Raw genomic sequence first — 144179 nt, 5'->3', positions numbered from 1 at the left:
ACGCTCAATTTCCCTTTCTTCAAATTCTAAAATTCATTACTGATTTCTAGCAGGTCCTGCTCGGAGCAGTATTGCATTTTTAGTTGTTCCACAAAGTCTTCCCAAGACATTTTGCTTGCTTCTCCCTTGGGCATAGAGTCAGCTAACAGCTTCCACCAGCTCAACACGCCGGATTTTAGCAGAGGGATCGCAAGAGCGGTCTTCCGCCTGTTGCTGCATTCGCAACTTTCAAACATAGTCTCCATTTCGGAGACCCAGTCCATAACTTGCACCGGCGTCGGGCTTCCGGATAGACATGGTGGTTTGGATGCCATGAAATCCTTATACTTGCACCCACGACCATGATTTCCTCCATACTGGTTATTGCGTCTAACCACTGGTTGTTCGTCTTGACCAATGATTCCACTAAAGTTTTCTCCTTCAGACTGCCCTCCATTCTCCTCGGGCTCTTCCGCTTGAATTGACGGTTCTTCACGATTCTGCCTAAGCAGGCGTCTTGTTTCTTCCATCTGACGATCCAACATCATTTGAATCATCATTTGTACACCAGCCATTGTTATCGGCTCAGGTGCATCAGCTACGACAGGTACTTGTTGAATTACAGGCGGTTGATTCCTGTTTTCATCAGCATTTCCAACTCCGCTTCTTGTTCTCACCATTTTTGATCTACACACCGAATAATTTCACCTTATTACTCCAAACGATTACATGCTAGTTCTAATATCGTATACATACGCTTAGAATCCTAAACACATAAACCTTCAGATCCGGTTGGCAACAAACCGTAGATCCGAACAAACAATATCATATATGGCAACATATAACATTTAGCACATAAAAGCATTTTAGGTAACCTTCCTAAAATAAACTAGTGCTCGTGTCTAAAATTTATCAGACACGCATCTCACAATCTCCACTTAGCATACTAAGTTTAAGTCTAGAAATCCTACAATTTCCTAGTTCGCTTAAACTAATGCTCTGATACCAACTGTGACATCCCCAAAAAATCTCGGCCAGAAAAAGACCGATTTCATTTATGCTTTTTAAAACATTTTCAGAGTAAATCCATTTGATTTTAAAAGAGATGCGGAATTTGTTCCCAAAAACAAAACATGATAAGATAGATATTTATCAAAACATTTCACATAGAAATATGATTTCATTTCATAATCAAAAGTCGGGATGTCATGTTCCGATACAGATCATAAAGCATAAACGATTACATTACAAGTCGTTCAACAAATATATACATATGCAGACTTGTAAACAAAAATGACTTGATGATTCGCCCATCTTAAACTCTTGCGCCACTTCCTGTAATACAATTAAACTGAGTGGGTCAGGCTTGGGAGCCTGGTGAGCATATAGGGTTTTCAAACCCACAATAATTATATTTAATTTCATCAATCAACAATAAACCCGATTACCCATTCCCGTTATCCTCACCTTACGTTCCTAAAAATAACGTCTATTATAAGGAACTTATTTTAGGATTTTCATCGGGACGGACATTACTGCAGAGGGGCTTCCTCAACAATAAGTGTCCTAAAGGCAACCATGTGGGGGATAGAGTACACCGGTGAACATGTCGTTCACAACACCTACAGGTAATGAGCCTGCTAGTGTTCCACAGGACAGTCTAGAATAGTCTGTGGTCGTCATCCATACTCTGCTGAATGACTAGAATAACACCAATAACACCGAGGCCTCTCATCTGTTTATTACACACCAATTATCTACCCATGTTCTACCCAACATATTAGTAGATAAAAATATACATTTTTATACACTGTTTAAAAAAAACCTGTATAACATGCTTTAATCAATACATATTCCACATAACAGATGAGGCATACACACATAACACGTATTTCATAGAGAATATACATTCACACATATAACCACACAATATATACACGTAGCACGTATTTTATATTAAATACTTCATAATATTGCGTTGGAGAGAAAATAACTACACACTCACTTGATCAGAAGATGATCCGACAGTACTACGGCTTATAGAAGTAGCGTCTCTCCGTAGATCTGGAAGACCTTCACAAAAACCGGCTCCTCGCGGGCAGGGCTTCGGCTCGGGAATAACGCTCTTCGGGATTCTCGGGGCTTCGAATCTCGCTTCGGGGCTCGGGAATAATACCGGGGCTTCGGGGTATAAATGGCACGCAAATCGAGGCAAAAGATGAGAGAAGATGATGAATTTGTAAAAGAAAACTCGGCTGCTTCGGACCTCCTTTTATAGGTGCTGAACCCTCACACGTACGCGAGGCGTACGAGGCTACGCGGGGCGTACGCCTCGGTGGTCGTCAGCGCTTACGTCGTCGGGCCCTCTACGTCATTGCTTACGACTTTGGACTACTTGAGTGCCCCTCGCTGTACGCGGGGCGTACAGCAGTACGCGCTGCGTACTTCGGATAGACCGCCTCATCCTTCTTCGGATAATATCGGAGTTAAAATAAAAATAAATATTAAATATTTATTAAACTTCAAAAATTCGTATCTCCTTCATACGAACTCCGTCTTCGACGTTCTTTATATCCACGCGAAGGTGAGACTACGCTCTACAACTTTCGTTTAGACTCCGTCGGCTAATTTTGACTTTTATTTTTATTAATTATTTTTAGAAGGCTCGGACAGGAAAACTTCGTTATTAAATCATAACTTCTTCGTCCGACGTCCGTTCTCGCCTATCTTTTCATCGTTTCGCTACTAACAACGAGATCTTCGATTCTCATTTAGATTGTTTCGGCTAGAAATCGCTCGATCTCAAATCGAGTATTCGGGCAGCATACTGCCACGTCGAAACTTCAGAAAATCATAACTTCATCATACGAAGTCGGATTTGGGCGTTCCTTTTACGCACGCTCTCGGTTTAACGAAATCTACGACTTTCGTTTAGATCGCTAAGGCTAAATATCGCTCTGTCTTAAATTCATATTTTACGTCACTCGGCGTCGTGCCGGTTCTGACGCGAAACTTCGACAGGTCATAACTTCTTTGTTATAACTCGGATTTTGGCATTCCTTATATCTCCGGAATCCTTGTTTCAACCACTACATCTTTATGCAAAGATATCGGGCTTATCTCACACCTTAATTTTGACGCTTATTTTATTCTTAATTTAATTACATCACATAATTAAGCAAATAAACACATAACTCACATAATTCACAAATTCACAAATAACACATCTTATTATTTCAAATTGGGGTTACAATGGCTAACCTAGACTATTACATTGCTAAAAATGGCAAGCCTAGAAACACGGGCGTTACACAATATGACGCTTGGGTAGATTGAGAAGGGAGATATACATGAGAACCCACAGGTCACACTAAAGCAATATGTATCTAGAACAGTGGTTTAACTCTTCCTCGATGTACGGACTATGTTCTTAATTCTGGTATTGATGGGGCGACTGGGGAATTCCGATAAACTAGGTCTGTAGGAAATTATTTTCTTGCTTTCTTTCTATTAATATGTTGCCTCCTCTTTGTGATCGAAAGATCCGACCTAGACTGCAACATATGCAATTCTGTTTCTCTGCATCTTCTATCTATTTTATTCTTTTTGTCTGTTAGTCATATGTTGTCTTGTTTGTGTGATTGAAATACATCCGACGTGGTACACATCATATGCACCATTCTACTTCTCAATCCCTCTAAATCTGGTTAGTCATATGTTTCACCCTCTGCGTGATCGGAAGATCCGACCTGGGTGTATAGCATATGCATTCTAAATCTGACTTCTCCCACAATAATTTCCTGCTGACCTAAAGTAAGGAGTACTTTGGAAGTTCCTGATTACTGGGGTATGTCAGGAAGTGGGAAACATGTTCTAGTACATTTAAAATTAAACAATCACTAGGTTATCTGTAGATCTCGCTGCTCAATTTAGGTGGACAACAATATCCTTGGTCGTCGTCTGATGAATGGTCCTTAGGAATTTTATCTAGAAACATAAGGTCATAATGCCTTGTCATTCATAGTATGTCAAAAATATCTGTCACAATCCTTCGTGTTTAAGTGGACCACAATGTCGACGATCGACCAGATCTAGACATAAAAGTGAAAGTAATATAAAAAGATTGAGGATGTCTAATAACTTTGATCCCAATATCACAAAAATATTATTAACATTAGTTGATGTGAAATTAGTGATAATTCATTTTAACTTCAAGTTTTATTTTATTTTATTTTTTATTTTATTTTTATTTTTATTTTTATTTTTTATTTTTTATTTTTTATCTTTATCTTTATAAAAATCAAAAAATTAAAAGTTAAAAATTTGTTTAGTTTAATTTTTTTTAAGAATTTGTTTTATTTTATTTTTATTTAATTTTTTAGTCCTCAAAACGTTTTATTTTTAATTATTTTTTGGGTATTGGGCTTAATTTTTGAAGCCTCTTGGGTTGCAGCCCATGGAATATGGACCGGGTCTTGGGTCCAGGTATAAAAGGCACTGTGTCCGGCTGTAAATACTTCTTGCTCACTATTCATATTTGCGGCCGTAAACTCACCCGAAATCTTCTCAACTACTGTTCATTGATCATCCTAAATTTGTGTTGTTTTTTACTCGAAATTGACTGTTTACACTTGAAGGTATGCCCATTGCGATCATCGGAATGCCAACATAACTATAAAGCGATCTTGATTCGAAGGATTAATCAAAGAAATCAAATTGTTCGGCGTTTACGGCCAGTTGAAGGGTTTACAGCCACTAAAGGGTTTACGGCCGTACACCCGTTTACAGTCGTACACTCCGTTTACGGCTGCACATCCCGGTTACGGCCGTACACCTCTTTTACGGCTGTAAACTCATTTACGACCATACACACCCTCTCTAACCATAAACCCAATATTTTTGGACTTAAAATTTTTTTTTCTCACTTAATCTCCATCAAAGCCTAATTAAATTGATACATGAGTTAAACCTGGGTCTTAAATGATTAAATAAGTTGTTTTCTCACTTGGCTTGGTTTAATGCAGATCAAAATGGATGGACTTAAGTTTGCTGACAGTCATAATATAGCGATCTTCTTGGTTGACCCTCCTGCAGCTCATGGTGTGTTCAAGTCCATGATCCATGGTTTGAAGGAATGGTGCTTAGCTACTGCTCTGACTCTAAATCCAGCAATTTACCAAAGTCTGATTAAAGAGTTCTGGAAGTCTGCAGTAGTGAAGAAAGGGAATGATGGCTCTATGTCTGTTGAAGCTCGTGTTAAAGGATGCAAGGTCATTGCAACAGAGCAGATTATCCGAGATGTTCTGAAGATTAAAGACCAACCAAGTTTCCCAACCGAGATCGAAATGGATCTAGCTCAAGAACTCCTCAGTAAAATGGGATATGAAGGAGAATTTCCTCCAAGCATAAAGAAGTTATTACCACCATATTGGAGGTTTCTAACTCATGTCTTTGTCAGCCGCATCTCGGGAAGGAGATCTGGAGCGGATGAAATCTCTTTACAGAACACTGGTGCAATCGCTGCTCTCGCTGCGGCACTTGACTTCAATTTCTTTAAGTTCATCGTGGACAAGCTCATTGTAAACATTAAAGGAAAGACAAGAGATAAATTTCTCATGTACCCAAGGTTCATTCAGCTGCTCATCAACAACCAATTCCCGGAGATCGAAAAAGTAAGAGAAACTTTAGACATGAAGTCTCTTGGGTCAAACACTATTGGGTTAATTAAACAGAACCGCAAGGGTAAATTTACATTTCAAGGAAGATATCCTTTGGTGAAGTTTGGAGCATTTTCAGAATTAAGTGAATCATCTGAGAATGAAGAGTCCTCTGAACCCCTAGATTCTGCAAATGATGTGATAACTGTCTCTGAACATGAAGATGACAAAGTTCCACCAATTGCCATTGTAGCAGAAGAATAGGATACCATGACGAATGTGGAGGTACAAAGTGACTTCAACAAGAGTCAAGACACGGGTGGTGATGGTGATGATGATGGTGAAGAAGAAGGATTTGGAGCTGATGATTCAATTTTTGGTGGTAACCTGCCCAGGCATGAAGATATGGATTTTTATCTAAATCTTGTGGACAATTATGAGAAATTTGACTCTTTCTTTAATGATGTCAATGAAGTTCATCAACCATTAACAGCGACACAGGAAGCAAATTATGTTCAAGAAGCTACGCCTCCTTCCTCTGCACAGATGGCCAATACTCAAACTGCTATGGATACAACATCAAGGCTTCCTCCCTAAATGTTGACATTCCAACTTCTACTCCATTTGTGAGTGATCCGCCTGTGATACATACCTCCCTGCCTCCATTGAAGAGAATAAGACATGATCTGAGGCTGGAGGTACTAATTCAGGAACTTACCTCACTCATTCAGCCTGCAATCACTACATCAGCTACTTCTCCAACCATTTCAACTGCTCCTGACCTTGAAGGACCTAGAACCACTTTTAAAGCCAGAGGTTCTTCAGCCCCTGTAGGTTCCTCCCCACCAAGGCCTTCGCATGATATCTCCTCTATGATACTTGCAAGGGCATTGGCAGCACAAGAAGCATCATGTTTTCCTCCTCATAGTAAAGGCATATCAATCGAGGAAGGCAACTCAGAGGGAAAGGAACCTTCCAATTCAGAGCTCGTGGTCAATATTGGAATTCAAAAGCAAATAATCATTAAGAAGGACGTATTGATAGGTACACTTAATGTTCGTCTTTCAGATGTGGAAGCCAACAACGAAGCCAAGACAAAGAAAATGTCTGACCTTCAAAATCACCTTGGAGCGCTGACTGCATGCTACTATGACTTAAAGAACAAACTTTATGAAGAATTTGGTGATAAGTTCAAGTCATCTGTTGATCTGTCTACAGCATCTCAAGGTCTTCCCAGTGCTCCAGTCCAGCCTTCCTCAAATGACAATACTGTGGATCATATGCCTCCCAGAACCACTTGAGTTGTCGATCGATTCGAAACTGATCCTGTGAATGCCAACACTCGAATCACTATCAAGCATGCCAAGAGAAAGGTCACTGTTGACTAGAAACAAGGATTACTCTTCATGAGGAACTCTGATGAGAACCATAGTGGAGACCAGCCTCAACTCACAGTGACTGATTTTAAAAAACAAAAGTTTGATGATGAGTTTGGGAATCGATCGGGAATTTGGATGTGGGGATTTCATGCTGATTTAAACATGTGGTTGGTGAAAAGAAAATTTGGCGCTCCCGCATATTATAAAGATGCACAAGATTTTTGTTCCTGGACAAAAATTGATCTTACAGAGCTTTCAAATGCTCCATTCCACAATCCCTCCAAGGATCCTCAGGCTACAAACTTCAAACTTTTTCGGGAGAAATAGGTGAAAGAGAATTTTTCTGGGATGAAGACTGCAGAATCTCTAATCAGAAAAGACAAGGATTTGCTAGATCCTCATACCAACGAACCTATGAGGATAGTGTTGTGGCCTGCTACTAAACAAATAAAAGAAATCCCAATTCCTCAACATTTTCACGATGAGTATCTGGATCAGATGGAATTCTGGGCCTTTGATGAGGCCACAGCCACTGCAGTTATCAAGTTCCGCGACATCGAATCTGTCCTTCGGCTTGTTGAAGCTAAAGATCTTCTAAGTTTCAGGGAAAGGGATATTCACACCTTGGCAAAATATCAAATAATCTGCAAAAACGAAGTCATGGAGGCAGCTGCTAAGGAATACACTGGAATGATTGCAAAGATAATTGATAACAGGCTTTGGATGGGAGCGATGGGAAGATCGGATGTGAGGTTTCTAGAGACGCCAAAATAATTGATGACAGAACTTATGCTAGCCTCAAACCAAGGGGGAGATTGATAGGCCCATATTTTGTGGTTTGGGCTAGGCAATCTTTTGTATAGGTCTTGATAGGGTCTTAGTCAGGTTGCAGGTGTTTCGTAGCTTGTGGAAGGTATTTACGACTGAGTTGGTGTTTACGGACGTAAACAGGTTTACGGTCGTGAACATGTTTACGGCCAGTCAGTTGCCTATACAAGGGTGTGTCAGTTTTGTGTCATGAGTGAGTGACATATCATTTGTGTTTACAGTCAACTGTGTGTAACTCAAGGTGTACTTGATGTTTTTGTGAATAAATGTGTGCATTGCTTGATCATCTTGTTCTTCTACTCATTCTTATTACTGTTTGTTTTGATCATTGGTTTGATTCACTTTACAGGTTTTCTTAGATTTGAGCTCGATTATACGTTTTGAAGCTTAGAATATGAACGGAAGTTCATTTAGTTGAAAGATGAAACTGATTTTGATTGAATTTTGGCTCGGAGTCATGAAATCGTAGTTCCAAAACAATATCATAGGCAAGTTGGACGTTATAGTCGACAATGGAGTTTGTTTTGATCGAAATTAGAAAATTTCACTATACAACACCCTACCACTGCAAGTAAAAATCATTACCTTCGTCTTCTTCTATGTCAATTGGTACCTTGGTGCAATGTCGATGTTCATGAAGACGATTGGGACATCTGATGCTTTGGGAGCTGGCATGTCAAACGTTTGCTCTTGAAAGGATGACTTTGAGATCGTTGTAATGATACGAAACATAAGCAGAGGATTTAAGGGGAGAGAGAGAGAGAGAGAGAGAGAGAGAGAAGAGAGAGAGACCCTTTTAAAAATTATTATATATATAAAGCTAGGTTCAAATATGGATTGACATCTATTGTGTGGACGTGTGGACGATGCTACTCTGTGAGAATGATAAAGAAAATATGTTGTTTGATAATATAAATAGATTCAATTTTACATAACTATTGTCATTAACAAACATTCACACTAATTAAATCGTCTACAAGGTTCTTTTTATAAATAAATAAGAATTAGTGAGAATGTATTAAAATGACGATATTTTTATAAGGTTGGACATATTCGCATTGCTAAACAACTTATTCTCTTAGTAATTCTCATAGAATAACATTGTCCACACGTCCGCACAAAAATTGTTCATCCACATTATAACATAGCCCTATATAAAGCTAGGTGTGTGTGTGTATGTATGTATATATATATATATATATATATATATATATATATATATATATATATAAAGACAAAACATCATAAAGGGTCCATATGATAGTGAAATGACGAAAATACTCTCTGAATATAATAATCAAATAATAGTTAACTACCAAAAGCTAACAACTTAGAAAAGATGACAAAACATCAAAAGTTTTGAAAATAATGGATCATCTGTAAAAAAATTTAATATTTAAAGACTAAACTTAAGATCTTGAGAAAACATAAAGACCCAAAATGATGTTTTTTTCATTTTATATTTTATAAACGTTTCCACACTATGAATGGATATTTAGAGATTTATAATTGAGTTTCGTATAATTATATATTTATTTAGAATATAATTTTTATGTGAGATTATAATATAAAGATAAAAGATATTTTTATTATGTATCTTGACAAAACATATTCCACATTGTTTACGTTCGACCATGTCAACTAGGAGAAGCCCATGCTTCGCATGGGGTGAATAAGGTTTTGACGTTAATTGAGTTTTGAATTGGAAAAATGGATAAAATACAAAGAAATGTGACCAAAGTTAACAGAATTGAAAAATTGGTGGCCAAGTATAAAAGAAAAAAACAAAAGGGGCAGTTTTGGAAAAAGCTACAAAAGTGTGGCAAAACCCAAAAACTAATGACACCTTAGGCAAAATTAGAAATATTATAAAAGTTTGTGGCCAAAGTCAGAAAATTAGAAGTTTACTGTTCCCTCAATCCCACGGGATTTAATATATATCTTGGTGGCCAAATATAAAAGAAAAAAACAAAAGGGGCAGCTTTGGAAAAAGCTACAAAAGAGTAGCATAACCCAAAAACTAATAACATCTTAGGCAAAAATATAAATATTATAAAGACAAAATTACAAAAATGGTCCCTGTGGTTTACCGAAAGTCACAAAGTCAACCCCTATTATTTTTTCTGATGCAAATGGTCATTATGGTTTGTAAAACATGGCCCTTTTCACTAACTCCGTTACTATTCTGTCGTTATTGACTGAATTTGTAAGGACATTTTTGTCTTTTCAAATACAGAAGGACTGAATTCATTATATTTGATAAACCACAGGGACCATTTTTGTAATTCGTGTAAAAGTAATAAAAATGCTATAAAACAAAATGTACTTTTAGTATTGTAGAAAAAAAAATTACAATTTGTTTTACATAAAACCTTTTTTTAATAAAACAAAATGTACTTTTATCGTATTGTAGAAAAAATAAATTTTTACAATTAGTTTATATGTTTTTTTATGTATTTATTTTATGTAAAATAATTTTTTATGTATTTAAAAATACGTTTTTGTATAATACGTTATTAACAAAACAAAATGTATTTTTACGTATCATAGAAAACATAAATTTTTAACATTAGTTTAGATGATTTTTTTTACGTATTTATTTTACGTAAAATAATTTTTTTATGCATTTGAAAAATATGTTTTCGTATAATAAGTTTTTATGTTGTTATAATCTTAAAAGATATTTTTATGTTATGTTAACGTCTTTATGTGGTTTAAAGCAAAACTACAAGTCTTTTTTTATGTAAAAACATTAAGAACGCGATAACATAATGTAAAAATATGTTTTAGGATAAAAACAAAACGGCATATATTTTTTTTACGTAAAACAAAGAAAAGACGTTAACGTAACGTAAAAATACGATTTCGTATAATATGTTATCACGTTAATGTTTATATGTAAAAAATTATAAAACATATTTTTACGTTATATTGTCACGTTCTTAATGTTTTTATGTAAAAAAAATACTTGCAGTTTTGCTTTAAACCAATTAAAGATGTTAACATAAGGTAAAAGTATATTTTAATATTATAACAACATAATAACGTCTTATACAAAAACGTATTTTTTAAATACATTAAAAAAAATATTTTACGTAAAATAAATACGTAAAAAAACATACAAACTAATTGTAAAAATTTATTTTTCTACAATACGTAGAAGTACATTTTGTTTTATTAATAACGGATTATACGAAAATATGTTTTCTAAATACATAAAAAATTATTTTACGTAAAATAAATACGTAAAAAAAACATACATACTAATTGTAAAAAATTATTTTCTAGGATACATAGAAGTACATTTTGTTTTATTAATAACAGATTATACGAAAATGTATTTTTTAAATACGTAAAAGTACATTTTGTTTTCTAAATAATGTATTATACGAAAATGTATTTTTTAAATACATAAAAAAATTATTTTACGTAAAATAAATACATAAAAAAACATATGCTAATTGTGATAATTCATTTTTTCTACAATATGTAAGAGTACATTTTGTTTTTAAAAAAAATTTATGTAAAAAAAGTTGTAATTTATTTTTTTTATTTATCTTTTTTACAATTTTAAGTAATATAATTTACTTTTCGGAATAATAAATCAAGTTTGGTTGCAGCTTAATGGCATAAGGTTTAGGGTGATTAGTGGGAGGGGGAGGAGGTCTCAAGTGACTCATTTTATAAGAATGAAAATGTATAAAGTGCTCATTTTATAAGAATGAAAATGGGCTAACATCAACCTATAAATGTTATTTCCGTAAATTGGTGGTGGACCCCACCTGACTCCATTTTTTTTTTTCTTTTTTTCTTTTGAAAAAATAAAGATGTCAAACATGCCAAAGTCTGGACGCTAGTATACTACAGTCAATGCTCTGATTAGTGAGTTCCAGCACTAATTTACACCATACTCACTCTACCTTTTTGCTTCTTATCTTAAAATCGAAGGCCTCAACAAAATGAATCTTTCCTTTCTTCAAATTCCAATGGCTGAAATTGTTGTTGGCGCCGTCATCACGTGATGTGTGAGAAACTGATATCCGGTGACTTGATGAAGCTGGCTCGATCTGAAGGAACGATTCTAAGCTAAACATTGCCCATGATTCAAGTCGTGGTTGCTGATGCAAGCCAAAAGCACATAACAGATAGAGTTTTTAAATTGTGGGTGAACGATCTCCAGGATTTGGCGTACTACATAGATGATGTACTCGATGATGTGGACACCAAAGCTTTGCGACGCAAGTTGAATAACGATGCTCATGCCAGCACCAACATTGGTAATGTATTGAAGTTCTTCCCAAAATATTGTACTAATTTCAGTCTTCTCAATGTTTTGTATGGTCAGCAGATGAGTTCTAAGCTAGAAGATATCACCACCAAATTGCATGATCTTGTTGACCAGAATAATGATTTGGGTTTAACGGTGAATGTTCAAAGGTCAAGTATAAGGCCGCCTAGCCGGTCTTGAAAACTTAAATATTTTCAAAGGCCCAGGACGAAAATGTAAGCATAGTGTCAATAGTTGGTATGGGTGGAATACAAAAACCACTCAACGTAAGTGGGAACTCCTACAAAGCCCTCTTCTTGTTGGGGCACGTGGAAGCAGAGTTACTGTCACAACCTAAAAGTTGCATTCGTTATGGACTCACAAGAAACTTTCCTTCTAGGCATTTTGTCAAATGAAGACACAGTGTCATTATCTGCTCAACAAGCGGTAGGTGAAAAAACTTTGACAAGCATCCAACACTCAAGTTGCTTGGTGAAAGGTATTGTCAAAAAATGTAGAAGAAATCTTATTGGTCGAACGATGCACGGAGGGACGTGGTGGTGTTCGAGGTCATAGTTTGTGTCATGGTGGACAACACAGACAACAACAGAGCCTTCTGTTGATGATACTCTGGATGGTCTAATAAAAGTTATCTTTTTGTTTGGAAAAAACTAATGGCTATTTAATTGCTCCTGATTTATCATTTAGTTATATAAACCCAAATTACTTCAATAAAATTATTATTAATTTGTAAATTACAAAAAATTAAAATTATCATGTTCTATGTTATTGATAAAAGAAAAATTTAGCAATCTTGCATAAAAGAATGAATGGTTTTCATCTTGCCCATAATTGTAGCTATAAAAAACATCAAAATGTATGAACAATTCATTAACAATCAGCCAAATAACTTAAATTTCTGCAAAAGAAAACATATAACATTTTGTGAAATCCTAATTACTTGATTCTTAAATTCCAACAACAAGAAAATGGAGGAACAATTCATATTAATCAATAATTTCAGCTAATTTAGACAAACAACAAGCAATTGGAGGAACAAACAATAAAGAGTCAACATTGAAATCACACAATTAAATGAATTACTTGACTTCCCATGTAAAGTTTTTATTGAATTACTTGACTTCCCCTGTACAGTTTTCATTTTTTTTTTCATATTAAATCCTTTTTTGGGTTGTTGGTATGAGGTCAATACATACCACAAGTCCACAACTAGCAAACTTATGAGTTATGATTCAGTTCAACAAACAAAAAGAAAAGTAACATCCCTTCAATTCCAGAGATGCAAGTTTTGACTTTTTCATCTTTATAATTCTTGTTCATTATGAACTCAATTTTACCATCAGAAATACTTCAAATTACAGAAATTCTTCAACTTTAGGTTTCACAATTTTTTCAATTTTAGGTTTCACAATTTTTTCACAAATTCTTCTTTTACATGTTTTTTTTTCTTGTTTTTTTTATAGGAACAACACAGATACAAAACTTTAGTCACTAAAAACTCGCATCCACGGTTGATATGACATTTTTGAACTTCAAGGAAAAGACTTCAAAGCCTAGAATGACAATCATTGTTTTCATATAAAGGCTACCTCTATTCATTGCAAAAGTAAGTAAAAAAAAGAACAAAATGGTATGGGAAAATAGATGCTAAACTTCTGAAGATTATATGAGGATATTTTATAGGAGTGATTCTTTTCTTTTCTTGTAACGTGGTATCTTGGGTTGCAAAGCAAAGCATTTGGAGAACTTTTGTATTTGGGGTTATGCTTTTCTTTAGCATCACAAAATGTGAGGTATACGATATATTATAGTTTTTACGGAAACTTTATATTTTCCTTGAACAACTTTTGATTCTAAACCCTAAACAAAATTTTGTCTTAAAACATACACTACAAGAATAATGACCATTAGTGGCGACAGGCGTCGCCACTAAAGATCCCGGTTGTCGCCGCTAATACCTTTAGTGGCGACGCTAAAGGGTCGTCGTTGTTGGTTCGTCGTTAGTACCCCATTTGTCGCCGCTAAAGGTGGCCGTCGCCGCTAATACCTTGTCGCCACTAATACTTTCCGTCGTCACTAAAAGTGTCGCCGCTATTTGTAGTTTTCTCATTTTTTAATTTTTTTTAAAACATTCTTCCATATACAAAGCAAACTTTATAAAATTATAAAAATTGTTATAAAAATATAAAATTTTTATAAAAACATATAACCAAAAACATATCCATACACACACAAATACATACATAATACACATAAAAACACACACACACACACACACACATATATATATATATATATATATATATATATATGTATATATACACATATATATATATGTATATATATGCATACTAATACACAAATACATAAATAATATACATATAAATTCACAAACATATACAAAATACACATTCTACATACAAAATTTAAAATAAACATATATAGAACATGTGGTGGTGTGTAATCCGGTAGAGAAGCATGGTGGTGACAAAGAGAAATGAGTTCATAGAAGAGGGAAGAAGGAGCTGAATGAGGTTATATTTGTGAAGGGAGTTAGCGGCGACGGCTTTTAGCGGTGACAGGTAGAGTATTAGCGGCGACACTTTTGGGGGGAAATTTTGATGGTCAAAAATTTTGACTATTATCAGCGACAACTTTGGGGGGAAACTTTGGCGGTCAAAATTTTCGAGTATTAGCGACGACACCGTCGCCGCTATGGGTGTGTACGTTAACGATTTTCAGTCCTTGGATTAGGGACAAAATCAACGGCTAAGGTTTCACCTCATATTTCGACGTGGATCGGGGTCGATAGGCATTAGCGGCGACAACCACCTTTAGCGGCGACAACCACCTTTAGCGGTGACACATAACGCAAAAGTTATGTGTCGCCGCTAAAAGTGACTGTCGCCGGTAAAAACGTCGCCGCTAATGCCCATTATTCTTGTAGTGATATTTACAATAAGACTTGTAGAACATAGAAATAGATTTTAGAAAACATGTAAAAAAATTTGTGAAAAAAATTGTGAAAATGTTTTATTTAAAAAGTACATTATAAATTAATTTATAAAAAGATTTAAAAACTAGAAATTTATTTTTCAGAATAAAAATAAAACAAAACCGAAATATCACAAAAAACAAATTTGGAAAGAGAATTTTAAAATTCAACACAAAATCGATAATAAAAAAATAAAATTAATGGTAAATTTAAAAAAAAAAAAAAAAAAAAAAAAAAAAAAAAAAAAAAAAAAAGAATGAATATAATTCTGAAACATGCTATTGTAGTTATTTTCTGGATATTAAACTAGAAAAAACAAGAATTTTAACTACAGTTAAAATAATTGATTGGTTATTAATATCGCTATCGCATTTGTAAATATACAGGATGATGTGGCAGTGTTTTGGTCAATGAGATCGAGTATGTTTTGAACCGATATACATTTTTTCAAATATTTTTCTCCCTTTTCATCTGAAAAAGCAAAATTATAAATACGTAAGTTTTCACATATTCAGTCCACCCTTTTGCCTTTCATCTGTAAATTAATTTCCATCCCTTTGAAATCAAAACTCTCATTAAAGAGACGATCTTTCCTTTTTTTTCCAATCATCCCTTGAAATCAAAACTCTCATTAAAGCGACGATCTTTCCTTTTTTTCCAAAATTCAATGGCTGAAATCGTTGTTAGCGCCGTCATCACAGTGCTGTGTGAGAAGCTGATCTCTGGTGACTTGATGAAGTTGGCTCGATCCGAAGGTATCGATTCTCAGCTGAAGAAATGGAAGAAAAACCTTCCCCTGATCCAAGCCGTGCTTGCTGATGCAACCCAGAAGGAGATTAAAGAGAAAGCTGTTCAACTGTGGGTGAACGATCTTCAGGATTTGGCTTACGACATTGACGATGTACTCGACGATTTGGCCACAGAGGTTATGCGACGCAAGTTGAATCAAGAAGCTCATGCCACCACCAGCATCGGTAAGGTATTGAAGTTCTTCCCAAATTGCTGTACTAAATTCACTCCTCGTAACATTATGTATGGTCGGAAGATGAGTTCAAAGCTAGATGAGATCACCACCAAATTGCGTGATCTTGTTGACCAGAAAAATGACCTGGGTTTGAATGTGACTAAGGAAAGGTCAACTCTAGAGAGACGGGTTGAAGAAAATTCACTGGTTGATGAGTCCAAAATCATGGGTCGGGAAGGGGATAAAGTGACATTGATGGGTAAGTTGTTGGGGAATGAAGAATGTGATGAAAATGTGAGCGTAGTGTCGATAGTTGGAATGGGTGGGATAGGAAAAACCACTCTTGCCAAAGTTTTATACAACGATGAGAAAGTGAAGGATCACTTTGAGCTCAGAGCTTGGGTTTGTGTTTCTGATGAGTTGGATGTATTTAACATTAGCAAGGCTATTTTTCAAGCAGTAACTGGGAAAAACGAAGATTTTGCTAATCTTAATCTGCTTCATGTGGCCCTCAAAGAAAAGCTTTCAAAGAAGAGGTTCCTACTTGTTCTAGACGATGTCTGGAACGAAGACAACAATAAGTGGGAACTCCTCCAAAGCCCTCTTCTTGCAGGGGCACGTGGAAGTAGAATTATTGTCACAACCAGGAGTACCAGAGTTGCATCAGTGATGGACTCACAAGAAACTTACTCTCTAGGCGTTTTGTCAAATGAAGATGCAGTGTCACTATTTGCTCAGCACTCATTAGGAGAAAAAAACTTTGACAATCATCCGACACTTCAGTTGCTTGGTGAAGGTATGATTCAGAAATGTGGTAGATTGCCTTTGGCTTTGAAAGCACTTGGGAGGGTCTTGAAGGGAAATAGGAATGGTGATGAATGGGAGAAGTTGCTGAAGAGTGAGATATGGGATATAGAGGATGGAAATAAGAAGATTCTTCCGGCTCTTAGAATAAGCTACTATCATCTGCCTCCACATCTGAAGCAGTTATTTGCATACTGCTCCTTAATTCCCAAGGACTATGTGTTTGACAAGAATAAATTAGTCCTATTGTGGGTGGCAGAAGGATTTTTGTCCCAATCAAAAGGAAACAAGTCAATGGAGTGTTTAGGTCATGAGTATTTTGAAGAGCTAGAGTCAAGGTCCTTTTTTCAACATTCAACGGACGACAAATTAGGATACACAATGCATGACCTGATGAATGACTTGGCCACAAGTGTTGCAGGAGAGTTTTCCTTTAGATTGGATGGTGAGGTTGATGTATCTGCCATGAATGAAACTTTTGATAAGTTTCTTCATTTCTCACTTATAGGTTCAGGATCTGGATCATTTAGAAAGCTCAAGGAATTACAAAGAGCTAAACGTTTGCGAACTTTCTTACTAATCTCAGTACCTTGGGAAATTGGTAGCTTATTGGACGAATTACTTCCTGAACTACAGTTCCTGAGGGTGCTAAGTGTCGTGGGCTTGAATCCCAGTGATTACCAGAATCCATTGGTAGCTTATTGGCGAGAAGCTATTTTTTCAATCAGATGGATACCAGAATCCATTGGTAGTCTCAAGCATCTACGGTATCTTAATTTTTCGAATACTAAAATCACAAGTTTACCGGAACAAGTGAGTGACCTTTATAATCTACAGAGTTTGTTGGTTCAGAATTGTTTTAAGTTATCCAGCTTGCCAAAAAGTTTTGCAAAGTTAATAAACCTTCGACATTTTGGAATAGATAATACTCCAAAGGTGATCAAGTTGCCCTTAGGAATTGGTGGCTTGACGAGTCTACAAACTCTATCCAAGGTCATGATTGAAGAAGTCAACGGGTTCAAAATATCAGATCTTAAGGAATTATCGGATCTTCAAGGTCAGCTTTTCATTATTGGTCTGGACAAAGTGATAAATCCAATCCATGCAAAGGATGCCAATTTACATCAAAAGAAGGGTCTTGAAGTTTTGGAGATGGAATGGAGTGATAATGTGTTTGATGATTCTCGGGATGAGACAATTGAATATGAAGTGCTTAAAGAACTAAAACCTCCTCATAAGTTAAAAAACCTCTACATTCTGAATAACAAGGGAATGAGATTTCCTAGTTGGGTCGGGGATCCCTCGTTTGATCAGTTAACAGAGATTACGTTACGTGGTTGTAGAAGTACACAGTTACCGACACTTGGATGTTTAGGGTCTCTTAAGAAATTGGTTGTTGAAAGCATGAGTGAGGTGAAGACTGTGGGTTTTGAGTTTCTTGCACCCACTGCTTCTTTTCTTGGCATTGCATTTCCATCTCTTGAAGTTCTGGAATTTCAAGATATGCAAAGTTGGCAGATATGGTCGATTAATAGTGGCAACGGACATGTAAGTCCTAGATCATTTCCTCGTCTTCATGATATCTCTATAAGCAGTTGTCCTGAACTAGCTCAAGTGTCAATCGGATCGATACCTTCACTTCGGGTTTTATATATACAAGATTGCTCAAAAGCAGTGGTAAGAAGCATGGTTGGTTTGTCCCGGTCACTTGTTGAATTAATAATTTCAAACATTAAAGGACTTACTCAACTACATGGAGAAGATTTAATGCATCTTCGGTCAGTTAAACATCTATATATCTATAGCTGTGATGAACTAAGATACTTGTGGGAACGAGAATCAGAGGCATGCAAGTGTCTTGTGAGTTTACAGAAGCTGGAAGTATATGATTGTAAAAAGTTGGTTTCATCAGCCGAGAAAGAGGTTAATTTTGGGATCAGCATGAAATCTCTTAAAGAAGTGAAGCTTTGTTATTGTGGGACACTGGGGAGTTACAATTGTCCAAATACTGTTGAGAGGTTGGTGATCAATAGTTGTGCTTCAATGACATCATTGACCTTCTCAGCAGTGCAGGAGCACCCATCCACTCTCACTGAATCGATAGTCGGTGATTTCGGTTCTCTCCCTGTGTCTCGCCTAACATCTCTTGAAATAAGATTTTGCAAGAATCTAAAGTCATTTCCTCATGAGCATTTTCAAAGTCTCACATCTTTGGAGGAAATGTTCATATATGAGTGTCCAAGTATGGACTACTCCTTTCCTTGTGGGGTGTGGCCTCCTAATTTAAGCAAATTAAGGATAGGTGTCTTAAATAAGCCCATGTCAGAGTGGGGTCAGCAGAATTTTCCAACCTCACTAGTTGAACTAATCTTATTTGGCAAAGATTCAGGAGTGGTTTCATTTGCAGTGGCAGACGATGTGAGGAATAATAGTACTACTCCATCATCATCATCTTTTCTTCTTCCACCATCTCTGGTTTTTCTAGAAGTCAATGGTTTTAAGGATGTGGAATCATTTTCAGAGGTCTTACCACACCTCCCCTGCCTTAAAACACTTAATATTTGGTCATGCCCGAAGATTACAGATCTTAAGACAACATCCGGCCCATCTAATTTGACAATAACAGTGCGGTAGTAGAAAAGGTATGTATGTCATCTCCTTGCTCATCATTGATCTGTTACATAAGTATTAGGAATATCAATTTTCAGACTTGTTTGTTTCGTTGGTTGAGAAGACTATTTTAAATATTTAACCAAAAACCAAAACTTATACTAAAAGAAGAAGAAAAAAATTGCAAGTGCAGTGGCAATGAATAGCTTTTCATTTGTTTTTCAGAACTTTTACCATTAAGTTGCTATGTTTCCATGCGAGGAAGAACTTAATGAATACTTGTATCTTACTGTTATATAGGTTACAAATGTGTTATTTTTACCTGCATTGTGTTACAAAATCTGTGTTTCCTTTTTTTATTTTCATATTTTTGTTTTCATTGATATCAGCTTCCAATAACCTTGTCCATTGTTGAAAGAAAAACTAGTAAACATAACAAGACTGCACAATTTGCACTCCATCCACAAACTTTGACATTTTAGGTCAAACCCTATTGTCATTAAGATCTTGACTTTGATAAATTTTATACAAATTTGGCACTGTCTTAATTCCTTTGTTGTATTTGGTATACGACTTCACATTTTCTTACAAATTTGTATCAATTGTCAGGTTAGTATTAGTCCATTTTACGTTAGAGTTTTTTCTGTTAATGTAAAATACCGTCAAACTTTGTATAGAATGACTAAATGTGTTATTTATTTTTTTGTGGTTATCATTTTCTTATTTTTAGGTAATAAGTACCATATATAAGGATGATGTAACTACTATATATTCTAAACTTTTCTCTGAAATATATTCCCCAACTTCTTTGCTCTTGTTAGTGATTACTGGAAGAGATTGTTAATGAAATCATTAAAACAATATCCAATTTTATGTCATCTTGGCATGTTTCTACTAATGACTTTTATTCTTGGTCACTCGATTTTTCAACAGGTGAAACATGGAGCAGGGCTATCTACATGCTAGTGAGGCAAATATGCTGAATATGCATGAGGAGATTACGCAGTTGCAGCGTTTGATATCTTAGAATATAGGATGGAGGTTGCAGAAGGTGATTCGATTGTAAATACCAAATACATTTTCTAAATCTGGGATAATGGTGATGGATCTAACCATGTATTGGTTCCTTGACAGTGATTGGATGCATAGGCGCTTCCATCGAAGACTGGGGTGCGGGTTTAAGTCTGGTTAGGCTGGTGGGGTCCCACTACTAGCTAGTAGCATTGGTTCGGATACAAAAACTTGACTACCAAGGGTGTTGGGGTTTTCAAAAATGGTTGTAACTTTGAATGATTTTGTTGCCAAAAAAAAACATAAAAATAAAACTAAATGATCCACAAAACTGAACAAACAATGACACTTTTTTATAATTTATCCTAAAAATTATAAATTTATAATAAGACTTGTTTACAAATTGGTGAAATGATTTAGCTGATGAAAATAAAACGATAATTAACACTAAGTTTATACAATTAACACGAAGTCTATATAGATTAGGATATTGAGGATGGATGTAGACAGGTGGCTGGGTCATGAAGACTTCTTCATGGAGTGTACCTTGAAGAAAGGCGTTGTTGACATCTAGCTGATGTAAGGGCCAATTGTTGGAAAGAGCGATGGAAAGAATGCTGTGAATAGTGATAGGTTTGGTGACAGGGTTGAAGGTATCAAAGTAGTCTCTGCCATATTGTTGGAGAAAACCTTTAGCAACAAGGCAAGCCTTATATTCGTATGGAGATTGATAGTGTAAGATGGGTGTGGGAAGTCGGTTGATCAGGTAGACAACGGTTTGGAAGGCATGGCTCCAAAAAGTGAGAGGTAGATTAGCATGATGAAGGAGGGACAGTCCTGTTTCCACTATATGGCGGTGGCGCCTTTCGGCTATACCATTTTGCTCAGGAGTATGTGGTGGTGTGGTGAAATGGGATATGCCATGTTGGTTAAGATAGGAGGCTAATTTAATGAATTCACCCCCATTGTCTGTGAACAGGGAAACGAGAAGGGTATTATAGTATTTTTTCAGCGAGATTTCGGAATTGTGGAAACAGAATGGAAACATCAGACTTTCGTTTCATTGGGTACAGCCAAGTGTATCTTGAATAAAAGTCGACAAATGTCACATAATAAGCATAATTATCATTGGAAAGTTGAACAGGTCCCCCCACATCTCAGTAGACAAACTGTAATGGTTTAGATGCTGTAAAAGAGTTGGGTCCAAAAGGCAATTTGTGACTTTTATTGACAGAACATGAAGCACAGCGAAATGACAGGTGAGATTTTATTACAAGATGACCCAAAACGACCTAGAAGAAACTTAAAAATTTTGAGAGACGGATGACCAAGCTTGTGGTGCCAGGAACTTGTGGACTGTTGAGAAGTGACGGTTGAATTTGTTCTGGGAAGCTGTTCGAGAGAACAAATGGCCGCATAGTAGATATCATTGATGTTCACTCCCCGCATGAGAATTGTGCCTGTGTGTAGATCCTTGTGTAGATCCTTGACCAGAAAGAAATATGGAAAAAATTCAACAGAAACTTGGTTAGACTTGCATAGTTTAGCCACAGAGATGAGGTTGCTTCGTAATTTAGGAACAAATAAGATATTGTGTAAGTTTAGAGGACGAGATGTAGTGGGAAGAGTGGAGTGACCGATGTGAGAAATAGAAAGATTTGTACCATTTCCTATCACAATTTCATTAGGTCCTCCATATTCTGATAGGGTGTGAAAAGACGCAGGAGTAGAGGCAACATGGTGAGACGCTCCACTGTCAAACATCCATGGTGGATTAGAGGAGATCGAACCTGTTGAGGTAGTGTTCAGCATTGGATTTGTTGAAGTATTCATAGAGATAGTGATGTTGTTTCCTACATGTTTTTAGTTTCGTGTCCAGGAATGTTGCAATGTTGACAATAGCTATAATTATGATTTCCTTTTTGAGAATTGTTACCTCCATTGTACTGCCCAGAAGATCGGAAGGATCTGGTACCTGAACTGTCGTTGTGATTGAACCTTTGAGAGTTGCAGTTGTTATAGTTTGATTTTTGATGGTACCAATTTGTGTCTTTTTGGGTGCTGTTGACAGTGGCAATGACAGATGCTGGTTGAGTCTCTTTTAAGGTGTGTTCATAGTCAAGTAACTTGTCAAAGAGGTATGCGAATGTAGTTGGAGTTTATCGAATCTTGAGTGCATAAGAGATTTGAGAATACTCTTCTCCTAGTTGCCCTAATATATGAACTACGAGGTCTTCTTCATCAATAGGACTTTGGGCTAAAGCAAGATTGTCTGCAATGTTCTTCAAGTCATGGAGAAATTCAGTGATTGATCGTGTACCTTTGGGGTTGTTAGCAAGCCTTGAATTTAGTGAAATTATGCGTGATCTAGAGACACTAGCATAGCTTTCAGAGAGGCGTTTGAAGGCTTGGCTTGATGTGTCGGCAAAAGAGACAATCGGCTGTGTCAGAGAAACTTTCAATTAAAGCACCAAGGATGATTTGAACCTTCCTTACAGCCCTCAGCACTTCCAAGAGTCGAACCTCGCAGGTTCGCTCCTTAATGCCCTGTTTTCGATTACTTTCGCTTCCAAAGCCCGTTTTTTACGGGGATTTTTCACCAAATTCATATTTTTACCATTTTAAACCCCCAAAACTCATATTTTATTCATTTCTCAAGGATTTATTCAATATTTTACATTAAAAGAAAATATCTAAGGATGTTTACACCACAAGTGGGTCAAGTGTGCCCACTTGCCTTCCATGTGTCATCTCCTCATTAGCCAACCTTATCCACATCATACAAACCAAGGTAAACATCACTTTAAACTTACAAGTTTCTCCAGCAACCTTCAATATATATAGAAATCCTTGGAGAACTTCTTGGCTTACTTGATCATTCCAAACACTTATACTTCTTAAAACACCAAGAGAGCCTCATTTTCTCTCTACTTCTCACCACCTTGTGAAAGTGTTCTTGAGCTACTACTACACTTTTTGGTAAGTATTCCATCTAAACTCAAGTTTTATTCCATAATTTCATAACACCCTTGGATCATCGACTCATATCTTAACACCAAAAATCGTTCTTAGGATCATCCAAGCTTCCACGTGTTCGTCAAGTGTTCTTGACTTGATACTCCTCGACTTCAACCTTCCACTCTTTTAGAAATCACTCAAGGTGAGTTCATACCCCTATATTTTCTAGTTTTCTTCAATTTTTAGGGGGGATATAAGTTAAAACACCAAAACATATTCAAAACTTAACTTCACAGCTTACAACAGAAAAGTTGTGACCTGTTCACGAACTATTTTACTCAACTTAAACTTAATATTTTTCAAAACTGTTTAATATGCAAATAGTTCAGGTTTATACCTTTAAAAGGATTACTTGCACATCTCCATTATATCTATGATGGTTGTGTTACTTTCTTCACTATGGCTATGATACTAAGCATGACGTCCTCCACCCCCGAACGTTTCCCCCGTTCTTGTTTGGGGGTGTGACAGATTGGTATCAGAGCTTTGTTTATAGTGAACTATGTATATCGAACCACGTAAGATATACAAATTATAAACACAACGGGACAAAATTCTCTGACGTAGCTTTTCAAAAGTACTTTTAAAAATAAAAATTTGTACTTTTATAAAAAGTACACATACAATCGCACTCACTAATTCAGTATCATAAAGTTAATAACATAAAAGTATCAAGACAAGTTGGACATCATGACTCACCTTCGGGGTATGTAGTCAGATCTTGGATGAATATAGCCTGATCAACTATATTTAGCCAAGGTAGGACCAATGTATGCCGAAGAAGGATCAAGATGAGCAACAAGTCTGCTACTTACCAAAGATTTCAAAAATAAAACATAAAAAATACTATAGGAGTATTTTAACACAAAAGGCCGTAAAAATCAAAACTGCGATAACTAACTTCTTATTCCCAAGGTTTCTCGCGACATTCCTCCTTATCCCTATTCTCGTACAGGCACGATGGCAGGATTTCATTTGCCGGGTGATCCCTACTTCCCCAACAAAGGGAATATCGGCAGGATTGTGGAAGACCCAGAGGGAGATCCCGAAGAGGAGCCCATGGAAGACGAGGAACCCATTGAAGATGAGGAATCCATGGAAGAGGAAGAATCAGTAGACGGTGAAGAAGAAGAAGAAGACTCGGATGGAACCGACTCAGAACCTGAAGTTTACGATCCACACCCTGCCCCTATCCCTCCACAACATTTCCAGGACCCGACGCCCCAATCGGCCGAGACTATACATCGATGGAGCCGAGAACAAGGTCAACGTCCTCCCTATGGCATGGAACGAATTTTCTATGACCTCAACAGAGGAGGGTCGGCCGACCGAGCCCTTCCTTTCATGGTTCGTCGTGTCGCACATCACGAGGAGCAAACAAGGGTAAACACTCGCCACCTCATGGAAATTGGCGCAACCAGCCAAGTCAACTCTATTCGCATTCTCCGCTTAGATGATGATCACGACCGAACTCGAGACCGCATCGAGATTCTTCGGTGGGAAATGGCTGCGACCCAAGCCGAAGTGCAAGAACTCCGAGAACACCGAGCCACTTTGAAGGACGCCTGGCAGAATGGAGCGCCAAGCGATAGAATCTAGAGCCGAAATGAGGAACTTCGTGATCCTCAGAACTTCAACCACCACAAGTAGTGTGTGCACTGCTCGCTTCAGTTTAATCTAGCTTGCGGATAAATATTACTAATATTTTCTAGTATTTTATGTCCGATCCCGTAATCTAAGTGTTTACACTTTCGAGATCTGTTAGGCGGTCAAAATTTTCCATACATTAAGGTAGCATACACCCTAGTAGGGTCAAATTTTCCCAAGTATTGTATACTAAGTTATATCAATGACATTGACACGCTATTTGTTTTATTGAGAACACTACATCAAATTCATAACATGAACTATTTTCAGATAAAAATTTACTAGTGGTCAACCTATGATCGCCGGATGTATAAATCAAAGTTATATGTAATTGAGACCATGTTGACCTAGAAATGGTGGTTCCGCCTTGGATCCTGTTCCTTGTTTGGTTATGGGCCTAGGGCAGACCCATTGGATTCGAAAGTTTATTAAATCTTAATTACATGTAAATATTATAAATCAAGCGATTGTTGGATGGACCCCGTATGGATACTATCACAAACATTTCATGAGAATCAATACTATCAAAATTCATAAAGTCTATATTTCATTATTTATAGACTTCTGGTATGAATGGATTCTTACAACATTCTTACAAGTCGGAATCATGATGCATATAAAGAACTAATAATGTTTAGTTTTAACTCTCGACTTGTATCAAAGACTTATTGCCTTTTCATTCTTGATAATGGCAAAAAATGACACCTCTTAGAAATCCTAGACGCGGCGGCACAGCTGGGACTGCACCACCCCCACCACCACCTCCCCAATTCGACTCAGCCATGTTCCAGGCTGCAGTGGCGGCTACAGTGGTAGCCGTGATAGCTCAAATAAACCCCACTAATTCTTGCGGTGTGGGTAGTGGTGCCTCAAATTCTAACGACGGGGACGGCCAAGGACACTCGAGAGAGTGTACCTACAAAGACTTTACAAACGGCAAGCCCAAAACATTCAACAGAAGCGGGGGTGTTATAGCCTTCCTGCAATGGTTCGAGAAAACCGAGACCATCTTCGAAATATGCGCATGCCCTGAAGCAAGCAAGGTTCAATTTGTTGCAAGCACATTCTCCGAAAGAGCCCTCACCTGGTGGAAGGGCCACGTCAAAGTGCTAACACTCCCGGTGGCTAATGCAATAACATGGGAAGATCTAAAAACCATGTTGATGAAGGAGTACTACCCCAGGCGCGAGATACAGAAACTGGAAGAAGAATTTTGGGGTCTCAAAATGATAGGCTCTGACATCCTGTCTTACACCTCAAGGTTTAGTGATCTGGCCATGCTGTGTCCCGGAATGGTTCCGACGGAAAGCAAGAAGGTGGAAAGGTACATATGGGGACTCTCTCCCCAAGTCCAAGGACATGTATTGGCATCAAAGCCAATTACCTTCGACGGTGCCAAGGAACTGGAACAACAACTCGTTGACTATAACGCCAGTCATGGCACTGCGACGACCACCTCCGAGCAGCAAAAGGAGGAAACCACAAAAGGAAATTATGGGATAAGAAGAAGGGCCAATCTACTCATGACCCTACCAAGAAACAACAAGTGGTTGTTGTGCACGCTGCCACAACCACTGCCAACCCAACTCCAATAAGGCAATACGTCGGGAACCTGCCCAAGTGTAAAAAATGCAGCTACCACCACAACGGTGCATGTCGTGAAATGCATTGCACCAACTGTAACAAAAAGGGGCACACCGCTCGATTCTGTAGAAATCCATCCCAACAAAACGCACAAGCTGCCAACGCCGGAGCAAACTGAACCTGCTATGGATGTGGGGAAGCAAGACACCACAAACGTAATTGCCCGAAAGCAAGAAACCCCAACCCTGGCGAAGTGGGTAGAGTTTTGGCGATATGTCATGAGGAAGTCGTCACAGATCCAACTGTGGTTACCGGTACGTTTCTCCTCAAAAATAAATACGCATGCATTCTTTTCGATAGTGGCACGGAGAAAAGCTTTGTGAGCCACCAATTCAAACGCTTGCTTAATCAAACACCACACACACTAAAAGACACATTCACCGTAGAAATGGCTAACGGAAAAACAGGGAACACTAACGATATTTACACCGGGTATACCCTCACCTTAAACAATCACTCTTTCCAAATCGACCTTACGCCGGTCACCATAAAAAGTTTTGATGCTATCATTGGCATGGATTGGTTATGCCCTCACCATGTTGAAAGCCTATGTCACAAAAAGGCCATTCGCCTTAATCTGCCAAGTGGCGATACTCTCGTCGTTTATGATGACAAACCTAGCTCAAACTTTCAAATCATCTCTTGTGTCAAGGCTCAAAAGTATCTCTACAAGGAGTACCACGCCTTCCTAGCCCATGTCGTAGACAAGAAACAACAAGTGAAAGACATCAAGGACACTCCAGAGGTCTGTGATTTCCCTGATGTATTCCCGGAAGACCTCCTAGGAGTGCCCCCTGCTAGGCAAGTCGAATTCTGAATCGACTTAATTCCTGGAGCTACCCTCGTAGCCAATTCGCCATATCGTCTAGCCCCAGCCAAAATGCAGGAATTGTCCAGTCAATTGAACGAACTACTAAGCATATGTTTCATTAGACCAAGCTTCTTACCTTGGGAGCACCGGTTTTGTTCGTCAAGAAAAAGGACGGATCGTTCCAAATGTGCATCGACTACCGCGAACTAAACAAAGTCGCCATTAAAAACCGATACCCTTTGCCTCGAATTGATGACCTCTTCGAACAGCTACAAGGAGTGAGTTTCTTCTCGAAGATTGACCTTAGATCTGGGTACCATCAGCTACGAGTTCAAGAGGAGGATATTCCCAAGACAGCTTTCAGGACGCGCTATGGTCACTACGAATTTGTAGTGATGCCTTTCGGCTTAACAAATGCACCCGCAACGTTTATAGACCTGATGAATCGGGTGTGTCGTCCTTACTTAGACAAGTTCATAATTGTTTTCATCGATGATATACTAGTCTACTCCCGGAGTAAGGAAGAACACAACCATCATTTACGTCAAGTCCTAGAGATGCTAAGGGCGGAGAAATTGTACGCAAAATTCTCAAAGTGCGAGTTCTGGATTCGAGAATTGAATTTCCTTGGACATGTAGTCAGCAAGGAAGGGATACATGTGGACCCTTCGAAGATCAAGGCAATCGAAAGTTGGGCAGCACCAAGAACACCCACTGAAATACGACAATTTTTAGGATTCGCAAGTTACTATTGAAGATTCATTCAAAACTTCTCCAAAATCGCGAAGCCCCTCACCACCCTAACTCATAAAGGAGTGACGTTCGTCTGGGGAGATAAGAAAGAGGCTGCATTCCAAACACTAAAACAAGCTCTGTGCAGCGCTCCGATCTTGTCACTACTGGATGGAACCGAAGACTTTGTGGTTTATTGTGATGCATCAAACCAAGGTCTAGGGTGTGTGTTAATGCAGCGAGGAAAAGTCATTGCCTACACCTCAAGACAACTGAAGACGCACGAGGTAAACTACATGACGCATGACCTTGAATTGGGAGCAGTAGTTTTCGCCCTGAAAATCTGGAGGCATTACCTTTACGGCACCAAGTGCACCATCTTCACCGATCACAAAAGCCTCCAGCATATCCTCAATTAGAAAGAACTCAACATGAGACAAAGACGGTGGATGGAATTACTAAATGATTACAAATGTGAAATTCGTTATCACCGCGGAAAATCCAACATGGTTGCAGATGCTTTGAGCAGAAAGGAGTACTTGGGCCGCCGAGTAAAGACATTAACAATGACCATCCACTCACACCTGTCCGCACAAATCAAGGAAGCACAAGAAGAATCCTTGAAGCCAGAGAACGTGACAGGTGAAGCATTGAGAGGAATTGACAAAAATCTTGAAGTCAGGGATGACGGAGTTCGTTGTCTCATGAATCGGATCTGGACACCTAAATTTGATGGATTCAGGGACGTTGTCATGAACGAAGCCCATAAAAATCGCTACTCCGTGCATCCCGGCTCAGACAAGATGTACTTAGACCTCAAGAAGTTGTATTGGTGGCCGAATATGAAAGCCGAAATAGCTACCTTCGTGGGCAAGTGCCTGACTTGCGCCAATGTTAAGGTAGAATATCAGCCCTCAGGACTACTTCAATAGCCAGAGATACCCGAGTGGAAGTGGGAGCAGATTACGAAGGATTTCATTACCTAGTGACCTAAGACTACGGGTGGGCTTGACACCATTTGGGTAATTGTTGTCCGATTAAACAAATCCGCACCCTTCTTACCAATAAAAGAGACAGACTAAATGGAGAAGCTGACAAGGATCTACATTAAAGAAATATTGCGCCTTTATGGAGTACCGATATCCATTATCTCCGATAAAGATAGTAGGTTCATGTCACGATTCTGGTAGTCACTGCAGAAAGCTATGGGAACTAGGTTGGACATGAGTATAGCCTACCACCCACAAACAGACAGGCATAGTGAAAGAACCATTCAAACGTTAGAGGGCATGCTAAGAGCTTGTGTGATAGACTTTGGTAAAGCTTGGGATACTAATTTACCTCGTATTGAGTTTTCCTACAATAATAGTTATCACACTAGCGTCAAAGTTGCTCCGTTTGAAGCCCTCTATGGCCGTAAGTGCAGATCTCCCCTGTGTTGGGCTGAGGTGGGCGATACGCAACTAGCAAAACGAAAAGTCCCTAACAGCACACTCACTGGCACGGAGATCATAAGGGAAACAACCGAAAAGATCGTCGAAATTCGAGAGCGAATGAAGGCTTCGCAAGACCGAAAAAATAGCTACGCGGATACGAGACGAAAACCTTTGGAGTTCCAAGTTGGGGATCGAGTACTTCTGAAAGTGTCACCTTGGAAGGGATTAATACGTTTTGGGAAACATGGGAAATTAAATCCAAGGTATATCGGGCCATTCGATATCCTCGCCAGGATTGGCCCGGTGTCATACAAGCTAAGATTACCACAGGAACTCAACCACGTTCATCCTACCTTTCATGTGTCAAACCTGAAGAAATGTTTGTCTGATGAGACCCTCGTTATTCCTTTGGAAGAAATTAAGATCAATGAGAACCTCCACTTTGTAGAGGAACTAGTTGAAATCATGGACCGAGGGTCAAATCGATGAAACAAAGCCGCATTCCCATCGTAAAGGTCTGGTGGAACACCAAACGAGGACCCGAATTTACTTGGGAACATGAGGACCTAATGAAACAAAAGTACCCACATCTATTCCCCAACCATTGATGTCCCACACAAAAATCCAAATTTCGGGACGAAATTCCTTATAACGGGGGGATAATGTGACAATCGTCAAATCTCTCTTAAATCTCTCTCAACGTTTTATAGTCATCCGGGTCATCCCGACCCTTAACTTGGCCAAAAACCGCTCAAAACGGGAAGTTATATTGAAAAAACAGCTAAATAGGACTCAAACCGTCTTAGGAACCGAACCTCTTAGAGTCGAACCCTTCTGTTAGAGCCGAAGCCTCTCGGAACTGAAGCTATCAGAACCGAACTTGTCAGAAGCGAACTGCCCTCCTCGGACCGAACCTCAGTAGGACCGAACCTTGATACAACTAAAATAGACCGAGGGCTTGGTCTATTTCGCTTCCCTCGCCACTTCGGACCGAGACCCCCACCTTCGGTCCCTTCTCCCTTGTCTCAGTTCCTTCCTTACCTTCGGTCATCAGCACTTCCAAGAGCAGAACCTCGTAGGTTCGCTCCTTAATGCCCGGTTTTCGACTACTTTCACTTCAAAAGCCCGTTTTTGACGGTGATTTTTCACCAAATTCATATTTTTACCATTGTAAACCCCCAAAACTCATATTTTATTCATTTCTCAATGATTTATGAATTATAAATCAATATTTTACATTAAAATAAAATATCTAAGGATGTTGACACCACAAGTGGGTCAAGTGTGCCCACTTGCCTTCCATGTGTCATCTCCTCATTAGCCACCCTTATCCATATCACACAAACCAAGGTAAACATCACTTCAAACTTACAAGTTGCTCCAACAACCTTCAATATTGTAACACTCTAAAAATTTCAACCAATTTAAACTTTTCAAAAAGAGCCCATATTCATTAAATCATGACAAAAAGGTTTTCAATGCATTTATTATTAGAGTATTCCCAGAACCATTTCATAAAACATAAACATGAGAAGCGGTACGATCACGCCTTTGCCTTGCCACGGTCTCCTGATGTACCTGAAACATAAAACCACAACTGTAAGCCCAAAAGCTTAGTGAGATACCCCCAAAATACCAACCACAATACCACACATATCATAGCATAACCAGAACTGAACAGCCAAGCACTTCGGGTCTACTGTGTGACTGGTCTGCCGCACCGGGCCTACAGTCCACCTGGTCCACCCTCCGAGCTAGTCATATACATCGAGTCTGCAGTGTGGTTGGTCCGCCCGCACCGGGCCTTCAACCAACCTTGTCAACTCTCTGAGTCTACAGTATGATTGGTTCGGCCGCACCGGGCCTTCAGTCGGCCTAGTCCACTCTCCGAGCCTCGGCACGTCTGGTCCGCCCTCTTGGGGCCTACAGCCTATCCGGACCGCTCGTTGGGCCTTCGTGATATCTGGTCCGCCTTGGCTATGTTGGCCTACAGCACAAAGCAGGAACCACCTAAACCCAACCCCAGTCAACCAGCCTTGTGCACATAAACATATAATCATATAGCAATTCACAATTAATCAATCAATCTAGCAGATCACACATATAGCTCATCCCTACCAGGATACCAACCTAACCGGTCACTAGCATAGTATCATCCTATAACCCAGGATACCGACCCTAACCAGGTCTCTAACATACACCATCCTAACTACCAGGATGCAACATAGCAAAGCAATAACATAACAAACAACTACCCGGATTTCCATCCGAAAAGGGTCGGCCTTGGTGCCGTAGACCCTGTCGATAAAGTAAGGATAACTCACCTCACAAATGTTGACTGAAGACATAAGATCACGCTGCTCCAACCTCTGACACGAACTTCACCACTGGTCAATACTAAATAACCAAAAACAATAATTACCAAAATATCCCTAGAAGTCAAACTGGTCAACCCTTGGTCAAAGTCAAAGTCCTCAGTCAAAGTCAAACTTCCTGACTGACTCTACTCGCCGAGTCCCCATACTTAGAAACTCCCAATTCACGACTCAACCCGCTGAGTCTCCCCAAGACTCGCCGAGTCCAACAAACTCTGAGCCCCCCCCCCCTTCATACTCAACTCACCGAGTCATCCCTCGACTCACCGATTCACAGCTCAACCAGAAAAGGTTAGGACTCCTCGACCAAACTCGCCGAGTCCAAGAATAGACTTGCCGAGTTCAAGGCAACATTCAACTGACTCGTCGAGTTGTTCTTCCAACTCGTCGAGTTCCTGCCTATCTTCATCCAACTCGCCGAGTCCACCTATGCGACTCGCCGAGTATCTCTAGCTCTTAACCCATGCGGTGGCTTTCTAAGCCATGTTGGGGCTAAAATCCATAGATCTCCTCCTTTACAACCCACCCCTCACGTAAAGTGACAAACTTTACGTGAATCCAAGGAGATCTAAGCATAAAACACTCTAGGGCTAGTGTTTGGGACAAAAAGGCTTCACCAACAACTCTTGGGCATACACTTTATGGCTTCCTGGATCCTCTCAAGTCCAGATCTGAGGTAGCAACCTCAAATCCAACCTTCAAACCCGAAATGGATTCTAAACAAGCTAAAACCCCAAATTAACAACCCAACAGTATGTCTAGAAGAGGAATACTCAAGGTGATGACTTGTTACCTCAGAAATGCGCCCAAGAAGGAGTAGATTCCGGATCTACACAAGCCCCTTGATGATGGTCTCCAAATCCCCAAGCTTCTTACACCAAACTTCTCTTCGAAGCTCTAACTTTTCATCAATGGAGTCGCACACACAAGATGAGGGTTTTCTGGATCTCAAATGGCAGTAAAGAGGCTGAGGGTGGCTATAATGAGCTTTATATATGGCACAAACCATGGATTAGGGTTTTTCTTCCTTCAGCACCAACTCGCTGAGTCCAAATGCTTACTCGCCAAGTTGGTCATTTAACACGCGTCCAGAATCACGACTCGAATCGTCGAGTCTATCCATTGACTCGCCGAGTCGACCATCTTATTTACACTTTAGCCCTTCAACTATACTTCTAAATTTCCAGGATGTTACAATTCTCCCCCACTTAAATTTGGCTTCGTCCTCGAAGCCTGTTGCGGCACACCACCTAGATAATCCTCCCACAATGAAACTTCTGCTCTCGAACCGACTCAGGTTCCTCCCACCACTGCTATCCAACTCCTATAAAGCCCAACTCTTTCTCACAGAGTCACGACAACTGCTTCAAGACGGCCACCGGCTTCTTTCTCTAATAATAACCCTTGCTAACCGATGATCACCTGATGATACCTTCATCACTCCCAATCACAACAAACACTTGACTCTTACAAGGCTAGATTTTGCCTTGAACCACCGGGTCCTGACCCGGTACCAACTGATGGGACTTATCCCGCCTTCCTTTCCGAATCCAACTCGTTCCTTCCCGAGCTGACAGGATGACACATCCTTCAGCTCCTAAGCACTCCCATCAGCTCTCCTTTGCAATCACATACACATGTTGTACCTGATCCAACATCCTCGGGCTGGAAAACCCGACACATTGACGATACCTCCAGACATCCCCGGGATGAATTACCACTACATACCTAACCTCCTGATCACAACCATATTGAAATCCAAGGATCCATCCTTGCATCCTTTCCGAACTCCCCTGGTTCTACACTACTGGAAATTCTTTCACAACCTCAACAGACACCCAACCCGAATGTGTTTCCATACCACTGGTACAAACCCAGTACCTCCTACTAATGACTGAGACACGTCGGTCATCCATTTACTCCACTTCCTCCACTAACGGAGGAACCAGGCTCCTTCCGGAGCTACATACCCTTTCCTTTCCAGGAAATCCACTCAACAACTCTTACGCGCATGTGCATGCCACAGAGCTAAACTCCACTCTACACTACCCATGTAGAGCAATTGCTATCCTCGAACTTCCATATACTCTTATTCTGCGCGCAAGGACTCTCAGGTCCATGCACTGCTTTCCACTAATATGATCGATACTTGGGGCCAGACCAAATCAATTATCACCCCGTGGTGACGCTTTTCTTCATTCTCCTCGTACCGAACCACTAACACATACAGAGTCTTCAGCATGACTGGACCGCCTTACCAACCCATCAGCCTATCTGGACCACTCTCGGAACCTTCAGCATATCTGGACTGCCCTCCTGGGCCTTCAGCCTGTCTGGACCGTTCTCCAAGCCTTCAGTCTGACTGGTACGAACACAGACCTTCAATCTCCCCGGACTGCTCAGACTATCATACATCATCCTGAACTATCCTTCCTGGGAATCTCTCCCGTGCATAATGTTCTAGCCCTCTAGGGGTTCCGAACTCTAACTCCACCTCACCTACTCAGATCCCGGCCTAATCCTAGGCCTCACAACAACCAATCACCTTTCCCTCAAACCTTGGTCTGTATCCCACCCCATTTTCCTGTCACTCAATCATACTAGCCCACACTCTTGGCTGACTAAACACTGCTAAAACCCCAAACATCTAATTGACCTCCTATGCTGTCGATCCCCCTGAGAATTTTCCAATTCTCCCCACTTAGAGCACTGACTACCAACCACCGGTGACCCAACCGGCATCACTTAAACAATCCTACTCAACAAATTCTCTTATACTTGAACTGGTTCTGATACGAGCAACCTCCACAAAATCACATTTCGACATCGCACATCACGAACTCTAATGGAGTCCGACTCCCCGCTGAACACTTCTCAAAACACAATTGCTATACCCGACAACAAGACCATGCAACCAAATTCTGACCATCAATCCCTTAGATGCTAACCGCCTACAACTCCTACTTACTAACACTCCCAATACGAAGACCCTCGATCATACGATAACCAACGAAAGGACGAACGAATACAATACCATGAATCATGCGAACAAAACTAGCAGACATATCATACTCCATAACATCCATATGATAACAAGATATCAAGAAGGAAATATACCCGCAGCTGTATCCGGCTCCGCCCTGACCTCCTCTGCTATATGCTGAAAAGCACGTCCCTGAGCCCTCGGGGGCTCTGCTCCACCCTGACCTCCACCCGTAATCCTCAAAGTGGTCGGTGCTAGAGCCTGCCCCGGTCATGTAGTAAGCTGTGGACAGTTGGCCCTCATGTGACCAACCTGATGGCACTGATAACAAATCCTCATATCCTGAATTGGGGCTGACTGACGGAAATCCCTCGCATAATGCCCCTCCCTCCCGCACTTGCAGCACGCACCACCGGACCTACAAACTATGGTGTGACCCTTCCCGCACTTCCCACAAGTGCGGCTGCTCTGATCTCCCAACCTAGAATCAACGGTCTTGGACCATTTCGGCGCCTGCTGCGACTGTGTCGAGGCCTGCCTCTACTCCCTCAACTGCAACTCAATCTCAACTCACGCTGTCTGGCGGCCTCCTGCAACTCTAACAAGGTATCACATATCTGCGTGGACACAAATTGCTTGATGTCCCTCTTGAGCATACTCAGATATCGGGACATCTGAGCCCGCTCTGAAGCCAACTCCGAGCAAAACATCGCCCTTTCCATGAACATCTTGGTGATCTCCATCACCGACTCAGAATCCTGCTTTAGCTCCAAAAACTCCTGAGCCAATCTCTCCCGCTCCACCCACGGAACATAACGAGTACTAAACATGTCTCGGAACTGATCCCAAGTAACTACAGCCCGCTGCGCATCAGAATAAGACCCCGTAGTCAATCTCCACCAATCCTTCACCCCGAGCCTTAACAGGTTCAGAGCACACCTCACCCTCTGATCAGCAAGGCATGAACACGTGAAGAAACATCCTTTCACGTCTGACAACCATCTCATAGCAACAATCGGATCCTAAACTCCATCAAACGTAGGGGGCTTTGTGTTATCAAAGTCCCGATACTGAAAATCTCTACCAGCTCCTCCTCCTGCCGCTGCTACAGCCGTTGTAGCCGCCGCGACAGCCGTCTCTGTAAGAGCTGCATAGCGCTCATCAAAGTACTCAACCATAGCGGTCTTGATCGACCCAAACAGTTCCGATAACTCGGCCTAGAACATTGCAGCAACCTCATCATGTAGGATCTCCCGAATCCTGGTGTCCAACTCATCCGTGCTCATCTGACCGATGACCTCGGGTGGCACCGATCCACCCTGACCGTTCTCTCCTGCTCCCGATCCTAACCCGGATCCACTCTCAGCATGCCTCGTAACCACCATACTGAAAACACCGCAAAACATCAGATAATTCCCACTAACCCAGGAACCAACCCCCAACCCATCCCTTGGGGTTGTGACTTCCTTTATACGCGTATGGGTCCTGTGCTTTCAGTAGTACGGGCCCATACTACCATCCACACCTACCCATATTTATATCAAGTATCACCACAACACCCTAGAGATGAACATACATAACAAGCAATCAACCCTCACCCTTAGAGGAACACCGAAAATCTCATACAAAAGGAATCCTAGGCTAGCAGGCATCATAAATCAGGCAACTCTATCAAGCAATTCTTGAAGATCCCTAGCCTAGTACTAGCATGTTGTTCTATCATATCTCATAAAAAAATAACTTGTATGGTATTTTGGGGCCACTTACTGGCTCCGGCTGATCATACCTCTGCATCCTCCTCTACTCATTTTTTGAAAACCATTTTAAATTCTCTTTTGAAAACTCTCCGTGATTTGAGACTGGATTCACACGAATGTTCCTCCAATTCACTCAAACCAAGACTCTGATACCAACTTGTAACACTCTAAAAATTTCAACCAATTTAAACTTTTCAAAAACAACCCATATTCATTAAATCATGACAAAAAGGTTATCAATACATTTATTATCAGAGTATTCCCAGAACCATTTTATAAAACATAAACATGAGGAGCGGCACGATCACGCCTTTGACTTGCTACGTTCTCCAGATGTACCTGAAACATAAAACCACAACTGTAAGCTCGAAAGCTTAGTGAGATACCCCCAAAATACCAACCACAATACCACACATATCATATCATAACCAGAACAGAACAGCCAAGCACTTCGGGTCTACTGTGTAACTGGTCTGCCGCACCGGGCCTATAACCCACCTGGTCCACCCTCCGAGTCTAGCCATATACATCGAGTCTGCAGTGTGGTTGGTCCGCCCGCACCGGGCCTTTAACCAACCTGGTCCACTCTCTGAGTCTATAGTATGACTGGTCTGCCCACACCGGGACTTCAGTCGGCCTGGTCCACTCTCCGAGCCTCGGCACGCCTGGTCCGCCCTCGTCGGGCCTACAGCCTATCTGAACCGCTCGCTGGGCATTCGGGATATCTGGTCCGCCCTGGGTATGTTGGCCTATAGCACAAAGCAGGAACCACCTCAACCCAACCCCAGTCAACCAGCGTTGTGCGCATAAACATATAATCATATAGCAATTCATAATTAATCAATCAATCTAGCAGATCACACATATAGCTCATCCCTACCAGGATACCGACCTAACTAGTCACTAGCATAGCATCATCCTATAACTCACGATACCGACCCTAACCAGGTCTCTTACATACACCATCCTAACTACCATGATGTAACATTGCAAAGTAATAACATAACAAACAACTACCTAGATTTCCATCCGAAAAGGGCCGGCCTTGGTGCCGTAGACCCTGTCGATATAGTGAGGATAACTCACCTCGCAACTGCTGACTGAAGAGATAAGATCACGCTGCTCCAACCTCCGACACGAACTTCACCACTGGTCAATACTAAATAACCAAAAACAATAATTACCAAAATACCCCTAGAAGTCAAACTGGTCAACCCTTGGTCAAAGTCAAAGTCCTCAGTCAAAGTCAAACTTCCTAACTGACTCTACTCGCCGAGTCAACCCGCTGACTCGCCGAGTCCCCATACTCAGAAACTCCCAATCCACAACTCAACCTGCCGAGTCGCCCCAAGGCTCGCCGAGTCTAACAAACTCTGAGCCCCCCCCCCCCCCCTTCATGCTCAACTCACTGAGTCATCCCTCGACACACCGATTCACAGCACAACCAAAAAAGGTTAGGACTCCTCGACCAGACTCACCGAGTCCAAGAACAGACTCGCCGAGTTCAAGGCAATATTCAACATACTCGCCGAGTTGTTCTTCCAACTCGTCAAGTTCCTGCCTATCTTCATCAAACTCGCCGAGTCCACCCATGTGACTCGCCGAGTAACTCCAGCTCTTAACCCATGCAGTGGCTTTCTAAACCATGTTGGGGCACAAATCCATAGATCTCCTCCTGTACAACCCACCCCTCACGTAAAGTGGCAAACTTTACGTGAATCCAAGGAGATCTAAGCAAAAAACACTCTATGGCTAGTGTTTGGGACAAAAAGGCTTCACCAACAACTCTTGGGCATACAGTTTATGGCTTCCTGGATCCTCTCAAGTCCAGATCTGAGGTAGCAACCTCAAATCCAACCTTCAAACCCAAAATGGATTCTAAACAAGCTAAAACCCCAAATTAACAACCCAACAATATATCTAGAAGAGGAATACTCAAGGTGATGACTTGTTACCTCAGAAATGCACCCAAGAAGGAGTAGATTCCAGATCTACAAAAGCCGCTTGATGATGGTCTCTAAATCCCCAAGCTTCTTACTGTTGGATTAGTGTCTAAGTCCATAACTATTTTGGTATGTACCTGACCCGATGGTGCATGGTCCTTTTGGGTTGCCTTCACCAAAGCAACTTGATAGGATGAATTATGGAGAGAAAGGATTAAATATGATTTATTAATATATTATGTGAATAATATATTAAAGGAGAAATCATATTGTTTAATTAATATTAGTCAAGAATTAATAAGAATTAAGTTTGTGACTAAAAGAGATTAATTGAACTTAAGGGACTGGAATTGTAATTATAAGATAATTGCAATTGGGCTATGGATTGCCTTATATTATAAGGTTAGACGAATTCTATGGAGAAACCCATTAGAAATCGTCCAAGGCCTTTAAGGAAAGGAGTCCATGGGTTGCTTAGGGCTTAAGCATCCAAATTAGGGTTTCCTTGTTTGATAACCCTAATAGCCTCACTATATATAGAGCCCTTATGCCCCCAAAACGTAGACAAGCTTCTTTCTAGGGTTTCCACATGTTTTGGGCAGCCTCCTTCTCTTCTCCTCTTCATCCTCTTGCTCTTGGTGTTTGTGAACCATTAGAGGAGTGACATTTGTGACTCTAAGCTTTCTAAAGTCAATACAAGGAGGAATTGAGATTGTTATTGCTACATAACAACTAAGGTATGATCTAAACCCTAATTATGTGTTATATTGATTATCATATGCTAGATCTAGGGTTTATAATCTTGGATAACTTGCATGTACAATAGAGAAACCTAGATCCAAGCATTAGGGTTTGTATGAGCATATAGGATGTTCTTATAGCCAAAACCCATCAGTGGTATCGGAGCCTTGATTGGTTTCTATTGTATTGATGCCTTGTTGATATGTTCATGCTTGATAAATTCGTTTTTTATGAGCCTGGCTGATGGACTCGGCGAGTCCCATTGTGGACTTGGCGAGTAGACCCCTACTCGGTGAGTCCATTGGGTTACTCGGCGAGTCCAAGCGTCAGAAAGAGCAAATATCGGGATTTCTTGCTGTTTATCTTTGAGATATTTGCCTTTATCATATTAGATCAATATAAATCCGATTTTATGATATATATGAGTATATTCTTGATCTAATTGAAGATATTTATCAATTAATAAAATATTTACTTCCTTATATGATTAAAGTTAATTATTTGTATTAATTGGGTAACTTATTTTGCAAGAAATTGAAATTAGGTCAAATATAGATAATGACAAAATTAATTGTTTAATTTATATTATTTGTTATTTGATCCTTGTGTTATGAAAACTTTCAATTTTTCCCCTTTAGGTTTTATAGTTTAAATTTAAACTCAAAAAATTTAGTTTTGTAATTTAAATAGTTGAAACCCTAATGTTTTCAAAAGGTTTTAAAACTTGTCCTCAAGTTTTGGAATTTAAATTTTAATTAAAAGTTTAATTTTGATGTATATTTAAATTCTAAACCTAATGTTTTGAAATGTTTCAAAACTTGCCCTCAAGTTTTGGAATTTAAAAGTTGATTAAAAAGGTTGAATTTAGGAATGTTAAATTCTAAAACCCTAGTATTGTTTTGAAAAGTTCAAATCACACCCTTATGGTTTTATTAATTAATTAAGGTGTATAACTAAAAGAGATTTAATAAATCCATAAATGTTTAGGTTCACAATTTAATTGAATTAAAAGTATAATTGTTAAATTTGACCACCTAGTATTTTAAAAAGTGTAAAATACACCCTATAATATATATATATATATATATATATATAACATTAAAAGTCTAACATTATATATATGTATGAGTAAAGTCAGTCTTACCGTTAGTTGGCCTCATTCACGAAGCTGGTCTATAAGGGGTGTTTAAGGAAATTGCCTATAAAATGGCGATTGAATGGGTATCCACTCTTACCTACCGCACTCTTGACTAGTGGAGGGTCGTTAGCCGAATGGGTAGGAAAGGACAAAACCTTCCATTATAAGTATAATGAAGTACAAAAAGTAACTAAATGTTTTACAAATTCCCAATCTTAGTTACTTAGGCAAAAGTAAATTGATGCAATTCCATGAAATTACACTTTGTGCCCTTGCGAAGACGTTAGTGGAGCGTGTGTGGTTAACCGTCACACTAAATGGTTCTAAGCAAAGGTAGCAAGGGGTGACTCAATGTTTGTCATAGTTCGGTGGAGCGTGTGTGGTTTACTGACACATCGAATAGGTGACTGTAACATGTGAGGGCACCATGTAACTTTGCATGGTTATTCACACCCACTTTGTGATCCTCGGCATCCAATCACAAACAAGAGGGGCATATCGAGATTTAAACATGCCATTGAAATGTTCGATGAATCTCAAAGGATCTAGGAGTTTTCATAAATTTAAAACTTAAATTTCTTTTTTGTTTTTCGTGGTGGAAATTAGTGAATCGTCGTTCACTTACCTTCAAATATTCTGCAACTAGATTACGGCATCCCTTTTCTAGGTTGTAGCGTATTGTGTTTGGTCCTAGCCTTAGTATCTCATTTGGGTGATTTACTAAGGACTCAATCAATCAACTAACTTGAATTTGTTTTCTCCCGTTTTGTAGATGTCAAAGTACGACAACTATGGTCTTCCCAAATCCCATGGAACAAGCTTTCCACATGAAGATGATATTCCACGATTCGATCGAGGAACAAGAAATCATGCTTCACTTCCTTCACCTCCTCCAATTATTCTCCCTAACCCACAAGTTCGAAGGCTTGAAAAGTTCAAGCTCACTCAAGCCCTTTTGGCAAGTAAACATGAAGAGGGAAAGTCGGTGTGTGCACACGTCCTAGGGATGAAGTCATACATTGATAGGTTAAGAATGTTGGGATCCGTTGTCTGTGAGGAGATGGCTGTTGATTGGGTTCTTCAGTCACTTCCTAACTCGTATAGTGAGTTCGTAAGAGAGTACTATATGATGAACTGCAACGTGACCCTTATAGATCTCACCTATATGCTTATTGCTGCTGAATCAGCAATGGTTTGGCGCAATAGAAAAGCAAAGTTGATTGGTGAATCTGCCTTCAAGACCTCTATGGATATAGACAATGGCAACGAAATACATGCTATGATCGAAAAGTTTGATCATAAGAGAAAGGCAATGTCTGAAGTAGTTCCATGTCCTGTTCCAAAAGAGTCAATTTGCTTTTATTGCCAAGAGAAGGGGCATTGGAGCCGCAGCTGCCCTATTTACCTAAGAAATCTAAGAGATGGGAGAGTCAAAACGTATGGCTATGCTTTAGGTAAAATCCATTGACTAACTCTTTTAAGCACCTATTCTAGATTCTTAATACATAATGTGATAAGATTACAATTGATGTTTTGTAGGATCGAAGAAAAGAGAGGAAGCTTAAGGGAAGAAGTGAGCAGAATCTAACCGTGAAGAAATGGATTTCGATCGCATTACTTGAAGATTAGATTCTTGAGCTACTACTTAGAGTTAGAATTAGATTGCTAATAAATATGCATTAGCATAGTTTTTCAATGAATTGCATTGTAAGGACAAGATTTTTTCCGCAATAAAATAAATTTTGATTTTATATTATTTATTTATCCTTGCAATGGCGTGTATGAAAAATTGATGTTTGAATGTTTCTATTATTAGCAATAATGGATTTGATTCTTAATTATGGAAATGTCGAAAATTTACTAAATAAGGAGAATTTTTCATCACCCAAGTTTCAGTTGGAAAGAAATTTGGAATCACGCAACTTGGTTGCATGATGAATGAGAAATTTCATATTTGGAAATTAGTCTAATTCGTTGACAAAGTGTCAAGTGAAGGACTAGGAGATCGAGTACACAAAGTTGTGTGTTGATCAAAGACCACCATAAGAGTAACAAAGATATTCGTCATGATTTACTAAAGGTTAAGTAAATATGATTATACTTAGATTAAGTGTAATTCTGAATTGATTGAAAAGGTTTAAATCAATAGCAGAACGAATAAGAAGAATCAAGTAGGCAGAAAGATAAAAGTTTCTCCATTCTAAGAAGAAGGGAGACTATCTTTTATGCTTTATGATAGGTCTTAATGATTAAGAACCATATCTCAAATTGATCCTCTAAGTGAGTCTTAGTACAATTGTATGTCTAAGAAGAGGAATCAAGAATTGAAGAAATGGTTAAATCAAGAAGTCAATCATACTTCGTTCCAAAACAAGTCTTAGAGATAAGATTATGACATTGAGTGAAAAGTATTAAGAAGGTTTATAGCATTCATCAAATGTGGAAGTTGTGATGTCTTGTATAAGACAAAGACCAACTAGGACCAATTTATGAAGTGTTTTAAACTACACTAACTCTTGAATATTTGTTTGTCAAGAAATGTTTATTGACAAGAGAATCTTATATGTCAAGGAGTCAGTGGGAGTCTTAATGGTCTTGAAAGGTTTCAAGAACAAATCAAAATAAACCTTATTGATCATCACTAGCACACAAGTTGAGGTTTACAACCTATCATGTTGACACTATATTGTTACTGTGTCGTTCCAATTGAGTTAATTATGCATGTGAGCCCTATGAGTTCTCATTTGAATGCATAAAAGGCAAGGACCTTGATCAATGAAAAGTACATTGATAGGAAAAGGTGAGCTTCTTAACTACTTGGAAGACATGGTGGGCAGCTGTGCTACCATAAGGCAAGAAATCAAGATTAAGAAAGTTCGGTCCATATGAGTTTGAATTTGTCGCAAACTTTGGTTTTGACAAATTCACATGGATAGGAACACATGCACCATTAAAATCTAAGTGTCATAAGATTCCCTCCTTCGTGAAAGTGACTGTGAGGAAATGCTTTCACTAAGAAAGATTTTAAGAAAAATAGTGATTGTGAAATTGAATTCTCGAATTCGATTATGGTTACGGTATCCCTTTCCATGATTCGAATTGTAAGATTTGGCAATTAGTCTGAATTGTTTAGACACACATATGAGCTATCTAAAGGAAAGGTGTATAAGCTTAGATAAAGGATTATCAAAGCATTAGGTATTAGAAACATGAGCTTAATAAATTCAACAAGTATTGTTTTTCTGAAAGTTAAGCTGTTTCTGAATAAATGTCAAAGCCAGTGGGAGCATAAGTGTTATGTTTATAATAATCATCATGATAGTGAGAGCATAAATGTTATGATTACATGATTACTAATGCAAGTATTGCAAGTTACCAATATTAATTATAGAAAACAAGAGTTATACTTTTCAAAGTCGCAATGGTTGTAAAGTTGTTTTGCTATAATTAAAGGAGAGAATATTATGCTTCATTTCAAATTTAAAGGTTTAGGTTGTGAAATGTTAATAAATTTAGTCATGGAAACATAGTGTGTTCTCAAATTTCGATTATGATCACGGCATTCCTCTTCATAGTTCGAATTTTGAGAACGTAGCACATAAAATATTATGGCAGAAGATTGATAAAGTATCGAATCTTCGTGTAAGACATTATGCATCGTGTCCCATACGCTTCGGGTATAGGATTGATTGAAAATGCTATAATATTTGACCATTCTAAAATTTTCCAAATGTCTAGCGCATTTAGAGGGAAAAAGGACAAGAATCGGTTTTGACTAAGATAATTAAACAACTATCAAAGGACGATCCAAAGTTCGCCGAGGATTGGTCGCTTGTGAGTAGTTGGAAGTATAGTATTATTATTATGAATATATAAGATTCTATTGAGAGTGAGTTGTCATATGGAAAATATGGAAACGTGTCCATATTGGGAATTGAATATTAAAAATCTATGTCTGGATTAGAAACTTTTATGCAAAAGGATGTTAAAAGGAATGTACTTTGAGTGAGAGACATCATATCTAAGGAATTGTATTGTAACAATTTCCGATAGAGGACTTTGTAATATCATTGGCAATAGTCATTTTGACATTAGTGCAGTGACATTACAAAAGGATCATTGCATAAAATGTTAGAATCTAACATATTCCATAAGTGACAAGAATTTGATATTCCTTCACTTGTGAAAAGGATTGGAAGTTGTGAAATGAGTATGATTGGAAATGTGTTCATTTGATCTATTTCACAAAGTAAGAACCATAGGTAAACATTGTGTGCATGCTAGGAGCATGGGACAAGTGTTGTAATAATTCAAGTAAAAAGTTGATTACCCGAAACAACAAATAATGAGTAATCGATATGGTGATAAATAAAAGGTGTTTTATTTATACTCAAGGTTGAGGCCATATGGGATTAGTATTATTCTTGTGTTTCACTTTCCATGTTTTGACTTCCTGAATGATTTAATTGGTTAAGAACAGTCAAATTATTCGAACGGGCCACAGTCGTTCATATGTTGGAAGTAGGTATGAATAAAGACTGTCGTGAATTGGTGTGTGGATTGTCTAAAGAGTAGTAGACATAAGCAAATGTTTGCTGCAACGTTCATGAGTGCTTATGAATATGATTTGAGCATTGGATTAAACCCACACTCACTTGGATCACTACATGAATTGTATCACGAGTGATTGGTGAGACGATAACATCTTATATTCTTGAAACCAAGATATGTGAGTTGTATCTTGCAAATCGGTTGCACACTGATAATATGTAAATGCACCAGTAACTTGGTGTCATAAAACATATTGTTGTGTGTGATTCGGTAAGTGAGTGCAAGCGAGCATTGAATCAAAGTTTATTCGTTCCTTTTATCCAAAGTAGGATAAAAGTGATATCTTTGGGCCCCTCGATGATTTAGTGATGACAAACTTAAATGCTCGGCCGGGCTAGGGCTAATTTGATTTGTTCAATTAGTCAGTCGTCATAAATCGGAAGTCGAGAAATAGTACAGAGAGAATGATTAGAAATCATGTCTCATACGATATCAAGAATGGAGGAATATATGATCCCTTATCTAAAGGACACGCGTATCTGATAGGATCAGAGTTGGCAACGGCTTTGGAAAGCTACGATTGCAGATCAGGATCTGAAGTCATACGCATAATATTTATTAGACTTATCCAAGTGCGAGACTGTTGGATTAGTGTCTAAGTCCATAACTATTTCGGTATGTACTTGACCCGGTGGTGCATGGTCCTTTTGGGTTGCCTTCACCAAAGCAACTTGATAGGATGAATTATGGAGAGAAAGGATTAAATATGATTTATTAATATATTATGGGAATAATATATTAAAGGAGAAATCATATTGTTTAATTAAAATTAGTCAAGAATTAATAAGAATTAAGTTTGTGACTAAAAGAGATTAATTAAACTTAAGGGACTGGAATTGTAATTATAAGATAATTGCAATTGGGCTATGGATTGCCTTATATTATAAGGTTGGACGAATTCTATGGGGAAACCCACTAGAAATCGTCCATGGCCTCTAAGGAAAGGAGTCCATGGGTTGCTTAGGGCTTAAGCATCCAAATTAGGGTTTCCTTGTTTGATAACCCTAATAGCCTCACTATATATAGAGCCCTTATGCCCCCAAAACGTGGACAAGCTTCTTTCTAGGGTTTCCACATGTTTTGGGCAGCCTCCTTCTCTTCTCCTCTTCATCCTCTTGCTCTTGGTGTTTGTGAACCATTAGAGGAGTGACATTTGTGACTCTAAGCTTTCTAAAGTCAATACAAGGAGGATTTGAGATTGTTATTGCTACATAACAATTAAGGTATGATCTAAACCCTAATTATGTGTTATATTGATTATCATATGCTAGATCTAGGGTTTATAGTCTTGGATAACTTGCATGTACAATAGAGAAACCTAGATCCAAGCATTAGGGTTTGTATGAGCACGTAGGATGTTCTTATAGCCAAAACCCATCACTTACACCAAACTTCTCTTCCAAGCTCTAACTTTTCATCAATGGAGTCACACACACAAGATGAGGGTTTTACGGATCTCAAATGGCAGTAAATAGGCTGAGGGTGGCTATAATGAGCTTTATATATGGCACAAACCCTGGATTAGGGTTTTTCTTCCTTCATCACCAACTCGTCGAGTCCAGATGCCGACTCGCCGAGTTGGTCATTTAACACGTGTCCAGAATCACGACTCGACTCGCCGAGTCTATCCATTGACACGCTGAGTCGGCCATCTTATTTACACTTTATCCCTTCAACTATACTTCTGAATTTCTGGGATGTTACAAATATATATAGAAATCCTTGGAGAACTTCCTGGCTTGCTTGATCATTCCAAACACTTATACTTCTCAAAACAACAAGAGAGCCTCATTTTCTCTCTACTTCTCACCACTTTGTGAAAGTGTTCTTGAGCTACTACTGCACTTTTTGGTAATTATTCCATCTAAACTCAAGTGGGTCCAAACCCGGACCGGATGGACCCGGACCCGTTTAACGATATTTTTTAGAACCAGAAACCGGACCGGTATATAGGAACTGGGTCGGGTTCGGTTCTGGGTTCAGTTCTGGGTAAAGTGGGTCTTGAACCGAAAAACCCAAAAATAGGAAAGTGGGTAAGGTAGAACCGGGTCAAATGGGTTTAGAACCGGAAAACCCGGATTTTTTTTGTTACCTCAATTGCATAATCTTTCAACCGTTATAAAAAAAATTAACAAACAAAAAAATTTCATTTAGGTTATTAGGTTATTAGGTTATTGACGACATTGATTTATTTTTAAAAAAAATAACTAGGTATAACAAAGTTGGTTTAAAGAAATTACATTTAGGCACTGCAATAGTCCAATATGAACTAATATCACAGTGACTATTGAAAATATAAAAGTAAGTTGTATACATTTTACGAATTTAGTCCCTCAACTTTTGAGTTAATATTGTTCTTTTGTGAGTTTTAGGGTGTGAGATGCAAACGAGTGGCAAGGAGCATTTCTTCTGTTGGACTTTATGTTCCAGGAGGCACTGTAGTTTTACCCTCAACAACTCTCATGCTTTCCATTGTAAGAAATACTATAATAGTTATCTCCATTATTAATTTGTTATGTTTAAAGAAAATCACTGTAATTTGACTTTTAGCTTTTATTATGTCCGCCAGCCAGATCATCTTAACTTGATGATGATTTAGAAATCAATGGTGAGTCTACATTAACTTCTGAAGCATACATTTTAAGAAAAAAAAGCAAATCGACTGAGACTTAGAAAACATCATAACAGTTAACACTTTAACACTACAACTTATTTGTGTAGAAGCATTGTTATTTACCCAATCGTCCATCATTGGTCTTTAATTGATTGTAGAAGATTGATTTGAAGTTCAATTGGGAATGATTGTAGGAGATTGATTTGATGATCGTCGACCTGAGGCTTAGTATTGGCGTAAATCGACTGAGGCTTGGGCTTTAATATCGGCGCAAATCGAGTAAGGAACTGAGGATTGTGTAGGCGACGACAACATATTCCTCTCTGTGATCGATGGGTTTTTTTTTGTTTTTTTTATCTTTTCTCCAATCGACGAACATTGAGGGCATGGGGAAAAGAGACTAATCGAATTTCGGTTCCCATATTTCCTATACCCTATACCGATTCCACATCTAAACCAGTTCTAATACCCACTAAACCCGGTTTCGGTTTTTTAAACAAATCCGGTTAAAAAACCAGGATTAACCGGACCCGTTAGACCCATACCCGAAATACCCGGATAAGAGTAATTTTGAAACCCAATACCCGGACCGTTTAAGCAATTTCCGGGTATACCGGGTTCCAGTTTCGGTCCGGTCCGGTTTTCCGGTTCTAAATCTCATCCCTAGTTGGAATGGGTGGGATAGGCAAAACCACTCTTGCCAAACTCTTATACAACGAGGAGAAAGTGAAGGATCACTTTGAACTCATGGCATGGGTTTGTGTTTTTGAAGAGTTTGATGTATTTAACATTAGCAAGGCAATCTTCCAAGTAGTAACCGGTAAAAACGAAGACTTTGCTAATCTCAATCTGCTTCACGTGGCCTTCAAAGAAAAACTTTCAAAGAAGAGGTTCTTACTTGTTCTAGACGATGTGTGGAACGAAGACCACAGTAAGTGGGAACTTCTTCAAAGCCATCTTCTTGTAGGGGCACATGGAAGTAAAGTTATTGTCACAACAAGGAGCACCAAGGTTGCATTGGTGATGGACTCGGAACTGTCTTATGGTCTGGACGTTTTGTCAAGTGAAGATGCACTGTCATTATTTGCTCAACATGCTTTAGGTGATAACAAAAACTTTCACAAACATCCAACACTTAAGTTTCTTGGTGAAGGTATTGTAAAAAAATGTGGTAGACTACCATTGGCTTTGAAAGCACTTGGGAGGGTTTTGAAGACTGATAGAAATAGTGATGCATGGGAGAAATTGTTGAAGAGTGAGGTATGGAATATAAAGGATGCAAGAGGGATTCTTCCGGCCCTTAAACTAAGCTACTATCATCTTCATCCACATTTGAAACTGTTGTTTGCATACTCCTCCTTGTTTCCCAAGGACTATGTATTTGTCAAGAATAAATTAGTCCTTGTTTCCCAAGGACTATGTATTTTTGTCCCAATCAAAGTCAATGGAGAGTTTAGGTCATCAGTATTTTGAAGAGCTACAGTCAAGGTCCTTTTTTCAACATTCAACGAATGATGAGTTGTTGTATACAATGCATGACCTGATAAACGACTTGGCCACAAGTGTTGCAAGAGATTTTTTCTATAGATTGGATGGTGAGATGAATGTATCCAAAAGGAATGAAAATTTTGAGAAGTTTCGTCACTTTTCACTAATAGGTCCGCAATTTGGATCATATGAAAATTTTAATGAATTACAAAGAGCTAAACGCTTGCGAACGTTCTTACCATTGCCAGGTGGTTGGTTAGACAGTGGCCATGTTGAATTACTTCACAAACTACAGTTCCTAAGGGTGCTAAGACTAATTCGAATCACAGAGGTGCCACAATCGATTGGTAGTCTCAAGCATCTTCGGTATCTTAACTTTTTCTTATAGTGGAATCAGATGTTTGCCAGAACAAGTAGGTAACCTGTATAATCTACAAAGCTTGTTGCTTCAAAATTGTTTTATGTTATCTAGCTTACCAGTAAGTTTTGGAAAGTTAATAAACCTGCAACATCTTGACATCAGTGATACTCCGAAATTGAACAAGATGCCCTTAGGTATTGGTGGGTTGACAAGTCTACAAACTCTACCCAAGGTCACTGTTAAAGAAGCTAACGGGCTCAAAATATCCGATCTTAAGGAATTATCGGATCTTCAAGGTCGGCTTTCCATTATTGGGCTGGAGAAAGTGATAGATCCAATACAAGCAAAGGATGCCAAGTTATATCAAAAGAAGGGTCTTGAAGTTTTGGAGATGGAATGGAGTGATAATGTGTTTGATGATTCTCGGGATGAGACGATTGAATATGAAGTACTTGAAGAACTAAGGCCTCCTCCTAAGTTAAAAATCCTCAAGATTTTGAATAACATAGGAACAAGATTTCCTAGTTGGGTCGGGGATCCCACGTTTGATCACTTAACAGAGCTTACATTATCTGGGTGTAGAAGTACACATATAAGAGTTGGACATCTGAAGTCTCTTAAGAAATTGGTTGTTGAAAGCATGAATGAGGTGAAGACTGTGGGTTTTGAATTACTTGCACCTACCAATTCAAATCTTGGGATTGCATTTCCATCACTTGAAGTTCTGAAGTTTTATGATATGCAAGGTTGGCAGAGATGGTCAATTAATAGTGGCAATAAACATGGAACTCCTAGTTCTTTTCCTCGTCTTCATGAGATCTCTTTAATAAGTTGTCCACAACTATCTCAAGTGTCAATCGGATTGATACCTTCACTTCGGTTTTTACGTATAGAAGAATGTTCCGAAGCGGTGTTAAGAAACATGGTTGGTTTGTCCTCGTCACTTGTGGAACTAAAAATGGTGAATGTTATAGGATTTACTCAACTACATGGAGAAGATTTAATGTATCTTGGGGAAGTTAAACATCTATTTATTTATAGATGTGACGAATTGAGATACTTATGGGAACGAGAATCCGAAGCATGCAGAAGTCTTGTGAGTTTACAGATCTTGGAAGTACGAGATTGTAAAAAGTTGGTTTCTGTTGCAGTAAAGATCAATTGTTTGTTTAATTCTCAAGTAAAGCCACAAGTTTTACAAATAAACGGCTTCAAAATGTTATTCCATCAGCAAGCCTTATTACATAGATTATTTGCATATATATACATATACAGAGATGGCAGTTATAAGAAGTTACAAACTGCCAAACATAATAGTAACTAACTAATAACTATTTACAAAACGGAACCTGTCATTCCATTTAAAACATAGTCTAGATTACAGGATTTAACACTCCCCCTTAAGCTAGACTTCACATACTCCAAGTTTTTCTTTTAACCTTTTGAAATCTCCTGCACCCAATGCCTTAGTGAAGATATCTGCGACTTGATCCCTTGTACTGCAGAAGATAACTTCAACTTCACCGAAGGTAACTAATTCCCTTATGAAATGAAACTTAATCCTTATATGTTTACTTTTCCCATGATATACAGGATTCCTGGTTAAGGCTATTGCGGACTTATTATCACAATAAATAGATGTTGGACCTTCTTGAGGATGCATCAGTTCTTCAAGTATCCCTCGCATCCAAATTGCTTGACACCCCACTAAACTGGTGCACATATATTCAGCCTCTGCTGAAGACAATGCAACAACCTTTTGTTTTTTTGATTGCCATGAAATGGCACCTGAACCAATGTTAAAATCATACCCTGAAGTACTCCTACTGTCGTCTGCACTTCCTCCATAATCATTGTCCCCATAAGCAGTCAATCTTGATTTATCAACTTTCTTGTAGCAAATTCCATGTCCAACTGTTCCTTTGATGTAACGAAGAATCCTCTTGCCAGCTTCCCAGTGTTCTTGTTTTGGGTGTTCCATAAACCTACTAGTTAAACTCACAGCATAGGTGATATCTGGTCTAGTAGCAGATAGGTACATCAAACTACCAACTAGACTCCTAAACAAACTTGAATCAACCTCTTTTCCATTTGCCTCCCTTGAGAGCTTTAAGCCTAGTTCCATTGGGGTCGAACATGGAATGGCATCCTCCATATGAAATCGCTTTAACACATCTTGAGCATACTTCTTTTGCATAATGGAAATCTTGTTAATGCTTTGTTTTACTTCAATTCCCAAAAAGTAATGTAGAGATCCTAAGTCTATCATCTCAAATTCACCTTTCATCGATTTTTTAAACTCTAGTGACATCTTTGTACTATTCCCAGTGAAAATCAGATCATCCACGTATAGGCATACAAATAGGAACTCACCATTTCTTTCTTTGATAAACAACGTGTGTTCATGTGGACATTTCTTGAAACCATGCTTCATAAAATATCTGTCTATGCGACTATACCAAGCTCGTGGTGCTTGTTTTAAACCATATAAAGCTTTTCTTAAACGACATACCTTATGTTTTTCATTTTGATTGACATAACCAGGTGGTTGATCAATGTACACCTCTTCGAGCAAATCACCATTTAGGAATGTTGATTTTACATCCATCTGGTTTATAATCCATCCATTTTGAGCTGCTAATGCTATGATTAACCGAATAGTCTCCAAGCGAATAACTGGTGCAAACACTTCGTTATAATCGATCCCAAACTTCTGCTTGTATCCCTTCACCACCAATCTAGCTTTATGCTTCTCGACTTCACCATTTTCTTTTAATTTTGTCTTATAAACCCATTTGACACCAATGGGTTTATGCCCTGGTGGAAGTTCTACCAAGTCCCAAGTGTGGTTCTTCATGATAGACTCTATCTCCTGGTCCATTGCTTTCCTCCATTTGTCTTCTTTAATTGCTGACTCAAAGTGAGTTGGGTCTGCATCAGCGAATAAGCAAAAATCCACTAGATCATCGATGTTAAGTTGTTCTGATCTTGAATATATGTCATTCAGCCTTCTATATTTCTTTGGTGTAGAACCGGGTGTTGATATCGATGTAGGTGATGATGGCTCTGATGGTGTGGGACTTGAATTGTTTGAGGGCATATGATCATCATCTCCATTATCACCACCATTGGCATTAATGTTCTGGTCTTCATTTACCACATCTTCTTCAATAAGTTTTCTTGATCCTTCATTAGTGTTTTGATGCCAATCCCATCCTTTATCTTCTTCAAATAAAACATCTCTGCTGATGATTACCTTACTGGTTGTTGGGTTGTAAAGTTTGTAGGCTTTTGAGGTTTCACTATAACCTATGAAGATACATTTTTCTGATTTATCATCCAGTTTACCCCTTCTTTCTTTTGGAACATGAGAATAAGCAATGCATCCAAACACTCTTAAATGAGAAACTCCAGGTTTAACCCCTCCCCAAGCTTCTTGGGGTGTTTTCCCCTTAACACTTCTTGTAGCTGCTCGGTTTAGCAGATACACTGCACATGCGACCGCTTCTGCCCAAAATCTGATTGGTACCTTCCTTCCTTTAAGCATGCTCATTGCAATCTCCATTATGGTTCTATTCTTCCTTTCTGAAACGTCATTTTGTTGAGGCGTATATCGTGTGGTTTTTTGATGTGAAATCCCATCTTCCTTTAAGAAATCTTCAAATTGATGTGAAGTGTATTCTCCCCCGTTATCGGTATGTATGGTCTTGATGTTGTGATCACTTTGTTTTTCTACTGATGACTTAAAGATCTTGAAATATTCAAATACCTGAGATCTCTCTTTGAGGAAGTAAACCCACGTTTTTCTGCTGAAATCATCAATGAATGTGAGCATGTAGTAACTCCCTCCTATGGACTCCATCTTCATAGGTCCACACACATCTGTGTGAATTAGTTCCAGAAGTTTTGATGCTCTCCATGCTTGGTCTTGAGGAAATGGACTTCTTGCATGTTTACCCAATGCACAACCCTCACATACTTGGCTAACTCTGTTGATTTCTGGCATACCATGTACTAGTTGATGCTTACACATATATGCTAATGACTCGAAGCTCAGGTGTCCATATCTCAGATGCCAAAGGTCAGATTTGTTAGAAGTTGACACCTTAAAAGAAGCCAACGTATCCTTGTTGAATTTAAGAGGAAACATCTTATTGTTGGTCATAGTCACTTTACCAAGAATGCAACCTTCCTTGTCTTTAATCACACATAGGAGCCCTTTAAAGTTAACTTCATAATCATTTAATAAAAGTTGTCCTACGCTAAGAAGGTTGTGTTTTAAAGCAGGAACGAAATAAACATTCGTTATTCTTCTAGGACCTTTATTTGTTTTTACTCGAACAATGCCATTGCCTTGAACCATGTGCCTTTTTTCATCCCCTGTTCTAACTTCGCTTTTTACTGTTTCATCAAGTTCCACAAACAAACTCCTGTTCCCAGTCATATGATTGCTACATGCAGAGTCGATGTACCACACTTCATCAGGTATTATATCCGGTGTTTCCCATGTCATGAACATGGTATCGTCTTCTTTTTCACCATTTTCATGCATGAAATTTGATTCCTTTCTTTCTTCTGCCAATCTTTTTTTATAGAATCTTATGGTATGACCAAAACCTTTGCAATGATAACATTGAATTTTAGACAAAGGTCTTCCCCTTCCTCGCCCTTTAGAGGTGTTTTCATCTTCGTTTTCTTGTTCTGAGTTTGTATTAGATGGCTTTCCATGACCCCTTCCTTTCCCCTTGTTGTTAGTATCGTCTTTGAATGAAACTTGCGACTGAAAGGCATGTTCTATTGGGTGTGCATCAAATTGTTTTAATCTAAGTTCATGGGATTGTAATGTTCCAAACAGGCTTTTCGGAGACATTTCAGAAAGATCCTTGGATTCTTCGATTGCGACTACGATGTACTCGAATTTCCTGGTTAAACTCCGTAAAATCTTCTCGATAATTCGTTTGTCTTCAATATCTTCTCCGTTAAGCCTCATCTGATTAGTAATTGTGATTATGCGATTATAGAAATCCTCGATTGATTCCGATTCTTTCATCTTCAGATTATCAAATTCACAGCGTAAGGTTTGTAGCCATACGATTTTCACTCTTTCTTCACCATGATAAGTCTTGTGCAGTGCGTCCCATGCTTCCTTAGATGTTTTGGATGTTGAGATTCTCTCAAAAATATTTTCGTCAACTGCCTGATATATGAAGAACAGTGCTTTCTTGTCCTTCTTCTTGTTCTCTCGTAATTCAGCCACTTGTTGGGGTGTTTGTTCAATATCCCTTGTAGGTTCACGTAAGCCTTCTTCAACAATACTCCAAAGTTCCTGAGATTCATATAGAACCCTCATTTGGATACTCCAATGATGGTAATTCTTACCAGTTAATTTCGGTAATTGGGGTTGTATGATGTTGCTGTTATGCAACGCCATACCATACGTATCTTCTTGTCCAGGATCATACACAAAATTACTCCGCTCTGAAACCAATTTGTTGCAGTAAAGATCAATTGTTTGTTTAATTCTCAAGTAAAGCCACAAGTTTTACAAATAAACGACTTCAAAATGTTATTCCATCAGCAAGCCTTATTACATAGATTATTTGCATATATATACATATACAGAGATGGCAGTTATAAGAAGTTACAAATTGCCAAACATAACAGTAACTAACTAATAACTATTTACATAACGGAACCTGTCATTCCATTTAAAACATAGTCTAGATTACAGGATTTAACAGTTTCATCAGCCAAGAACGAGGTTAATTTTGGGGTTAAATTGGGATCTCTTAAACAAGTGTTGTTTTTTAACTGTGGCAAACTAGAGAATTACAATTGTCCAAATAGTGTTGAGAATTTAGTGATCAGGGATTATGATTCACTGACATCTTTGACCTTCTCAGCAGTGCATGAGCACCTGTTTGGCCTTACATCTCTTGAAATAAGATTTTGCAAGAATCTAAAGTTATTTCCTCATGAGTATTTTCAAAGTCTCACATCTTTGGAAGAACTGGAGATACATGATTGTCCAAGTATTGACTACTCCTTTCCTTGTGGTTTGTGGCCTACTAATATACGCAAACTAACGATAGGATGCTTAAAAAAGCCCATGCCAGAGTGGGGCCCGCAAAATTTTCCAGCCAGATTACTTGAACTATACTTGCATGGAAAAAATTCAGGAGTGGTTTCATTTGCAGTGGCAGACGATGTGGGGAATACTACTACTACTCCATCATCATCATCATCTTTTCTTCTTCCACCATCTCTTGTTTCTTTAACACTTTGGAAGTTTACAGATGTGGAATCATTTTCAGAGGTCTTACAACACCTCCCCTGCCTTAAAAGACTTGATATTTTGTCATGCCCTAAGATTAGAGATCTTAACACAACTTTCGACCCATCAAATTTGACAATAAGGGTGGTTTAGCAGAAAAGTATGTCGTCTCCTTTCTGATCACCCTATAATAAACAACACAAATTCTTTTTTACTTGTGCCTAAATGCAATATTCCTTGTTAAGTTGAGACTTGTTGATTTGTTTGTTGATAAGATATTAGAATTATTATTGTAAATTCTTTTGCCTAAGTGCAGCAGCTGAATAGCTTTTCGGTTTTTTGAATTAATTTGCTTTTTCTTTTAATCAACAGAAGCGATTTTATAAACTAAAAGCCAGCAGGAAGCTGGAAAGAAATACAAAGTAGAAAAAATAAAACTATAGTTACAAACAAAAATCAACAGCCCTATATTTTGATCTACCCAACAAAAATCACCACGCCAAAACACACAAATTTCTAATAAAAATAAGCAAAACACAACTCATTACTCAAAAAGAAATTCACACACTAGATTAGCCCCATACCCGATCTTTTATTTGTGGGCCTTGGAAGAAGTACCAGATTTCTAGAGGCTAAGTTTCATTTCTTTATATTGCAACATTTTTTTCTTATTAACGCATTTTATTTTTAAAAAAAATTATCCAATTACAACATGGTAGACGGTTCTTTCAATTTGTTTTTTAGTAACCCATTGTACTATGAAAGTCTACCCACCTATAGCATTGTATTTTCAATCTTTCTCTTTTTAAGACAGTGTACTATCAAAAGTGTACCTACTTATAGTATTGTACATTCAATTATTTCCTTATTACCACATTGTAGTTGAAAAGTTTATCCACATATTGCATCGAACATTTTTGTTTGTGACTGGACCTTTTGGTTATGGGGTTGGGGAGGTATTACCCTTTAGATCTTAAATTCACCCACATGGAATACCTTAAGTCTTTTTATATTGAGAAGAGGGAAACAGGGACAATGTGCTCATGTGTATATTATGTTGTTCTAGAAAGATTTGCATAATTGTATTCGTTTTGTCGTATAAAATTATTGGTTCACGCTTTTAAGAGTTTTGTCATATAGAATAATTACGCGTCTTTTCACACCTTTATGTAACAATCAAATAATTTATGAATGAATAATATATCTTGTAATTTGGTATCATGTCACTATGTAAGAAGGATTGCCACGCTACCCTTTGTCTATATAAAGGGATAGAACCTATTGTAAAATCATCAAGCATTTATAATAAAAATCTTGTTGTTATCAAATTTCTTCATGTCTCTCTAAATAATCTCTTTCCGATTTTCTTAGTCTATCTCTTACATTCCTAGTTTTTTCATGCACTTCATATTATATCCCTTACAGTAAATAATAAAAAATAATAATGATAAAATTTCAGAAGCTGTTTCTACACATACAACTCTGGTTGCTTCTCCTATCTTTGTAAGTTTACTTCTCTTGAATATTTACTTTCTTGTTAATATTTTGTTTATGGTTTACTTCTCTTGAATATTTACTTTCCAAGGTTGGCAAAGTAGCTTATAGGTTGGATTTGTCCGAGGAGCTTAGTCAAATCCACAACACTTTCTATGTTTCACAATTATGAAAGTACGTGTTGGACGATGAGGTTGTGGTCCCTTTGAATGATATTCAGGTCGATGAGCGCTTGAATTATATTGAGAGCGCTTGAATTATATTGAGAGGCCGGTAGTGATAGTGGAGAGAAAGATGAAGGTCCTACGTAACTAGGAGATACATTTAGTAAAGGTTCAGTGGGAACATCGGAAAGACTCCGAGTGTACCTAGGAGCCTGAGTCTAAGATGCAAAGCATTATCCAAAGTTGTTCATGGTAGCTGACTTTGACGGCGAAATCTAGTTCAAGTAGGGGAGAATTGTAAGATCCCGACGATGAGGTAACTTCAATTTTAACCCTATGTGTGAAGAAATATTGCATTTTGACCCTTATACATGGGGAAGATTGCAAAAATGAACCATAGTGGCATTTTGGTAATTTTGGGCCGAGGATTAGTACGATGGGCGTACTCTTCGTACACAAGGCGTACATGATAAAGGTGTAGTATGTCGGGAGTACACCGCATACATAGGGCGTACGTGCGAGGGTTTCAATTCCTAAGATTTAGGATTTGTACGCTATTTAAACAACTTTATGGCCTTAGGACCTTCACCCTATTCAACCTCCAATCCTCATTTCGTCCTTTTCAACACTAATCTAGTATGTGTGATCCTTTAAGCTTAAAAGTGTATATTTGTGGTGCCTTTGAGGCCAAGTGAAGAAAAAAGCATCATCTTGTAAGATCAAGACCTTCTAGATCCAGGAACACCTTGCCTTCAAGATCAATTTTGAGGTATAAAGTTATGAATTTGATGATTCTATGCATAGATCTAAGTTATCCATGGATTTTGTGTCCTTTTGGTCCCATTATTTGGGTATTTTGAGTATAAGTTACTTCAATCCATTCAAGTTGTCGTTTCAGTCATTTTGAGGTGTTTAGAAGCATAAAAATGTAGTCTTGATCATATCTTCCCTTCCATGCATGTGTTATGAGGTCTTAATTGGTTTAGTGGTTGAGGTTTTTGATGTTAAGACCTTTTTATCCATACAAGACCATAAAGTTCGAAACTTTATGGTTAAAAACGTTATTTAAGACTTGGATCTGACTTTGGGTGTGAAACCTTGGTGTATTAAGCTCTTAAGCCATTAGGAGAAGAATCTGTGAGTACGTTGGGCGTACAAATTGGTATGCTACACGTATGTAGTTTGGACACCGACTCCTCGGACGATGAGTACACCTCGTGTACATCCGAAGTACGCCCCGTGTACGAGGGCTGAGCTGACTCGGCTAAGTTGACTTAGCTGAGTTGACTCGGCTGATTTCATTGAATTTGTGAGATTTTGACCAAGGGTATTTTGGGAAATTGATATTAATTCAGATTGGGAAATGTTTTGATTATTAGGAGTCGAATAGAGCCGATCGTCGGGGCAGAGATTCATTCAGATTGTTTTAGATTCAGAGGTGAGTTTTCCTTACTGTACTTACGGGTCGAAGGCACCAAGGCCAGCCCATTGGATTGATATCATGGTTTACCGTATGTTGCTATGTTGTAGTGATTTGTTAGATCTATATCCTGGTATATATGATGTTATTATGTTGTAGTGATATGTTAGATCTCTATGACTACCTGTATTTGCTTTTATTGATTGATAATGTTATGTTAGGGATATGTTATGGTTTATTAGGTTGAGGCGGGCAAGCTAATGTCGAAGGCTCGGAGAGCGGTCCAGATAGGTTGTAGGCCTGTGAGGCGGTCCATTCAAGCTGAAGGCTCATATTTACATGTTGTTGCTTGTTATGTTTATGTGGCGGTACTTTGGGGGGACTCAGTAAGAGTTGGCTTATAGTTTTAGTTTTGTTACAGGTACTTCTGAGGACCGTGGCAAGGTGAAGGCGAGACCGTACACATCCTTGGTTTTATGATGTTGGATCTTGGGAGACTCTGTTTTTTAATAATGTTTTTAGATAAAATTGTTATGTAAACACTCAGTAAGAGTTGGCCACCACGACGTGTCAATAGTTCTGTCCCAAGCTCATGATTCTTTTAGGGTTCCCTTTGTATTTAAACCTCTCTAAGTCATCTCAAGGGTTCATTACCAGCCTCCAAAACCCTTTTACCTCAAAGAAACCCTAACCCTAATTCCCTTAGTGATTTGTGGCCTTTTGGATCATTTATTGGCTTGGAGAAGAGGAGAATAAGGAGAAGAAGGTGCACTAGTGGCGGAACTTGCAAGTAAACAACATCATCAACATCCCACATTGCTTCTGGACCTTTATAAGTGTCAAAGGCTCAAACTTTATGGCTTGAAGTGGTTAGATCTGATATTTTATCCCATGTTCCTCATCTCTAAGCAAGTTTGAATAGAAGGAACACATAAATTTGGCAACTTTATGACTCTCCTGAGTCCCATGAGCAACATATATTATAGATCTAAATGTTGGTTGGGGGTTTTTTACTTTACATGAGTTTTTGGTCATATTAGCTCATTTTGACCTAAAATGGAATCTAGACATGTATTGGGCATGCATGTCTATAAACCTTCCATCTTTATGCTAGATCTGGTAGTGGAAACCCATGTGGAGTGATGGGTTAAGGAATTTTTTGGATGAATGACTTAATGGTTAAAACATTGTTGTACCTAGCTTTATTTGGACCCATGGCTTGAGATTTTGATATCTTTGGGTGTCTTAATGGATAAAGTTGGAAGATTTGTACATTTATATATAGAATGGACAGGATCTGAGCTTTGGAGCTCTTGGAATTGAAGAAAACGACTTGATCCTTTAAGCTATTAGAAACCTAGAGCCCATGATGTGGCCTTAGGTCGCCATGGCGTGGTGACTAGGTAATGCTCATATGTTCGACTGTATGAGGGCCACGACGTGACGATGGATGGCCACAACATGGCGGTTGACTAAATTCAACATTGACCATTGACTTTGACCTTTGACTTTTGGCATGGCATCAATTTTGATGAAATTTATATTTTTAGAAGGTACACTTAGGGTTTACCTCATGTGGACTGTTAGGAGGTGTTTAGCACCCATCTTTTGGTGGTGAGAGCTGTTTGGTGTGGTTGGCACGACATTAAGTTGGGGTTTAGACGGCTTTGTGATTCAGGTGAGTCTCCTCACTATACTTGTGAGTCGAAGGCACCAATGTCTGCCACTAGATTATGTATGTAGGAAGACCAGGTAGTGGCCTATGGCGGTTCTATATGGTGGCCCATGGCAATTATATGCAAGACCAGGATTTGGACCCTGGAAGTTATATGTAGAATGCTAGCTTTCTTTGTGATGCTTGCATAGAAGACCAGGAGGTGGCTCTTGGCCATCGTTTGTAAGACCTAGGTTGTTAGCCTAGGGCTTAGCAGGGAAAGAACATGATACAATATTTACGAGGCAAGATTCAAGCTTTTTAGCCCTAGGTAATAGTTTTTATCTAATTTTTTTTATTCCGAATGTGAAATTGAACCAAAGAGGATGTTCTTTGATTTTTAGAATCGGAGCCCTAAAGACCTTCTAGAAAAAAATCACCATAAAACACTAGCCCTAAGTTCTTTTTTCTTCCACTGTTCTCATCTTTAACGAACACATTTTCTTATTTCAAATGGATTCCACTTGATTCTTCTAGTAAATGGATTCCACACTTCTAGATGGCACTAGTGTTTGGAGTGTAGATTCCAAATTAGAGTTTGCATAGTTCGAACATGAACTGGTTTTCTTAGATTGGATCTCGATTATACGTTTTGAAGCTTAGAATATGAACGAAAGTTCATTTAGTTGAAAGATGGAACTGATTTTGATTGAATTTTGGCTCAGAGTCATGAAATCGTAGTTCCAAAACAATATTATAGGCAAGTTGGACGTTATAGTCGACATTGGAGTTTGTTTTGATCGAAATTAGAAAATTTCACTGTACGACACCCTACCACTGCAAGTAAAAATCATTACCTTAGTCTTCTTCTATGTCAATTGGTACCTTGGTGCAGATTCAATGTCGATGTTCATGAAGACGATTGGGACATCTGATGCTTTCAGAGGTGGCATGCCAAACGTTTGCTCTTGAAAGGATGACTTTGAGATCGTTGTAATGATACGAAACATAAGCATAGGATTTAAGGGGGGAGGGAGAGAGAGATAGAGATAGAGAGAGAGGGGGGAGTGTGTGTGTGTGTGTGACATCCCCATTTTCACGGCCAGAAAAGACCGATTTTGTTTATGCTTTGTTTGAAAATCAGAGTAACATTTTATATAAAAGTGTTGCGGAATTTGTCCTAAAACAAAATATGATAAAGATTTATCAAAAGCATTTCCATAGAAATGTATTTCATTAAAAAGACTCGGGATGTCATGTTCGATACAGATCATAAGCATAAACTATACAACATAGGCCTTACTACATTATTCCGTATTTACAGGCCTAAAATTCCTTAATCTCTCATCCCAAGACATCACATCTATGCTCATGCGCCACTACCTGTAATACAAGAAACTGAGTGGGTCAGGCTTGGGAGCCTGGTCATAGGGTTTTCAACCCACAATAAATAAGTTTATTAACTTTATCAAACCAAACAAACCCGATTACCTGTTCCCGTTATCCTCACTTTACGTCCCTATAACATCTAACACAAGGGACCTAGTTTAAGGACTATCATCGGGATGGACACTACTGCTAAGGGGATTCCTCAGCAATAAATGTCCTTAAGGAAACCATGTGGGGGATGGAGTACACCTGGTGAGCACACAATTCAAATAAACACCTACAGGTTGCGAGCCTGCTAGTGTTCCACTGGACTGTCGAGAATAGTCTGTGGTCGTCATCTATACTCCGTAGATGACTTGATCATCAATAACATCTATAACGAGGCCTCTAATTATTTTATTTTATCACACAGAAACTATTAAATCTACCCATGTTTTACCCAACACATTTTGTAGATATAAAATACATATACAGTTTAAATCATTTAAAGCGTGTATAAAATTGTTCATCCAGCATAGATAGCAAGTATACAGATAATATGCACACACAACACGTAATTTATATAAATACTTCATATCTATGTGTAAGCTGAAAGTAACTATGCACTCACCTGAAAAAGGTGGTGATTCTGCCTTCGAGCAGCGCTTTGTTATCTCAAAACAATTATCCCTCAATAAAACCTAGTATCAATATCACTAGGGTTTAGTCTAACATTAACCGCGACTCATTAATAGTTTAGCTATTACTATTATTATTATATAAGCGTTAAACAACACCCTATATAACTCATAATAATAGCCCAAATAATTATTTTAAGGTCCTAATAACATTACTATATTGAAACATAAGCTATACTAAAGATAGGTTAGGTACAACTCACTTACAGCGGGTTTTCTCAAAAACCGGGCTTCGCTGGAGCAGCGTTCCCGAGCCGAAAGGATCTTTTCTCAGGACTCCAGGAGCCACGGGACTTCCTTCGGATGCTAGGGGGTTTACCTAGACTTTAGGGGGACTTAGGGAGCTTCATGAGAGAGTGTAGAGAGAGAAAGAAGGGTTTGAAGGTGTGAGGAAGTGAGGGAACCCGACACCTCTATTTATAGGGGTGCTGACTGATGGACTCGCCGAGTAGGAGGACCTACTCATCGAGTTGGGGCATGTGGCAGCCTTCTGGTGGTGCCACGTACATGTCCAATTATGGTGGTGCACGTCACCCCTATCATGTATCAGTCTTCAAACTTAGAAAAATCATAACTCTCGCATACGAGCTCCGTTTTCGACGTTCATTTTTTTTCAATGCATAGGTAAAATCAAGACCTACACCTTTCATTTAGACTCCATTGGCTAATTCTCGACCGATCTCAAATTTAACAGTAGGAGGAGTTTAGACTGCTAAATGACCACGAAGAATTCATAACTCCTTCATATGGAATCTATTTTCATCTATATTTTTACCGTTGTGTTCCTATTAATGAGATCTTCAACTCTCATTTAGGTCACATAAGCCAAAAACTGCTCGAACTAAAATTCTAGTTTTAGGTCGTGCACTGCTAAACCGAATCTTAGAAAAATCATAACTTCCTCATACGAAGTCAGATTTGGGCGTTCTTTTTATGGATGTTCTCGGTTTAACATATACTACAACTTTGGTTTAGATCACTAAGGCTAAAAAGTCGTCCATCGTAAATTCACTATTTACGTCTCCCGGTGTCGTGCCCGTCTTGCCGTAAAACTTCGACGGGCCAGAACTTGTTCGTTATAACTTGGATTTCGGCGTTGTTTATATGTACGGAACCCTTGTTTCAACCACTACAGCTTTATGTAAAGATATCAGACTTATTTCACACTTTAATTTTGACGCTTATTTTTATCCTTTGTTAATTTATCTTTATAATTAAGTAATAAGCACACAAATACACATAATTCACATAGAATTCAAATATTTCATCTTTATTACTTCAAAAAGATTTACAATAATTTACCTAGACTATTACATTGTCTAAAAATGCTTAGCCCTGAAACCCAAGCGTTATAGAGAGAGAGAGAGACCCTTTTAAAAATTATATATATATATATATATATATATATATATATATATATATATATAAAGTTAGGTTCAAATGTGGGTTGACATCTATTGTGTGGACGAGCGGACAATGCTATTCTGTGATAATGATAAAGAAAATATGTTGTTTGATAATATAAATACCTTCAATTTTACATAACTATTGTCATTAACAAACATTTTCACTAATTAAATTGTCTATAAGGTTATTATACACTTATTATTATTATTATTTTCATTTTGTCAGAATATTGTCAGAATGTTGTCAGAATATTTATTGAGTCGTATTCTGTCAGAAAGAAATGAGTAAAAAAAACGATGTGTGACAACAAAAATAAATAAGAATTAGTGAAAATGCATTAAAATGACGATATTTTATAAGGTTGGACGTATTCGCATTTCTAAACAACTTATTCTTTTAGTAATTCTCATAGAATATATATATATATATATATATATATATATATATATATAGAGAGAGAGAGAGAGAGAGAGAGAGAGAGACAAAACATCGTAAATGGTCCATATGATAGTGAAATGACGTAAATACTCTCCGAATATAATAATCAAATAATAGTTAACAACCAAAAGCTAACAAACATAGCAAAGATGACCAAACATCAAAAGTTTTGAAAGTAATGGATCATCTGTAAAAAAATTTAATACTTAAAGACTAAACTTAAGATCTGGAGAAAACATAAGGACCAAAAATGATTTTTTTTTCATTTTATATTTTATATTATGTGGCGGTACTTTGGGGGGACTCAGTAAGAGTTGGCTTATAGTTTTAGTTTTGTTACAGGTACTTTTGAGAACCGTGGCAAGGTGAAGGCGAGACCGTACACATCCTTGGTTTTATGATGTTGGATCTTGGGAGACTCTGTTTTTTAATAATGTTTATAGATAAAATGGTTATGTAAACACTCAGTAAGAGTTGGCCACCACGACGTGTCAATAGTTCTGTCCCAAGCTCATGATTCTTTTAGGGTTTCCTTCGTATTTAAACCTCTCTAAGTGTAACACCGTGGATTTTCAAAGCAAAATTTTTCATTTAAATAATTAATTTAATATTAAAACACTTGTTTAAAATCTTATTCATATTCGTATTACAAAACATAGTTCCATTTTCATTTGAATAGACAACCAGGATCCTCCAAAATACAACTCTTTCCTCGGTGTGTACAATCGAACCGTTGCCATCCCGCGTTACCGTAAGAACCTGAAACAACATAACATAAACAACGTAAGCACGAAGCTTAGTGAGTTCCCCAATATACACCTTACGCACGTACGCCTTTCCAGGCCCTGACCTTCCGGTCCACTGCACAATGCCTTCCGGCCCATGAGATAATCGCCTTCCGGCCCATAAGATAATTCGCCTTCCGGCCCATACACATATATAACACATAACACAAATACTCTAACACATAAAGCACATATATCATATATCAACCTGACCTTCCTGTCACATAATACTTTGTCTTCCGGCCCATATATAAACATGTATATCACATGTAGCAGCTAACTTTCCATTTATAGCATATAATCATAACACATAACATACTTGACCTTCCGGTCACACAATCAAACCCTTCCGGGTGAAGTATAGTGAGAAGACTCACCTCGCGGACACTGGAAGATAGCAACTCCTGAAATCTCTTGCACTTGATCCTCCGAGCTACAAGCTCCCTGTCTCATCATATATCTCTTTTTAATACTTCTATCTTCCACGTTAACTGACCCTAAAACGTTACACACAGGTCAACTCGGGTCAATGGCCATCTCGACTGGACTCGGCGAGTACCCTGGCGACTCGGCGAGTCTAGTCGTCCTCACCAATTCCTGCATGATCCCTTTCTACTCGTCGAGTATCCCTCTTGACTCGACGAGGTCCTCGTGGAAGAATCGCGGGGCCACCCCGACTCTACTCGCCGAGTCTGAAGAACAACTCGGCGAGTCCCAGTAAATCTTCAAGCTACTCGCCGAGTCTGATCATCCGACTCGGCGAGTCCACGCCATGCAGTCGATCGAACTGCTTCCTGAGATACATATATTCTCGAATATACAAACATGGGACCTTCTGGACCTCTAAGGGTCCTAATACAAGGTTATAAACGTTGAATAACAACACAACAATCCATCTAGACTCCAAATGGGCTCCATAAACCCTAAATCTATATACACATCAATCCCAGGAGAATGTAATCCGAATTATTACCTGAATGATGTACCTTCCACGTCCCCAAACTTCAGAACTCGAACTCCCTGCAGTTCCTTTAGCTAAAACCCTTCTCCTCCTTGCACAACAATTCCTTCAAGGTCACCAATGGCCTTCAAGCTTGTTCTAGCCGCCCCAGTCGCCTAGGGTTCTTCCCCATCGGTCCAAAGTCGTGAAATGACGGCATAATAACCCTTATATACGACCCAATACTGAACGGCTAGGGTTTCCGCTGAACAGCGTCGACTCGCCGAGTCCATATCTGGACTCGTCGAGTCCAGTCGTGAACCCGCGACCAAACCTGCGACCCTACTCGGCGAGTCTGGCTCCAACTCGTCGAGTCTCCCCTTTAAAACACCCCCAAAATGCAACTTAACAATACTTGAGATTTTGGGCTGTTACACTAAGTCATCTCAAGGGTTCATTACCAGCCTCCAAAACCCTTTTACCTCAAAGAAACCCTAACCCTAATTCCCTTAGTGATTTGTGGCCTTTTGGATCATTTATTGGCTTGGAGAAGAGGAGAATAAGGAGAAGAAGGTGCACTAGTGGCGGAACTTGCAAGTAAACAACATCATCAACATCCCACATTGCTTCTGGACCTTTATAAGTGTCAAAGGCTCAAACTTTATGGCTTGAAGTGGTTAGATCTGATATTTTATCCCATGTTCCTCATCTCTAAGCAAGTTTGAATAGAAGGAACACATAAATTTGGCAACTTTATGACTCTCCTGAGTCCCATGAGCAACATATATTATAGATCTAAATGTTGGTTGGGGGTTTTTTACTTTACATGAGTTTTTGGTCATATTAGCTCATTTTGACCTAAAATGGAATCTAGACATGTATTGGGCATGCATGTCTATAAACCTTCCATCTTTATGCTAGATCTGGTAGTGGAAACCCATGTGGAGTGATGGGTTAAGGAATTTTTTGGATGAATGACTTAATGGTTAAAACATTGTTGTATCTAGCTTTATTTGGACCCATGGCTTGAGATTTTGATATCTTTGGGTGTCTTAATGGATAAAGTTGGAAGATTTGTACATTTATATATAGAATGGACAGGATCTGAGCTTTGGAGCTCTTGGAATTGAAGAAAACGACTTGATCCTTTAAGCTATTAGAAACCTAGAGCCCATGATGTGGCCTTAGGTCGCCATGGCGTGGTGACTAGGAAATGCTCATCTGTTCGACTGTATGAGGGCCACGACGTGACGATGGATGGTCACAACATGGCGGTTGACTAAATTCAACGTTGACCATTGACTTTGACCTTTGACTTTTGGCATGGCGTCAATTTTGATGAAATTTCTATTTTTAGAAGGTAGACTTAGGGTTTACCTCATGTGGACTGTTAGGAGGTGTTTAGCACCCATCTTTTGGTGGTGAGAGCTGTTTGGTGTGGTTGGCACGACATTAAGCTGGGTTTTAGACAGCTTTGTGATTCAGGTGAGTCTCCTCACTATACTTGTGAGTCGAAGGCACCAATGTCTGCCACTAGATTATGTATGTAGGAACACCAGGTAGTGGCCTATGGCGGTTCTATATGGTGGCCCATGGCAATTATATGCAAGACCAGGATTTGGACCCTGGAAGTTATATGTAGAATGCTAGCTTTCTTTGTGATGCTTGCATAGAAGACCAGGAGGTGGCTCTTGGCCATCGTTTGTAAGACCTAGGTTGTTAGCCTAGGGCTTAGCAGGGAAAGAACATGATACAATATTTACGAGGCAAGATTCAAGCTTTTTAGCCCTAGGTAATAGTTTTTATCTAATTTTTTTTATTCCAAATGTGAAATTGAACCAAAGAGGATGTTCTTTGATTTTTAGAATCGGAGCCCTAAAGACCTTCTAGAAAAAAATCACCATAAAACACTAGCCCTAAGTTCTTTTTTCTTCCACTGTTCTCATCTTTAACGAACACATTTTCTTATTTCAAATGGATTCCACTTGATTCTTCTAGTAAATGGATTCCACACTTCTAGATGGCACTAGTGTTTGGAGTGTAGATTCCAAATTAGAGTTTGCATAGTTCGAACATGAACTGGTTTTCTTAGATTGGATCTCGATTATACGTTTTGAAGCTTAGAATATGAACGAAAGTTCATTTAGTTGAAAGATGGAACTGATTTTGATTGAATTTTGGCTCAGAGTCATGAAATCGTAGTTCCAAAACAATATTATAGGCAAGTTGGACGTTATAGTCGACATTGGAGTTTGTTTTGATCGAAATTAGAAAATTTCACTGTACGACACCCTACCACTGCAAGTAAAAATCATTACCTTAGTCTTCTTCTATGTCAATTGGTACCTTGGTGCAGATTCAATGTCGATGTTCATGAAGACGATTGGGACATCTGATGCTTTCAGAGGTGGCATGCCAAACGTTTGCTCTTGAAAGGATGACTTTGAGATCGTTGTAATGATACGAAACATAAGCATAGGATTTAAGGGGGGGGGAGAGAGAGAGAGAGAGAGAGGGGGGGGAGTGTGTGTGTGTGTGTGACATCCCCATTTTCACGGCCAAAAAAGACCGATTTTGTTTATGCTTTGTTTGAAAATCAGAGTAACATTTTATATAAAAGTGTTGCGGAATTTGTCCTAAAACAAAATATGATAAAGATTTATCAAAAGCATTTCCATAGAAATGTATTTCATTAAAAAGACTCGGGATGTCATGTTCGATACAGATCATAAGCATAAACTATACAACATAGGCCTTACTACATTATTCCGTATTTACAGGCCTAAAATTCCTTAATCTCTCATCCCAAGACATCACATCTATGCTCATGCGCCACTACCTGTAATACAAGAAACTGAGTGGGTCAGGCTTGGGAGGCTGGTCATAGGGTTTTCAACCCACAATAAATAAGTTTATTAACTTTATCAAACCAAACAAACCCGATTACCTGTTCCCGTTATCCTCACTTTACGTCCCTATAACATCTAACACAAGGGACCTAGTTTAAGGACTATCATCGAGATGGACACTACTGCTAAGGGGATTCCTCAGCAATAAATGTCCTTAAGGCAACCATGTGGGGGATGGAGTACACCTGGTGAGCACACAGTTCAAATCAACACCTACAGGTTGCGAGCCTGCTAGTGTTCCACTGGACTGTCGAGCATAGTCTGTGGTCGTCATCTATACTCCGTAGATGACTTGATCATCAATAACATCTATAACGAGGCCTCTCATTATTTTATTTTATCACACAGCAACTATTAAATCTACCCATGTTTTACCCAACACATTTTGTAGATATAAAATACATATACAGTTTAAATCATTTAAAGCGTGTATAAAATTGTTCATCCAGCATAGATAGCAAGTATACAGATAATATGCACACACAACACGTAATTTATATAAATACTTCATATCTATGTGTAAGCTGAAAGTAACTATGCACTCACCTGAAAAAGGTGGTGATTCTGCCTTCGAGCAGCGCTTTGTTATCTCAAAACAATTATCCCTCGATAAAACCTAGTATCAATATCACTAGGGTTTAGTCTAACATTAACCGCGACTCATTAATAGTTTAGCTATTACTATTATTATTATATAAGCGTTAAACAACACCCTATATAACTCATAATAATAGCCCAAATAATTATTTTAAGGTCCTAATAACATTACTATATTGAAACATAAGCTATACTAAAGATAGGTTAGGTACAGCTCACTTACAGCGGGTTTTCTCGAAAACCGGGCTTCGCTGGAGCAGCGTTCCCGAGCCGAAAGGATCTTTTCTCAGGACTCCAGGAGCCTCGGGGCTTCCTTCGGATGCTAGGGGGTTTACCTAGGCTTTTAGGGGGACTTAGGGAGCTTCATGAGAGAGTGTAGAGAGAGAAATAAGGGTTTGAAGGTGTGAGGAAGTGAGGGAACCCGACACCTCTATTTATAGGGGTGCTGACAGATGGACTCGCCGAGTAGGAGGACCTACTAATCGAGTTGGGGCATGTGGCAGCCTTCTGGCGGTGCCACGTACATGTCCAATTATGGTGGTGCACGTCACCCCTATCGTGTATCAGTCTTCAAACTTAGAAAAATCATAACTCTCTCATACGAGCTCCGTTTTCGAGGTTCATTTTTTTTCAATGCATAGGTAAAATCAAGACCTACAACTTTCATTTAGACTCCATCGGCTATTCTTGACCGATCTCAAATTTAACAGTAGGAGGAGTTTAGACTGCTAAATGACCACGAAGAATTCGTAACTCCTTCATATGGAATCCATTTTCATCTATATTTTTACTATTGTGTTCCTATTAATGAGATCTTCAACTCTCATTTAGGTCACATAAGCCAAAAACTGCTCGAACTAAAATTCTAGTTTTAGGCCGTGCACTGCTAAACCGAATCTTAGAAAAATCATAACTTCCTCATACGAAGTCAGATTTGGGCGTTCTTTTTATGGATGTTCTCGGTTTAACATATACTACAACTTTGGTTTAGATCACTAAGGCTAAAAAGTCCTCCATCGTAAATTCACTATTTACATCTCCCGGTGTCGTGCCCGTTTTGCCGTAAAACTTCGACGGGCCATAACTTGTTCGTTATAACTCGGATTTCGGCGTTGTTTATATGTACGGAACCCTTGTTTAAACCACTACAGCTTTATGTAAAGATATCGGACTTATTTCACACTTTAATTTTGACGCTTATTTTTATCCTTTGTTAATTTATCTTTATAATTAAGTAATAAGCACACAAATACACATAATTCACATAGAATTCAAATATTTCATCTTTATTACTTCAAAAAGATTTACAATAATTTACCTAGACTATTACATTGTCTAAAAATGCTTAGCCCTGAAACCCAAGCGTTATAGAGAGAGAGAGACCCTTTTAAAAATTATATATATATATATATATATATATATATATATATATATATATATATATATATATATATATATATATAAAGTTAGGTTCAAATGTGGGTTGACATCTATTGTGTGGACGAGCGGACAATGCTATTCTGTGATAATGATAAAAAAAATATTTTGTTTGATAATATAAATACCTTCAATTTTACATAACTATTGTCATTAACAAACATTTTCACTAATTAAATCGTCTATAAGGTTATTATACACTTATTATTATTATTATTTTCATTTTGTCAGAATGTTGTCAGAATATTTATTGAGTCGTATTCTGTCAGAAAGAAATGAGTAAAAAAAATGATGTGTGACAACAAAAATAAATAAGAATTAGTGAAAATGCATTAAAATGACGATATTTTATAAGGTTGGACGTATTCACATTTCTAAACAACTTATTCTTTTAGTAATTCTCATAGAATATATATATATATATATATATATATATATATATATATATATATATATATAGAGAGAGAGAGAGAGAGAGAGAGAGAGAGACAAAACATCGTAAATGGTCCATATGATAGTGAAATGACGTAAATACTCTCCGAATATAATAATCAAATAATAGTTAACAACCAAAAGCTAACAAACTTAGCAAAGATGACCAAACATCAAAAGTTTTGAAAGTAATGGATCATCTGTAAAAAAAATTTAATACTTAAAGACTAAACTTAAGATCTGGAGAAAACATAAGGACCAAAAATGATTTTTTTTTCATTTTATATTTTATATTATGTGGCGGTACTTTAGGGAGACTCAGTAAGAGTTGGGTTATAGTTTTAGTTTTGTTACAGGTACTTCTGAGGACCGTGGCAAGGTGAAGGCGAGATCGTACACATCCTTGGTTTTATAATGTTGGATCTTGGGAGACTCTGTTTTTTAATAATGTTTTTAGATAAAATGGTTATGTAAACACTCAGTAAGAGTTGGCCACCACGACGTGTCAATAGTTCTGTCCCAAGATCATAATTCTTTTAGGGTTCCCTTCGTATTTAAACCTCTCTAAGTCATCTCAAGGGTTCATTACCAGCCTCTAAAACCCTTTTACCTCAAAGAAACCCTAACCCTAATTCCCTTAGTGATTTGTGGCCTTTTGGATCATTTATTGGCTTGGAGAAGAGGAGAATAAGGAGAAGAAGGTGCACTAGTGGCGGAACTTGCAAGTAAACAACATCATCAACATCCCACATTGCTTCTGGACCTTTATAAGTGTCAAAGGCTCAAACTTTATGGCTTGAAGTGGTTAGATCTGAGATTTTATCCCATGTTCCTCATCTCTAAGCAAGTTTGAATGGAAGGAACACATAAATTTGGCAACTTTATGACTCTCCTGAGTCCCATGAGCAACATATATTATAGATCTAGATGTTGGTTGGGGGTTTTTTTACTTTACATGAGTTTTTGGTCATATTAGCTCATTTTGACCTAAAATGGAATCTAGACATGTATTGGGCATGCATGTCTATAAACCTTCCATCTTTATGCTAGATCTGGTAGTGGAAACCCCTGTGGAGTGATGGGTTAAGGAATTTTTTGGATGAATGACTTAATGGTTAAAACATTGTTGTACCTAGCTTAATTTGGACCCATGGCTTGAGATTTTGATATCTTTGGGTGTCTTAATGGATAAAGTTGGAAGATTTGTACATTTATATATAGAATGGACAGGATCTGAGCTTTGGAGCTCTTGGAATTGAAGAAAACGACTTGATCCTTTAAGCTATTAGAAACCTAGAGCCCATGATGTGGCCTTAGGTCGCCATGGTGTGGTGACTAGGAAATGCTCATCTGTTCGACTGTATGAGGGCCACGACGTGACGATGGATGGTCACAACATGGCGGTTGACTAAATTCAACGTTGACCATTGACTTTGACCTTTGACTTTTGGCATGGCGTCAATTTTGATGAAATTTCTATTTTTAGAAGGTAGACTTAGGGTTTACCTCATGTGGACTGTTAGGAGGTGTTTAGCACCCATCTTTTGGTGGTGAGAGCTGTTTGGTGTGGTTGGCACGACATTAAGCTGGGTTTTAGACGGCTTTGTGATTCAGGTGAGTCTCCTCACTATACTTGTGAGTCGAAGGCACCAATGTCTGCCACTAGATTATGTATGTAGGAACACCAGGTAGTGGCCTATGGCGGTTCTATATGGTGGCCCATGGCAATTATATGCAAGACCAGGATTTGGACCCTGGAAGTTATATGTAGAATGCTAGCTTTCTTTGTGATGCTTGCATAGAAGACCAGGAGGTGGCTCTTGGCCATCGTTTGTAAGACCTAGGTTGTTAGCCTAGGGCTTAGCAGGGAAAGAACATGATACAATATTTACGAGGCAAGATTCAAGCTTTTTAGCCCTAGGTAATAGTTTTTATCTAATTTTTTTTATTCCAAATGTGAAATTGAACCAAAGAGGATGTTCTTTGATTTTTAGAATCGGAGCCCTAAAGACCTTCTAGAAAAAAATCACCATAAAACACTAGCCCTAAGTTCTTTTTTCTTCCACTGTTCTCATCTTTAACGAACACATTTTCTTATTTCAAATGGATTCCACTTGATTCTTCTAGTAAATGGATTCCACACTTCTAGATGGCACTAGTGTTTGGAGTGTAGATTCCAAATTAGAGTTTGCATAGTTCGAACATGAACTGGTTTTCTTAGATTGGATCTCGATTATACGTTTTGAAGCTTAGAATATGAACGAAAGTTCATTTAGTTGAAAGATGGAACTGATTTTGATTGAATTTTGGCTCAGAGTCATGAAATCGTAGTTCCAAAACAATATTATAGGCAAGTTGGACGTTATAGTCGACATTGGAGTTTGTTTTGATCGAAATTAGAAAATTTCACTGTACGACACCCTACCACTGCAAGTAAAAATCATTACCTTAGTCTTCTTCTATGTCAATTGGTACCTTGGTGCAGATTCAATGTCGATGTTCATGAAGACGATTGGGACATCTGATGCTTTCAGAGGTGGCATGCCAAACGTTTGCTCTTGAAAGGATGACTTTGAGATCGTTGTAATGATACGAAACATAAGCATAGGATTTAAGGGGGGGGGGGGGAGAGAGAGAGAGAGAGGGGGGGAGTGTGTGTGTGTGTGACATCCCCATTTTCACGGCCAGAAAAGACCGATTTTGTTTATGCTTTGTTTGAAAATCAGAGTAACATTTTATATAAAAGTGTTGCGGAATTTGTCCTAAAACAAAATATGATAAAGATTTATCAAAAGCATTTCCATATAAATGTATTTCATTAAAAAGACTCGGGATGTCATGTTCGATACAGATCATAAGCATAAACTATACAACATAGGCCTTACTACATTATTCCGTATTTACAGGCCTAAAATTCCTTAATCTCTCATCCCAAGACATCACATCTATGCTCATGCGCCACTACCTGTAATACAAGAAACTGAGTGGGTCAGGCTTGGGAGGCTGGTCATAGGGTTTTCAACCCACAATAAATAAGTTTATTAACTTTATCAAACCAAACAAACCCGATTACCTGTTCCCGTTATCCTCACTTTACGTCCCTATAACATCTAACACAAGGGACCTAGTTTAAGGACTATCATCGAGATGGACACTACTGCTAAGGGGATTCCTCAGCAATAAATGTCCTTAAGGCAACCATGTGGGGGATGGAGTACACCTGGTGAGCACACAGTTCAAATCAACACCTACAGGTTGCGAGCCTGCTAGTGTTCCACTGGACTGTCGAGCATAGTCTGTGGTCGTCATCTATACTCCGTAGATGACTTGATCATCAATAACATCTATAACGAGGCCTCTCATTATTTTATTTTATCACACAGCAACTATTAAATCTACCCATGTTTTACCCAACACATTTTGTAGATATAAAATACATATACAGTTTAAATCATTTAAAGCGTGTATAAAATTGTTCATCCAACATAGATAGCAAGTATACAGATAGTATGCACACACAACACGTAATTTATATAAATACTTCATATCTATGTGTAAGCTGAAAGTAACTATGCACTCACCTGAAAAAGGTGGTGATTCTGCCTTCGAGCAGCCTTTGTTATCTCAAAACAATTATCCCTCGATAAAACCTAGTATCAATATCACTAGGGTTTAGTCTAACGTTAACTGCGACTAATTAATAGTTTAGCTATTACTATTATTATTATATAAGAGTTAAACAACACCGTATATAACTCATAATAATAGCCCAAATAGTTATTTTAAGGTCCTAATAACATTACTATATTGAAACATAAGCTATACTAAAGATAGCTTAGGTACAGCTCACTTACAGCGGGTTTTCTCGAAAACCGGGCTTCGCTGGAGCAGCATTCCCGAGCCGAAAGGATCTTTACTCAGGACTCCAGGAGCCTCGGGGCTTTCTTTGGATGCTAGGGGGTTCACCTAGACTTTAGAGGGACTTAGGGAGCTTCATGAGAGAGTGTAGAGAGAGAAAGAAGGGTTTGAAGGTGTGAGGAAGTGAGGGAACCCGGCACCTCTATTTATAGGGGTGCTGACTGATGGACTCGACGAGTAGGTGACTCGCCGAGTAGGAGGACCTACTCGTCGAGTTGGGGCATGTGGCAGCCTTCTGGCAGTGCCACATGTCCAATTCTGGTGGTGCACGTCACCCTTATCGCGTATCAGTCTTCAAACTTAGAAAATCATAACTCTCGCATACGAGATCCGTTTTCGACGTTCTTTTTTTCAATGCATAGGTAAAATCAAGACCTACAACTTTCATTTAGACTTCATCGGCTAATTCTCGATCGATCTCAAATTTAACAGTAGGAGGAGTTTAGACTGCTAAATGACCGCGAAGAATTCGTAACTCCTTCATATGGAATTCGTTTTCATCTATCTTTTTACCATTGTGTTCCTATTAATGAGATCTTCAACTCTCATTTAGGTTACGTAAGCCAAAAAATGCTCGAACTAAAATTCGAGTTTCAGGTCGTGCACTGCTAAACCGAATCTTAGAAAAATCATAACTTCCTCATACAAAGTCAGATTTTGACGTTCTTTTTATGGATGTTCTCGGTTTAACATATACTACAACTTTGGTTTAGATCACTAAGGCTAAAAAGTCCTCCATCGTAAATTCACTATTTACGTCTCCCGGTGCCATGCCTGTTTTGCCGTAAAACTTCGACGGGCCATAACTTGTTCGTTATAACTCGGATTTCGGCGTTCTTTATATGTACGGAACCCTTGTTTCAACCACTACAGCTTTATGTAAAGATATCGGACTTATTTCACACTTTAATTTTGACGCTTATTTTTATCCTTTATTAATTTATCTTTATAATTAAGTAATAAGCACACAAATACACATAATTCACTAATTCAAATTTTTCATCTTTATTACTTCAAAAAGATTTACAATAATTTACCTAGACTATTACATTGTCTAAAAATGCTTAGCCCTGAAACCCAGGCGTTACACACAGAGAGAGAGAGAGATAGACCCTTTTAAAAATTATAATATATATATATATATATATATATATATATATATATATATATATATATATATAAAGTTAGGTTCAAATGTGAGTTGACATCTATTGTGTGGACGTGCGGACAATGCTATTCTGTGATAATGATAAAGAAAATATGTTGTTTGATAATATAAATACCTTCAATTTTACATAACTATTGTCATTAACAAACATTTTCACTAATTAAATCGTCTATAAGGTTATTATACACTTATTATTTTTATTATTTTCATTTTGTCAGAATATTGTCAGAATGTTGTCAGAATATTTATTGAGTCGTATTTTGTCAGAAAGAAATGAGTAAAAAAAAACGATGTGTGACAACAAAAATAAATAAGAATTAGTGAAAATGCATTAAAATGACGATATTTTATAAGGTTTAACGTATTCACATTTCTAAACAACTTATTCTTTTAGTAACTCTCATAGAATATATATATATATATATATATATATATATATATATATATATATATATATATATATATATATATATATATATAGAGAGAGAGAGAGAGAGAGACAAAACATCATAAATGGTCCATATGATAGTGAAATGACGTAAATACTCTCCGAATATAATAATCAAATAATAGTTAACAACCAAAAGCTAACAAACTTAGCAAAGATGACCAAACATCAAAAGTTTTGAAAGTAATGGATCATCTGTAAAAAAAAAATTTAATACTTAAAGACTAAACTTAAGATCTGGAGAAAACATAAGGACCAAAAATGATTTTTTTTTCATTTTATATTTTATAAAGGTTTCGACACTATGAATGGATATTTAGAGATTTATAATTGAGTTTCGTATAATTATATATTTATTTAGATTATAATTCTTATGTGAAATTATAATATAAAGATAAAAGATATTTTAATTATGTACCTTGACAAAACATATTCCACACTGTTTATGTTCGACCATATTCCACACTGTTTACGTTCGACCATATCAACTAGGAGAAGGCCATGCTCCGCATGGGGTGAATAAGGTTTTGATGTTAATTGAGTTTTGAATTGTCAAAATGGATAAAACACAAAAAAATGTGACCAAAGTTAACAGAATTGGAAAATTGGTGGCAAAGTATAAAAGAAAAAACAAAATGGCAGTTTTGGAAAAAGCTACAAAAGTGTGGCAAAACCCAAAAACTAATAACATCTTAGGCAAAAATATAAATATTATAAAAGTTTGTGGCCAAAGTCAGAAACTTAGAAGTTTACTGTTCCCTCAATCCCACGAGATTTTATATATATATATATATATATATATATATATATATATATATATATATATATATATATATATATATATTGGTGACCAAGTATAAAAGAAAAAAACAAAAGGAACAACTTTGGATAAAGCTACAAAAAGTGGCAAAACCCAAAAACTAATAACATCTTAAGCAAAAATATAAATATTATAAAAATTTGTGGCAAAAGTCTGAAACTTAGAAGTTTATTGTTCCTTCAATCCCACGGGATATATATATATATATATATATATATATATATATATATATATATATATATATATATATATAGAGAGAGAGAGAGAGAGAGAGAGAGTTAGGATCATATATATCCTTTGAGTAATGTGTGAATGTATGACTCAATATAAACCAATCATTTTAAAAACCTAATTAATTATGAGAATTATGTAAATTAATTATATATCCAAGATAATATCCCTTAATTTTAGGCAAAGTTTTTAATCAATTTGTTATCTTTACAATCAATGAAAACGCACACACATCTTCACCAAGCCAACAATTAAAAAAACCTCAAACCACCACCATTTTTTTCTGCGTTTTCCTGCCATTAATAACACAACCAGACAACACCACCATCTCCTCTTTTTCATCCTATCTTTGAATTGAAGTTGATCCATTAGGAAAATGTCCCTTATCATTCGATCTTCAATCTGTGAACATTCTTGTAATATGCATTATTGTGTTGTTCATTGCGAATTCCGACAACTTCATGGTCACCGTCATTAATAAATTTTGTTAGTAGGTGATGAAATCAGACCTCCACAACCACCGTAATTCCTCGATCCTTCATTATCAGAATATGTTATACTTGCTAAATGAGGGATCTTTGCGTACGGAACGGGTAGGATCTTCAACGAAACTGGTGGTTTATTTATAAGTTTGAATACAATATTTAAATTGGACCTGCAAATTAAAATTTGATGATTCTCTCAAATTCTTGTTAAAAGCTTTACATATTTAAATTTATGCATTCAACGGAATGAACTTTTACATCATGAGTGTTCTTAATTTTTGTACTTATTGCATGAAAAGAAGTTCGACAGTTGATGGATTTTTGGATTGTGCCTCAAATTCGAAATGTTTGACTTTTCTTATGATATTCACATTAACCCGTCGATTTTGTTTTTGAATTCATAAACGAATCTTAAATCAATATATATTTGTTAAATCAATGGTATGACCCACCAAAAACTTGTTTACTACCTTGGAACAATACCCATACTAGAAGATGGTAGTTTCTTAAAAATGTTTTAATTTATCAACATATATAAATATCTTATTATGAGAATTAGAACTTGTTTATTTGGTCGATTTTGTAATTTATATGGTTATTTTTATACAGGTTCAAATGGTGGTTGTTCTTTAGAAAGGTTTGAAGATAGGGTTTGCTGAAGAGAGACGGGGTTTTGGTGCATAAGACACAATGTATAACTCAAGTTGAAGAAATTGAGAACACTTCTATTGAAGTTAAAATTTCCACTGCCGCATAAAAAAGAACAAAAATAAAGACTTCACGAATGTAGTGCAAAAAAAAACACTAGAATTCAATATTATGGAAGACATTCTCAGAGAATGTCATCCTTATAAAATGTATTATAACTTATTCTTAAAGAATTATTGAAGATTTTTTTTAATATTTTTACATTTTTGATGTATATCAGTTTCAAAATGTATTTCAAGTTTAATCTCATAAAAATGTTAACAAATTCTATAAGAATATATCCATTGGAGAAAGTAAAACACAAAAATGCTTTAAATATTTGCATTTTTCAAGAATACTTGAATTTTTTAAGAATTCTTTAGTTGTATAAAATAAGTTATGATGTTATAAAGCTAGAACACTATATTTTTCAAGAATTGCTAACGTTGTATAAAAAAATTGTGCTATAGAATTATAACAATTCAAATTCTTCAAGAATTCTTTAGGTTTGTAAAGAATTAAATGTGTTAAACCATTCCTTATGCCTAAATCCTGCAAGAAATTTTTATTTGTTCTTAAGTTAAACGGATTCTTAACCTTAAATTCTAACAGAATATTTGATTTGTTGTTAAATTAAATTGATTCTTAAAAGTTACTCCTTAAAAATCAAGATCTAAGATAGAACAATATATTCTTCGAGAATATCATATTATTATTTGTTTTAAAAAATTCAAATTATTCTCCGGGAAACATATGATTCTCATTGACATATTATATTCTAATTTGTGTTAAATTTTTTAATTTGATTTTCATTAATTAAGTTTGACTTAGTTACCTAAAATGTAGGTAAATTTTTATTTATGTCTCTTAATAAATTGCCATATTTACCTTTACAAGTAGTTAAATGCAATTATATAGTGATTGCCAGCCTATGTTAACATTATGTACCTTAAGATCACAACTATTTTATTTTTTTAATCTATTGATCAAAATTTGGTCACACATTCACATAATACTTATGATTCACATTTAATCATAACCCTATATATATATATATATATATATATATATATATATATATATATATATATATATATAATGTAATTTATTAAAAAGTAGTATAACCAATTTTTATTATTTATTTATAAAAAATAGGTATAAAGTGCTCATTTTATAATAATGAAAATGGGCTAACATCAACCTATAAATGTTATCTCCGTAAATTGGTGGTGGACCCCACCTGACTTCATTTTTTTTCTTTTGAAAAAACAGAGATGTCAAACATGCCAAAGTCTAGACGCTAGTATACTACAGTCGATGCTTTGATTAGTGAGTTCCAGCACTAATTACACCATACTCACTCTACCTTTTTGCTTCTTATCTTAAAATCGAAGGCCTCAACAAAATGAATATTTCCTTTCTTCAAATTCCAATGGCTGAAATTGTTTTTAGCGTCGTCATCACGTGATGTGTGAGAAACTGGTATCTGGTGACTTGATGAAGCTGGCTCGATCTGATGGGATCGATTCTAACCTAAACATTTCCCATGGTTCAAGTCGTGGTTGCTGATGCAAGCCAGAAGCACATAACAGATAGAGTTTTTCAATTGTGGGTGAACGATCTCCAGGATTTGGCGTACTACATAGATGATGTACTCGATGATGTGGACACCAAAGCTCTGCGACGCAAGTTGAATAACGATGCTCATGCCAACACCAGCATTGGTAATGTATTGAAGTTCATCCCAAAATGTTGTACTAATTTCAGTCCTCTCAATGTTTTGTATGGTCAGCAGATGAGTTCTAAGCTAGAAGAGATCACCACCAAATTGCATGATCTTGTTGACCAGAAAAATGATTTGGGTTTAATGGTGAATGTTGAAAGGTCAAGTATAAGGGCTGCCTAGCCGGTCTTGAAAACTTAAATAGTTTTCAAGACCAGGACGAAAATGTGAGGAACAAACAGTAAACAGTCAACATTGAAATCACACAGTTAAATGAATTACTTGACTTCCCATGTAAAGTTTTCATTGAATTACTTGACTTCCCATGTATAGTTTTCATTTTTTTTTCATATTAAAGCCTTTTTTGGGTTGTTGGTATCAGGTTAATACATACCACAAGTCCACAACTAGCAAACTTATGAGTTATGATTCAGTTCAACAAACAAAAAGAAAAGTAACATTTCCTCAATTCCAGAGATGCAAGTTTTGACTTTTTCAACTTTATAATTCTTGTTCATTGTGAACTCAATTTTACCATCAGAAATACTTCAAATTACAGAAATTGAGGATAAATTAATTAGGAAATTTATAATGATATTATACATCCAAGTACTACTATACTAGATTTAACATTTGAAGAAAAGTGGGAATTTAGAAAAACCAAATTACAATTTAGAAAAGAAAGAAGATAAAAAAACAAGGCAAGAAAAGTGAGAAGCATACTTAATTTTATGATTTTTCTTTCGTGAACAAGATTACAATTATCTGTTGCCGCTTGCGCCATGCTGTGTTGCGTCTGCTGGTGGAGGCAGGAGGCTGGAGGGTCAAGGGTGACCTACGGTGGCGATTGTGGCATCTAGCGTAAGGCTTTTCCATCCAACGATGCGACGACTACCAGCGAGCAATGAAAAACAGATTGTGGTTCGATTCACCATTCAATTGTTCTCGTAATCTCGTTCACGTCTTTCCGATTGGGTAGGAGGGGCCACATTTCACAATTCTGGGCTGTACCTAGAAATTTTTAACTTATTGGACTACTTTTGACCCAAAATTCAGGGGGGGGGGGGGGGGGGGAGGGGGGGCAAGACCCCTCCTGGCCCTATTAAAGATCCCTCCCTGTCCTCACTCTTCAAAACCTCGAAAATAGTCATATTTCATTTCCTTATTTTTTTTAAATATATTTATACAAATATTACTCTTTTTGTAGAGAGCTAGAAACCATAAAGTTTTAATATACTTTTTATAATTTTTTAAGATATATTATTTAACTAAATGTTATTAGAAGTGAAAAAGAAAAAAAATATCACATTTTCTAACCATTAGCCAATTAGAGAAGGAGAGAGAGTGCGAAGAGGCTATCCTGTCCGGGGAAACCCGTCATCTAAACCGCACCCATGATGTGGTGATCTTTAATATTATTCTAGTCCAATCAGCAAACAACAAACCGCCGTGTGCAATTGCACCCACACCGTCCGACCATAACACATATTTTTTGTTTTATAAAATTGCCTTTCTTTTACTCCAAAATTAATCGTGAGTTTTTTAATTTTTTTTTACAAATGCATTTTTGTAAGATTTCTTGTTGTTTCATTTTTTTTATTCTGGAAACTGTTTTTCTTTATGTAAAATTGCTTACCAATAAAAGTTAGGTTTCACAATTTTTCACAAATTCTTTTTTTTACAGGTTTTTTTTCATATTTTTTTATAGGAACAACACAGATACAAACTTTAGTCACTAAAAACTCCCACCCACGGTTGGTATGACATTTTTGAACTTCAAGGAAAAGACTTTAAAGCCTAGAATGACAATCATTGTTTTCATATGAAGGCTAGCTCTATTCATTGCAAAAGTAAGTAAAAACAGAACAAAATGGCATGGGAAAATAGATGCTAAACTTCTGAAGATTATATGAAGATATTTTATAGGAGTGATTCTTTTCTTTTCTTGTAATGTGGTTTCTTGGGTTGCAAAGCAAGCATTCGGAGAACTTTTGTATTTGGGGGTTATGCTTTTCTTTAGCATCACAAAATGTGAGGTATACAATATATTATAGTTTTTACGGAAACTTTATACTTTCCTTGAACAAATTTTGATTCTAAACCCTAAACAAATTTTCGACTTAAAACATATTTACAATAAGACTTGTAGAACATAGAAAGGAATTTTAGAAAACATGTAAAAAAATTTGTGAAAAAAACTGTGAAAATGTTTTCTTTAAAAAATACATTATAAATTAATTTATAAAAAGCTTAAAAAACTAGAAATTTATTTTTCAGAATAAAAATAAAACAACACAGAAATATCACAAAAAACAAATTTGGAAAAAGAATTTAAAAATTCAACACAAAATCGATAATAAAAAAATAAAATTAATGGTAAATTTATAAAAAAAAAAAGAAAGAATATAAATCTCGAAACATGCTATTGTAGGTATTTTTTTGGATATTAAACTAGAAAAAAGAAGAATTTTAAATACAATTAAAATAGTTGATTGGTTATTAATATTGCTATCGCATTTGTAAATATACAGGATGATGTGGCAGTGTTTTGGTAGATCGAGAATGTTTTGAAGAATACCCACGCCTGCACCGATATACATTTTTTTTCAAATATTTTTCTCCCTTTTCATCTGAAAAAGCAAAATTATAAATACGTAAGTTTTCACATATTCAGTCTACCCTTTTGCCTTTCATCTGTAAATTAATTTCCATCCCTTTGAAATCAAAACTCTCATTAAAGCGACGATCTTTCCTTTTTTTTTCAAAACTCAATGGCTGAAATAGTTGTTAGCGCCGTCATCACAGTGCTGTGTGAGAAGCTGATCTCCGGTGACTTGATGAAGCTGGCTCGATCGGAAGGGATCGATTCTCAGCTGAAGAAATGGAAGAAAAACCTGCCCCTGATCCAAGCCGTGCTTGCTGATGCAACCCAGAAGGAGATTAAAGAGAAAGCTGTTCAACTGTGGGTGAACGATCTTCAGGATTTGGCTTACGACATAGACGATGTACTCGACGATTTGGCCACCGAGGTTATGCGACGCAAGTTGAATCAGGAAGCGCATGCCACCACCAGCATTGGTAAGGTATGGAAGTTCTTCCCAAATTGCTGTACTAAATTCTCTCCTCGTAACATTATGTATGGTCGGAAGATGAGTTCAAAGCTAGATAAGATCACTACCAAATTGCGTGATCTTGTTGTCCAGAAAAATGACCTGGGTTTGAATGTGACTGATGAAAGGTCAACTCTAGAGAGACGGCTTGAGGAAAATTCACTGGTTGATGAGTCCAAAATCATGGGTCGGGAAGGGGATAAAGTGACATTGATGGGTAAGTTGTTAGGTTGTGAAGAATGTGATGAAAATGTGAGCGTAGTGTCGATAGTTGGAATGGGTGGGATAGGAAAAACCACTCTTGCCAAAGTTTTATACAACGATGAGAAAGTGAAGGATCACTTTGAGCTCAGAGCGTGGGTTTGTGTTTCTGAAGAGTTGGATGTATTTAACATTAGCAAGGCTATTTTTCAAGCAGTAACCGGGAAAAACAAAGATTTTGCTAATCTAGATCTGCTTCATGTGGCCCTCAAAAAAGAACTTTCAAAGAAGAGGTTCCTACTTGTTCTGGACGATGTCTGGAACGAAGACCACAAAAAGTGGGAACTCCTCCAAAGCCCTCTTCTTGCAGGGGCACCTGGAAGTAGAATTATTGTCACAACCAGGAGTACCAGGGTTGCATCGGTGATGGACTCACAAGAAACTTACCCTCTGGACGTTTTGTCAAATGAAGATGGTTTATCATTATTTGCTCAACACGCATTAGGTGAAAAAAGCTTTGACAAACATCCAACACTTAAGTTGCTTGGTGAAGGTATGGTTCAGAAATGTGGTAGATTGCCTTTGGCTTTGAAAGCACTTGGGAGGATCTTGAAGGGAAATAGGAATGGTGATAAATGGCAGGAGTTGTTGAAGAGTGAGATATGGGATATAGAGGATGGAAGTGATATTCTTCCGGCTCTAAGATTAAGCTACTATCACCTCCCTCCACATCTGAAGCAGTTGTTTGCATACTGCTCCTTAATTCCCAAAGACTATGTGTTTGACAAGAATAAGTTAGTCCTATTGTGGGTGGCAGAAGGATTTTTGTCCCAATCAAAAGGAAACAAGTCAATGGAGCGTTTAGGTCATGAGTATTTTGAAGAGCTAAAGTCAAGGTCCTTTTTTCAACTTTCAACGGATGACGAATTAGGATACACAATGCATGACCTGATAAATGATTTGGCCACAAGTGTTGCAGGAGAGTTTTCCTTTAGATTGGATGGTGAGGTGGATGTATCTGCCATGAATGAAACTTTTGATAAGTTTCTTCACTTCTCACTTATAGGTTCAGGATCTAGATCATTTAGAAAGCTCAAGGAATTACAAAGAGCTAAACGTTTGCGAACTGTCTTACTAATCTCAGTACCTTGGGAAATTGGTAGCTTATTGGACGAATTACTTCCTGAACTACAGTTCCTGAGGGTGCTAAGTGTCGTGGGCTTGAATCCCAGTGATTACCAGAATCCATTGGTAGCTTATTGGCGAGAAGGTATTTTTTCAATCAGATGGATACCAGAATCCATTGGTAGTCTCAAGCATCTACGGTATCTTAATTTTTCTTTTACTGATATCAGATGTTTGCCAGAACAAGTGAGTGACCTTTATAATCTACAGAGTTTGTTGGTTCAGGATTGTTATGAGTTATCAAGCTTGCCAAAAAGTTTTGCAAAGTTGATAAACCTTCGACATTTTGGAATAGATAATACTCCAAAGGTGATCAAGTTGCCCTTAGGAATTGGTGGCTTGACGAGTCTACAAACTCTATCCAAGGTCATGATTGAAGAAGCCAACGGGTTCAAAATATCAGATCTTAAGGAATTATCGGATCTTCAAGGTCAGCTTTTCATTATTGGTCTGGACAAAGTGATAAATCCAATCCATGCAAAGGATGCCAATTTACATCAAAAGAAGGGTCTTGAAGTTTTGGAGATGGAATGGAGTGATAATGTGTTTGATGATTCTCGGGATGAGACGATTGAATATGAAGTACTTGAAGAACTAAGGCCTCCTCCTAAGTTAAAAATCCTCAAGATTTTGTATAACAAGGGAACGAGATTTCCTAGTTGGGTCGGGGATCCCTCGTTTGATGAGTTAACAGAGCTTACATTATGTGGTTGTAGAAGTACACAGTTACCAACACTTGGATGTTTACGGTCTCTTAAGAAATTGTTTGTTGAAAGCATGAGTGAAGTGAAGAGTGTGGGTTTTGAGTTTCTTGCACCTGTAAGTTCTTTTATTGGCATTGGATTTCCATGGCTTGAAGTTCTGGAATTTTATGATATGGAAGGTTGGAAGAGATGGTCGATTAATAATGGCAATGAACATGGAACTCCTAGTTCTTTTCCTCGTCTTCATGAGATCTCTATTAGATATTGTCCAGAACTAGCTGATGTGTCAATCGGATTGATACCTTCACTTCGGGTTTTATATATTGAAGAATGTTCCGAAGCAGTGTTAAGAAGCATGGTTGGTTTGTCCTCGTCACTTGTTAAATTGGATATTTTGGATGTTAAAGGACTTACCCGACTACATGGAGAAGATTTAATGCATCTTAGGGCACTTGAACATCTGTACATTGAAAAATGTGATGAACTGAGATACTTGTGGGAACGAGAATCAGAGGCATGCAAGAGTCTTGTGAGTTTACAGAAGCTGGAAGTATATGATTGTAAAAAGTTGGTTTCATCAGCCGAGAAAGAGGTTAATTTTGGGAAGAGCATGAAATCTCTTAAAGAAGTGAAGTTTAGTGTTTGTGAGACGCTGGAGAGTTACAGTTGTCCAAATAGTGTTGAGAGGTTGGTGATCAACAGTTGTGATTCAATGATATCCTTGACCTTCTCAGCATTGCAGGAGCAGCCATCCGGTATCACTGAATTGATCGTCAGTGATTGTGATAACATACAGTTACAACCCAATCTCATTCCAGTCACAGATTGTGGTTTTCTCCCCATGTCTCGCCTAATATCTCTTGATATCAGTGATTGCAAGAATCTAAAGTCATTTCCTCATGAGCATTTTCAAAGTCTCACATCTTTGGAAGAAATGTATATAAATGAATGTCCAAGTATGGACTACTCCTTCCCTTGTGGGGTGTGGCCTCCTAATTTAAGGATGCTCTTAAAAACACAAACACACAAACTTCCCAACTTGAACAGTTTATTTAATATAAACCAGTTCGATTATACATCAACTTACACCAGAAATCTCACTACAATCACACTCACTCTCGGATGAAAATAAGAACACGATCTAAAACTACGATCTTCTACTAGAGAAAACCCTAACAGTTACCGAGAGAACAAAGAAGATGTGTATATGCTTTTAACAACTGAACTACTACACCGATACAATGAACAAGATATTTTATCAACTCACATAACACCTGAAGATCCGCAAATCTGGGTTCAACAACACTAATAAAAATAAGACTCAATCTGTTCAGTGTAAAAATTGTGGAATTAAAGGTCATACAATTGATAAATGCTATAAGCTAATTGGTTATCCCAAAGATTTTAAGTCAAGAAATGAGTCCAGTAATCAGAATAACTTTAATAAAAATGTTTCTGCCAATTCCTCTACTACTACTTCTGGTAATTCTATTCCTTCTAGTACTCCTGATTCTAGTAGGGATTCAGAATTTCATCAGCTCACAAAGGAACAATACTTCAAATTTTTACAACTTATTGGTGATAGACAGCTTAATGAGGAAACTTCTGCCAGTGTTAATATGGCAGGTACTTGTTTGTTTCAAGCCTTTAATTCCTCTGTTAGTCCTTTAAAGTGGATTGTTGATTCTGGAGCTAATCAACATATGATTGCTTCTGAGTCTCTTCTTCATGATACTGTGGATGTATCTAAATTAGATCTTCTGGTTAGCCATCCTAATGGTACTTCAGCTAAAATTGAAAAAATTGGAAACTTAAATTTGTCTAATTCTTTGACTCTTTTTGATGTTTTTGCTGTTCCTGATTTTAATGTTAACTTGTTGTCTGTTCATAAGGTTTGTAAAGACAGTAATTGTGAGGTTGTTTTTAATGAACATAGTTGTAAAATTCAGGGTTTACAATCAAAGGAGATGGTGGGGAATGGTAGAGAATCTGAGGGTCTCTATTACATCAATAGTGAACCTTCAGGTAATTTGTGTAGTAATAGTCATTCTGTTTCTGTGTGTTGTGTGTCAAAATTGACTTGGCATAATAGACTTGGTCATCCTTCTGATCAAGCCCTAGGTTCTTTAAGAACTCAATTAAATTTTGGAAATGAACTACTGCCACCATGTGATGTATGTCATAAGGCTAAGCAAACTCGGGAGTCATTTCCTGCTAGTCAACATGTTACTACTAAACTGGGTGAGTTAATACATTTGGATGTTTGGGGACCTTATAGAGTGACAACTTCAGAAGGATTTAGGTATTTTTTAACCATAGTTGATGATTATTCTAGAGCTACATGGGTTTATTTGTTGAAATCAAAAGATGAAGTTTATGGTTGTGTTCTTGTTTTCTTTAATATTCTGTTTAATCAATTTGGAGTTAAAATTAAAACAGTTAGGTCAGACAATGGAACTGAGTTTTTGAATTTTAAAATGAGACAATTGTTTGAATCTAAAGGTGTTTTGCATCAAACTTCATGTGTTCACACTCCACAACAAAATGGAGTGGTTGAAAGAAAACATAGACATATTCTTAATGTTGCAAGGTCTTTGATGTTTCAATCTGGGTTACCTTTAAAATTTTGGGGAGAGGCAATCCTAACTGCTGTTTTCTTAATTAATAGAACTCCTACATCTGTTTTACATGGTTCTTCTCCTTATGAGTTGGTTTATAAAACTGCTCCTGTTTTTGATAAACTTAGGGTTTTTGGCTGTTTATGTTTTGCAACAAAGTTAAATAATTCTGACAAATTTTCTGAAAGAGCTGATAAGTGTATATTTCTTGGTTATGCTTTTGATAAAAAGGGTTATAAAGTATTAAGTCTTGATACAAATCTTATTTTTGTTTCCAGGGATATAAAATTCTATGAGTCTGTTTTTCCTTTCAAGCTAAAGCATTCATCTTTAACAGATAAATCTAATGTTGCTTTGAATGATCCCTTTTCCTATGATGAGTCAATATCTTCTAGTGTTTTACTAGACAATACTAATTTAGATGAACTGAGAGGTGCCCATCAGTTGAGTGGTATTGATGCAGACCATAACTTGGATGAGACTGTTTCTTTTGATGTCAGCAACCAGTCTGGTGAGGCAGATGTGCCCTCATCTGATGAGGTGGTTCCAAATTCTTCTTTATTGACTGAGGAAAATGTTTTGATTAATACTAGTCCTTCTGAAGAACAGTCCTCTAGGGTCACAAGGTCCGGACGTAGTGTTCATATGCCTCTTAGATTTAGTGATTATGTTGTGGAAGGAAAACATAAATATGGTATAGAAAGATCTGTCAATTACTCAGCTTTAAATTCTGAAAATTATTGCTTTATTGCTAATCTTAATAAAACAGTAGAACCTAAAACTTACAGTGAAGCAGTTTTAGATCCTAAATGGATAAAAGCAATGAATGAAGAAATGGAAGCTCTATATAGGAATAATACTTGGGAAATAGTAGATCTTCCTAAGGGAAGAAAAGCTATTGGTTGTCGTTGGATTTATAAAGTTAAGTATAAGTCAAATGGAGAAATTGAAAGATATAAAGCTAGGTTAGTTGCTAAAGGGTACAGTCAAAGAGAAGGTATAGATTATGAGGATACTTTCTCTCCTGTTGCTAAAATTGTTACTATCAGAATTTGTTTAACTTTAGCTATTCATCATGCATGGCCTTTATATCAATTGGATATAAATAATGCTTTTTTATATGGTGATTTGTCTGAAAATGTTTATATGCAACTTCCTGAAGGGTATCATTCAAAAAAGGATAATAGAGTTTGTAGATTAATCAAATCACTTTATGGGCTTAAACAAGCTCCTAGGAAATGGAATGAAAAATTGAGTTCTTCTCTTTCTTCATTTGGTTTTGAACAAAGTATTAATGATTATTCATTATTTGTTAAAAGAATAAAACATGTTATAGTCATTTTGTTGGTTTATGTGGATGATATTATTATCACTGGAAATTGTAAAGATGAATTAGAAAATGTTAAATGTTTTTTAAAATCTCAATTTTTGATAAAAGATTTAGGAGAGTTGAAATATTTTCTTGGAATTGAAGTAATTAGAACAGATCAGGGTATTTGTCTAAATCAAAGGAAATATTGTTTGGAATTGCTACAAGAGTTTGGTATGCTTGCTTGTAAACCTGTTAAAACACCTTTGGAACCTAATCTTGTTATTAAGAAAGAATGTGATCTAGATCCTTCTGATTATGTGGTAAATATTACAGAATTTCAAAAACTAATTGGTAAACTGATCTATTTAACTATGACAAGACCTGATATTTCATATGCTGTGCAAATTTTGAGTCAGTACATGCATAAACCTTATAAATCTCATGTGAATATAGCTTTAAGATTGTTGAGATACTTAAAAGATTGTCCAGGGAAAGGAATTCATATAACAAAAACTGATTCTCTTAGTCTCATTGGTTTTGTTGATGCTGATTGGGCAAAATGTTTGTTTAGTAGAAGATCTGTTACAGGATATCTTGTTTATTTTGCTGGTTCACTTGTGTCCTGGAAAAGCAAGAAACAGAGTACTGTTTCTCGCTCTTCCACTGAATCTGAATACAGGGCATTAGGATCTATAACTTGTGAGGTAATTTGGATTCTAAAATTACTATATGATTTGGGAATAACTGGTTTAACTCCAGTCAATATTTTTTGTGACAATGAATCAGCAATCAAACTTGTATTAAATCCTGTATTTCATGAGAGATCTAAACATTTTGAAGTAGATCTACATTTTGTTAGAGAAAAGGTTGAAAATGATATTATAAAAGTTAATAAGATTAATTCTTTAAATCAAAATGCAGATGTTTTAACTAAAGCTCTTGGATCTTCTCAACATGAATATATTTCTAATAGACTAGGTTTAATAAATGTTTTTAAATATAATAAATCATAAGTTAATTAATGTTCAGTTTGTGGGGGGGTGTTGAAAATACCTTTATTTACAAACTGAACATTAAATGTGAAGGGTGTGTTTTGTACAATATTGCTATTTGTGGGTAGTTTGTATAAGTTCTTTATGCAGGTGAGTTTTCGGGTTAATACTCGGGTTAAGGCGCGGATCTTCAGGTGTTATGTGAGTTGATAAAATATCTTGTTCATTGTATCGGTGTAGTAGTTCAGTTGTTAAAAGCATATACACATCTTCTTTGTTCTCTCGGTAACTGTTAGGGTTTTCTCTAGTAGAAGATCGTAGTTTTAGATCGTGTTCTTATTTTCATCCCTACTAGAATCAGGAGTACTAGAAGGAATAGAATTACCAGAAGTAGTAGTAGAGGAATTGGCAGAAACATTTTTATTAAAGTTATTCTGATTACTGGACTCATTTCTTGACTTAAAATCTTTGGGATAACCAATTAGCTTATAGCATTTATCAATTGTATGACCTTTAATTCCACAATTTTTACACTGAACAGATTGAGTCTTATTTTTATTAGTGTTGTTGAACCCAGATTTGTTATTAAACCTGCTATTAAAAGCAGCAGGTTGAGACTTGGAAAAGGACTGTGAAGACTGAAGAGAAGACAAGGATCCATTTCTTTGAATAGATTCTTCTCTTGAAAGAATAGAGAATGCAGTTTTAACATTAGGTAAGGGTTCCATTAACAAAATATGACTTTTTACTTGACCATAGGACTCATCAAGCCCAGACAAAAATTGCATAAGTTTCATGAGATTAGAATGATCTTTCATTTTGATAGCAGCTTCACAAGTACACTCGGTCAAGCTAGTAAGACCATCAAATTCCTTCCACAAGGAATCAAGTTTATTAAAGTAGTCAGACAAGGAAATTCCATTTTGTTTAAGTGTATTAATTTGTTGATGTATATTAAACACCACAGATCCATCTGACTTATTATAAGTTTCAAACAAATTATTCCAAATATCCTCAGCTACCTCAGAGTAAGCTTGACTCTGATATATAGAATCAGAGATAGAAGATAAAAGCCAGGAACATACAACAGCATTAGCCCTATCCCACTTAGATTTTTTTTGACTCATCAACACTAGTTTTCTTAAGAGTACCATCAATAAATCCAAGTTTATTCCTAGCTTTGAGAGCTCTAGAAATAGAACTCTTCCACAATCGAAAATTTTCATTTCCAGTTAATTTTGTAGTAACTATTGAAGTAATAGCATTATCAGATGGATGAATGTAGAGAGGATCATCAAAGTTAATTGACTCATCCTTTCCACTTCCACTAGGTATAGAACCAGAATCACCACTCGAAGTAGTGTCTCCGGCCATTTAAACGGGGTAAAGAACAACAAATAATACCACAAACCGAAGACAACAGTACTGATCTAATGTCCAGATGGTCACCAGGTATGTTAGGGCCCAAGACAATCAGTACAGTGTCAAAGAACAAAGAAGCAAGAACATATAATGCAAGAAACAGACAAAGTACTGATCTAATGTCCAGATGGTCACCAGGTATGTTAGGGCCCAAGACAATCAGTACAGTGTCAAAGAACAAAGAAGCAAGAACATATAATGCAAGAACCAGACAAAGGTATGCACAATACTGACACAGATTCCAATCAATAGAAAAAAAAAAGGAACAAAACAGTCCTCACAGTGAGTTGGAAGCGACCAAAGGAATCGACTCTCTAAGTCCGTTCTCAACTAGGGTTTATCGGTGATCAAATCCGACCCCTAGGGAGTTATTTCAGAGTAGAGATTAATCGATTATGATATCTTTGAAGATCAACGGAAGCGACGCGCTAATACCACAAGCGTTTATTCCAACTTTACTTGTTACCTGCAAGAATCAAAACATTCTCGCAGTACCAGGATCTTGAACAAGAATCATACAAAAAACTGTAAAGAACAGAAATGATCTTCTCAAAACGAAATCAGAAACATACCGTCCTTAGATTGACGATCCGATGATGAGAATCACGATCGACCGTCTTACAACAACAAATCGGAGCCTAAAAGCTCTGATACCATCTTAAAAACACAAACACACAAACTTCCCAACTTGAACAGTTTATTTAATATAAACCAGTTCGATTATACATCAACTTACACCAGAAATCTCACTACAATCACACTCACTCTCGGATGAAAATAAGAACACGATCTAAAACTACGATCTTCTACTAGAGAAAACCCTAACAGTTACCGAGAGAACAAAGAAGATGTGTATATGCTTTTAACAACTGAACTACTACACCGATACAATGAACAAGATATTTTATCAACTCACATAACACCTGAAGATCCGCGCCTTAACCCGAGTATTAACCCGAAAACTCACCTGCATAAAGAACTTATACAAACTACCCACAAATAGCAATATTGTACAAAACACACCCTTCACATTTAATGTTCAGTTTGTAAATAAAGGTATTTTCAACAGATGCTAAGCATAGGTGGATTAAATAAGCCCATGTCAGAATGGGGCCTGCAGAATTTTCCAACCTCACTAGTTCAACTATACTTAGAGGGTGAAAATTCAGGAGTGGTTTCATTTGCAGTGGCAGACGATCTGAGGAATACTTCAACTACTCCATCATCATCATCATCTTTTCTTCTTCCACCATCTCTGGTTTTTCTAGAAATCAATGGTTTTAAGGATGTGGAATCATTTTCAGAGGTCTTACCACACCTCCCCTGCCTTAAAACACTTAATATTTGGTCATGCCCGAAGATTACAGATCTTAAGACAACATCCGGCCCATCTAATTTGACAATAACAGTGCGGTAGTAGAAAAGGTATGTATGTCATCTCCTTGCTCATCATTGATCAGTTACATAAGTATTAGGAATATCAATTTTAAGACTTGTTTGTTTCGTTGGTTGAGAAGATTATTTTAAATATTTAACCAAAAATCAAAACTTATACTAAAAGAAGAAGAAAAAAATTGCAAGTGCAGTGGCAATGAATAGCTTTTCATTTGTTTTTCAGAACTTTTACCATTAAGTTGCTATGTTTCCATGCGAGGAAGAAATTAATGAATACTTGTATCTTACTGTTATATAGGTTACAAATGTGTTATTTTTTACCTGCATTGTGTTACAAAATCTTTGTGTTTCCTTTTTTATTGTCATATTTTTGTTTTCATTGATATCAGCTTCCAATAACCTTGCCCATTGTTAAAAGAAAAACTAGTAAAGATAACAAGACTGCACAACTTGCATTTCATCCACAAACTTTGACATTTTAGGTCAAAACCTATTGTCACTAAGATCTTGACTTTGATAAATTTTGTACAAATTTGGCACTGTCTTAATTCCTTTGTAGTATTTGGTATACGACTTCACATTTTCTTACAAATTTGTATCAATTGTCAGGTTAGTATTAGTCCATTTTACATTAAAACTTTTTCTGTTGATGTAAAAATACGGTCAAACTTTGTATAGAATGACTAAATGTGTTATTTATTTTTTTTGTGTGTGTGATTATCATTTTCTTATTTCTAGGTAATAAGTACCGTAAGGATGATGTAAATACTATATACTCTAAACTTTTCTAGAAATATATTCCCCAACTTCTTTGCTCTCGTTAGTGATTACTGGAAGAGATTGTTAATGAAATCATTAAAACAATATCCAGTTTTACTTATGACTTTTATTCTTGATCACTCGATTTTTCTACAGGTGAAACATGGAGCAAGGCTATCTACGCCATGCTAGAGAGGCAATTATATGGTGAATATGCATGAGGAGATTATTACACGGTTGCAGAAGGTCATTGGATTGTAAATACTAAATAGTAAATACGAAATACATTTTCTAAATCTGGGATAATTAGTGATGGATCTAACCATGTATTGGTTTGTTGACAGTGCTTGGATGCATAGGCGCTTCCATCAAAGACTGGGGTGTGGGTTTAAGTGTGGTTAGGCTGGTGGGGTCCCACTATGAGCTAGTAGCATTGGTTCTGGGTCTCGGATACAAAAACTTGACTACCAAGGTGTTGGGGTTTTCAAAATTGGTTGTAAATTTGAATGATTTTGTTGCCAAAAAAAAAAAAACTGAATGATCCACAAAACTAAACAAACTTTGAGACTTTTTTATAATTTGTCCTAAAAATTATAAATTTATAGTAAGACTTGTTTACAAATTGGTGAAATGATTTAACTGATAAAAATAAAACTACAATTAACACGAAGTTTATACTTACTCTGTCTATATTATTAAAAACTCTTTAGCTCTGAATCAAAGAAATCTCATCATCCATACGTAACGAATTGATATGGTATATTCATATCATACTATATGAATAGTAAGAATTAGTAGGCATTCATGCTTAAGTTTTGTTTCGTTATGAATATTTTTTTACTATTGTACCAAAAAAACCTCTATCTCCATTTAAAATGTGGATAAATCTTTGGGATAATGTCAGAGGTCCTATAAACTCTGTCATTTTGTTTGGAAAGATCCTTAATGTTTTTTATTTTTATAGTATGAGGTTTTAAAGTCCATTTTCCCTTGGTAAAAAAGGTCATTTGAAAAAAAAAATGGAAAGTTACCTTTGTCATGTCATTAATAAGATAGTCAACATGGATTTAACATTTGTGAAGAATTTCTTTTTCCATATATTTTTTTCTATTTTATTTAGGGGTTGGCTAAAAAGACACATTATTTTTCCATTTAGACACCATATTTGATTTTTAAGGTTGTTTTATTGGTTGAATTTGTATTGTTTTTCGGAAAAGTAATTATAAACAATTTATTATAGGTTGATTTTTAATAAAAATGTTGATAGGGTGTTTAACGGGTGTCTTAATAGCAACACCTTTTTTTTATTTTGAAATTAGAATGGCCCACCCTACCTCCTAACCCCCTCGTATCTCTTCATCTTCATCCCTATATCATATAGCTGTCTTGGCTTCATATTCTTGTTAAACATAGCAAAAATATATCCATAAATTTAACTTTTTGTGAACAAAGATAATGAATGACCCAGAAACATGGCTACCACACTCATTCCTATTTTTGCTCCAAAAACTCCATTCCATGCGCAATTGAAACTGCTATCGCCGTTATTAATATCATCTTCAAAGTATTCTCTATTGATCGTGAGTTGCAGATTATATATGTAATTTGGTATTTTTTCCATAATTGATTTCTTTCATTAAACATAATTATATACACCAACATCATCCACGAATGGGCCAAATACAGTGGGCTGAAAATCGTGTGTGTGTGTGTGTGTGTGAGTGAGAGAGAGAGAGAGAGAGAGAGAGAGAGAGAGAGAGAGAGAGAGAGAGAGAGAGAGAGAGAGAGAGAGAGAGAGAGCCACTTTTATTTATAAATATAAAAATTATTAAATAAGTATTAAATTTAAAAAAATGAAAGAAAATGGAAAATAAATGCACCAAGGGCATAAGAATCATTTCAATTTTTTGAGGGACCAAAAAGACACTGAAATTATCTCAAAATAAACACCAAGCCAAATAAAATAAAATAAAATAAATTAAGGTTTGGACTCAATCTTAGAAAAAATATATAGGAACCATTATTTGCAGTTTTGTCTTCCGAAAATTTAACATGGGATGTCTTCTCAAGAACAAGAGTAGCAGCTACTTCATCTTCATTCTTATAACACAACCCTACCCAACCCTAAAACCTCCTCTTTACTGCCATTGCGATCGAACAAGAGAGAAGGTTAAGAGGGAAAGCCCAAAAATGATGAAATCGGGATAGAGAGAGGACGTCGGGAAGGAAAGAAGTGTTGTCGGAAAATGGTTGTGGCTGGTCGGAAATTGATCGTCAGAATCTTTGGCGAGAGAAGGAAGAAGGGAGGATCGGAGGAGGTGGTAATTTTGCTTGACATCCTTGGTTGGTAATTATTTCTTCATTTACATTTCTTTTTCTTTCCTCGTTAAAGCACACAACACCACCACCACAAACCACCGTCATCGCCAGTGGTGGTGGCTGCCGGAGGACCACCGTGGCACCACCTTGTTATGAAGAAAACAAAGGAAAGTGATTTTTTTATATATATTTTCTGTTTAAGTTGACGGTCAGGGAAGGATCAAAATTACAAATAAAATCCTTTTTGGACAAAAACCGACAAGAATCTAAACATAAGGACCAAATTGTAATTGAGGCACATTATAAAATGTATAAGTCAGCTTTGCAGTACTCGGTCAACCTTGCTAATTTCACCTTTTGAAATCAAAACCTTCAGCAAAGAAACGATATTTCCTTTTTCCTAATTCCAAATTCGAATGGCTGAAATCGCTGTTACTGCCGTCATCACTGTGCTGTGTGAGAAGCTGATCTCTGGTGACCTGATGAAGGTGGCTCGATCTGAAGAAATCGATTCTCAGCTGAACAAATGGAAGAAAACCTTACCCCTGATCCAAGCCGTGCTTGGTGATGCAAGCCAGAAACACATAACAGACAGAGCTGTTCGATTGTGGGTGAACGATCTCCAGGAATTGGCTTACGACATAGACGATGTACTTGATGATCTGGCCACGGAGGCTCTGCGACGCAAGTTGAATCAAGAAGCTCATGCCAGCACCAGCACCAGTACTGGTAAGGTATTGAAATTCTTCCCAAATTGTTGTACAAATTTCACTCCTCGCAACTTCATGTATGGTCGGAAGATGAGTTCAAAGCTAGATGAGATCACTGCCAAATTGCGTCATCTTGTTGACCAGAAAAATGATTTGGGTTTGAATGTGAATGTTGAAAGGTCAAATATAAGAGAGAAACTGTTGGAGCAGACGTCACTGGTTGATGAGTCCAAAATCATGGGTCGGGAAGGGGATAAAGAGGCCTTGATGGGGAAATTATTGGGAAATGAAGGATGTGACCAGAATGTGAGCATAGTGTCGATAGTTGGAATGGGTGGGATAGGCAAAACCACTCTTGCGAAACTCTTATACAACGAGGAGAAAGTGAAGGATCACTTTGAACTGATGGCATGGGTTTGTGTTTCTGAAGAGTTGGATGTATTTAACATTAGCAAGGCAATCTTCCAAGCAGTAACCGGTAAAAACGAAGACTTTGCTAATCTCAATCTGCTTCACGTGGCCTTCAAAGAAAAACTTTCGAAGAAGAGGTTCTTACTTGTTCTAGACGATGTGTGGAACGAAGACCACAGTAAGTGGGAACTTCTTCAAAGCCCTCTTCTTGTAGGGGCACCTGGAAGTAAAGTTATTGTCACAACAAGGAGCACCAAGGTTGCATTGGTGATGGACTCGGAACTATCTTATGGTCTGGACGTTTTGTCAAGTGAAGATGCACTATCATTATTTGCTCAACAGGCTTTAGGTGAAAAAAACTTTGACAAACATCCAACACTTAAGTTGCTTGGTGAAGGTATTGTAAAAAAATGTGGTAGACTACCATTGGCTTTGAAAGCACTTGGGAGGGTTTTGAAGACTGATAGAAATAGTGATGAATGGGAGAAATTGTTGAAGAGTGAGGTATGGAATATAAAGGATGCAAGAGGGATTCTTCCGGCTCTTAAACTAAGCTACTATCATCTTCCTCCACATTTGAAACTGTTGTTTGCATACTCCTCCTTGTTTCCCAAGGACTATGTATTTGTCAAGAATAAATTAGTCCTGCTCTGGATGGGAGAGGGATTTTTGTCCCAATCAAAGTCAATGGAGAGTTTAGGTCATCAGTATTTTGAAGAGCTACAGTCAAGGTCCTTTTTTCAACATTCAACAAATGACAAGTTAACCTATACAATGCATGACCTGATAAACGACTTGGCCACAAGTGTTGCAGGAGAGTTTTTCTGTAGATTGGATGGTGAGATGAATGTATCCGACAGGAATGAAAATTTTGAGAAGTTTCGTCACTTTTCATTAGTAGGTCCGCGATTTGGATCATATGGAAATTTTAATGAATTACAAAGAGCTAAACGCTTGCGAACTTTCTTACCATTGCCAGGTGGTTGGTTAGACAGTGGTCATGTTGAATTACTTCACAAACTACAGTTCCTAAGGGTGCTAAGACTAACTCGAATCACAGAGGTGCCACAATCAATTGGTAGTCTCAAGCATCTTCGGTATCTTAATTTTTCTTATAGTGGAATCAGATGTTTGCCAGAACAAGTGGGTGACCTGTATAATCTACAGAGCTTGTTGCTTCAAAATTGTTTTATGTTATCTAGCTTACCAGTAAGTTTTGCAAAGCTAATAAACCTGCGACATCTTGACACAAGTGATACTCCGAAATTGAACAAGATGCCCTTAGGTATTGGTGGGTTGACAAGTCTACAAACTCTACCCAAGGTCACTGTTAAAGAAGCTAACGGGATCAAAATATCTGATCTTAAGGAATTATCGGATCTTCAAGGTCGGCTTTCCATTATTGGGCTGGAGAAAGTGATAGATCCAATAGAAGCAAAGGATGCCAACTTACATCAAAAGAAGGGTCTTGAAGTTTTGGAGATGGAATGGAGTGATAATGTGTTTGATGATTCTCGGGATGAGACGATTGAATATGAAGTACTTGAAGAACTAAGGCCTCCTCCTAAGTTAAAAATCCTCAAGATTTTCAATAACAAGGGAACAAGATTTCCTAGTTGGGTCGGGGATCCCACGTTTGATCACTTAACAGAGCTTACATTATCTGGGTGTAGAAGTACACATATAAGAGTTGGACATCTGAAGTCTCTTAAGAAATTGGTTGTTGAAAGCATGAATGAGGTGAAGACTGTGGGTTTTGAATTACTTGCACCTACCAATTCAAATCTTGGGATTGCATTTCCATCACTTGAAGTTCTGAAGTTTTATGATATGCAAGGTTGGCAGAGATGGTCAATTAATAGTGGCAATGAACATGGAACTCCTAGTTCTTTTCCTCGTCTTCATGAGATCTCTTTAATAAGTTGTCCACAACTATCTCAAGTGTCAATCGGATTAATACCTTCACTTCGGTTTTTACGTATAGAAGAATGTTCCGAAGCGGTGTTAAGAAACATGGTTGGTTTGTCCTCGTCACTTGTGGAACTAAAAATGGTGAATGTTATAGGATTTACTCAACTACATGGAGAAGAATTAATGCATCTTGGGGAAGTTAAACATCTATTTATTTATAGATGTGATGAATTGAGATACTTATGGGAACGAGAATCCGAAGCATGCAAAAGTCTTGTGAGTTTACAGATCTTGGAAGTACGTGATTGTAAAAAGTTGGTTTCATCAGCCGAGAACAACGTTAATTTTGGGGTTAAATTGGGATCTCTTAAACAAGTGTTGTTTATTAACTGTGGCAAACTAGAGAATTACAATTGTCCAAATAGTGTTGAGAATTTAGTGATCAGGGATTGTGATTCACTGACATCTTTGACCTTCTCAGCAGTGCATGAGCACCTGTTTGGCCTTACATCTCTTGACATCCGTAATTGCAAGAATCTAAAGTCATTTCCTCATGAGTATTTTCAAAGTCTCACATCTTTGGAAGAACTGGAGATACATGATTGTCCAAGTATTGATTACTCCTTTCCTTGTGGTTTGTGGCCTCCTAATTTACGCAAACTAACGATAGGATGCTTAAAAAAGCCAATGTCAGAGTGGGGCCTGCAGAATTTTCCAGCCACATTACTTGAACTATACTTGCATGGAAAAAATTCAGAAGTGGTTTCATTTGCAGTGGCAGAAGATGTGAAGAATACTATTACTACTCCATCATCATCATCATCTTTTCTTCTTCCACCATCTCTTGTTTCTCTAACACTTTGGAAGTTTACGGATGTGGAATCATTTTCAGAGGTCTTACAACACCTCCCATGCCTTAAAAGACTTGATATTTTGTCATGCCCTAAGATTACAGATCTTAACACAACTTTCGACCAATCAAATTTGACAATAAGGGTGGTTTAGCAGAAAAGTAGGCCATCTCCTTTTTGATCACCCTATAATAAACATCACAAATTCTTTTTTTACTTTTGCCTAAATGTAATATTCCTTGTTAAGTAGAGTTTCAGCGTCTGCGTTTTTTGCTTTTTTATTACTTGTCCCAAAAATTATTAACATTAATTTGAGACTTGTTGATTTGTTTGTTGATAATATTAAGATGATTATTGTAAATACTTTTGCCTAAGTGCAGCAGCTGAATAGCTTTTCGGTTTTTTGAATTAATTTGCTTTTTCTTTTAATCAACAGCAGCGATTTTATAAACTAAAAGCCAGCAGGAAGCTGGAAAGAAATACAAAGTAGAAAAAGTAAAACTATAGTTACAAACAAAAAGCAACAGCCCTATATTTTGATCTACCACGCCAAAACACACAAATTTCTAATAAAAATAAGCAAAACACAACTCATTACTCAAAAAGAAAAACACACACTAGATTAGCCCCATACCCGATCTTTTATTTGTGGGCCTTGGAAGAAGTACCAGATTTCTAGAGGCTAATTTTCATTTCTTTATATTGCAACATTTTTTTCTTATTAACGCATTTTACTTTGAAAAAATTATCCAATTACAACACGGTAGACGGTACTTTCAATTTGTTTTTTAGTAACCCATTGTACTTCAAAAGTCTACCCGCCTATAGCATTGTATTTTCAATCTTTCTTGTTTTAAGACAGTGTACTTTCAAAAGTGTACCTACCTACAGTATTGTACATTCAGTTATTTCCTTATTAACACATTGTACTTTGAAAAGTTTACCCACATATGGCATTGAACATTAAGGATTTGTTTGTGACTAGACCTTTTGGTTATGGGGTTGGGGAGGTATTACCCTTTGGATCTTAAATTCACCCGCATGGAATACCTAAAGTCTTTTGATATTGAGAAGAGGGAAACAGGGTCAATGTGCTCATGTGTATATTATGTTGTTCTAGAAAGATTTGCATAATTGTATTCTAAATACTCAAATGTGATGATGATTTTAAAGATTTTGTAGGTTATGGACTTAGAATCAGGGTATAATTTCTATATAACTCGAGTCTCGACCACTTTGATGAAGATCTAACCACGTTCCATGGAGAGGTAGAACTGTTGATTGAACATGATACGCTTAACAGTGAAAATGAATCCGATATTCTCATATATATATATATATATATATATATATATATATATATATATATATATATATATATATATATATATATATATCATTAGAATTACCATTATTACATAATAATAGAGGTTGATGGGTGCAAAGGAGGATCCGTTCTGTAACACCCAAAGTTTCAAAGGCCAAGAAAGGAAAGAAAAGCCCTAATTTAAGGACCGACTCGGCGAGTCCGAGCGGGATCCGGGTCGAGGCGTAAACGACCGACTCGGCGAGTCGGTCAAGATGACTTGGCGAGTCTGGTCTGTGCGTGGAAAACCCTAAATTCGGGACTTGGGGCCTATATAAATGTCTTAATCTTCTTCCTAGGGTTCCTTACTGCCTCTTTAGCCTTGGATATCAAACCCTAGCCGTCATATCTCCTAGTTGAGCCTTGGAAGGTGCATTAAAGCTTGGAAAAGGAAGAAGGAACTTGGAGGAGCAAGAAGGAGCTATAGATCTGGGATTGTGAGTTCATTCTGAGCACTTGGAGGTAATAAACTAGTTCCTGGACCCTTTTTGCACCTAGATCTATGTGTGGTTGTTGGGGCTCTTTTGCCATAATGTTATTATTTTGGGTTAGAAGCCGGATCTGGAGTTGCTACTTCAGATCCAAGTGTTTTAGGGCCTGGTGAAGCATAAAGTATCAGCCATTAAGTCGATTTTGAAGCCCCTTGGCCTTACACCCTAGTTTATGGCATATTTTTCCTAGATCTCCTTCTCTACACGTAAAGTTTGCAACTTTACGTGTGGAATAGGCTTGGGAAGGGTAGATCTACAGTTTGGAGTCCATGCATGACTCAAAAATCCTCTGCTTGTAAGGAGATCTGAAGGGACTCGACGAGTCCTTTGAGTGGACTCGGCGAGTAGCATGAAGTTGTGGAGAAACTCGACGAGTGGGATGAACAACTCGTCGAGTCGTATGAAGATTGTCTTGTACTCGGCGAGTATGTTCTTGGACTCGGCAAGTCAGGTCGCGAAACCCCAAATCCTTCGAGTTGTGACTCGAATCAGTGAGTCGGGTGGAGACTCAGTGAGTTGGATAGGTCTGGACTCAGAAATCGATAGACTCGGCGAGTCATGGACTGACTCGGCGAGTCGAGTCAGGAATGGAAGGAATCTGATCATTTTGAACTCGGCGAGTCAGTAAGGTGACTCGGCGAGTAGGGTTGACCTGGAAGGTTGACTTTGACCAGGACTTTGACCTTGGACCAGGGTGGACTTGGTTGTCTTTCGGGGGTCAGTTAGACTCAGTGTTGCATTGATATTGGTAGTTCGGGGAGCAAGAGGAGCAGGAGTTCCGTGAGTTGTCAGGCAGCAACTAGTGAGAGCATCAGCAAGTTCAGCCAGTGCAGGTGAGTTTCCCTTTGTGTGAATGGGTCTAAGGCCACAATGCCGGTCCATGTAGTTTTGAGTAGAAGACCCGGGGGTTAGCCCTAGGCACAGCATGTTAGTATTGTTTGCAGGACGTGGTCCAGTAATAGCGGGCGGGTGCCCAAGGAATTGTTTATATATGATAGTTGTACTTGTTGTCTGTGTGATACATGTATGTGCCTGGTAGGGAGGTGAGTGTGGGCGAGGTCCCGTATCTCACCAATTGCAGAGTGTGGATGGGGTTCCAAATCTCACTAGTAGCATATTAGGGGCAAGGCCCGAACTAGAACAGGAGTGAGAGTGGGTTAGGCCCGTACCTCACTACCATTAGGAGCTTGGACGGGGTTCCATGACTCCTCAGTAGCAGGACATGGGTGAGGCCCAGGAAAGGCAAGGCCTTAGGACAGAACCAGTTGCATGTGTTAGTTATGTGTTATGAAATGTTTATGTGTTATTATTTGTTGACGGGCGAGGCCCTGTGACAGGCGAGGCCTAAGTAAAACAGATCTGTATCCGAGCGGGGCTCGAAGCCAGGCGGGGCCTGGAGCGGCGGGGCCGTTGTAGCGGGCGAGGCCCGAGGTAGGGGCGAGGCCCAAGATAAGGGGCGTGGCCCAGTATGTGCAGTATGTGGTTATGCATGGTATGTGGTAGGGTGGGGAACTCACTAAGCTTCGTGCTTACGGTTTTCAGTTTTGGTTTCAGGTACTTCCGGTAGCGGAGGAAAGAGCTCGGGGTGATCGCATGGCACACACCATAGATTAGACAGCTTGGGAATGTTTACTCTGATAACAAACATGTGTTTTGAAAACTTATACTCATATTATGTTTTGGAATGATGACTTTACTTTAAGTAATGATTTATTAAAGAAATTTTTGGTCTTAAATTTTGGGTCGTTACAAGTTGGTATCAGAGCCTTGGTTTGAGGGATTCGGACATGCTCTCGGGTGTGTCTGAACTCAAACTGAGGAATTGGTAAGAAAGTTTTCAAAACGGAAAGATATTTTTGTAAAAAGAGTTTTGAGAAAGAAAATGATTTTAGAAAAGTAAAAAGAATTCAGAAAGAAATGAACTTTGAAAAGAGAAAAGAGGTGTGGTGCATGCAATTAACCGAGCTCAAGTAAGTACCCCAAAATACCCATACAAGTTTATGTTTTGATTATCAGTTAATAGAACAGCATGCTAGATTAGGACTAAGGATCTAGGGAGGATGCCTTATGTGCCTGTTATATGTGCTTTTGATCTACATGATAGTGATGAATAGTCAGTAGTAGGATAGCCTGATTAGGTTATGCCTGAGTTTATGAGTTGTGTTGCATGCTAGTTCAGATTCTTGCTATGTGGATATGATTGCTTGAGTATGTTATGGTTAGATTTTCCCTTGTCTGAATGTTGCTTGATTTGTGCATTGTGGGATTCTAAGTGATGGGAGTTAGCCATTAGGTGGATACGTCACGTCACATATAATCAGGGTTGAATAATATCAGAGTGTTGGATTTGGTCCTATTGCGCAGCTCTTGTTTGAGTCCAACCGTGGTAGGAACGAGTCTTTTACTTGAAGGATTATCTGAGCCTCGTCACGTGTGATGGTGTCCAGGTGATGGCTAATTGGCATTGCGAGGAGGCCTTCAGCAGCTGAGGACTGGTTTGAGTTGAGTCAAGGGTTTCCCTAGGGTAAGCCTAGGATGGGGTAGTGCTGGGAGCAGTAGAAGTAGAAAAGGGACCTGGTGGAGTCAAAGTAGTTCCTGAGGAAAGTACGGATAGATGTGGAAGGTAGTATGGGCCCGTACTACTGAAAGCAGAGGATCCGTACTCGATTCGGGAAAGGCCGAGACAAGACTGGGAACCTGGTAGTGAGTATGCTTGGTCTCACAATAGTGAGGAGTATTCTGATAAGTGGTTATGTTGTATGTTTCAGTATGGTGACATTGCAAGAGGGACCAGCGGGCGGATCAGGCGCTGGAGAGGGATTAGGCTCGGGTTTAGGGGCCGAGCAGCTCGAGGAGCGGATGAGAGAGTTGATATCAGCGGAGGTTACGCGCAGTATGCTAGCTCAGACTCCTGTGATCTTTGGCACGGTCAAGGAGGGTATATTGGAGATTTTGGATGAGAGGCTGGGAGCCTTCCGTACTGAGATGATGGCTTTGTTGGGAGCGCGTACCTTGACATTTCGGGAGTTCAGGGCTTGCGGGGCACCAGATTATCATGGGGCTAGGGACCCCATCACTAGCAGCAGATGGTTGGCTGATGTTGCCAACGCATTCCGTACGAGTCGGTGTCCTGAGGAGGACAAGGTCAGACTCGCTTCCTGTCTTCTGAAGGACAGAGCGAGGGATTGGTGGGAGGAGATTGGCCATGCTTTGGGTGATGATGCCGCGTTGGACGCGATGACTTGGAGTGATTTCTCAGCGAGGTTTAGAGCGGAGTTTTCGCCGATTATTGAGGTGCAGCAGTTGGCCCGGGAGTTTCAGGATTTGACGCAGACTACGGAGACTGTGGCGGAGATCACCGCCAAGTTCAGAGAGAGAGCCCTTCTTGTTCCGCAGTATGTCGCGGATGAGGAGATGAAGAAGGCACGATATCACGAGATGCTGAGGGATGACATCAGGGAGTTCGTGAGCAGGTCCGGATGTAAGAGTCTGGAGGATATGATTTCTCGGGCCAGGGAGAGGGAAATTGATTTGGAGCAGATCCGGAAGAGGAAGCCGGATGAGGTTCAGGTGGCCGCGAATTCGGGCAAAAGGCCCAAGGGATCAGAGTCGAGATCAAGGGATTATCAGGACCGCATTCGATGCGGAAGTTGTGGCAGGACGCACGGGGGCGCGTGCAGGAGTGGTAGTGGTGGTGAGTCTGGTTGTTTCAGGTGCGGTCGGACTGGTCATTTTAGCAGAGATTGTACTGCTACCATCACTCAGGGATCAGACTTGATATGTTTTCACTGCAATCAGCGGGGCCACAAGAAGGCCCAGTGCCCTAGTTTGTTTTCAGCAGGACGGGTGATGGCACCCGCCCCTGCAACTTTGAGGATCACAGACGGCCGTCAGGGCCGTGCGGAGGCGCCTGCGGTAGGAGGCAGGGCTTTTCAGATGGCTACTTTGGAGATGCAAGCAACGTCGGACATTGCAGGTATGCGACTTCCGTTTTCAGTTCTTTATTTTGTGCATGATTATATTGTTATGGTTCTGCATCATTAGCGGTTGAGCATTTTATTTTCGAGCGGGTTCATTGTGATCGAGTTATATGCCATTTGCATACCTTGGATATTTGGTTAGTAATTAAGGGATGGGTTGTATCGAAGAAGGTTACCTTGAGTGCCGTATCCGTAGCATGCCTTGGTGAGACTCGGTATGTCTCGCTGGTTTGGAGCCGTGTGAGTTTAGTGTGGACAGGTTAAATCCTTAGCTATGGTAAGCTTGGGACTCCTCAGCGGATTGATTGTGGTAGCAAGGATTGGGATTTCTTCTCATCGATCATCGAGGTGTAAGCAGGATCCAAGTGGGGGAGAATCCTCCGAGTGTATAAGGGTAAGGGCACGCAAATCCAGATTGGGTATATGATTCTGAGAAGGAAAGAAGGTAGCTCAGCATTTGACGGATCGAGTAGTTCAAGGTTGGGAGTTTGAGAACTTCCCATCAGTGCGTGCGTGTAAAGGATAATGGTGGGTATGTGGTTCGGATTCAGGTTAAAGGGCCGCATGTAGAACTCGTGTGAGTCGGAATGGAGATCTTGAGGTCAAAGTGCAGGAGATGTTTCCGTGTCAGCAGTCAGTGGTGGAAAGTGATGTAAGACTACGGGGCAGCCGTAGCATTTTGTAGTAGCTTCGTTGGCGGAGTCGGGGCGAGGCCCTTATCTCCTAACATTCAGATAGGGATCGGGAATGGGGAATGGATGAGAATGGTATGGAGTTGCCTGTATAGCCATTGAGAGATGAGACCTTGGAAGAGGCCCGTATGAGGATAGCAGTATAGGTGAGACCTGAGAGCCGGGTGGCTCAGTAGTATGGTTGGGTGAGACCCGTGGGCGAGGCCCGTGAGTTTTAGCAGCACAGGTGGGACCTGGTAAGGATTTTAGCGTCTAGGCAAGGGGATCGGGGATCCCAGGAAATTGTAGTGCCAGCATGGTAGAATAGATTGAGCAGTATAGGTGGCGGAAGTATCTTCGAATGTCGCTGGGAGCGACTAGTGGTTGTGCTGGGTCAGTAATCGGTGAGAATCGGTAATCCAGATATTGATAGGTTGGTAGGGACCAGGATGGTCTCAGTTCATTCGGAAGCCAGATAAGAATAGCAGGATTTTTAATCAGTAGCAGTGCGGGGATGCAGAGTATGGTGGGATTCAGTTAGTCGACCGTGGGGTGCTCGACACCGAATGATAGTAGGAAGAATGCCCAGTGGGTACTGGCAGCGATGACCCATACTGGGAGTGACGGGAGTAATAGATTTGGTGAGGAAAGGGTCTTCACCGCGGCAGAAGGGATAGATGGTTATGGAGCATTGCCTTGGGGAGGCAAGGAAAGCGCGTAAGGAAAGAAAGGGTGAACCCTACGGGGTCAGTGCAGTATTTGGGAATTACAAAAAGATTGTCGGTTGAGTAAGTTGTGTTATAGGATGTTCAGGCTCAGAATAGACCCGAGATTATTATCTGTAAGGATTGATATTGGTCTGAATGACTGAACGGAAGGCCAGCAAAGTTAGGCAGCTGGCGCTAGAATGGATGGTGGGGCTTTGGAGGTTGATCGCCGACAGTAGAGTATAGTAAACTTCGAGGACGAAGTTTAGTTTAAGTGGGGGAGAGTTGTAACACCCAAAGTTTCAAAGGCCAAGAAAGGAAAGAAAAGCCCTAATTTAAGGACCGACTCGGCGAGTCCGAGCGGGATCCGGGTCGAGGCGTAAACGACCGACTTGGCGAGTCGGTCAAGATGACTCGGCGAGTCTGGTCTGTGCGTGGAAAACCCTAAATTTGGGACTTGGGGCCTATATAAATGTCTTAATCTTCTTCCTAGGGTTCCTTACTACCTCTTTAGCCTTGGATATCAAACCCTAGCCGTCATATCTCCTAGTTGAGCCTTGGAAGGTGCATTAAAGCTTGGAAAAGGAAGAAGGAACTTGGAGGAGCAAGAAGGAGCTATAGATCTGGGATTGTGAGTTCATTCTGAGCACTTGGAGGTAATAAACTAGTTCCTGGACCCTTTTTGCACCTAGATCTATGTGTGGTTGTTGGGGCTCTTTTGCCATAATGTTATTATTTTGGGTTAGAAGCCGGATCTGGAGTTGCTACTTCAGATCCAAGTGTTTTAGGGCCTGGTGAAGCATAAAGTATCAGCCATTAAGTCGATTTTGAAGCCCCTTGGCCTTACACCCTAGTTTATGGCATATTTTTCCTAGATCTCCTTCTCTACACGTAAAGTTTGCAACTTTACGTGTGGAATAGGCTTGGGAAGGGTAGATCTACAGTTTGGAGTCCATGCATGACTCAAAAATCCTCTGCGTGTAAGGAGATCTGAAGGGACTCGACGAGTCCTTTAAGTGGACTCGACGAGTAGCATGAAGTTGTGGAGAAACTCGACGAGTGGGATGAACAACTCGTCGAGTCGTATGAAGATTGCCTTGTACTCGGCGAGTCTGTTCTTGGACTCGGCGAGTCAGGTCGCGAAACCCCAAATCCTTCGAGTTGTGACTCGAATCAGTGAGTCGGGTGGAGACTCAGTGAGTTGGATAGGTCTGGACTCAGAAATCGATAGACTCGGCGAGTCATGGACTGACTCGGCGAGTCGAGTCAGGAATGGAAGGAATCTGATCATTTTGAACTCGGCGAGTCAGTAAGGTGACTCGGCGAGTAGGGTTGACCTGGAAGGTTGACTTTGACCAGGACTTTGACCTTGGACCAGGGTGGACTTGGTTGTCTTTCGGGGGTCAGTTAGACTCAGTGTTGCATTGATATTGGTAGTTCGGGGAGCAAGAGGAGCAGGAGTTCCGTGAGTTGTCAGGCAGCAACTAGTGAGAGCATCAGCAAGTTCAGCCAGTGCAGGTGAGTTTCCCTTTGTGTGAATGGGTCTAAGGCCACAATGCCGGTCCATGTAGTTTTGAGTAGAAGACCCGGGGGTTAGCCCTAGGCACAGCATGTTAGTATTGTTTGCAGGACGTGGTCCAGTAATAGCGGGCGGGTGCCCAAGGAATTGTTTATATATGATAGTTGTACTTGTTGTCTGTGTGATACATGTATGTGCCTGGTAGGGAGGTGAGTGTGGGCGAGGTCCCGTATCTCACCAATAGCAGAGTGTGGATGGGGTTCCAAATCTCACTAGTAGCATATTAGGGGCAAGGCCCGAACTAGAACAGGAGTGAGAGTGGGCTAGGCCCATACCTCACTACCATTAGGAGCTTGGACGGGGTTCCATGACTCCTCAGTAGCAGGACATGGGCGAGGCCCAGGAAAGGCAAGGCCTTAGGACAGAACCAGTTGCATGTGTTAGTTATGTGTTATGAAATGTTTATGTGTTATTATTTGTTGACGGGCGAGGCCCTGTGACAGGCGAGGCCTAAGTAAAACAGATCTGTATCCGAGCGGGGCTCGAAGCCAGGCGGGGCCTGGAGCGGCGGGGCCGTTGTAGCGGGCGAGGCCCGAGGTAGGGGGCGTGGCCCAGTATGTGCAGTATGTTGTTATGCATGGTATGTGGTAGGGTGGGGAACTCACTAAGCTTCGTGCTTACGGTTTTCAGTTTTGGTTTCAGGTACTTCCGGTAGCGGAGGAAAGAGCTCGGGGTGATCGCATGGCACACACCATAGATTAGACAGCCTGGGAATGTTTACTCTGATAACGAACATGTGTTTTGAAAACTTATACTCATATTATGTTTTGGAATGATGACTTTACTTTAAGTAATGATTTATTAAAGAAATTTTTGGTCTTAAATTTTGGGTCGTTACACGTTCTTTGTAAATCCGATATTTTTATTACCATTTTTACCATTTTTTGGATATTTTTATTTTTGTTTTGGCATTTATTAGGTAAATGTTTAACATCCCCACATATAAACCATTTACAATTGACAAAATTGCAAAAATGATCCCTATGGTATGTGTTTTTTTAAGGTTTTAGTTCAAACCACGGTTTTTTTGGGTTGATGGTCAATTTGAATTAGTTTCATTGTGTTTTTTGTCCTCTGAATAGTAAAATGACTGTAATGCCCTTCCGATATATTTTGCTTTGTTTTTTCTACTTAATTTAATGTTTTATTAATTAAAAATCTCTCTCTCTCTCTCTCTCTCTCTTATCTTCATCTTCCCCAAACCCACATTTGACCTAAAAACACACTGTTTGGTTAAACTAATTGCAAAACAAATCTAGAAAAAAAATTAGCATTGATTCACCGCATCATAAACCAAATCTCCAAAATGGAAGACAAATTTAAACCTCTGGTTCATCCACCCTATCGATCTCCTTATTTTTCATCTTCTCCAACTCTGGTATACCCAATCGGATCCCAAATTAGTTTCCTCATAATTTCATTTTGATCAATCAGACGGAACACATCTCCACCAAACACAACCCCTGACACTGTTTCCTTACTTTTAGTCTCATCAACACTCCGCCACTTCTCATCATACACAACACAACTCCTTTGTGCGTAAGACCCTTGGAAATCCTCACCGGAAACCCGGTGTGGAAAGAAAGACAGCGGATCATTTGGTTTGATTTCTTGGTCAGAAATTTAAGCAAACACATCATGTGTACAAGTTACCTAACTAGTTCTACACAGAGCAACGATTACAATGGTGTAGGGGGTGTTTGGCTTAGCTTTTGTGGGACAAAAGTCCTTTTTCTAAAAGGACTTCTTGTAAAAGAACTTTTTACAAAAGTTATTTTTTAAAATGTGTTTGGATTAGCTTTTGAAGAGAAAATGTCAAAAGTTAAAGTGTTTAGTTTAACTTTTACATGTAAAATGACAAAAAAAAAAAAGACGTGTTTAGGGTATATGAGGGGTATATTGGTAATTTAATATTTTTAACTGGTGAAAAGTTGGGAAAAGTCAAGTAATCGTGACTTTTCAAAAAGACTCAAATTACTCTATAGAAAAAGTCATTTACAAAAGTTCTCTTCTCTTTGCCAAACATCTTTTGGGACTTTTTCTAAAAGATAAAAGTAAAAGTCAATTAAAAAGCTAAGCCAAACACCCACTAAGTGTAAACATTTGGATTGATTCCAGAAGTTTCATCTCACAGAATACCTTTCAGGTGATGCGCAAAGCTTGATGAAGGACTTTCTTCATCGAATTTTTGATTGTGGACTGTCTCGTTTGAGTTTGCATTCTTCTTGTTCTTCTATATGATGAAGATGAAGAAGGCTACCGGAAGAAGGGAAAGAACTAGGTGGTATGCGATCAGATTAGATATTTTTAATGAATTTTCTTTTAGTTTGATGAGAGAGAGAAAGAAAGAGACTCATTTTATTTTTTTAATTATTAAAATAAATAAACTAGTATTAGATTTATGAAAGAAAAATAAAAAAATAAATATCCTAAGGGCATTACAGTCATTTCACTATTCAAAAGGACCAAAAATGTAATAAAACTAGTTCAAAATGACCATCAATCCAAAAAAATTGTGGTTTGGACTAAAACCCCAAAAAAATACAAACCACAAGAACCATTTTTGCAATTTTGTCTTTACAATTTCTTGTTTGTGGCATTTTTACATATCTATTTTTATAATAAGGTTTATTTCCTTTTCTATATGGGCTTGGTTAATTATGCCGAAAATTTATTCATAATCTTTCAAAGTTAGTTGGTCTATTATATAGTAAAACAACAAAAAAATGGATAGACATTTCAACCAAGAAGATATTAAATTAGTTAAAGTAATTAAAAAAACAGTTAAAAATATTAAATCATTAAAATTACCATTAGTCATTGAAGGTAAATTAGATTTTTTAAAAACAATCAAATAAAGGTAAATGTTGAAAACTTTTTGCCGTATAGAATTATTGGTTCATGCTTTTAAGAGTTTTGTCGTATAGAATAATTACGCATCTTTTCACATCTTCATGTAACAATCAAATAATTTAGGAACGAATAATATGTCTTGTAAGTTGGTATCGTGTCACTATGTAAGAAGGATTGCTACGCTGCCATTTGTCTATATAAAAGGATAGAACCTATTTTAAAATCATCGAGCATTTATAATAAAAAACTTGTTATCAAATTTCTTCATGTCTCTCTAGATAATCTATTTCTGATTCTCTTAGCCTATTTCTTACATTCCTAGTTCTTTTCATAAGCTTCATATTATGTCCCTTATAGTAAAGTATTAAAAAAAAACTTTAGAAGCTGCTTCTGAACATACAACTTTGGTTGCTTCTCCTATCTTTGTAAGTTTACTTTTCTTGGATATTTACTTTCTTGTTTATATTTTGTTTATGGTTTAACAGTAAACCCGAAAAAAAAAAAATGTCATACCTCCTTATTTGGCCATTTGTGAATGATAAAACTGCACAAATGGTCCCTGTGGTATGTCGAAAATTACCACTTCAGTCCAAAAAGGTTTGGACTAACACCACAGGTCCAAAGTTTTCATTTTGTTGCGAGTTTGGTCCAATTTGTTTTGAATTTTTATAAAATGACGATTTTGCCCTTTGTATTTTCATTATTTATTTATTTTTTAAATTACAAAAACTAAAAAAGGAAAAAAATTCTATTTGTATTATCACCCCCACCCCATATTTTTCTCTCTCCCATTCAGAAAAAGGAAACACCACCAGATTCCGGTGGCTGCCGGAGCACCGTCATCCGACCACTAAAACCACCGTCGATGATGGAACGCTAGAACTATCCGGCGCCGACTTCGCTAGAGAAAAAAAACTGAGATCTGAACCTCCAAAGACCATCATTCTTCTTTCTTTTTGTTGCTACGATGGCCATCTCTCTCTCTCTCTCTCTCTCTCTCTCTTTCTCTCCCTTCTATTGTTATGAACCGTCTGTCGGACCATCCAAATCACCACCGATGATGAAGATCTAAACATCTCGCCGCCTCGATGGAGATCTAGATTTCCTGGTTGTTCGACAAGAAAAAGAGAGAGAAAGAGGGTGAAAACAGATCTGAAAACTTAGGGTTTCGTAAAACTAGAAGGGTGGCGGTGCTAGGGCTTTTGCTATGTAGACACTGTAGCACCTGATTCTTTGTACGTATTCTTGTACTTAATCCTTTTTTTTATTTGCAATTTTGGCCTTGGACTCGGCGAGTTGAAGGACTGACTCGCCGAGTAGAAGCAGGATGAGACACGGAGTTTAAGTTGCGGACTCGGCGAGTAGTCGCTGTCTGGACAAAAACCCTAATCCAGGGGTTTGCACCCTATTTAAACACTCTAACTCGGCCTCCCTTGTCCTTAACACTTCCAGAGAGCTGTTGAGCGAAACCCTAGCCCCCCATTGTTCTTGTGAGTGATTCTTGGCTTTGTGAATGAAGTTTGGAGCTTAGAAGAAGAAGGAGGAGGTTGAAGAATGCGAGAAGGGGAAGTAGATCCGAAATCTACACTGTGAGAAGCTTCCATTCAGGTATAAAAGTTCCTACCTTGATCACTAGTTCATTAGATCCCCTTTTTGTCCCTAATTGATGGTTTTCAAGCCGTAAAACCTCAAACTCCATGTGGTTATGCTCTATGTTCTGAAAGGACTTCAGATCTAGGCCTTATGGACACCTTAGAAGTGTAAAGTCTTTGTGGTCAAAGTGATGGAGGTCCCTAATGAGTGTATGACCTCATAAAGAGCTTGGATTTGCCTTTTGGAGCTCATAGGGCCATGCATGCACGTAAAGTTTGCAACTTTACATGATAAGCATACCCTAGGAGCTTAGATCTATGATTTGGAACCGTTGCATGTCTCAGATTTGGTTTGTATGGGAGGAGGGTTGAAGGGACTCGGCGAGTTCTATGAAGGTGCTCTTAGACTCGATGAGTTGGATGAACAACTCGGCGAGTCCTTTGAAGATTGCCTAGAACTCGACGAGTTGTTCTTAAAACTCGGCGAGTCATATGAACTGTTACTGAGTTAAGAGGGGTTTAAGTGTAGAAGGTCCAACCCTTCGTAGCTGCACGCGGGATTAGCAATTTAACATGTAGCAATAGTCCCAGAAACCCAAATCCTCAAGATGGATGCTCTGGTGAGGATTTGGAAGCGAGTAGGAGATCTGCTCGGGGGACTCGGCGAGTCGGATCGCGAGTCGGTCTAATCGTCCCAAGTAGTGAGTTAAGGGTGACTCAGTGAATGGGAAGAGGGACTTGATGAGTTAGTAGTAGGAGAGGGACTCGGCGAGTCCAGTCAACTGGAAGTTAACTTTGACCAAGGAGTTGACCTTGGACCAGGGGCAGGTCGGTCATTTAACCAAAGGGTATTTAAGAGTGACTAATCTATGTTTATGGATTTATAGCCGGAGGATTGCCGGTGCAACAGTCAGTCGTCTAGCAAGCAGACCTTCAGCAACTACTTTTCGAGGTGAGTTACCTTCCAGTAGCGGTGGGTCTACAGCCACAATGTCGGCCCATCAGTAGGAGTTGTATGATTAGATGATTGTCTAGGTGATATTCATCTAGGTTTGTTACGACCTGATATGTTTACGTGCCAGTATGATATGATGTTATGTGCTAGTGACAGTAGGGGAGATAGTCCCCAGTATTCGGTCGAGAGGACCGAAGGGGAGACCAACACCCAGATATGCTAGTCAGTATCCGGTCGAGAGGACCGAAGGGGAGACCAGCACCCAGATATGCTAGTCAGCATCCGGTCGAGAGGACCGAAGGGGTAGGTCGGGCACCCAGATATGCCTGACAATATATGTATGTTATGTGGTTTTATGGTATGTGGTACGATGGGGGAACTCACTAAGTTTCGTGCTTACAGTTTTCAGTTTTGGTTTCAGGTACCTCTTCATCGAAGGGGAAGGAGCTGGCGCGGTAGCGGCACATCATACACACACACTGTTTTCCGCTTTACGTACTTGTTCTGGGATTTGTACTATGATATTTGGTTGATTTCATATTTTGGTTTCAGACACGATGTATGTTATGAAATGGCTTGATCAGACAATGTTTTATTTACAAATGTTTTCCAAAATGTTGATTTAAAAACGAAATTTTTGGACGTGAAATTTGGGTCGTTACAGACACCTCGTCGGAGAAGAAGAGAGACGAGTAGTTTGATGGTTCCGATGTCTGCAACTAGAGTTTTATCGAGCCACAAACGCCATCGTCATCGCCGATGACAAACAGATCGAAGGCATCGTCAGATGAGAAGATAAAAGACAAAGACGATGATGGTTCCGACGGAAAGCAAATAGAAAGAGGGAGAGATTGAGTCCGGTTTCCGACAGATCTACATCGTCCTTAGGAGGGTTTCCTGTTCGCCGGAAAAACAATTTCTCAGATTTTGCAATTGATTTCTCGATTTCTGGCAAACCCGACTCAGTTCATCTATCTTCTCAATTCGTCCTTCTCCCTTCACCCCTTTCTCAGATCTATGGCACCAGAAACCCTAGCCTCAAATATCGAAACCCGCTTCGTCGGAAGCCTCCATCACCGGTGGTGGTGAAGGAGATGAGCAACTTTTTGTGTGAAACGAGAGAGAGAGAGAGAGAGAGAGAGAGAGAGAGTTTGCATTTTATTTTCTTTTTTCCGTTATAAAAAATTATAAAAATAAAATAAAAAAGGACAATTTCTTTTTTATTTTTCTTTTAATCAGAAAAAATATTTAAATAATAAAAAAACTAAAAAAAGGAAAAAGCAATGGCAAATTCGTCATTATGAAAAAGTTCATAGCAAATTGGACCAAACTCACAACAAAATGAAAAGTTTGGACCTCTGATGCTAGTCCAAACATTTTTGGACCAATGTGGCAGTTTTGAGCAAACCACATGGATCATTTGTACAGTTTAGTCTTTATGAAAATATATTTTTGTTGTATAGAATTATTGGTTCATGTTTTTAAGAGTTTTGTCATATAGAATAATTACGCATCTTTTCATACATTTATGTAACAATCAAATAATTTAGGAACGAATAATTAGTCTTGTAATTTGGTATCGTGTCACTATGCAAGAATGATTGTTACGCTATCATTTGTCTATATAAAGGGATAGAACCTATTGTAAAATCATCGAACATTTATAATAAAAATCTTGTTGTTATCAAATTTCTTCATGTCTCTTTAAATATTATTTCTGATTCTCTTTGTCTATCTCTTACATTCCTAGTTCTCTTTAAAACACACACACAACTTTTGAAAGCTACTTCTGAACATACAACTTTTATTGCTTCTCCTATGTTTGTAAGTTTACTTTTCTTGAATATTTATTTTTTTGTTCATTTTTTGTTTATGGTTTAACGGTAAATCCGGAAAAAAAAAAAAAAAAAAAAAAAAAAAAAAAGTCATACCTCGCCATTTGTGAAAATATATTTTTGTCATATTGAATTATTGGTTCACGCTTTTAGGAGTTTTGTCGTGTCACTATGTAAGAATGATTGTTACGCTATCCTTTGTCAATATAAAAGGATACAGTCTATCATAAAATCATTGAGCATTTATAACAAAAATCTTGTTATCAAATTTCTTCATGTCTATCTAAATAAACTTTTTTCGATGCTCTTAGCCTATTTCTTATATTCTTAGTTCTTTTTATGCACTTCATATTATATCCCTTATAGTAAATAATAATAATAATAATAATAATAATAATAATAATAATAATAATAAACTTCAGAAGGTGTCACATATAACTCTAGTTGCTTGTTCTATCTTTGTAAATTTGCTTCTCTTGAATATTTACTTTCTTGTTCATACTTGGTTTATGGTTTAACTGTAAACTCGGAAAAAACCGTCATACCCACCCTTATTTGGCCATTTGTGAAAATATATTTTTGTCATATAGAATTATTGGTTCACGTTTTTAAGAGTTTTGTCGTATAGAATAATCATGCATCTTTTCACACCTTTTATGTAACAATCAAATAATAATTTAGAAACCAATAATATGTCATGTAATTTGGTATAGTGTCAATATTTAAGAAGGATTGCTACGCTACCCTTTGTCTATATAAAGAATGATTTACAAATTGGTGATATGATTTACCTGATGAAAAATAAACTTCAATTAACCGAATTTATGGTTACTCTGTCTAGATTACTAAAAACTCTTGGCACTCATGTTTAAGTTTTGTTTCATTGTTATGAATTTTTTTTATTTACCAAAAAACCGGTATCTTCATTTAAAAAGTGGATAAACTTTACTAAACAGCAACCAAACAAAAGAAGGAAAAAAAAAACTAAAATGTTTAAATAACACGTAAATAAATAATCTTCCGATAATTCAAACCTCTCGAGACATAGAAGAAACGAATATACATAAATACTCTACATACAAAATAAACACTAAACCTCACCCGCAAAACCATCTTAGGCTCACCAATCAACCAAACTCAAATCATTATAATTTCTCAACAAACTTCCGGTGATGGCATCACTTTCCGGCAACAATTTCCGGCGACCCTATAAGTTAAGGGCCATGATTAACGTCAAACGTGTTACCTTGTTGCAACCGAGTGGCACTATGATTAGAAATGACGATTGTACCCCTCTCGTTATACTCTTTTGTAGAAAAGGATATAGGCTTGGTCATGTAAGACCTTGTTTGTAGGGATTGCAGTGACAGAAGCATCATCAAATCGGAACCATTGATCTTTTGGGTAAAAAGCATCCGCTGTGTAATGGCCCTTGGATGCTTCCCTTCCATGGTGTGTCACTGAGGAAATGAGGGTGTATTTGCGACCCTGGATATTTGTCATAAAAAAAGTTAGATGCAAGAAATAGCAACGTACTTTCATGTATTTGATATTTCAAAGATAATATTATTCTAAATTCCCAATAAGAAAAAAAAATGAGGTTACAATGATCAAATTAGGTGGATTTGTTAAGTATAGTGTCTTAATAAAAAAAAAGGGTTAATCATATAACAGACCTTATATTTCGTGTTTTTTTTCCGGATTAAACCTAAACTTTATTTTTTTCTTGAAAGAGACCTTGCATTTTTTTTTTCATTTTTTCCGATATGGTTCTTTTAGTCATTTTTTTCCAAAAAAAAAAACTTGTAAAATGTGGGTTTTTTCGAGAAAAACTAAAAAATGTTGAGGGTTTATTTGGAAACAATTAGAAGGTTGAGGGGTTTTTTCGTAAAAAAAGACAGTTGAGGGTATTTTCAGAAAAAATGAATAAATTAAATAAAAGGTCTTTTTCAGGAAAATAAAAATAAAATATGAGGTTTAATCCGGAAAAAAACACAAAATATAAGGTCTTTTATGGAATTAACCCATAAAAAATTGGGAATATATCAGGATGGAATTTTAAAATTACTAGATTATCCCTAGTTACCAGATTTGCCACAGATTGTTTTTAGAGAAATTGTCAGAAAAGCCCCAATATTTACGTTAAAGTTTCACTTTAGTCCCAAAAAAAATATTGAACATAAAAGTCCTGATTATTTCATTTTGGCTCAGAGTTAACAAAAAAGTCCTTTTTTTTCTTCTAACAGGAAATGACATAAAATCGTGTAGAATCAAATAATCGGGACTTTTATGATAATTTCCCTTGTTTTTAATGGTCTTTTATAATATATCATATAGTAATTATAAACAAGACATGTTAAGTAATAGTTAAATAACTATATTATATATATATATATATATATATATATATATATATATATATATATATAGAGAGAGAGAGAGAGAGAGAGAATTTTTAAATAGCATTCAAAATAATATAATAGAAGTGAAAAACAATAAACAAAATACCTAAGTCCTAATCAATTAACAAATTATACCATATGAATGAATAACATTAATAATAGGACAAAAAACAAAATATCAATTGCATTTCCACTATTATCAATCTAGCCATTTTACCAATTTCTTTATTATACTTTTTGTCACCATTTTAATCAGTAGAAAAATAAAAAAAAAACATTACCTCTGTTGTTGGGGAAACAAGCAAATCACGACTCAATACCAATTCAAGTGGAAATCGAACAGATTTGTGTAGTTTTGTGCTTCCATTTGTTCCATAACCAAATCGTTTCAAATGCAATATCATTATCTTTGGAAGTGTCTGTAAGTTTACAGACTTTCTAGCTGTAACAACCCCTGCCTGAAACACAATATCCATATGATGTTAATTTATCAACAAATTAAGTCCTTTATGTAATAATAAGACAGAAAGATAACACTCATAGCTCACGAGAGTTAAGGTATTGTTTCTTTTTGGTTTAATATCATAAAAGACCTTTATATATTGTGCTTTTTTCCAGACTAAACCTCAACTTTATTTTTTCTGAAGGGTTAATCTCATAAAAAAAAATCTTATATTTTGTGTTTTTACTGGATTAAACCTCAACTTTATTTTTTTCCTGAAAGAAGACCTTGTATTTTTTTTCTGAAAAAAAAAACCCTCAACTTTGTCCTTTTTTCCGGAAAAACCCCTCGATTTTCTAACTGTTTCTGAATAAATCCTCAACTTTTCTAGTTTTTCCCGAAAAACCCCACATTTTACAGCTTTTTTCAGAAAAAAATGACTAAAGGATCAAATCAGAAAAATGAAAAAACGCAAGGTCGTTTTCAGGAAAAAAATGAAGTTGAGGTTTAATCCGAAAAAAAAAACACATTATATAAGGTCTTTTATAAGATTAACCCTTTTCTGAAAAATATTTTTTTTTCCATTTTTTTTATATTCGACCTTTTAGCAGGTTTTTTCCAAAAAAAAACTTGTTAAATGAGGGTTTTTTTGAAAAAAAAAAAATTAAGTTGAGGGATTTTTCGGAAAAAAAATAAAAGATTTGAGGGTTTTTTGGAAAAAAATGAAAAAAAAAATATAAGGTCTTTTTCAGGAAAAAAATAAAGTTATTAAATAAGATTAAAGTGATGAAAGAAAACAAGAAATGATACCTTTCCAGATGTTGTTCTATATTCATCAAGTGTTTCAGGGATAGAATATAAACGAAGAGCATCTTCAATGGTGGCAACACCTTCATGAGAGATATCAAGATGGAGTAAAAGAAACGGTTGAACAGTGGCAGATGCTTTATTCCCTGTTAATAGAAAACATTGTAGATGATGACTCATAAAGTGAAATACCTGAAGTACCCTTGGTAATAGAGAAACTTGTAAAAACATGCATTCAAGGGTTGAAAAAACTTGGCTATGATATAAAATTTGATTTGGATTGTTGGATAAATAAAACCTCCAAATCTGGTTTGTTAATAAAAACGTTGTAGATGATGACTCATAATATGAAATACCTAAAGTACCCTTGGTACAAGAAACTTGAAAAAAAATTTGGACAACAGTTTGTGTCATCAATACTTTGTAAAGATTAGTAACAGGTAAAAACAAGGATACTTTGGGTGGAATCCATCTAAAAATAAAGAAAACATTGCATTCAAAAATCTAAACAAATTATAAGTATTTATATTAATTTGATCCAAATACAAAGCAATTTTCAGTTCTACAATTCGGTAGATTGTAGAAGTAAAATATTGTAATAGAAAAAAAAAAAAAAAAAAAGTAATGCGATAATAAACTAATAAATGAAATTACATTGGTATTTCTTGCCTTAGCCCTTTTTTTAACAACCCAAAATAAAAAGCTTATCTTTTTTACATTTTTTAACAACCCATAAATAAAAAAAGTAAAATTTGTAAATGGGTTGTTCATCATAACATAATCCAGAAGTTTCTTTACACATTTACATCCAAATTCATTTGTAGTTCATACAAATTATACAGATTGCTAAGTTTAGTGCTTTCTGTAATCAGAGTTTTATTAACTTTATTAACTTGGACTGATTTTTTTTAAAAATAAATAGAAACATAGGAATAAAATAAGATACCTCTTGCTTTAACAACACTTCTCAATTGGCCTCCAAAAATTGCACTAAGTTCTGAAGGAGCAAAGTTTTGTGTTCTTGTAACTGCAGATTTGTTCTTAGGGCCCACAGTTTCCCAATCATCATCTTCTACAGATGAAACAAGTGAAGATCCATTTCCATTTGCAGTTGATGAATATTGTCCTTCAAGTTTTAGTAATTCATCATGCATTTGATGCATAATGAAACTTAAAAACTCCTGTGCATCTTCTTGCCTAAAATTAAAATTCAGTTTCATTACATATAGCAGGAATCTAATCAATTTATCAATCTACATGTAAATCGATAAAAAAGGAAGATTCAGTGGTTAAATAAAATGAAAAGGTGAAAATACATTATGTTTTTCTGCATTTTGTAAAATTGGGTAACCATGAAAAATGGTTTTTTCAAAGGTTGAAAAAAGGTATAATGGTTTAATCTCTATAAGTTATAGTTAAGTGGCTAGATAAATAAAAAATGGTGAAAATATATTGTGCTTTTCTTTAATTTTCCCTCTTAGTAATTTAAACTGTTAGCATATAAACACAAAGACCTGTAAAAAAAAGTTTAAAATTCACTATTGTAACCCATTGTTCTATAAAAAAAAATACATACATCATAGTACACTATAATAACTTCTCAATTTTTACTTGAGACACAAATTCAACAAGTTCACATTAAAAAAAATGATATGAAGAAATGATAAGATTAGGATTAAATGCAAGAAATGGACACATACTTCAATTAACTTGTTTAATCTAAGGTTTTTTTGGGTTAATCTCATAAAAGAAATTATATTTTGTGTTTTTCCCAAAAAAACCCTCAGTTTTTTCTTTTTTATCCGAAAAAAAACCTCAACTTTCTAACTGCTTCCAAATAAACCCTCCACTTTTTTATTTTTTCTCGAAAAAACCCTCACATTTTACAACTATTTTGGAAAAAAATGACTAAAAGCACCACAACAAAAAAAATGAAAAAATACAAGGTCTTTTTCAAGCAACAAATAAATTTAAGGTTTAATACAGAAAAAACACAAAATATAACGTCTTTTACGAGATTAACCCTTTAATCTAACATATAAGTTATTATAACTTCCAATTTTTAATAGTACAAATAATGTACTTTGAAAAAACTACTCAATTATAGCAAATACCATTCAAATACAAAGCAATTTTCACTGATATAATTTTGTAGAGTGTCCCAATAAATAAAAAGATTAAAAGTACAATGTAACAATTAGGTTAACTTTTTGAAGTTCAATGCCTTAATAAAAAAAAGTAAACTAAAATTACAACACTCTAACAGAAAGAAATAGGAGTAGAATACAATAAAACAACAATACACAAATAATAATAAAAAAGTATGTTGATATTTCTTACATATATAAAATAAATACATACCTAGGCCTTCCTGAGATGCTATTAGGAACATCAGGAGTAAAATTCTTTAAAACAACTTCAAACATTGTAGGGCTGAAAGGTCTTCCAGTTTGCAGATTGTTCATATCCTTTGAGATTGTGCCAGCTGGCATCTTGAATTCAGAAATAAATTCCATAAAAGCAGCTAATGTTGGATACCCAGTCTACATATAATAACACAAGATAATATTTTTTAGCGATACAATGTAGGGGTAATTGTGTAGTTTTATGTAATTATCCACATTTTCATCGATTTATGGGACAAAGTGACTTTTTTAGATGAAATATGCAACCATGTTTCATTCCATACATGTTTATTTATGCAACAATCATTTTTTTTAACATTTTATGTAACAATGTTGCAATTTTTTTATAAACACATGCAACTAACTGGAATCATGTAACAATGGTTCATGTTAATTATGTTACAAGTAAAATAGTACATTTTTTGGTTCTAAAGATGAAATATCAGTGTAAATTTTGTATAAAAAAACACTTTTTTGCATAAAGTGGGAAAAGGTAATAGATTGTTGCATAAGTTTTCACTAAGTTACCAAGTAAAGATTGCATCTTTTGGTTCTAAAATGAAAAATCATAGCATAATTTGGAATAAAGACTACTCTGTTGCAAAAATTGAAAGAAAAAAAAAAGGTGAACATTATTGCATGAACTTTCACCTTTTTTCCAATTTATGCAAATGACACAAACTTTGCAACAACATCTACACATTATTAATAGGTTACCAGTTCAATAATGCATCTTTTGGTTTTAAAACAAAAACATATATTCGTATAAAAAAACATTTGTTGCATAAAGAGGAAGAAGGTGAAACATTGTTGCATTAATTTTCACCTTCTCACCAACTTATGCAACAATCTTTCAAAAGGCTAAATTGGTTACAAGTAAAATACTGCATCTTTTGTCCCATATTTTGTACAAAAACCACTTTGTTGCATATATTAGAAAAGAGTCAAAACATTGTTGCATAAATAAACAATAAACACTACAATCTATTGATTGCATATCACAAAATATGTATCAACTATTAACACAATTTAGACATTGAAATCTATCAAATGCACTTATATATCAATAGCAAACCTTGTGAATATTTCGGGTGCTTATCCCCTGAAAGAGCTGAATAACTGGAGAACAGGACAAAAGAGCTTGTAGTGTAGCATTGAGAAAGCACATGTTCCCTAAGTTTACTAATCCACGAGGTAATAAACATATCTCTGAATCCTTTAAGTGGCCATTAAAAGTGTTATTCAATGTTTCTTCTTTCACACCCACAAAGCTTTGGATTTGGTTTTGTACTACATAAGCAGGGGTGTTTTTGGAAGGTATGTTTGAAGAACAATGATTAATATTTTCAACGGGTTTTTGCTTCATGTTGCCATTGTTACCATGTTGCACTCCATTTTCTTTTGGGTGTACTAAAGCTTCTGGCTTTTGATTACTGATTGCTTCACCATTGAAACTACCAAAAGATATTCCACTTGATATCTTTAATGAATCAAGATCTAGGGTTTTGTTTTTCACAGGCTTTTCAGTATTTTTGGAGGGCTTATTAAGCCATGATTTCACTTCATCTTCAGAGAATGATCCGAATAATAGTACCTTCAAAGTTAAAGAGAAAATCAAGAATTTTAACAACCAATGATGCAGCGATTGGTTAGATGCATTAAAAATGAGGGTTTAAGTATTGGTCAATATACTCTTCCATCATCCCAAAATAAGGGGAAGTGTTTAGAAATCACTCTCTGTTTTCAAATTTAAATACGTGTTGATAAAAAATCATCATGATAAACAACTACTATAGCAATTAATTGGGGCAACAAGTTAGTTAAATAGTCTCCCTTAAGAAAAAGTCTCGGTTAATAAGAAAAAGAATGCCTTTGAAGTTTGAAATTTCACTAAGGTTTGACTATAAATACACCTTTTGAAATTGATGATGTAATACTCATAAGAACTTTCATCTGGGCAATCAAAATTGAGCAAAACATTCTAACGTCCATAAAATATCATCTAGCACAATTCACTATAGCTAAGTTTTCTCGAATCAGTTATAACAAGTAATACCCACATCACATAGACTTCCATTGCGATAGATTGATGTTTACCTGTGGTTGATCAGCCATGATGTGGTTCCGGTGTCAAATTCAAAGTGGTTTGCTTATGAATACGAGTACTATCAAAGACGTATAGAAGAACCCTATTGGAAAGAATCTAGAATTCAGTAGGATTTGAGTGGGAACGAAAGCACAGGTGTATGAAGAAAAGTCAATGAGGGAAGACATGTAATTATAAGGTAAGAGAGAAGAGAACATTTAACAGAGGAAAAAGAGTGCGATCGCCGGCCTTGAAGGTGTCGGTGATGAGCCGAAAATCTGACCGATGAACGGCGCATCGACGGTGGGGAATAGAAGAGGCGGCCTGTGTTGCTCTGCTTATTATATGGTTTTTGTAGGTTTAGGTTTCCTCTTTTCTTCCTTATTATTTCCTTCCTTTTTACTTCTTTCAATAATAGCATTTTTGGTCCCTGTAGTTTTGCTACTTATATGATATGCCTTTTACGATATATATATATATATATATATATATATATATATATATATATATATATATATATATATATATATATATATATATATATATATATATATATAGGTTCAGGTTCATTTGAGACTATTCTAATTTTGTGAGACCGTGAGACCAAATCTAAAAATAATTTTAAAATGCAAAATAAATGGAAAAATCCAAAAATTCTTTTTTTAAATGTTATTTTCGGAACTTGAATTAACTAAAAAAAATAATAAAAAATCCGTTTTTTTTTTTGAAAAATACGTGAAATATTCTAAATAGAATATTTCACTGACATATTCTAAAAAATAATTTTAAAATGCAAAATAAATGGAAAAATCTAAAAATTCTTTTTTTAAATATTATTTTCAGAACTTGAATTAACTAAAAAAAATTAAAAAAAAATAAAAAAAAATTCTATTTTTTTTGAAAAATACGTGAAATATTCTAAATAGAATATTACACTGTACATATTCTAAAAATAATTTTAAAATGCAAAATAAATGGAAAAAATCAAAAAATTCTTTTTTTAAATATTATTTTCGGAACATGAATTAACTAAAAGAAATAAAAAAAATAAAAAAAATGCGTCTCACGGTCTCACAAAATATAAGTGGTCTCAAATGAACCTAACCCTATATATATATATATATATATATATATATATATATATATATATATATATATATATATATATATATATATATATATATATATATATATATATATATATAAAGAGAGAGAGTTAGGTTCATATATATATATATATATATATATAGAGAGAGAGAGAGAGAAAGAGAGAGAAAGAGGTTCATATATAACCTATAAATATTGTGTGATGGTATGACTAATTCTAGACCAATCAACATTTAGGGGTAAAATAGTCAAATTGTATAATTTAATTATAATTTCTATTTACCGATTCATTAAATAATCCTAACTGAAATCCTATAATTAAGGATTTAACCCACATCAAGTTCTTCCTAGGGTTTATTTGCTTTCTGTTTTTCTCCATACATCGACGAATCGACAAGCACAGAAGGTTGAAGCACACAATATGTGAAGATTGTCGACTGGAGACGCACGCTTGACGGACTGAGTCCGATTCACCTCCTTCAATTATCTACACTATGTAGGAACTTGCCACCTGTAGTAATCTTCTTAAGGGATATCTGACGCCTTTCACTCTTTAGGAACTGCATCTTCTTCATTCCGCTCAATCTTCTTCACTCTTCAGGTAATCTAGTCCTTTTGCTATCTACGTCCTTCGATCCTTTTCAGAGTTTTTTTTTTCCGACTACTACCTTCTTAGGGTTTGATTTTTAATGAGTCTGGTGCTGGTTTCTTATTTTGAACGTGTTTGGAAGAAATTGGAAGAATTTGGAAAGCCTAGCTGTCAAAGATGCATGTATTTAGAAGATTTTGAGCTAAATCTATGTATATTTGTTTCCATATAAGTGATCCGGAAGAAATATGTAATTCTTTCATTTACCATCCTTGTTCATGAGTTGTTCAGAAATATGGTTAATTAGAAGTTCAAATGGGGCAATTTCTTTGAAAAAACAACTACATCTTACCTGGGTTTCTTGACAATGAACCCAATCTGCAAGTTATGAATTTTAAGCCTCCCATTCTTTATTTCAACATTGATTGGATTATTTTTAAAGAACTTGTTGATGATTTATCAAGTTTATGAAAAGGCTGCTATAAAATACAATTAGACGAGCAGCTGCCACCAAGTATAAACTTAGCTCATAATGAGGGGCTAAGTTATATGGCTAATAATGGAGATACAAATTAGTATAATGAATGTAACTTTTTGGTATATGTGCTGATTTATAACTTGTATCATGGGCTATACCTAGCAATCTTGGATTTGAATCTTTATATTAGTCCCTCCCTATTTTCCAGGAGGTAACAACTGAAATGGAAATTTATATGAAGTTTGCCGCCTCTCAAGTGTTTGTTTGAGGATAAAGTAACAAGGTTAATGCTATAAAATTTTGTGAACTTAATTCTCATCAGTCTTGTTCGTAGTTATGAGAAATATTTTTTTATACCATTTCAAATTGAACAATACTCAACAACTATAGAATTAAGAAATTAGAGGGGTTACTGGTTTTTCCTGTTCACAAGGTAATTTGAACGTGTTTTTTTATATTTTTCATTCTCTTGAATGTTCTTGAGCTATTTTGCACCATATGATCTCTTATGTATTTTTGTGTATTTAGGTTCAAACTTGGAGAGGTAAACATAGAGGAATGAGAAAACCATCAAAAAGAAAAAGGAGATTCTTCAAGAATGATGACAAATTCTTCAAGAATAATGACAAACTGTTAAAGAATGTACTATATATCATGACTTTTTGTAAATTCTTCAAAAATGATGATAGATTCTTGAAAAATGTAGTATAAAAGGTTGTGTACATTCTTTTAAATGTTGTATATTTTCTTGTTTTATGTCATTTATTCCCTTTCTTAACCATTCTTTCTCAATCTTTCCTATTTTTATAAAATATGATATAAAGAATACAAAGATTGCACCTAATTCTCACAGAATACTTCCTTTGTGAAATTCTGATTTTTTTTATTACTTTTTATAATATTCTCAAGTAAATTTGCCAAATTCGCAATAGAAATTATTGTTATTTTGATGCAAATTGTTATTATTGAAATATTTATACAAGTGTATTATTTAAGAATGACAGTTCTCAATCCATCACAAAACTACAATTAGATTCTTTAAGAATGAAAGACCTATATGTGTTCATGATTATATGATCTTAAACATCGTTTCTAAATTTTTTTTAACAGTTATGGATTTGAAAAAAAAAAAAGAATCATAACTCCCTAAATAATAGTATCTTCCTTTTTTTGGTGATGAATAAAAATGTCTATAATGCCCTTATATGCAAAGTTTTCTTAATGAAATCATTGTTAATATGTGATCTATGACATAGTAACTATGGTATACCATCACAATCTTAGCCGTTAAGAATTATAATCCAATGGTCCAAATCTAGTCCTACAATCACACGATACTTGTAATTCATATTTAATCCTAACCCTATATATATATATATATATATATATATATATATATATATATATATATATATATATATATAGAGAGAGAGAGAGAGAGAGAGAGGGGGGGGGGGGGAGAGAGAGAGTTAGGTTCAAATGTTTTTAGCAACTATTGTGTGCCTAAATGCACCAATGAGAATTCATGAAATAATAAATAATTAACTAAATCATTAAAGGGTATTTTGGACCTTTTGTACTTTTATTTAAGGAAATTATTTAATTGAAATCATTCAATTAAGGAAATAAACTAATCATTCAATTAAGGAATTAAACTAAATATATTTGACCTAGTTATGTTTGTGGCTGAACACTTCATCACCATCAACCTAGTTATGTCGATGAGGCCAAAGGGAAAAGGTTGTGAAGAAGTCGAGGTCTTCGTCTTTAGTTGATTGGGGAAGAAACCAAATTAAAGATGCAAACCGAGGTGGGGTATTGGAGTTGGCGAAGCAGCTCCGCCGAGGGAGGGATGGCCGGCAGGAAAGGCTGCGTCGGCGATCTCTTTTATTTTCTGGTTCGATCGGTATCCACTCACGAAAGGGGAGAAAGGATTTCAGTCCTCTGTCTTTGTCTGCTCGAGAAGAGGAACTTGGTGGGAAGTAGTCACAAGGGTGGTTTTGTGGTGCTCGTGGATCGCTGCTTCTTCTTCTCCGGTGAATTGTGCCAACAGGTAAAAGAAAATTATTTTTCTTCTTTTTGTTTTTGTTTGATTTCTTGATAGAAATCAAAGGAAAGAATTTGTGTTTGGGTTTTCCTGGAAAAATTGACGATAATGAAAGGGATATGGGTTTGATTGTTTGAACATAACTCATGGTTTGTTTGGTATTTGACAGGGGAATTCATGGGTGTTTGTTTCTTGTGTTCTTGACTGGGAACGAATGCAGATGTGTGTTGACGATTCAACCGGCATTTGTTTTTGTCGTTGATGGTAGTTCAAGTGAGGATGAACTTCAAGCATTTAAGAATGAGTTGTTGTTGATTATTGCACAGTTGCCGGAAAATGCCATGGTGGGGCTGATTGTTTTTTATTCAATGGTGAGGGTGTATGATCTTGGGTTTACTGAGTGTTTACGGGTGGTTGTCTTACATGGTGAACGCAAGCCTTCTTCTAGCCAGGTATTCCAAATTCATTTCTTTTCTGTTCATTTTCATCTTCTTCTTTACCTTGCTGTGAATTATGAATACATACTCTAGTGTTTACTGGGAATGAATGCATATGCGTGTTGATGATTCAATCACAGCTATTCAATTCTGTATTCAATCACAACTCTTGAATTATGTAATGTATTCTATTAGAATTTATTTTATATAGATGTATTCTGTTAGAATGTTTGAGAATGTTTGAATTATGTTTTCTTTGTGGATTTAGGTTTTGAAGAGGCTAACATTGATGTGGAGAAGGAAGAAAACATAGAGAACGAGAGTGTATTATACCAGAATGTGTTATGCTACAATGTATAAAGTGTTGCTAAAAAATAATATTCTATTAGAATAGATTAGTGTTTTTGTTAGATTGTGATGTTTTTTTTTTCTTTTTTCTTTCAGAATGTTGTTACTATTCAATTAATCATAATCATACAATGTAATTATTTGGATATTATTAGTTCAAGAATTGATTTTGTATATTCTTTTTAGAATGTATTTACTAGTTTATGGTTGGTATTCTGTCATTCTAACAGAATATAATCGATGAATATATTTACTAGTTTATGGTTAACATTCTACAATTCTGATAGAATAAAATCGAATTTCTAATTTTGAATTATATTAAAATATTTAAATTTTTAAAAATAAAGGAATTAATTATCCCTAAAAATTCGAAAATTCCCTTTTTTAATATAGGTTAATTGACTAAAATGCCCTTATGCTGAAATTTGTGTGATTATATGGTATATGTTATCCTATTCTATTATCATAGACCCTCAGATCATTACCTTTGATTATATTCCATCTGATGGTTCAGATCTGTGCATTTTGGCATATAATAGTTACTAGAAACAAAATAAACTAACTAACTATATATATATATATATATATATATATATATATATATATATATATATATATATATATATATATATATATATATATATATATATATATAGGCTTAGGTTATTTTGTTTTTACTAACTATTGTGTGCCAGAATGCACAGATCTTGACCACCGGATGGAATAGAATCAAATGTCATGATTTGAGGGTCTATGATATTAAAATAGAATAACATGTACCATATAATCACACAAATTTCAGCATAAGGGCGTTTTAGTCAATTAACCTATATTAAAAAAGGAAATTTTCGGATTTTTAGGGATAATTAATTCCTTTATTTTAAAAAATCTGAATATTTTAAATTAATTCAAATTTAAAAATCCGATTTTATTCTGTCAGAATGATAGAATGCAAACCATAAACTAATAAATATATTTTTCGATTTATTCTGTCAGAATGACAGAATGCCAACCATAAAGTAGTAAATACATTCTAAAAAAATACACAAAATCGATTCTCAAACTAATAATATACCAAATAATTACATTGTATGATTGTGATTCATTAAGTAATAATAACATTCTGAAAGAATAACAAGTGTAATTCTTAAAAAATAACAATATTCTTAAACAGTGTGTGTGGTCATTCTTTAATTCATTCTTCAAGCCTTTCCCATCAGGTCTTCAAGCCATTTCTATCACAAATTTATTGCCAAATATTTTGTAGTGATACCCTTGTAAGAACTGCACATTAAACCTATAAATAATTAACTACAATTCTATCAGAATACAATAATAATATTCTTACAGAGTAAATTATTCTTGCAGAATGGTTTTGAATATTTTTAAAGAATTTGTATTATCAAGAATATACCCAACAAACAAAACATTTGAAATATAAATACATGAAAAGATCATGTTAACACAAAAGGTGACTAAGAAAAAAAAACAATTAGAATATATAAAGCATCTTCGTAAGGGAACAATAAGTAGGAAGAAGACCCTCCAAGGGAACAATAAGTAGGAAGAAGACCCTCCAAGGGTAAATAAATCATTAATATAAAGTATATGAAGAAGTGTGAACTTGTTCAACCATTTTGATAGAATTTAATCCTCGAACCAACAATTTTTAATCGAAAAAAAAACTTCAAAAACATAACATACACCAAATTAAAGAATTATTCTAACAGAATATTACTTAGAGTCTAATAGCTATGAAGAAACATGTTATTTTGCAAGAATGATACTGTAAAAATTTTCCAATAATAATTTTCAATATCCTACAACAGCAACACTTAACAACATCATTGTATTTTTTATTTTTTATTTTGCAAAACATGACAACATGCTATATTTTATTGCAAAACCATAGTGTTTGTAGCAACAAACAAAAGAGATTGGAAATCTGACTCAACATAATATGTTTCCTACTTGATAGATTTTGTCATGTTCTTCCACAATGCATCATTGATAAACAATATGACTATCATTAATTTTTTTGTAAACAAAAAAAGAGGCACAATTTCTTACTTACTGTTCACTACTATGAAAAGGAAAAAGAGAAAATAAGATTTTTTTTATTAATGGATCAGAAGTAGAAATGATAAAAAAAATATTTGTTGTATTTCTTTTTTTATTCCACAGCAAACAAAAAAAACATGTTGTGTTCACATTTTATATGCACAAGGAACAAAAGAAAGAGAATTATACATGGAAATCAATTTTCTTTCAACGAGATTAAAAGGTAAAGTACGACCAAAATTTGAATATAATTAAATTTTTTTTTACGTTCCATTTATTTTATTATTGATCTTGATATCTCGACACAAGCAAAGATACTTGTTTTTTTTTATCTAATATGCAGGAAACCGTTTAAATAATATAGAACCAAAAAGTAATACCTTTGTTAAAAACGTAAAGAATGAGGAGATAACGTCTTTGAATCACAAGCCAAGCACTGCAATACATGTCCAAAAATTGCAATTTTTGTTGCTTTTAGCGTCTGATTAACAAGTGAAGAAGATGTATCTCCTTTATAATTCATTGCCGAAGAACATACTAGAACGCATAAAGGAGAGAGAGAGATCAAACTAACCTTGATAATCGCAATGTTGGCTTCTTGAATTGCCACGGCCAATCTTTGATTACAACAACGAAGGGTTGCTTTAGACGATGATTCTTAGAGAAAAGGGGGATTGATCGTGATGCTATATGTTAGCCAAATCGATGGTCTCATTTAAGGGATTTGATCAATGAATCAAGGGATTTAATTTTGGTTATTATTTACTTTATATGAAAAATTACATATCTAGCCTTATTTTGATTATTTAAGTATTTATTTTTTCCTGAATTCTTATTAGTGCATTTATGCACACAATAGTTGTCAAAAACATTTAAACCTCTCTCTCTCTCTCTATATATATATATATATATATATATATATATATATATATATATATATATATATATAAAGAGAGAGAGAGAGAGAAAAAGAGAGGAAGGATAATTTGAGAACTCAATGTTTCCTGAGAACCCGAGAACTAAAGGTGGAACGTTGGATCAAAAAAATGAAGGGTCGAGATGCAAGGTGACGTTTTTGTAAATAAGTAGACAAAAAAAGGAGGGGTAACTTAATTAATTCACTCAGGGGTATTATAGGAATAAAAGTATAATTAAATGATTTCTTAAATCTAATATCTAATAAAATAATTTTTCATATCTCTCTCTCTCTCTCTCTCTCTCTCTCTCTCTCTCGCGCGCGCGCGCGCACGCACGCTTGTGCGCTTAAACGTACGATCCATCCTCCGACGACTCATCTCCGTCGAATAGCCTCCAACCTCCTCCATCATTCGACATTGATCGCCTCCCTCCTCCCTTCACCAACCACCTCTACCTCTGTCGACCGCCACACTCCTTGATCTTACGTTCTTCATAGCAAAAAATCCACTGAAGATGCTTTGATTTTGAATCGGTTTGTACGCCATTATTGCATATCTGTTCTCCCTTGTTTCTCTATCATCATCGGACTACTCCACTACGATCGAGATCTCTCTTCTTCCTCTGTCATTGCGCCTTCACCACTAGATATGTTTCTCTTACACATCGATCTGATTTGGTAAACGCCTTCATATCTATATTAATTTCTGATTTTTTGATTCAATCATGCTGGCTTCGATCTGGCCTACTGCCTTTACTTTTTACGTATTGTAAGTCCACTAGATGAAACCAACACATGTGTAAAAGGAGAAATAGAAGTATTAGGGAATTTTTTGATGATCGGTAGAATACCAGATTGTTCTTCCTCTTAAGAACTCTATTATTTGCAACTACTGATTAGATAACAGAAGGAGAAAAGGATAAGTGTTCTTCATTTATTCTCATATTTGTAACTACCATTGCTTGTTTCCTATTTTCTTTTTCTAATATTGAATATTGTATTAGTTTCCTTCACTTTGATGGATTTTCAACCGTTCAGAGTTGGAAAATATCTTTTGTTTGTTTTTAGCACACAACGTGTTTGTTGAAATGCTTCAAAGAATGTTTTCACCCTTTAGCTTTGTTAATTGTGCTTTTGTATTGGTAATTTCATCCCATTGAATATAGTTCTTGTGAGCTGGCACCTAAGGATATTTCCAAACCAAATGATTGACAAGATTTTACTGACCAGCTAATCACTAAAGATGATGCTACAATGCCAAATTAGGGAAATATTTGTTAACTATTAGAAGTTAACTTGGAAATGCACATTTATTTTCTTTGTTAAGATGTGCTTTATGTCATAAGTAAAGAAGAAGTGGTTTGTAAGATAGTTTAGGAAGATTAAATATATAGCTTAATGTTTGATTTTGGAATCTGATTCTTTTGGCACAAAAACTAAATGTAAAAAAACATTGACTGCTTTTGTATAAATTTAGTTCAGTGTTTGATTTGTTCATTTGTTCTTAACAGGAACTATGGTTATAAATGAGAATATTTGGATGGATTATAAGGTGTGTATTCTGATATAGCTCGAGATTTTGATTGTGCATTTGATTTTTGTTACCAGGTAGCTTTGGGATTTGTGACAACCCAAAACTTTCATCCTGTACAATTGGTAAAGTTTTATCAATATTGTTAAATTCGATTTCGTCACTTTTTGACATTGTTTAAGGGTTCGTTTAAGTGTTCTAAGCTTAAGTACAGCCGGAAAGGAGATCGGGAATGAGTCAACACATCGTTCAGAGTCAAAATCGGGCTATACACCCTCCTGAGAGGTGTGTTCGGCCGCACACCCGTTCCCCAACCGCACACTCCCCTCTATATATAGATGGTGACCCCTTCATTCATTCTCTTTCTTTTGGCTGCACTCTACTTTCTCTCTCCACTTTCTCTCTCCACTTTCTCTCTCTAAAAATCTCATTCAAGAACACTCCAAAGGCCTCAAAAACGTGAAGAACTCCATCATTTAGCTTGTTATACAGGTAAAACACCTAAATCTAAACCTGAAACTCTTCATGTTCTTCGTGTTCTTGATCACTTGAAGGTGTAAGGCCGCACACCTTCATAAGGTGGTCGTACACAATCAAAGACCCTCCAAAGAGAGAGTTTGACCCCCTATCTTCTAGCTGGTCTTGATTCGAGCCTTGAAAACACTTAAGAATCGACTTTTGGAGCATAAGCGAAGAGTGTATGGCCGCACACCCACCCTATACGGCCGCACATTCCTGTGTGCAGCCGCACACACACCCTGGCCGCACACTCTGGCCGCACACCCACCTTTATAACCTTACACCCACTTTAATGCTCATATTTATACTCTACACCGTTACAAATGATATCGAACTCGAGAACAACTGAACAACACGTAAACTAGTCAATACAGGATTGTGAGACTTATCTTCGTTATGTCCCTCGGGGTACCAATAAATCCTCTCCGATAGTATAACCAGAGTCTCCTGGAGGGAGAGCGTGAAATTTGTGAATAGATCTATTCGGGACCGACAATCCCACACATGAACTGTTAGCTACAGTTAGGCGGGCACGCCTGGGGTGACAAATTTTGTAATCGTACGACGCCTGAAGAAATGTCAAGGAGGTCACCGGTAATATTAGTATGGTTATACGACTCATAATAAGTATAAAATAACCTTTGTTTACGGGATTTCTTTCTTCTATAGTTTTATTTTTAATTAATAAAACTACCTATCTACTTACTGGAGGGAATTCCAAGGATACAACCCTTGGTTTTATTTAAGTAATAAAACTACTATACATACTGGTGGTAACCAGGGTTTTCGAACAAAACTTACATTACATACTGGTGGTAGCCAGGGTTTTCAAACGGAACATACCTTTCATACAGAAATCAACAAACATGTTAGAAAATACTAGATTTTCTTGGAAAGCATGCATACATATTTCAGAACTTGATAACAATGGTTTTCGATACAAACGACATTTTACTTATAATGAAAAGAAACCTTTTGTACAAACTCAGTGACTAGTTTTCAATACAAAAACATGCTTATGAACTCACCAGCTTTATGCTGATACATTTTCAAAATCGCTTGTATTCTGAGGGCAACAATAGACAGGTACCTTGCCAGCTTTTGGAGAAGACGGAGCATTTTTGGAGTCTCGTCTTTATCTTTTATATAAACTATTGTATATAAATTATGTTCCCAAACAGATGTAAATATTCATATTGTAATGTAATGGTTGTGTTTACTTTGATTGCTATGATACGATTGTTGTGATACTACGCATGACGTCACCCGCCCCCGGACGTTTCCGCCGTTGTTTTTCTGACGGTTCGGGGGTGTGACAGATTGGTATCAGAGGTATTGTTTATAGTGAACTAAGTATACCGAACCTTACATGGTATACAACTATAAACACTAAGGGGCCGAAGTGCTCTAAACTAAAAGTATGCTTTTAAAGTATAAGTATTTTCACAAAAAGTATACAAGTATACCTACATGCCAGAAACAATATCATTAGTATAACCAAACAAAAGTATTTGGATTTTGAACACTGTGGTTGAACCTGAGCAGTTATGTAATCATGTCTAGGGTCAATATAGCTTGATCAACTATATTCATTCGAGACATGACCAACACGTGCTTGGGAGTGACTGTGATGTTGCAGCAGGCCTAAAACTTACCAAGTATTCCTACCACAAGAAATTGATAGAACAAAACATTCATCATAAAATACTATAGGAGTATTATAGTCAAAGCCGAATACATCGTATAAATTCATTCCAAGTGTTGCTACTCATTCTTTCCTAGCGATAGTTTACTTGGTTTAGTAACTCTTTCCTGTTATCGCTTGGTAGAACACTTTATCTATCATATAGAGATATATCTTATTTCATATCTCTTGATTCTAAAGTAAAAAGGGACTTATCATCTTCTTCTTCCTGATATAGAGCAAGATGGCCCCAAAGAAAAGATCCAACAAAAAGAACAACAATTCCTCGACGGATCCAACGCCACCACCACCTCCTCAGTTCGACCCCACAATGTTCCAGGCAGTCATTATTGCCGCTGTGATTGCTGCTTTGTCACAGATAAATTCTGGTGGTTCTGGTGGTTCAGGGAGTGGTATTCATTCCCAAAATCGTGAAGGGAGGCAAGGGCATCAGAAGGAGTGCTCCTATAAAGACTTCATGAACGCAAAACCCACATCTTTCGACAACACTGGAGGTGTTATTGCCTTGACGCGATGGTTCGAGAAGATTGAGTCTATCTTTGAAATTTGTTCCTGTCCCGAAGCCAACAAGGTGAAATTCACCGCCTGCACTTTCACCAACAGAGCATTGACCTGGTGGAATAGTCGGGTCAAATCTCTGACCCTGCTAGTAGCAAATGCTATGGGATGGGAGAACTTGAAGGAGCTCATGCTAACCGAGTACTGCCCATGGGGCCTACAGTCTTCTCGGACCGCTCATAAGGTATGTTGGCCTTCAGCACAAAGCAGGACCGCCTCAACCCAAATCAACGAGCAAACAATCATGTGCGCAAAACTAACATATACTGGCATATATAGGCATCAAACATAGCTAACTCACTAATCATCAATCATAGCAATCTCTCATGACTAGAATACAAACCTAGCAAGCCACTGACATCCCGATCCCTAAGGATCATAGAAGCATAACATACTGTCTATCCTGATTCCAATCTATCAAATCATAACCATATATATATATATATATATATATATATATATATATATATATATATATATCATAACGATAACAACTAAAGGTCTGGCCTTGGTGCCTTAGACCCTTTTGATATAGTGAGGATAACTCACTTCGTAGATGTCGACTCGGTAGACAAATCCCAACTCTCAGATCACTCGCCAAAGACTCCTCCACCTATTACCATAGTACGAGCATACTAATAAATCCTCAACCTCACAAGTACTCCATAAACCAACCAGTCAACCCCAGGTCAAAGTCAAAGTCCCCAGTTAAGGTCAACAGTCCCTATTGGCCTTAACTCGCCGAGTACCCTCGGCTACTCGCCGAGTTCTTTAAAGTTCTTTCCCACTCACCGAGTCATCGAGTAACTCATCGAGTTCTCACGATTTTCGATCGAAACCCTAAGGCTACCCGTCGAGTTTCCTTCTTGCAACACGTCGGCTACACACGCATTCATAACTCGGGGGAAAACTCATCTGACTCGTTGAGTTGTTCATACAACTCGTCGAGTCTAAGGCAATCTTCATCGTACTCGCCGAGTTGTTCATCAACTCGTCGAGTTCAATGGCCATCTTCATAAGACTCGCCGAGTCAACCTTGCGACTCGCCGAGTTCCTTCAGCCGTTAAGGCATACAGATTTATTTAAGCCATGTAGTGGCTCCAAATTACAAATCCAAGCTTCTAGGACATGCTTTTTCACGTAAAGTTGCAAACTTTACGTGCATGCATGACTAAAAAGGCTCTTAATGCCAAATCTAAGATCTTAATGGGGTTTCATGCACATTGAGGGCCTCAACCACGACCAAAACAGAAACTTTGTGATTCTAGAACTTGAGAAGGGTCCAGATCTGAAGCTACAACTTCAGGTCTAGCCCATAGCTCACCAATATGACTCCCAAAAATCCATAAAACCCTAAAACTCAACCACAAAGAGATCTAGAAGAAAAGGAGAGTAAAGATTGCTACTTGATACCTCCAAAAGATACTAGATGAGGTAAATTCTGTTTCCCACACCTTCCTTGCCTCAACTCCTTTGCTCTTCAAGCTCTTCCCTCCAAGCAAATCTTCTTTCCAAGGTCTAAAACACACCACAAGGAGTACCACACGAATTAGGGTTTCAGTGAGCTCTCAAAGACTGTAAGGAGGCCAAAGGAGGCTGAGGCTTCCTTAAATAGGGTGCAACACCCCGGGATTTAGGGTTTCATCTGCCAGCTCCTACTCGTCGAGTCCCTTCTTTGACTCGGCGAGTAGGTCACTAAACACGCGATCCCACCCCGCTGCTACTCGACGCGTAGGGCAACCAATTCGTCTAGTAGGACTTAAAACCAAAAAAACCTTTTATTTAATCAATACCTGAGAATCAGGGCATTATAGTTCTCCCCCACTTGAACTAGACTTCTCCCTCGAAGTCCGCTGGGATAAACAATGTCGGGTAATGCTCACGCATCTCCTCCTCCAGATCCCATGTCCACTCGGATCCCTTCTGATGTTCCCACTGCACTTTCACCAAAGGTTTTTCTTTGTTCCGCAAAATCTTCTTCTTCTTTTCCAAGATGGCCACAGGCCTCTCCACATGGTTCAGGTGCTCATCGACCTGAATATCATCCAGTGATACCACTGGCCCCTGGTCCATAATACACTTCCACAATTGCGAAACATGGAACGTGCTATGGATCCGGCTAAGCTCCTTCGGGAGCTCCAACCTATAAGCCACCTTGCCAACCTTGGCAATGATCCTGAACGGCCCAATAAAGTGGGGACCCAATGTTCCCTTCTTCATGAAATGGATCACACCCTTCTAGGGTGAGACTTTCAGAAGTATCATGTCACCTACCTGAAATTCCAACTCAGATTGGCGTCTGTCGGCATAACTCTTCTGCCGATTCTGAGCGGTCTACAAACGCTGTCTAATCTGTTGTATCTTTTTGGTAGTCTGCAGAACTATCTCTGTCTGCCCCATTACCCTGTGCCCAATCTCACTCCAGCAGACTGGGGTTCTACACTTCCAACCATACAACAACTCGAAAGGCGGGGTGCCAATATTGGAATGATAGTTGTTGTTGTAGGCGAACTCTGCAAGCGGTAGGTGGGAATCCCAACCCCTACCAAAATCAATAACGTACGCCCTCAACATATCCTCGAGGGTTTGGATGGTCCGCTCACTCTGCCCATCTGTCTGCAGATGGAAAGTTGTACTGAAATGCAGTCGCGTACCCAGTTCCTCATGGAACTTCTGCCAAAAACGGGAAGTAAACCTGACATCCCGATTAGAAACGATAGAAATTGGAACCCCATGGCGAGAGACAATCTTGCTGACATACATGTCGGCCAATTTCTCTGCCGACGAACTCTCCCGTATGGCCAAGAAATGGGCACTCTTGGTCAACCGATCCATGATGACCCAAATAGCATCAAACCCTTTCGCCGTCCTCGACAACTTTGTAATGAAATCCATCGTGATCTGCTCTCATTTCCACATGGGAATCTCCAGAGGTTGTAGCTTGCCATGCGGCCTCTGATGCTCAGCCTTGACCATCCTACAGGTCAAGCACCTCTCAACATACCCAACAATTTATCGCTTCATTCCGGGCCACCAATAACTCAAACTCAAATCACGATACATCTTGGTGGCCCCCGGATGAATAGAAAAATGAGACTTATGAGCCTCCTCCATCACTGTCTGCCGAACCCCTCCAGACATCGGAACCCATACCCGACCGTATCGGTTCAATAACCCGCGACTATCTTGAACATACCAGGCGCTCTCTCCCTTAATTCTCTCCAACTTCCAGTTCTATGGTCTCATACCCTCAACCTGAGCATCCCTAATCAAGCTTACAAGCGGGGAATCCACCACTATCCTCATACACCTTGCTGGGATAGAAGACCCACCTAACTTGCGACTCAAAACATCCGCAACCACATTCGCTATACCAGGATGGTAAAGGATCTCACAATCATAGTCCTTGACCACATCCATCCACCTGCGCTGCCTCATATTCAGGTTCGGCTGATCCATGATGTGTCTCAAACTCTTGTGATCAGTATATGTAGTGCAACGGACACTATACAAATAATGCCTCCAAATCTTGAGAGCGAAAACCACCGCTCCCAACTCCAGATCGTGCGTAGGATATCTCGTCTCATGTGGCTTCAGCTGCCACGATGCATAGGCTACCACATGTCCTCTCTGCATGAGGACTGCCCCCAAGCCCGTGATGGATGCATCACAAAACACTACAAAGTCCTCAACTCCCTCGGGGAGTGTCTGTTGGATTTTGAGCATTCTAACACTCCTAAGTGTACATGCAACCCTAAATACCTTGGATCTATGTTTTCTCTATTATACATGCAAATAAGAACTTCCAAGGTATTATCCTAATCTAGCATACAAATCAATGAATGTAACAAGATAGAATACATACCTTTTGATGTAGCTTGATGTCTTCAAGCTTTAAGAGCTTAGCCCCAATAGTGTGGAAGCCTCAAGTGGAATCACAATCACCAAAACACTTGGACTAACTTGAGAGAACTCTACAACTCATGAAATCGGCTAGCCCTTTTACACCACCCTCTAGTGTCCGATTTTGGTCAAGAATAAGAAGCTTATATAGTTAGGGTTACACCATGTAAACCCTAATTGACATGGCCTTTCATTTCCATGATCCATGGGTACAAATACACCATGGAGCATCCATGGACCATCCTATGGGTTTTAGCCCAACTTGATTATCCATGGAGCATTAGCCCACTATACAAGCATGGATGATTTACACAATCAACCCATATATTTAATTAGTCTTCTTTTGATCACTTAATTAATCCTAGATTAATTCTTGATCAATACTAATTAAATAATCTTATTATTCTTATTATTAATATACTAGAACTTATAATATATTAATAACCATAAGTGTCTTATTTCTCTCATTATAGTCTATCCAAGTGCATGATGGTATGCAACCCAAATGGACCATTCCGGGTCGGGTCAAGTCTCACCAATTATAGTTATGGACTTAGACATTAATCCAACAGTCTCCCACTTGGATAAGTCTAAAACTATTATTGCGTATGACTTCAGGAACCAACCGGCAATCGTATCTCTCAAAAGCTTCTGTCGAACTCTGACCTTGTAGATGAACTCTAACCTTTGTTAATGACTTGTCCATTAGATAAGGGATCATATATTCCTCCATTCTAGATATCATATGGACTGAGACATGGATTATAATCATTCTCTCTGTCCATTTGTTGTTTCCCGATTTCCGATTTATGACGACTGACTAATTGAACAAATCAAATCAGTCCTGGCCCGGCCGAGCACTTCCATTTGTCATCATCAAATCATCGAGGGGCCCACAGATATCGCTTTTATCCCGAAGGTAAAAGGAACGGATAAACTTCGACTCATATGGCTTGTTCTACTACTTGTTGAATCATACACAAAGGCACGTTTTATAGCACCGAGTTACCAAATGCGTTTTCGTGCAATCAATGTACTATCAACTCATAGTAACAACTCATATCTCTAGGTTTGAAGAATATAAGATATTATCATCTCATGATCACTCGTGATAAAATCCATGAAGTGATTCCAATGAGCGCGGGTTGAATCCAATACTTATAACTTATGAGCACTCATGAGTGTTGTAGCCCTTTGTCCAACACCTTAGACCTCTACAAGCCAACCCATGACAGTCTTAATTCATATCTACTTCCAACATATGACCGACTGTGGATGGTTTGAATAACTTAGTTATTCTGGAAGAATAACCTAGTTTATTCGGGAAGTCAAAACATGCAAAGTGAAACACAATAATAATTGAATCCAATATGGTATCAACCCTTTGAACATAAATAAAACACCTTTTATTTATCACCATATGATTACACATTATTCATTGTATACTGTTTCAGCTATCAACTTTATTCTTGAATTTAAAACAATAGTTGTCCCATGCTCCAAGCATGTACACTATGTTTTCTTAAACACTAGTCATGCCATACACCAAGTATGCATACTATGTTTGTCTATGGTCTTTACTTTGTGAACTAGATTAATTGAACATAACTTCAATGATTCTCTTTTCACACTCCCAAATCCTTATCGCAAATGCAAGAATTCCAAATTCATGCCATTTACTGTAATCTGTTAGATTCTAAACTTATATGCATTGATCCTCTTGTAACGATTATGCACAAACTCACAAAGACTTGGCAACAATCATTACAGAGAATTCCAAAGGAGATCAACTCCTTGGAAACATCCTTCTTGCATTAAGTTTCCTAATCTTAAACAGATTGAAAATTCTAACTTTGAAACATTTCCAGATTCCATTTTGACTATCACTTCTGAACAAGAGTTGCCTCCTTCCAGATTATGTCAATATGGTCCTTCCAGAATTATCACTATACTTCCAACTGTCCTTGAGCAACTAATCTTTGGTAAACCTTAGATTGTCCTCGACAATTGTTTAATCCTTTTAGTCATATCTAGTTCTAAACCTTTTCCCTTCTTAATGCCCCAGGCATTTGGAAAATTTTAGAACGGATGATTATAGCACATGTAATCGATCCTATATCCGAAGCATATGAGACACGATTCATGATGTCTCACATAAAGACTAAACCAGTCTTTTGCTATAATATGTCCATTTCAATTTGCCAAGTTCTCATAATTCAGATTATGAAAAGGGATGCCGTAATCATAATCGAATTTTAGAACGCAAATAATGGACCTTTATACAGAATTTCCTTATGTTGATCCATTCCAACATGAAATTCATATATATATATATATATATATATATATATATATATATATATATCCTTGACTAAATGATTAAAACCTCACGATCTAAGCTTATAGATTTGAGATGAAGTATAATTTCCTCTCCCTTAATTATAGCAAAACAACTTTTCCCAATTGAAACCTTTGTTTTCTATAATTAACATTGCTAACTTGCAATACTTATCATAATTATCATGCTCCCACTAACATGATGATTATTAGCATAACACTTATGCTCCCACTAGCTTTGACATGTACTCAGAAATTAGC

At 37.2% G+C, this 144179-nt stretch overlaps 8 protein-coding genes and 3 long non-coding RNA genes across 11 annotated transcripts; 10 read left to right on the top strand and 1 right to left on the bottom strand.

Moving 5' to 3' along the window:
- Positions 1-15641: 15641 nt before the first annotated feature.
- LOC111910793 (putative disease resistance protein At3g14460) lies at positions 15642-20846 on the top strand. Its single transcript, XM_023906610.3, has 3 exons — positions 15642-19536; positions 20438-20555; positions 20639-20846. Exon 1 carries the CDS (start codon positions 15794-15796, stop codon positions 19526-19528), a length of 3735 nt encoding a protein of 1244 aa, XP_023762378.1. The 5' UTR covers positions 15642-15793; the 3' UTR covers positions 19529-19536; positions 20438-20555; positions 20639-20846.
- Positions 20847-48226: 27380 nt separating this feature from the next.
- LOC111910784 (putative disease resistance protein RGA3) lies at positions 48227-49438 on the top strand. Its single transcript, XM_023906601.2, has one exon. The coding sequence runs from the start codon at positions 48638-48640 to the stop codon at positions 49436-49438; it is 801 nt and encodes a 266-aa protein (XP_023762369.1). The 5' UTR covers positions 48227-48637.
- A 58-nt stretch (positions 49439-49496) lies between these two features.
- On the top strand, positions 49497-51138 carry LOC111910785 (putative disease resistance protein At3g14460). The gene is made up of 2 exons (XM_023906603.3): positions 49497-49819; positions 49926-51138. The coding sequence occupies exons 1-2, from the start codon at positions 49497-49499 to the stop codon at positions 51136-51138; spliced, it is 1536 nt and encodes a 511-aa protein (XP_023762371.3).
- Positions 51139-55438: 4300 nt separating this feature from the next.
- LOC122195413 (uncharacterized) lies at positions 55439-56241 on the top strand. The gene is made up of 2 exons (XM_042897298.1): positions 55439-55477; positions 55534-56241. Exons 1-2 carry the CDS (start codon positions 55439-55441, stop codon positions 56239-56241), a joined length of 747 nt encoding a protein of 248 aa, XP_042753232.1.
- Positions 56242-81134: 24893 nt separating this feature from the next.
- On the top strand, positions 81135-81494 carry LOC111910786 (putative disease resistance RPP13-like protein 1). Its single transcript, XM_023906604.1, has one exon. The coding sequence runs from the start codon at positions 81135-81137 to the stop codon at positions 81492-81494; it is 360 nt and encodes a 119-aa protein (XP_023762372.1).
- Positions 81495-84005: 2511 nt separating this feature from the next.
- On the top strand, positions 84006-87637 carry LOC111910787 (putative disease resistance RPP13-like protein 1). Its single transcript, XM_023906605.3, has one exon. It carries the CDS (start codon positions 84083-84085, stop codon positions 87635-87637), a length of 3555 nt encoding a protein of 1184 aa, XP_023762373.1. The 5' UTR covers positions 84006-84082.
- Positions 87638-94164: 6527 nt separating this feature from the next.
- Positions 94165-96643, top strand: LOC111910794 (uncharacterized). Its single transcript, XR_006192733.2, has 3 exons — positions 94165-94280; positions 95166-95255; positions 95354-96643. It is a non-coding gene; the product is annotated as an uncharacterized LOC111910794 (long non-coding RNA).
- A 1038-nt stretch (positions 96644-97681) lies between these two features.
- Positions 97682-101551, top strand: LOC111910795 (putative disease resistance protein At3g14460). Its single transcript, XM_023906612.1, has one exon. The coding sequence runs from the start codon at positions 97745-97747 to the stop codon at positions 101363-101365; it is 3621 nt and encodes a 1206-aa protein (XP_023762380.1). The 5' UTR covers positions 97682-97744; the 3' UTR covers positions 101366-101551.
- An 11741-nt stretch (positions 101552-113292) lies between these two features.
- Positions 113293-116679, top strand: LOC122196138 (uncharacterized). The gene is made up of 3 exons (XR_006187382.2): positions 113293-114093; positions 114378-114466; positions 115827-116679. It is a non-coding gene; the product is annotated as an uncharacterized LOC122196138 (long non-coding RNA).
- Positions 116680-118216: 1537 nt separating this feature from the next.
- On the bottom strand, positions 118217-125746 carry LOC111910796 (ubiquitin carboxyl-terminal hydrolase 24). The gene is made up of 7 exons (XM_023906613.3): positions 125394-125746; positions 124372-124890; positions 123253-123434; positions 121838-122088; positions 120895-121037; positions 119924-120100; positions 118217-118728 (listed from the first exon to the last, which is right to left on the bottom strand). The coding sequence occupies exons 1-7, from the start codon at positions 125409-125411 to the stop codon at positions 118540-118542; spliced, it is 1479 nt and encodes a 492-aa protein (XP_023762381.1). The 5' UTR covers positions 125412-125746; the 3' UTR covers positions 118217-118539.
- Positions 125747-126819: 1073 nt separating this feature from the next.
- Positions 126820-128334, top strand: LOC111910782 (uncharacterized). Its single transcript, XR_006187575.1, has 2 exons — positions 126820-127090; positions 128085-128334. It is a non-coding gene; the product is annotated as an uncharacterized LOC111910782 (long non-coding RNA).
- The last annotated feature ends 15845 nt before the right edge of the window (positions 128335-144179 follow it).

Source organism: Lactuca sativa, chromosome 1 (genome assembly GCF_002870075.4).
Source record: "Lactuca sativa cultivar Salinas chromosome 1, Lsat_Salinas_v11, whole genome shotgun sequence".
In the NCBI taxonomy this organism is placed as follows: domain Eukaryota; kingdom Viridiplantae; phylum Streptophyta; class Magnoliopsida; order Asterales; family Asteraceae; genus Lactuca; species Lactuca sativa.
Note: the sequence above shows the minus strand (reverse complement) of the source record. Positions and strands in the feature narration are given on the sequence as shown.

What these genes read in the sequence shown, in the direction of transcription:
- LOC111910793 (XM_023906610.3), top strand. Translation starts at nt 15,794, where the DNA reads ATGGCTGAAATCGTTGTTAGCGCCGTCATCACAGTGCTGTGTGAGAAG.
- LOC111910784 (XM_023906601.2), top strand. Translation starts at nt 48,638, where the DNA reads ATGGGTGGGATAGGCAAAACCACTCTTGCCAAACTCTTATACAACGAG.
- LOC111910785 (XM_023906603.3), top strand. Translation starts at nt 49,497, where the DNA reads ATGCATGACCTGATAAACGACTTGGCCACAAGTGTTGCAAGAGATTTT. An exon ending in GGTAGTCTCAAGCATCTTCG is followed by an intron (nt 49,820 to 49,925) that starts GTATCTTAACTT and finishes TATGTTATCTAG; the next exon opens with CTTACCAGTAAGTTTTGGAA.
- LOC122195413 (XM_042897298.1), top strand. Translation starts at nt 55,439, where the DNA reads ATGGCAGTTATAAGAAGTTACAAATTGCCAAACATAACA. An exon ending in ACAAATTGCCAAACATAACA is followed by an intron (nt 55,478 to 55,533) that starts GTAACTAACTAA and finishes TTTAAAACATAG; the next exon opens with TCTAGATTACAGGATTTAAC.
- LOC111910786 (XM_023906604.1), top strand. Translation starts at nt 81,135, where the DNA reads ATGGTTCAAGTCGTGGTTGCTGATGCAAGCCAGAAGCACATAACAGAT.
- LOC111910787 (XM_023906605.3), top strand. Translation starts at nt 84,083, where the DNA reads ATGGCTGAAATAGTTGTTAGCGCCGTCATCACAGTGCTGTGTGAGAAG.
- LOC111910795 (XM_023906612.1), top strand. Translation starts at nt 97,745, where the DNA reads ATGGCTGAAATCGCTGTTACTGCCGTCATCACTGTGCTGTGTGAGAAG.
- LOC111910796 (XM_023906613.3), bottom strand. An exon ending in ATAGAACAACATCTGGAAAG is followed by an intron (nt 120,101 to 120,894) that starts GTATCATTTCTT and finishes ATTGTGTTTCAG; the next exon opens with GCAGGGGTTGTTACAGCTAG. An exon ending in TTGTTTCCCCAACAACAGAG is followed by an intron (nt 118,729 to 119,923) that starts GTAATGTTTTTT and finishes ACAAATATCCAG; the next exon opens with GGTCGCAAATACACCCTCAT.